This window comes from Cupressus sempervirens, chromosome 6 (assembly GCF_028749045.1).
Source record: "Cupressus sempervirens isolate cs-2001-9-10 chromosome 6, ASM2874904v1, whole genome shotgun sequence".
Classification (NCBI taxonomy): Eukaryota; Viridiplantae; Streptophyta; class Pinopsida; order Cupressales; family Cupressaceae; genus Cupressus; species Cupressus sempervirens.
Genome location: NC_143123.1, coordinates 297937757 through 298081935, shown reverse-complemented (window position 1 = coordinate 298081935; position 144179 = coordinate 297937757).

Here is a 144179-nt window from a genome sequence, read left to right as displayed (position 1 = left end):
TTTTTTTTCTAAAATGACATATTGGTACCCTTTCTTATACACAATAAAAGGGTGCAACAAAACTTCAAATATCTTTAAAGCACGACTAATCATAACTAATCTATTCAATTAAAAGATAACTATATTAATGGATAAATACTAAAAACTACTTGATTAATCTTTATGTTGTCATTCAACCAAAGCAACCTCCTCCTCTTCATTTCTCCCTACTTCCACCTATGTTGTTTTAGGAACTTCCATGTAATCATTAATCCATTTTGAAAATTGAATATGTGTAGGTCATATGAATTGAGAGACATTGGGAATGAACTTCTAAAGGTCTTGCCATTTATTTTCTATCACAATATGTACCTCCATCTGGAACTTAATGAATTTTTTCTCTAAAGTGATAAACTATGCAATAGTATATGGAATATATTTACTTGAAATTTTTTATTTTCTTTGAATCAAGACATATCTCTTTGAGATAATGTTGTCATATTATTTCTCCCACTTTCTAAGTCCCCAGTTTTTCCTTCTTTATTTTTTAAGGCAACTATGACACAATGTTCTATAGAAGTAACATATACTATCTTTTTCTCTATCCTCTATTGTTCTTGTTCTATGTATACTAAATTCCTTTATATAGTTTCAAACATATTAACATTACCTTTAATTTGTGGGGGAGCATCTGGATCTCTTTTTGTGATCTCATAGAGTCTACCTAATTAAAACTTGGATGGTTTCCACTTTCTTTCCAATTCAGATAGCATAGATTTCTTTTTCTTGAAGAAGTCAAGCATATAATTCACATTCTAGAACCCTTCATATACCTCATTACATTTTATCAAGATCACCTTCATCCTACAAGTCATACTTTCTATATCATCTTAAAATGGAAGCACTTCTATGATAAGAACGTTTTGTTGGAAATATAAGAGGAGTAACTAAGAGGGGAGGAGTGAATCAATCATCATAAAAATAAATTCCAGATCCCTTAGATGTCAATACAAATATAAACTCTATTGAAATTATTGTTACTTTGTTAACACACATGCACTCGGTTAACACTAACAATATGTTGTAACTTGGCAAGCACTATAATATCAACTATTACTCTACAAATATTGAACATGAAAATCTTAAGGTATTATCTATGATTAACCTTAATTAACTTAGTTGCATACACATAAAATAAATAGCATGAACACAAGTGACATTAAGATTTAACATGGAAACCCAATTTGGGAAAAACCACCAATTGCAACTAGATACTATTTTTTACTTTTCTCAAGTGAGCCCTATTAGGAGCCAACCCTTACAAAACACACTGTTAGGTGTGACCCTATTAGAGGATTTAATCACCTATTAGGAGTGACCTTGTTAGAGGTCTTTAGACACTTCAATCTAGAAATGCCATATTGTAAGAGGATTTGGAAAATAGTTGTTAAGTCAACTCTGTTAAGAGATTTGATACATTGCTACAATGGTTAGAGAGTAATATTGATATGACTTGATTGCTGATGCAACTGTATTGCTGATTTCAGATCTTAATTCTGGTTCGAGTACTTGATCCTTCCTAATCAAATGTATCTTTGCATCTCCTTAAGGATATTCTTCTTATCCTTCCAATTCACTTCCTCTAAGCATCTTCTTATCTTTCACACATTCTCTCTTATTCAATCCTCAACTTGACCTTATACTTATATCATATATAATGTCAAGTTAGCTTGAATATGACTTAGAATAATTAATATTCATCTCCTCAATCATCTAGAACCAACAAATAAATCCATTAAACTTGATATGCCAAAACAAGAAAAATCCTTTGTTAGCCAACCCTTCTCGGTAGAAACTAACACTAAATGATTTTTCTATGTTAGCCAAGTGAACTCGATTAACATTACATCTTCACAAACTTCCTTTGATAATTGAGTGAGCTTGGTTAACACTAATTCCATCCAACTTTCCTTTGTTACCCGAGTGAGCTTGATTAACATTCAACTTGTATGAACTTCTCTTTCATGCCTAAGTGAACTCGGTAGACACTATCTTCTAAACTTGGCAAACAATGGAATGCTTGACAGACATAGGAAACTATCTTCATCGCCTGAGTGAACTCAACATACACTGACTGGTAAATATATGATATTTTGTGTACCATCAAAGACAATATACAATTATTCAATTTTTCTCAACATGTTTAGCCCTCCCAGTAGCTGATTTGGGGTCATGTCAAGAACCTTGAATCGGTCCTCAACTTATATTTGGATTTTTAATTGTGCCCGCTTTTCCACTTTCTTTCTACATTTTTTGAGTATTATGTACTGAGATCCTAAGATTTGTGACCTAGGTCAACCTAGGTCAAGGATGAACTCAACCCTGACCTAGGTCAGAGTTGAGCTTGACCTTGACCTAGGTTAGACCCAACCTCAACCCTAACCCAAGGTCCAAATTTCAAGGTTCCATGATTTTTTGGATGTCAAGTTTCAAAAAGAATTGTTTTCCCATTTTCGGGTTGGCTATTTTGGTCTCTAAAATGGTAAACTCTTAAATAACATTTAATCTAGGTCCATTTCTAGGGGTTAAGGTTAACTGGGATTTACTTCTCTAATGTTAGCCTCTCAAGAAGTTTGTGCCCTAGATCACTACATAAGGAAGTCTCCTCCTCTGATTTTCTCTAACACACATTATGATATCAGACAATCCATTATCAAGCATCCACTTTCATGATCAAGCATTCAAGCATTCAAGATCCAATTCATCAAGGAGATCCATTGTTAGCCATTGAAGGATTCAATCTCTATGGAGCCTTCATGTTGAATATTTTGTCCATTCATATTCATTCAAACCTCTTCCTATGCTAAGATCCATTCAAGAATTGTGTTAAAGATATAATGCAATTGATTTGAGACATCCTACATTCATTTCTACATGCATTCAAAGCATCCATACTTTCGGATTCAAGAATTAGAATCCTCCACAAGGATTTCAACATAAGAAAGGTGAATAGTTCCATTTACTTTGTTTTATATATATTGCAATTTCAATTACATTTTAGGGTTGATTCCAAACTAGGGTTTGACTAAGGAAAATCCCTATCTAAACAAAAAACTATTTTTCTTATAGGTAAAGGTACATAACAACAAATTGGAGTTTAGATTTAGATACCCTTTTTTGTGAACTTCCAAAATCTGCAAATAGAATTTCCATCAAAGCTATTTTAGGTTACAGATGACCTTCAATGAGGGGTAAGATTGTTCCCTGGGATAAGATTGTGCCCCACTATCTGGGTCAAGATGGACTTGGCTCAGAAAAGAAAAAAAGATTTTTGGGTTTTGTAGATCTCGCAATTTCGATTGAGGAACATGGAAATTAATATTTTATGAGACTGTTTGATAGGGGTTTCAGTCGATTCTTTTTTGGAGGTAAGTACCATTTAGTTCTTAATTTCAATATTACTCATCTAGATTTACTTTCTATATCATAATAATTTATATGTATGTGTAAAATATTGGTTTAGGGTCTATTTCATGTGCATTATTCTAAAACCTTTTCATCCATATTTTACATATTAAAATTTCTTCCAATTTCCTATTAGTGTATACTTTATACACATATTCTTCCCTCACCACTTTAAGTTTCTTTCCTTGAATTTAAATAACAGGGGCTGCTTAACGAACTACAATAACATTTGGTGTAGGAAGGGCTTTCAAACTACCGAGTTCACTTTCCAATCTTCTAGTTTTTGTTATATGCATATTTTTTATTATCATGTTCATATATGTTTCTCTTATCTTTGGTTGTTCAATCATATCTCTCATGTATTTCATATGGGCTCTATTGAACATTACTCTATGTATTAACTCAGTAGAAGAGACTGTTGAAGTATAGCTTTGGTCAAAGTAATATTGAACATTTGAATCTAATCTTATGATTATATTGGAGGAAATAATAACAGATACACATACCTATATATATGCATACACATATGTGCATATCTATGTGTGTGTGGAATTGATATCTCTGCCATTGATTCTTATTAAGCTTCACTTGTTATTAATCATATTGCTATCATAGAGTTATATCAAGATTAATACATTGGTTGTTATATGTATCGGGTGTGATTACTGCCACCGATCTTAGCATTATAATTATATTGTGTTAAGTGGTAGTTATGCCCACGTAGGATCATGATCCTGCGTTGCCTTTGGTCATGTAGGGTCATGCCCCTACTGGGACATGACTCCTCATTGAATATAACTATTATCATGCATTGATGGGAACTAAAGATATCAATCACAAGTCATATGTAGACCCAAAAATCTATTCCTCTTGCAAATTATTGAAGAAAAACTATCCATTATCATTCAAGTAGAAGATTCTCCAAGCATCAAACACTAATCTGAAGTGAAGATCTACAATACACAAATTTAAGAGCAAGTAAGTTATATTTTATTACAGTATGGAAATACAGTCTATACTATCAGAGATTCTATTGTATTAACATGGTATCTGAGCCATCCTAATAAGAAACTCAAATTTCAGAATTTAAACTAAATCTCAGATTTATAAAATATAAATTTATCCTCTAAATTCAAGATGGTTAATCATGTAAGATTAGAGTATAGACCTAAGGGAGCATCAAAATTCTCATCATGGAAAACAAGAGTCATGATAATATTAAGAGAAATCGAATTAGAAGAGTACATAGAATTTGTTCAATATATAACTAGAAAATCTACAGGTTTGAATGTGCAAACCACACTTAATCTTCTCATCCTATATATCATATGTATGGCATTATATGTATTCCAATATTCCTCTTGTGAGGTGGTGACTTCCTAGAAGGTTATGTGATATTAAACACTAATCTGAACACTGTGTTAGTTAGTGATTAATGGTAACTAATCTTGCAAATCGTTGATTTATGGAAGAGTCATATGTGTTGACTTAAGAAAGAGACATGTCCATTTGAGGGTCATGTCCTTTAATCGAGATATATAGGAAGGATAGTATTGCAGTTTGAAGGAGACAATACAATACTCTTTAAGTTTACTTCTTCAAGAAATATCATCCAATTAATTTATTGCAAAAATTATATAATATTTAGATCAGAAGTAAAGGTGACAACTCTTTCAATTTTTAGATTAATAAGAAGTTCATTCTTAGCAACCAAGGACATAATTAAAATCTAATTGAAAGGATACAAAATTTGTAGAAACTTTACATGGTATCAGAGCTCTAGCAGTTGAACCTAGCCTTTGCAAAATTTAGTTATCAGACTTCATATATATCTAGCAACTATCTCCTATCTTCAATGGCATACACAATTAGACCCAAGGATAGGTTTGATGGGAAAGAACACTTTGATGCCTGTAAATTCAGAATCATGATAATTCTTGAAGAGAATGATGTAAGACAATTTCTTGATGGAGCATCCAAACAACCTCCAATTGAATCTCATAAATCTATCTAGAGCAAAGGAAATAGAAAAGTCATTTAAATCATTTTAGATGGAGTAAAAAATGATATTGTACCCATGCTTACAAAACATCAAACTACATTTGATATGATGAAAGCATTATGAAATGCATATGAGGTCAACAATGCAACTAGGGTTCTATGCTAAAAAGGCAACTAAATCACATTTAGATAAAGAAAGGAGAATAAATGAATTCTTACTTCCCAAGGGTTGCTGACATTAGAGATGAATTTTCAAGTATAGGAACAATTATTAGTGACATAGAATTAACACTAATGGCTATAGGTGGATTACCAAATTCATGGGAGACTTTTGCACAAGGAATAAGTGCTAAAGATAATCTTCTTGACTTCAATAGACTTAAGAATGATTATCTTCAAGAAGAATCCAAAAAACTAAAGAAAGGAGGGAAACTAAAAATAGAAGATGAAGAACTTCATGTTCTTAATACAAACTCCTATAAGGGCAAGAAGAAGCATTTCAAGAAGAAAAATAGAAATGAAAATAATAGAAAACCTGAAAAAGATTTATCCAAAATAAAGTGTTTCAAATGTGAAAATTTTGGACACTATAGATCTAATTGTCCTAAAAATTCTAAACAGCAAGCAAACTATAAAAATGTTACTAGGGAAGAAGATACCTATGATCCTGAGAATCGTGTATTGTACTCCTCACTATCAAATGCAAATTTAAGTAAAGCATGGGTAATTGATATTGGATATTCTAGACATATAATGGGATACAAAGAAATACTAGACTCTTTATCAAAAAAGGTTAACCATGAAGTTACCATTGGTGATAATTCAACACATTCCATTGAAGGAATTGAAAAGTGCACCTTGAAACTAAAATCAAGAAATACTCTTCTTCTCAAAGGTGTACTCTACATACCAAGAATTAAAAGAAATCTAATCTCAATTACAAAACTTGAAGATGATGGGCATAATGTTGCATTCATGGATGGAAAAGTATTAACTTGGGCACATAACTCCTCAATCAAGAAAGTGAAATTGATTGGTTAGAGAAAAGCATATTTGTATGAATTGAATACAGAATCTAGTCAACCTATTCAAGCCTTAGTTCATGAAGCTACAGACATAAATGAAATATGGCATAGAATATTAGGGCATCTAACTTTCAAAACCTTATCAACTATGGAGAAGATAGTTATTGGAATACCTAAGCTAAATAAAGACCACTCAAGCATATGCAAAGGGTGTGCTCTGGGTAAGAACACCAGAAGTCCATTTCATGATAGCACTAGGAAAACAAATAATGTATTATAATTAATTCATTCAAATTTATGTGGACCTATGTCTGTTCCTTCTCTTGGAGGATTTTGGTATTACATTTTGTTCAAAGATGACTTCTCTAGGACAACATGGATTTACTTCTTAAAGTGCAAAGAATTAGAAGAAATCCTAGAATTTAAAACATTAACTGAAAACCTTTTAGGACACAAAATTAAAACCCTTAGAACTTATAATGGAGGAGAATATACCTTAGACTCGTTTAAAAGGTTTTGTAAAGAATTAGGGATTAAGAGGGAGTACACCATTCCTTATAATCTAGAGCAAAATGGGGTAGTAGAAAGATAGAATAGAGGAATTATAGAAGCTACTAGAGCTATGATTTTTTATCAAAATCTATTACCTTTGGGAAAAAGCCTCTTGTACTATTTTTTATATTCAAAATAGAGGTCTGTATTCTTACCTTAGAGATAAAACTCATGAAGAGGTATTTAGGAAGGTCAAATCTAATATAAGTCATCTTAGGATTTTTGGGTGCCCTGTATATATCCATGTTCCAAAAGAAAAGTGAACCAAGTTAGAACCCTCTGGGAGGAAAGGAATTTTTGTAGGGTATAGCGAAACATCTAGGGCATATAGGATTTTCATTCCTAGATAGAAAAGTATTGAACTTAGTAGGGATGCAATTTTGAAGAATATATAGCATTCAAAAGAGCCCTAAGTTCTTAAGAACCTTTTCCTTTACCTTGTTCTTAAAGAAATAGTGAATCTGGGTCATAGAGGGAGAACTTAGAAGAAATTGAAGATGAAATTCAAAATCTAAATCTTGAAGAAACTCAAAATTCAAAGAAAAGACTACTTTGGGCAATTAAAATAGTAGAAGAAGCACAAGACTTTGCTGCACTTTGTGGAACGATCAAAGAAAATAAAAGACCTAAAAGGTTCTCTAGTTATAGAATAAACATGAGTGGTTTATCCAAAACAAAACCAACCAATCCTTCTGATGCTATTTAACATGAAGCTTGGAAGGAAGCTATGCCAGAAGAATATCAATCTATTATTAAGAATGATGTTTGGAAAATAGTTCCAAGACCTAAAGGAAATTTTTTTGTTTCTTCCAAATGGATATTTAAAATAAAGCATGCTACTGATGGTACCATTGAAAAGTATAAAGCTAGATTTGTAGCTAGAGGATTTTCTCAGAACGAATGGATTGATTATGAAGAAACCTTTGCTCCTGTTGCTAGATATACCTCTGTAAAAGTAGTCTTAGCAATTGCATCATCGAAGGGATGGAAAGTACATCAGATGGATGTAAAAACAACATTTCTAAATAGAAAGATTACAGAAGAAGTATATCTAGAGCAACCTAAAAGGATTTGAAACTCATGATCCTAAGCTTTTGTTTGTAGGCTCAAGAAAGTTCTCTACGGGATTAAACAGGATCCTAGGGCTTGGTATGAAAGAATTGATAAGTATCTCATTGACTTAGGATTCTACAAGAATGAAGCCGATCCAAATTTATATTATAAAAGAGATAAAGATGATACGGTAATTCTGATACTGTATGTTGATGATTTACTAATAACAAGTGATGATCATCTTAGAGATCAATGAAAGAAAGATCTAACTAGAGAATTCGAGATGAAAGATTTGGGACTCCTTCATTACTTCCTAGGATTGGAAGTATTACAAAATTCTGAAAATATCATACTTAATCAAGGGAAGTATACATCACATATTTTGAAGAGATTTGGAATGTGGAATTACAAGTCTATGTCTTCTCCAATGGAGAATAATTTACATAAACTTAAATAAGCAACAATAGAATCACCTTCCATAGATTCTACTCTCTACAGACAGATGATTGGGTACCTTATGTACTTAGCAAATACAAGACCAAATATTTGCTATGCTATTAATGCCTTGAGCTAGTTTATGAATGCCTTAAGCTAGTTTATGTGTGAGCCAAAGAAGATTCACCTAGTTGTAGTTAAGCACATTATGAGATACTTACAAGGCACTCTTAATTTTGGACTCAAATATGAGAAAGTTGCTTTAGATTTGCATGGATTCATCAACTTAGATTGGGGTGGATGTGTTAAAGATGGAAAAGGTACTTTAGGATGTTGTTTCAGTTTAGGATCAGCTATGATATCTTAGAAATGTAGAAAGCAGTCTTCAGTAGCTCAGAGCTCCTTTGAAGTCGAATACATTGCAGTAGTGATGGCCTCTTGAGAAGTAGTCTAGCTAAGGAAGTTACTTGTAGGATTATTTGTACAAGCTATGAATCCTACGATTATTCATTATGATAATCAGAGTTCCATCAAGCTTTTAGTGAATCTAGTTTTTCATGACAGGTCCAAGCATATTGAAATTCCTTACCATTATGTAAGAGATATGGTAGACAAAAATTCTATAAAATTAGAATACATTTGCACTACAAATCAAACAATAGACATACTCACCAAACCTCTATCTAGAGTGAAGATAGAACACTTTAGGAGGAGACTTGGTATGGTTGAGTTGTAATCCATTTGTACTCTTTAAATTATTAATAAAATAATTTTATTCTGTCAGGCTATTGACTGTTATGGGCTCCACCATTTGTATTCATTATTTAAGAGGTGATGATCTCTGAGATAATGAACACTTGTATAAAAGACATTATGAGAGATGATGATCTCTTAGATAATGTGCTAAACAATAGAGTTGTACTATAAGATCTATATGAGTTTTAAATCATATTGTGATGTTAACATTACTATGTCTATGAGTCACAATTTGGATAAATGAAGAACTTTAGTATTCTCTAGGTTTATCTTGTATTCTAGTAGATCTTAAACTCAGGATCTTGTTGTGATATAGAAATACTAGTTTCTATGAGTCACAACTTGGATAAATGAAGAATTTAAATTACTCTTTAGATTTATCCTGTCTATTATCACTAGTAGCAGTGATTTGTCATATACAGGTTTAGTAATATGGCATTGTATCATGTGTTCGATAATACCACATACTAATAAGATTCAAATAGATATAAGTATTAATTCTTTCTTATTCATTTGTATTGATGTTGCTAGATATGATATCTCCATGTATGATTATCAGGTTAAGAGGGAGTGTTAAGTATATAACCAGATAATCTATAGGTTTGAATGTGCAGACCGCACTTGATCTTCTCATCCTATATATCACACATATGGTATTATATGTATTCCAATATTTCTCTTGTGAGGCAGCAACTTCCTAGAAGGTTATGTGATATTAAACACTAATCTAAATGTTGTGTGTTAGTTAGTGGTTAATGGTAACTAAACTTGCAAATCATCGATTTATGGAAGAGTCATATGTGCCGACTTAGGAAAGAGACATGTCCATTTGAGGAATAATCTTTAAGTATGCTTCTTCAAGAAATATCATCCAATTGATTTATTGTAGAAATTATATAACATTCAGACTAGAAGTAAAGGTAACAACTCTTTCAATTTTTAGATTAAAAAGAATTTCATTCTCATCAACCAAGGATAGAATTAAAGTCTAATTGAAAGGATATAAAATTTGCATAAAATTTATAGAATCAAACAAATCCATTCCTAAGAGTGATCCAAATAAAATGACATGGAAAAGGCACAACAACAAGGCTATGAAAATCATTATAGGTTCTGTAAAGGATGTTACTCTACCCTCCATATCCAGTCTTAAAAACTCCATTTGAAATGTTCTCTACTATTAAAGACGCTTTTGAAATCAATAATACTAGTAGACTACTAAATTTAAAACAAGATCGTCTATATATAAAGATGAACAATGGGGAGTCAATTAAATCCTACTTCCTAAGAATTCCTAAACTAAAAGATCAACTTCCAACAATTGAAAATTGAGTTGATGACAAAGAACTTAGCATGGTAGCTTTAAGAGGTCTTCCTCTATCTTGGAAAAACTTTATTTGAGGTCTGAGCTCTCAACCTAAGCTCCCTAAATTTGAATTACTCAAAAATGAATGCACACAAGAAGAATCAAGACTTGTTTCAAGGGGATTAAGCATAAATTAAGAGGGAGACATTCGAGCCCTTCATGCAAATTCAAACTCAATAAGAAGGAATTCAACAAACCACATAAGAAACAAGATTGGTCAAAAGTAAAATGTTTCGACTGTGACAAAATTGGTCATTCACACAACTTTTGCCCTGAATGGGAAATAATTCAAGCATCCCTAGTAGAAGTTAAAGAAGAGATTGAGGAAAAAGAAATTTTTTCATTTTATTTAGCTCTTTCAAGTGAATTAAATTCAAACAAAAATACATGGATTATAGATAGTGGAGCATCTCAACATATAACAGGTTTTAGAGACAAATTTGAAAGCTTCTTAGAATACTCCTTAGAATAAGTAACTATTGGAGACAATTCTACTCATCCAATCAAAGGTATTGGGTCCTACTCAATTCACCTAAGTTTAGGTATTACTCTTCAACTTAATTTTTTTTTATACGTGCCTGGTATAAAAAGGAATTTGGTCTTTATCTCTAGTCATACTGACCAAGGATTTAGAGTCACCTTTCAAGAGGATAGATTTCTATCTTGGCCAAAGAAATCTAACATTAAGAAAGCTATATCTATTGGGTTTAGAGAGAAATTTCTATATAAAATTTGTAATCATCAAAATTCAGCCTTGAGTCATGAAACTTCAAATTCTACCAAAAATTTGGCATAGGAGACTAGGTCACCTTCACTTTCGTGCATTATCATCAATAGGAAAATTTGTAAAAGGATTATCTAGTCTCAAAACTAATCACTTAGGTATTTGCAAAGGATGCGCCCTAAACAAAAACACTAAGCAATCCTTTCCTAAAATTGTTCACAAATTGAAATCTATTCTTGAACTTATTCACACTGACCTTTGTGGTCCTATGTCTGTACCTTCCCTAAATGGGTGTCTCTATTATGTAATTTTTATTGATGACTATTCTAGAAGAACTTGGATCTACTTCCTAAAATAGAAGGAACCAATTGAAGTATTATCAAAATTCATGGAATTCAAAGCTCTAGTTGAAAATCAATTAGGACAGAAAATAAAAATGCTAAGATCAGAAAATGGAGGTGAATACATCTACGAAAATTTTCAAAGATTTTTGCATTATTGTTAGGATTAAGAGGGAGTTTTTTGTATCATATAATCCTCAATGGAATAGGGTTTCAAAATGTAAAAATAGACCAATTATTGATTATCCAGAGCAATGATGCATGATCAAAACCTTCATACTTCTTTCTGAGTTGAAGTATCTAACACTATAGTTTACATTCAAAATAGATATCCACACTCAATATAGAGAATCCCACTCCTAAAGAAGTATTTATAGGTATCAAACTAGATCTAATCCACCTAAGAATATTTGGGTGTCCTATTTATCTTCACATTCCTAAAGAGAAGAGAACAAAACTAGAATCATCTGGGAAGAAGGGGATACTCATTGGATATAGTGAAACAACCAAAGGCTACAAGATCTTTATTTTGGATCAAAGAAAAATTGAGATTAGCAGAGATGTTAAATTTGAAGAAGATATTGCCTTCAATCTTTCTAAAAATAGTGATGAATCACATACATAACATGTCACTGAAATAGATGAAGATCACCTAGCAGAAATTGAGAGGGAGAATGATACTAAACCTTCTTCGACCACTACCTCAAATCCTGAGGATATTGAAAAAGATGCCACTTTGGGCTAGGAAAATGATAGAAGAGAATCATGTTGAACCTGATGAAGTAATTCACAAAAGAAAAAGAAAAAGAAAGTCATGTTATGTAGCATTATTAACTGAAGTTATTAAAACAAAACCCTTAAATGTTGAAGAAACCTTATCAAGAAAACCTTGGAAAGAAGCAATGAGTGAAGAATATAATTCTATACTATAAAAAATGTATGGGATGTTGTACCCATATCTAAAAACAAATTAGTTGTTTCTTCCAAGTGGCTATTCAAAATCAAGCATGCACCTAGCGATAGCATTGAAAAGTATAATGCCAGATTTGTAGCATGAGGTTTCTCGCAGAAAGAAGGTATCGATTATGAAGAAAAATTTTCTCTAGTTGTTAGATACACATTAGTTAGGACTATCTTGGCAATCACAACATCCAAAGGATGAAAATTTCATCAAATGGATATTAAAACAACATTCCTAAACGATGAAATTGAAGAAGTTTATATTGAGCAACCAAAAGGGTTCTTCACTCATAATATAAAATCTCACGTGTAAGTTAAAGAAAGCATTTTATGGTCTTAAATAGGCTCCCAGAGCATGATATGAAAGAATAGACAACTATCTAACAAAGTTAGGGTATTCTAAAAATGAATTCGATCCTAACTTATACTTCAAGATAGATGGTGATGACATGATTATAGAGTATTATATGTTGATGATTTGTTGATGACAGGTGAAGAACACTAAAGAAGTGCAAACGAGAACTAACAACAGAGTTTGATATGAAAGATCTAGGTCTTCTCCACTACTTCCTAGGATCAGAAGTCTAGCAAAAGGGTAACTACATTTTTCTAAATTAGGGGAAATATATTATTGATATTTTGAAAAAATTTGGAATGGTGGAATGTAAACCAGCTACTACTCCTATAGAAGTCAACCTACAAAAGCTAAATGATGATATGATCAAATCTGAATCTATGGATCCTACTTATTAGAGGTAGATTATTGGATCCTTAATGTATTTGGTGAATACTTATCCTGATAAATGTTATGCTACTAACACCTTCAGCAAGTGTATGTGTGCATTGAAGAAGATACATCTAAATGCAACTAAATATATCATAACATATCTAAAAGGCACTATTGGCAGGGGAATCATATATGATTAAGTAGAATTCAATCTTCATGGATATTCAAATTTTGATTGGGTAGGAAACACTACTAAATGTAAAAGTACTTTTGGATGTTGCTTGATTCTTGGATCTGGGATGATTTCTTGGTTCAGTAGAAAACAATCCTTAGTTTCATTAAGCTCTACAAAAGCATAATACATTACCTCTTTCTTGGGAGCTAGAGAAATTGTATGGTTATGAAAGTTACTAGTTGATTTGTTCAAAAGGCCCTTGAAGCCTACTTTGATTCATTACAAAAATCAGATTTGTATTAAGCTTTCAGCTAATCTAGTTTTCCACAATCATTCTAAGCATATTGAAATTTATTATCACTACATTAGAGATATGGTAGATGAGGTGTTATCAAACTGGAGTATGTCAGTACCAATGAGAAAATAATGAATGTCTTTACCAAGCCTCTTGCTAAAGTGAAGTTGGAATACTTCAGAGGAAAACTTGGTATAATTAAATTGTAATATTGGATATTGAATTTAAATTTTCAATTTATGTGTGTTTATGCTTCTATGGTTGTTTAGTTGCATCATATATGTAATGAAAGGTGACGATCTTTCATGGACATATATATATTTAGAAGATAATCCTTTGTAAGGTGATGATCTTACAAATGATAGGCCTATTATCATGACACCTGTTCTAGTTATGCTAGAAGTCATTGATAACGAATGCATTATGATTACTCTAGATATTGTTTTAGACAATTAGAGATCATAATATATTTTATGATAGTGTTCATAGCATGGTGTTTTTTAATTATTTGACAAGCCACTATTTCAGAGTGTTAAAGTTAGATAATGTGTTATGTATACAAATATTTTGTATTCTTATATCTATTAAGAAATTATTACTTCTCCCTTTCTAAGAGGGATTGTTGAAGTATAGCTTCAGTCAAAGTAATACTGAACATTTGAATATGATCTTATGATTATATTGGAGGAAGTATTAATAGATAGATAGACCTATATGTATGCACATATGTGCATAAATACATTTGTGTGTGTGTGTGTGTGGAATTAATATGTCTACCACCAATTCTTATCGGGCTTCACTTGTTATTAATTATATTGCTATCACCAATTTATATTAGAATTTATACATTGGTTGTCATAAATATTAATTGTGATTACTATCACTAATCTTAGCATCATAATTATATTGTGTTAGGTGGTAGTTATGCCCACATAGGGTCATGACCCTACATGGCCATGCCCCTATTGGGACATGAGTCCTCATTGAATATAAATGTAGAAGTTGTGAAAGCTAACTTCATAGATCACCAAGATCACCTACATGCAAACAACCTAGTCAAGAGAAACCAAAGAATGAAAGGAAGGGCTTGGAGAATCTCAATGGTGTGAGAGAAAATATATATTCCACCAATGAAAAATGAAATTTTTGTACAAAAATGCACTAGGAGAGCTTGTTATAAAAGGCCTCTAGGATGCTTCTAGAAAGAGCTAGGAGATAAGCATGAGAACTAAGCATACATCCACAAAAGGTGGATTATCCTCCATGTAGACGAGAGGATAGGTATGACAAGGTAGGTGCAAACTCCTGTGTTGTCAACAAGTCAACAAGTCAACACATAAGAGTACACTTACTCCTAGATAAAAAAACTAATAAATAATGCATTTAACTAAGTAAACTTAAGTAAAGTGTAAATAATAATAATTTACACTAACACCCCCCTTAAGTGCAACTTAAGGGAATGCACTTAAGCTCACAACAGCTATGATGAAATGCATAATGGGTCCCGACAACTAGGCCATGTTAGGTGCCCATGTACAAATGCAAAGAAATGTAACGTCTAAAAATGGGGAAAGAGGGAAAACCTCATGGGAAAAACCCTCCCCCAAAAAAAGGTAAGTAGAAACATGCTAAAAAAACATGAAGGAAGGCCTCAACAAGACCCCCCAAGGACAATTTTTGTAACCCCTAGGCATAGATTGCAACTAAAGATAGTGTGGCGATGCAAAAGGTTTGGTGAAGATGTTGGCAACTTGCATGTCAATGGGAATGTGCTCCAAAGAGATAACACCATCCTAGATCAGCTAATGGATGAAGTGCATATGCAAATCAATGTGTTTAGTGCATTGATGCTCCACTGGGTTGCAAGATATATGAATAGCACTCTGATTATTGCACCATAGAATAGTGGGACAATCAGGAGGAAAACCAAACTCATTCATCAACTATTGAAGCCACAATATCTCCTACCTAGCAAGCATCACTACTATATACTCAACCTCTGTAGATGAAAGTGCATGATCATGTTTCTTCTTGCATGACCATGTGATAGGACCAGAGACAAGACAAAAAATGAAGCCATAAGTAAGATTTTGATCATCGACATCACCGGCCCAATCTAAGTCAGTATAGCCGACAATGTGAGGAGTCCTTGATGTATAATGAATGCCATACATAAGTGTGCCCTAGATGTATCTCAAAATGCACTTGGTAGCTTGCCAATGACTCTCATGAGGCTCCTGGGAAAATTGAGAGATAAGGCCAACTACAAAGGAGAGATTAGGATGTGTGTGTGTTAGGCACAACAAGCTACCAACCAACTGCCAGTACAAAGTGGCATCCATTGAGGCAAAGAGCAGGAGGTAGAAAAGGTGACACCTGAGTAAAAAGGTGTTGGATTAGGCTTGTAATCAAGCATGTCAAGAGCATACTTTTGTTGATAAAGAAAAATCCTAGTAGAGGAATGAACAATCTGGAGACCAAGAAAATAGTGTAGCAGGCCAAGATCAGTCATCTCAAACTTGTCCATCAATGCATTCTTAACATCCTGAAGCATAGAGGATGAGCTACCCATGAGAATAAGATCATCAACATATAGGATAAGAATCAAAATCTCTACTCCAAGATGTTGAATGTACACTATAGGATTATAATTGTAGCGGGTGAATCTTGTAGAAAGAAGAAAGGAGTCCATTTTCTCATACCAATCTTGAGGGGCCTATTTGAGACCATACAATGAGCATCAAGGTCTACAAACCAAGGAGGAATCCTAGACAAATCCTGTAGGCTGCTACATGCAAATTTCCTCAGTGAGATCATCATACACAAAGGCACTCTTTACATCCATCTGAAAAATGAGCCATCCCTATGAAGCTGTGAGGGATAAGACAAGGCAAATAAAATTAATTTTGGTGACAGGGGGAAACACTAGAGTAGATTGTGAACCAAACTCATCATACCATAGACTAGACTGATCAACTACATTTGGTTGGGTAGCATGGGTATGGATGAAAGACACTCCTAACTCACAAGATTCATTTGAGAGAGATTCCCATTAATATTCACTAGAATTTGTAGTCTGGTTCTGAGCTATCAAGCAAGCAATGTTTTCTCTTATCCTTTCTTTATTAGGATCTTCATGATCAAATTCATTAGGTTTGTGTTGTCTAGAGGTGGAAGCCTCTGCATAATTATGGGTGATTGTCGATTCTTCTCCCCAAAGGAGAGAAGTAAGACACATGAAATCCTCTGCTTGGACGATAATAGTAGCAAAGGGTGGATCATCATCCTCTAATTCACTAAATATGGTAGGCCTTCTATTGAACTTTGGCAATTCATCTTCTAGACCAAAGCCTAGTCTAGTAGTATCTCTATTTTTGTGACCCTTGGTATGACTTAAGCGTTCTACAAGGGCTTTCTTATCACCGATATGACTTAAGGGTTCTACGAGGGCTTGCAAGTAGAAAATGCAAGGAAAATTTGAAGATTGACAGGCAAAACTACAATGTTCTACCCCATGATTGGTGCCAAAAATATACACTCAGTTTGTGCACTTCTTTAAACCCTTCTATCGAAGGTATCTAATAGATTGGAACACTTGAATGTCGGCTTAGAGCTCTCTATCCATGGAGTGCAAAGTTGTGAAATGAGCATATGAAGATCTCTAAGTTGATCCTTAGAGACACAACCCTTGCTAGTAAACCATGCAATGGGAGATTCCTTAAACAAGAGAAAGAGTACAAATGTCCAAGAGAGCTCTCAAACATGCAATGCAAGAATGAACTATGCTAATATGAAAATATGTAATGCAAGAATGCAACTAAGCTAAACAAGATGAATGTGTTACAATCATTGCTAATTAAGCTATGTGAGCTATGTTATAACAAAGAAATCAAGCTATTCTAAATAAATATAGTGTCAAGATGAAGGATGCAAGAATGAGGTAAGAAGAATATAAGTTCTCCTCAAGTGCTCCAAGAAACTTGTCAAGAAACCTACAACATAATATTAGCTCAAAATGAGATCCTTAGAGAAGGAGAGAGCTCTCCCTTTTAAAGATATACAGACGGTTGAGATCAAGATCAAGAAATGGATGACCAAGGGTGGGGGTTGAATTTTGGTATGATCCATGTGCAAGAGAAAGTCAACCAATGAAAAGGAATAGACTTTTCATCAGAGACTAAAGATTTTTCTTTTAATTTGTAAATAGGGAAAAAGACTTTATGTGTGCACATTGAGTGGGTTAGAAGAATGGACTTAGGATATTATAGTCAAACTATAGGTTAAATTAAATAAATGATTTTTTTAGCATTTGGTCTAAGGAAATGATTAATTAATCTAGCCAAAATGTTGAGAAGGGGGCTAATAGTCTAGATGACCATTTTTAGATGATTACACACACATGCACACATGTACGCATGTGCATGCGCGCACACACACACACATATATGATCATGATGCATATATATATATATATATATATATATATATATATATATATATATATATGTACATAGATATATCTATACGTATATATGATGTATATATACATATTACATATATATGTATATGTATATAATACGCGTGTACGTATATATATATATATACGTACACACATATATTATATACATATACATATATATGTAATATGTATATATATGTGTATATATACATCGTATACGTATAGATCAAATTGATGTGTCCTAGCAATGTTATAAGGGGCTAGATTTTTTTCTTATATTAGGGAGGGGGTCAAGATAAAGGGAGGAAACATTCTTGACCCTAGAATCTACAACCATGGCTAGGTACAATTCAATATTATGCAACCTCCTCCCCAGAATCTATAGCCATGGCTAGGTGTACAATTCAATATTTTATGGGTGAGTAATTGTAGAGTAGGCGAGAGGAACTACCTATAAGTGCACATGTTTTCATTAGAAATATGTTAACTATGAATGATTCACCTCAATTTAATATATCCATGTCTAAGAAAATATTTTCCTTAATAAATTTTCTATTTAAGAATGTATTCCCCTTTGTTTAAGCACCTAAGTGGGTTGATTCAACAATCATAAGTAAATATTGAAAATAGCGGTGTAATGTCACATGTTATTTAAATATTAATGTAATTTTTTTTCAATCTTACTAAATTTGATTTTAGACTTTTGAACCCTTCTTAAATGAATAAAATGAACAAAAATCAGTTTGTAAATACATTATCTACTAATTATTTTATTTAAAATAATTTATTTTCAATTAACTCATAACATCTACTTTTAATAAAGCATTAACCCAATTTAAGAATAGTAAATAAAAAACTTGAATACATACGTACGTACGTACGTACGTACATACATACATACATACATACATACATACATACATACACATGTTCTCCATATAGGTCAATTCATCAACTGTGTCATAATAGTGATATAAGGGGCTAGATTCTTTTTCATATCTAGAGGTAATTAGGGTAAGGGGATGCAACATCCTCCCTAGAAATGTAGCCATGACCACATACAATCCATTCTTGTGAAAGGAGATTATAGATTAGGCTTGAGGAACTACCTATAAGTGTGCATCAGGATTCACTTTAGTGGCAAATATCCATCATTTGGTGAATTTCACTCATTGACCAACGTCAGTTTGGCAAGTTTTTTCTACACATGTGGTATGGTGCATCGACCAAGTTTACCAAAAATAAGTAAAACCCCGAGTCCATTGCCACAGGATTTATGCCATCAGATCTCCTTTCAAAATGAAATAGCCAATCGAAAATATTTTTTACACATGGAAAATTAAACACATTCACCTATGATTTCTGAAGTGAAACTTTTTGGATGATCTCAATTCGCCGTTGGTTTTAAAAAATGTTTAGGAGAGGGACAACATTTTCCCCACAAATATGCAAATGCATGTAATACACTAATTCAATTTTTCCAACTATATTATGCATGGTCATATAATGGAAAAACCATATTTGCCTTGGAAATTTGAGAATATTTGTTTTTATTATGTTGGCTTTGACAAATATTTTGTATGCACTATAATATTCCTAAAGAATTTTCCAAAAAAAAGTGGTATAAATACATTCGTAGATCAATAGGTTGTCTCAATTTTAATCAATAGCGAAGTCTCAATTCCTCAAACTACCAAGATCATTATTAGGTGAGTCATGAGTGCAATACTACATTTTAGCCAAAGGTGAGTAACTTAGACCCCTATATGTCTATTCTCTATAATTTTATTTCATTCTTATTTAGTAGATACAAGTTAGACTATTAATGATTAGTTATCAACTGGGACCAGTGACCAATACCACCAAGTCATGCAGTATCCAAGGAGACCTAGGACATCTATATTTTATAGTGTAGTTTTAAACCAATGAATACTATTTAGATTAATATTTGTAATAGACTATAGTCAACTGTCACTTTTTTACCAACTTGAATTTTATGGCAACCTATATTTCTTGAGAGATATCGAACATGAACAAGGGTAAGAGTCTTATATTTGGTGGAAGTCAAGAAAGGCCAGCCAAGCACACTTACAGAACCTTGTCATCATATTTTAGTGGCCAAAATCAGGAAGCTAGAACATCGCAACTACATTTACAAGATTCCCAACTACTATCACTGCTAGTTTCATTAGTAGATATTGAAGAAGTTGGTGAACCTGATATCTTTGATCACGATGAAAAATACCTAGAGTAGTCAAGATCTTTAGGTCAATACCCAGAGTAGCCAAAATAATATACTAGACTTGGATGAGACTTTCAAAGATGGTGATGGTGCATGACCAAGAAAGAGAAAAAGGAAATACAATGCAAAAACTGATGCAAAATCTAAAAAAGATTGGAATTGGGATCTATCGATCAAGACTTTTTAAATAGAATGGGACTCAAATTATCCATTCATTGAACCTGTATGCAATCCAAAAGAAGGTGAGCCTTTGATAGAATATAGACGTACAATATGCACAAGGGTAAATAAAAAGGAAAAGAGGTTGTAGCTAAAAAATGATACCCTAGAAAAGCATATGGGTAAAGCTTATGAGAAGAAACTCATAGATGGAGTGGAAAAATTAGTGACAACATGTAAAACCAAGGAGGAATGTCAACATGTTAAGAATGCATAAATGTTAGAATTTAAAGATAAAATACAGATGAAGCCTACTGAAGTAAAAGGCTCCACTGAATCTCTTCTTGGAAAAGCAATGAAAGTTGAAGAAATGGGTAAATTTCTTCATTTAAATGTCATCTTCTATATCTTGAGAAAAGGGTGTGCCATTACAAACTACCCATCATTGAGTGGTTTATTACACTTTTTAAATGTTTTTTATTATTTGAGGAGTCATTGGTCAGTAAACAATGGATGGGAATGGGAAAGTTGTATTGTTGAGGTTGAAAAGGAAAATATAAAAGAAAAAATTAAAGAGTCAAATTTCATTGCATTATCATGAGATGAGGTGACAACGATAGACAATACTTCCTAGGTATGTATGCATGTCTATACTATACACAATTTTATTCACCAACTCAATCTACTAACTATTGTTAAAATAAAGGATAATTAAATAGTGGAAAACATGTTTGAACTAGTAAAGAGTTCTCTAATTGCATATGGATGTATAGATGAAATGATGATTGCACAAAATTTGGTATGTACTGGAGTAGATGGAGCTTTAGTAATACAAGGCCACAAGAATGGTCTTGTCATAAAGTTAAAATATGTTCTTACACCTTACATTGTTAGCATTCACTTCATGGCCCATAGAATGAGTCTAGCTTTTGGAATTGTCAGCAACTCTCTAGAAATATACAGAGTTGAAGTTTTAATCAAAGAGATCTATAGGCACTTTTGTCATAGTCTTAAACAATTTAGGGAATTTTAATAGTTTTTTGAGGGACTAAATAATGTGAGAAATATTCTTAAGGATAATGATACTAGATGGATCTCTTTGGATGGACTAGCTCATCAACTTTTTAAAGAGTATCCATCATTTCTTGGTACAATGGAGTCAACTTGCGATGATCAGGGTAGTCAACACAAATATGACAAGCTACTTGAAAGGTTAAGTAATGTAGAGACACTCTTAATGTTAGCAACCATTCTCCCCATGCTAGAGGAAATGGTAAATATAATGAAGAAGACCAAAAAAAGATTTATGTATATTGCAAAATATTACACGCTGTGTAAAATGACATGTGCAGCACTCGATAATCTCTATAGAAATCTAGATTTATTTTCTATAGATGAAAAACTTTCAAGGTAGATGAGAATCACAGATTTGGATAATCCTAATAACTTTTTAAATATTAATACAAAGGGGGAGTAATGTGCAAATATACAAGGTGTTGAGATACCAATGCACTATTATGGAAGGCTCGTATCCACAAGAAAAGGAAAGAAACCCACACAACCAAAATTAACTGTTACAAAGAAAAATCTAAAACTAAATGTTGAGTCTTTAATCAATTTTGTGAAGGATATTTTTTATAATCTTTCCTTAAAAATTAGAGAAATATTTCCTAGATGGGAATTACTTGAATCAATGTGTATTGTGTTTCCCCGTTATTGGAGTTTAAGAAGTCCTAAAGATTTAACTATACACATACTTCCTGGGTATGTATGCATGTCTATACTATACACAATTTTATTCACCAACTCAATCTACTAACTATTGTTAAAATAAAGGATAATTAAATAGTAGAAAACATGTTTGAACTAGTAAAGAGTTGTCTAATTGCATATGGAGGTATAGATGAAATGACGATTGCCCAAAATTTGGTGTGTATTAGAGTAGATGGAGCTTTAGTAATACAAGGCCACAAGAATGGTCTTGTCACAAAGTTAAAATATGTTCTTACACCTTACATTGTTGGCATTCACTTCATGGCCCATAGAATGAATCTAGCTTTTGGAATTGTCAGCAACTCTCTAGAAATATACAGAGTTGAAGTTTTAATCAAAGAGATCTATAGGCACTTTTGTCAAATCTTAAATAGTTCAGGGAATTTTAATAGTTTTCTAAGGGACTAAATAATGTGAGAAATATTCTTAAGGATAATGATACCAGATGGATCTCTTTGGATGGACTAGCTCATCAAATTTTTAAAGAGTATCCATTGTTGCTTGGTACAATGGAGTCAACTTGCGATGATTAGGGTAGTCAACAAAAATATGACAAGCTACTTGAAAGGTTAAGTAATGTAGAGACACTCTTAATGTTAGCAACCATTCTCCCCATGCTAGAGGAAATGGTAAATATAATGAAGAAGATCAAAAAAAGATTTATGTATATTGTAGAATATTATATGCTACATAAAATGACATGTGCAACCCTCGATAATCTCTATAGAAATCTAGATTTATTTTCTATAGATGAAAAACTTTCAAGGTAGATGAGAATCACAGATTTGGATAATCCTAATAACTTTTTAAATATTAATTCAAAGTGGGAGCTATGTGCAAATATACAAGGTGTTGAGATACCAATGCACTATTATGGAAGGCTTGTATCCACGAGAAAAGGAAAGAAACCCACAAACCAAAATTAACTATTACAAAGAAAAATCTAAAACTACATGTTGAGTCTTTAATCAATTTTGTGAAGGATATTTTTTATAATCTTTCCTTAGAAATTAGAGAAATATTTCCTCGATGGGAATTACTTGAATCAATGTGTATTGTGTTTCTCCGTTATTGGATTTTAAGAAGTCCTAAAGATTTTAGAGATAAATCATTGGTTTTGATAGATCAATATTGCAAAAGCAAAAAAATCAATGGGTTAACTATAAATGAAGTTTTAGATGAATATCATTTGATAGAGAAGTCCTATCATTTTTCCATTACAATGAAGGAACAATATGGATCAGTAACCAAACTTTGGAGAAATCTAGCTTAGAGAGAAGTGTTGTGGGATTCAATATCAAATTTTTTCAAGCTTATTGAATTATGTTTGTCCATGATATTGGGGTCTATGGAGGATGAGAGAGTAATTAGTGCTTTGGGGTTCCTAAAGTCAAAGGTACGAAATAAACTAGACAAGAATTTGGAAAATTGTCTGAGGTTGTATACATCTAGCTATAAAGTCAATAATTTACCTTATGAAAGGGCACTAAAATTGTGGAGAAGAAATGTCAAAGAAGAGGTTTAGGAAAAATTTCAAACAATGATATTGCTAACTCAAGTAGTGGTACTGGTATTGGTAGCATTGATGTTTAAATTGAGGATCAAGGAAACAAAGGTATGTAGACTAAAGAAAACATGGAGCATGATAAAGGACTCTTTGAAATTGATGGTGAGGAATCTGAAGATTTGGATGATGAGATGTTGTGGCAAGTTTAATAGTTACGATATGATGTATCTGTTGAAAATAATTGGTCAATTGTATATTGTCTTTGATGTTACACAAAATGTCATATCATTACCACTTAGTGTATGTTGATCTCACTCAGTCAATGAAGACAGTTTCCTATGTCTATCAAGCATTCTAGTGTTTGCCAAGTTAATAAGATAGTGTCTATCGAGTTCACTCGAGAACCTAAGAGAAGTTCACAGAAGTTGAGTGTTAACCAAGCTCACTTGGTTAATAAAGGAAAGTTCGATGGAACTAGTGTTAACTCAGCTTACTCAATTATGAAAGGAAGTTTTGTAAAGATATAATGTTAACCGAGTTTACTTGGTTAATACAAGAAAATCATTTCATTGTTATTATCTACCAAGTAGGGCCAACTAACAAATGATTTTCTTATTTTGGCATATTGATTTTAATGGATTTGTTTGTTGGTTCTAGCCGATAGAAGGGAAGAATATTAATTATTCTAAGGTGTATTCAAAATGACTTGATAATGTATATGATATAAGTATAAGGTCAAGTTGAGGATTTAATGTGTGTGAGAATGTATAGAAGATAAGAAGATGCTTAGAAGAAGTGGATTGGAAGGATAAGTAGAATATCCTTGAGAAGCTACAAAGATATATCTGATCAAGAAGGATCAAGTACTAAAGCCAAAACTGAGATCTAAAATTAGCAAAGATAAGTTTGCATCAGAAATTAGGTCATATCATTGTTACTCTCTAACCATTGTAGTAGTGAATCAAATCTCCTAATAGAGTTGGCTTAATAGCTATTTGTCAAATCCTCTAACAAGGTAGCATTTCTAGATTGAAGTTTCTAAAGGCCTTTAACAAGGCCACTCATAATAGGGCGATTAGATCCTCTAATAGGGTCACACCTAACTGTAGACACCTAAATTTGATTACACTATTTTAGTAATCCTATTTAGTTATCTAAAAAGGCATTATTAATTAAATTTCTATTTAATTAATCCTTTGTCATCCCCTAGTTGATTAATTTAATTAATCATCTATAGTCCTAATTGATAAATCAAATAATCTATTATTTATCAATTAAATCCTATTCTTCTATCTAATTCCAAAAATCCCCATTTATTAAATAAATCTATTTGATAAATGAAATCCTCAAATTCAAAAACCCCTAACCTATCTCTAATCCTCCATTTAGCCTAATCCACCCCATCCACCCATACTAACCAAGCTTAGCCACTAACTCACCCACCCTCATTAATTCCATCCACTTGCACATCTCTAACATCCCTAATCTAATCCTAAACCCAAGCCTAATCCACCCCCTAATGTTGTCACATTCCTTAAACAAGTTTAAGACTTTCCTAATCCAAAACAAATTCTCCCCTCAAAAAAACCCAACCACTAAGTCATGAGTGCTCTTACAAAACATAAAAGACTCTTACAAACCCACTCATGACTCTTACACCCATCTTCCACACTCTTCCCTCTTCCACACTCATTCCTCTTACATCCCTCTTACATACTCAACCCCACTCATCATGACTTTAACCAACCCTTAACCCTACCCTCTCACACTCATCCTCCTTGTGACAAGTGTCACCTTCCCATTGGTGCTAAACAAGCACAATCCATGTGCTCCCCTTTGAGTGCATCTTAGCCCTCCTTAAGCCTTCATCCATCCTTGCATCTAAGCCCTCCATCCCTCTACCCCTTAGCCAATAAATTGAATCCCATCCCAAGCCATTTCATCAACAATCTTTGAGCTAAAGTTACCATGCTATTTTGAGAACCAAAGCCATCAACCATACCCTTATAATGCCAAATTGAGAGCTCACAAAGCTACCAATTTTCCATTACCCATCTCCATTGAAGCAGCTTTTGAGCATCTTGAGCATACATCCATAGCAAAAGGACACATCTACAGAATCAAGAAAGCATGGAGTGTTTTCTCTTGTGAGGTTTGCACTTCTTATTTTCTTTCTTAGTCTAAGCATATATGTGAATTTAGTTTTTGGTTTGTGAATGTTTACTTCATTTGTTAATGTTCTTTGCATACTGATTCTGGTTCTACATTTTGGCACGCCCGGTGGGACCCCACTATGGGTCATTTAATCATCTATTTTCATCTATATGTCATTTTTCTAACCATCTAATGTTTGCTGTTGTTTGAGTGTGTTGTGAGGGTGTTTTGCTTGTTTTTGCAGGTTAAAGAACGCACTTAGGAAGAAGAAATACCATCTAAAAAAAAAAAAATTCGCATTTTTAGCTTTTTTTGGCGCAGTTTTGGCGTCTGCAACCTGTTCTATCTGTGAAAATCGACTTCTGCGAAAATCGACATCTGCGAAAATCCGCATTTGCGCAAATCGACATCTGCGAAAATCCGCGTCTGTGAAAATCGATGTCTGCGAAAATCGACATCTTTGTTTTGTCCTCTTCCTATTTTGGCGCCTCTGTAGTTCAGCGTCTTTGTATTTTGGCAGACTGTGTTCTCTGCTTGCTTATGTTCCATTTCTGCTATATTATTTCTGCACTTTGTAGCTATAAAAAAAAAAAAAAAAAAAAAAAAAAAAAAGAGTATAAATCAAAATTTGACTTTTAGTGGTTCCGTAGGATTTAGACCATTTAAAGCATTTTTACGCGTAGAAAAAACAACAAAAAAAGTTAAAATTTTTTTTTCCATAGTTAAGCTCTCATTTTTGAAGATTTTGGCTAACTAACTAAAATTGCTTTTTTTTTGTCTCATTGCAGGTTGGAGCACATATGGAACCACTAACCATGTTTCTTGCATGTTTTCATGTTGCTAAAAAAATGAACTTGAATGTTTAACCATTTGTCTTTGAATGCATGTTGCTAAAAAAAAAAAAAAATGAACTTGAATGGTTAAACACATTTTTCATTGAATGAATGTTGCTCAAAAACACACTCTTGAATGTAATGGGTTAAAATCAACTTTCTTTGGAATGCATGTTGCTAAAAAAAAAAAAAATGAACTTGAATGGTTAAACACATTTTTCATTGAATGAATGTTGCTCAAAAACACACTCTTGAATGTAATGGGTTAAAATCAACTTTCTTTGGAATGCATGCTTAAAACAAAAAAAATCCAATCTTGAATGCCAAGGATCAATTAACCATTACAAATCTCTTTTTCACATGCAATCTAGGTAAAGTTGGATTTTTGGACATTTAAGAAACTTTGTTAAGTTAAAATACAAATTTACAAAAATCAATTTGAGTAGTTCCTTGGACTCACCTCTTTTCTAATCACCCATCAAATATTAACCATTGGTTGCAATCTCAGCGCCATTTATGGGGATGGGTCTACTTGAAAAAGGTGTTAAATGTTCCACAATCTAACTCACTCACTTGGTCTTTGAACGTTTGCTTTAACTTTATCAAACTTCTTAAATGGTCAAAACTCTAGATTAAATCGATCACACTTCAAGTTTGGGCACTAAAATTGAACAACAATTGACGTGGAGAGCCTCCGGGTGCGTGCTTGAAATCAAATCTCACACACTTTTGTTTTGGGCTTAAAACAAACTCACACTCAATCTTGAATGCCTTAAAGAAAATTAATCGATACTTGACGTGGAGGGCCTCCGGGCGCGCGAGTTTGCTTTTGTTGACCCTAACTCTTCTTATTGTGTGCATTCTTCGATCGATTTACTTTTGTTGGCGCTTCAAGTTGGAATTGAACATTGTCTCTTAAACATGAGTGCTTGCAAAGTCTAGATTAGCACACATAAGAGTCAGTTGGTAAAAGAACAAGCGTGTTTTTTAGCCCAAGGTCATCCGAGTCTTCTCTCCCCTTGTCGTCTTTCGAGGCCATCTTGGGTGCATAAGATTAGGATCCAAAACCTTGTTTCTTTTTTAGGAGGCCTGCTTGGGGATTTCATCACCCCTTGGACGACCTCAACTCCAGCGTTCCGGCGGAGTATAAGAATCGGGAGGTGAATCGAAAGACACCTCTCTTGGGATCAAGATTTTGTCATTCGGGCTAAGCCTCAAGGAACTTTATACCCTTGAGAAGTGAAAGAGGAGAAGTGGGTTACCGCTCCTCTCGGCTGTGTGACATCCTTTTGGTCTCATCTACGGATTTGGGCCTCACGTATCTTGCGTATATCGAGGACTCCCTAGCTAAACCAATTGTCTACCTTGCAGAAAACCATCTAGGATGTTAATGTGTTTGGAGTGACTGATCGAAACATTTGTAGAACATACACACTCCTTGGCGCAAGTACCACATTCTGAGAACCACAAACTTCTATCTGGGTGTTCCTATCTATTGCTTGTTTTTATTTTACTTGTTGAATGAATGTTTGCCAAACTTGGTCAATCCTAGCTTAGGGCACACTTAGCGTAGTCACTGCCTATTTTGGAAGTTGAACAAGTTGAAGCAAAACAACTGAGATTTTTTCCAAAGCCAAGCAGATTCAGGAATTTAGGTCGGAACAACCCAAACCCAAACCCAAACAGAAGTTTCACAAGGTCAAACTCAAGCCATCTCTAGCATACCAAGAACTTTCAGCCAAGAGAAAAGCAATAACACCAAGCCCACGAATTTCCAAACTCCACAAAGCAGAGGACAAAGCTACCGACGAAGCACTTCAAGAGGCTTGGTTAGAGCGCACCATCAAATTTAGCCAACATCCAGGAGTTAATCCTGCTTATGCCTTACCAACTAGGCATGATTTCTATGATTAGACACCCTTGTTTCTCCACATCTTCTTGGATAAGCTTCACTTTAGAGTCATCTTTGTAGAAAAGCCAGCCATCTTAGCTTATCCCCTTAAGCATTATTAGCTCATCCATCTCATTTAGAATCATACCATCTAGCTAGTAATCAAAAATCTGCACATCTAAGCTTTCAAAATTGTTGTCACCTTGCTAAAAGTTTGCCATTCCTAAAATCTTCCAAGTCCACCAATCTCACCAAGGTTATCCCTTTGACAGAGCTTTGTCTAGGGTAATCTAGCTTTGTCACTTGTTATCCCTCATCACCTTGAGCTAAAGGTTGGGATTCGCAAGTGGTCAATCTTGTGTTCTTCCTAAAGGATCATCAGTCTATCCTTAAGTTGACACAATCACCACCAAGCTTGCACATAGGAAAGCAGACCTTTTGTACTTTGACAACATATCTTTGAAGTTAGAATCCCCAACCCAATCCTCCTTAGGTTTTGTCATATAGTTTTGCCTCAACCTAGGAAATCATTTGCATAGAAAAGCCTTCCCCCTTTTGCATCCATCAGCATTATTGCATCTCATCCCTAGGAGCATTTTTCATGGCACCCGTCACTCGCTTAGCCAAGAAGAAAGAAACAATGGAGCCCTATCATTTGGATCGAATAGCCTCACCCCCCTTGAGCACTCAGCCATCCTTCAGCCTAGAGCAAGCTATGCCATCACCTACTGACATTGAAGCTTTCATGAACCAACCAGGAAATGCAGTATTGGTAAACGCCATTATAGACAAAAACAAAGAGACAATCATGGCTAATTTTCTAAGGGACAATGTAGGAACCTTTGACTTTGGAAGACCCCCTCCATTATCAGATCCATCTCACCCATTGTTTGGGCAGCTGCCACCACCCATAGGCTCTTATGATCCAAATTATCTTCAATATATTCCAAAAGAAGAGCCTCCAGCCAATCCATATGACCCAACAGACCCAAACATACCATCATCCACCCAAGTTGAAATCTCCATGCCGCAAGCCAACCCAGCCACCACCACTCCATCCTTGGTTCATACCTCTTCGCTCCAAACCCCCTTTACCCAAAACACCTCACCATTCACCCCCTTCACTATTGTTGCTGCTTCCGAACCTAGCCTTCCCAATCCACCCATCTCCCAAATCAGTGCTAGCATCTTTGGCCAACCTCAGCAATATACAACAGGGATGCCACCCATGGGGCCAAGTAATCAACCTTTCATCGCCCCAGCTTGTTCACCACAGCCCAAAGCACAATCCCATCATTTCCATTAGGTCTTGGGAGCTCAATACCACCAGCCACAAATCCACAAGCTACTACCTTCACTCCAGAAAGCTATCAAAACCCACAAGCTACTGCCAATCTTCTACCAAGCTCCCAAGTGACCCTAGCCCCCACCACCCCTCTACCAAGCTTCCAAATCCAGCCACAAAGCTATCAAACCCCATCAGTTCCATTCCCAAGCTTTCAATTCCCACCACCTCCACCACCAACTAATCCATTACCTCCAATTACCAACTACTTTTCAATGCCACTTCTAGGAGGTAATCCACCACCCCAGCCAACCACCAATTATTTGCAGATGCCATCCCAAATGGGGGCACAACCCACATACATTGGTCAAACCCCACAAGCCCTCCGATCCTTTCCCCAAGCCTCACAACCACCTTATACCTTACCTCCACAAAGCAATCCATTTATCCCATAGCCAGCTTATGTTCCTCAATCCCAACCTCAAATCCCATATCAACAGCAAGCCTCGCAGCACATGCAGCAATATGCACCACCTCCCCCTCAACAACTCGTCATCCACCATGCAGCTGCCCAAACAATGTACAATCCCTATCAGCAAATCCCTCACAGCCATCCATATTTAGTGGCCCCATCCAGCACATACCTACCTCAAGGCACTCCTACATTGGGGGCACCCCAACCATCACCTATCAATTCAGAGTGGGAGAAAATGAAGACAGCTCTGAAAGCCATCCAAGAAGGGAATGATCCAAAGACATTCAAGTTTGAGAATGTGTGTCCTTACCCATTTGACAGAGCCATTACCACGACACCATTTCCCAAACACTTTGAGGTACCTAAATTTGACAAGTTCAGAGGAAAAGGAGACCCTGTCACACATATCAAAGAATTTTACATGCATTGCCAGGACATGGCATACAATGATGTCTTCCTCTTGCACCTTTTTCCCAAAAGCTTGGCTGGACCAGCTCTTGAATGGTTTTATAGAATCCCCAATGGCACAATTAAAAACTTTGCTGAATTATCTGAGGCATTTGTAGCCCAATATGCTCATCTTGTTGAAACAGAGCTATCAATAGTTGATCTTGTCCACACCAAGCAAAAAGGTGGAGAAAGCCTTGCCGAATACCTACAAAGATGGCAAACCCTTACCACCCACATATCCTGCACCTTGCCAGAACGCCATGTGGTGAAAATGTTTATTGATAATGCACATCCCAGCTTGGCTCACCACATGACCATGAACTGTTTGCAGACCTATAAGGATATTAAAGAGAAAGGAATGATCCTTGAGCAAGGACTCATCAAAGATGGTGTGGTAAAGATTTACAAAGAGGCCAACCAAAATCAATCACATTCCAATGACAAGTCTAGGTATTGGAACAAAAACAAGCATGTTGCAACAGATGGGGTTACTGACACCAGACATGTGAATATCGTTGGTCCTTCTCAAAACCAGTCTAACCCACCATATCAAACAAACAACCAACGAGCTACCAATTACCAACAACGAAACAACCAAAGCTATCAAAACCACAATACAAGACCCAACTTTCAAGGGTCTAACAATCAAGCTAATGCCATCAATGTAGCTGCAGGGCAAAAGCCCAGATTCCAACCTGCACCTAGAAACTATACACCCCTTGGTGAGCCATTGGATGTTATTTTTGAGAAATTGGCTAAGGAAAACCTCATCAAATTTCCTCCTACCCAGAAAATTGATCCAAGCCAATCCAAAGCTGCATGGTACAAGGACAATGAGTATTGCAAGTTCCATAGGGTAAACGGTCACACCACCCTCAGATGCATGAAACTGAAAGACTATGTGCAAGACCTCATTGATAAGAAGGAAATCACTGTTGGTGCCCAAACCTCTCCCAATGTAGGCTTACAGATTTATCAAAATGCTTTTCCTCCACACAACAACCAAAATCCTGGAAAAGCACCTATCCAAAACCACACCAACAACCGCCAGCCAAACCAACAGCATGGGAAGAACAATGACCACACTTCATCCTATATAGACTATGGTAGCCTTATAGGTTGTATATCAGAGAAAGAGCCTTCTGTCAATGTTATCAATATCCGAGGACCAGACAATGAGTGTGCGGTCACCACTCGAAGAGCACGATTTAACATCGCAGGCCCACCAGTTTCATCAACACCATCAGCTCCATCAAAAAGCCGGTACAATATCTTGGAACACCTTGGGAACATGCCAGCCCAAATATCCATTTTAGACCTTCTTCGCACTAGTCCTGTGTACAAAGACATCCTTGACAGTGCTCTCATAGAATCCCGTGTCCCTTCTGATATCAATGCTACTGATTTTTGTAATCTTGTTGGACACCTTTCATCCTCATGTGCCCTATCTTTCAAACCCACCAACATACCCGCGGTTGAGCCAGATCACACCTTTCCGCTTCGTATAGCCATCATGGTATCCAATTTTGCCGTGAAAAGAGTAATGATAGATAATGGATCAGCCTTGAACATTTGCACCCTAAAATTCATAAAACAAGCTGGGTATACTGAGGCAGATATGATCAGTGAGGTTATCACCATCAAAGCTTATGACAACTTGGAAAGGACCACAGAAGGGACTATTTTGCTACCAATCAAGGTTGGGCCGGTCATTCAAGAGACAGTTTGCCATGTTGTTGATCTAAACCTACCATTTAACATCCTCCTCGGTCGCCCATGGATTCATGCTATGAAGGCCGTTCCATCCACCTACCATCAGTGCATCAAATTTCCGCATCAAGGCACTGAGGTAACCATCCATGCCGATCCAGAACCCTTTGCTTACTGCAATGCGGTTGAAGCTTCATATACAAACCATTGCCCTGGAATAGACATCGGCACAACCATCGCCAGCTCATCCCACACTTGTAATGACGCAGAAACTATCCTTGCCTCCACCCTATCTACTGTAAAGATCAACAACAAAGGATGTGGAGAATATAGTCTATCAGATGCATTTGCTGTCGGAGCAATCCCACTTGATCCACATACCCATGGACGGCCAACATACCACAAAGCTAAGGAGATTCCACCTCCTCGATACAAACAGTTTGGCCCAACCACCTTTGTGTCCTCAAAAACCCCTCTTCATGAGGAGCTCACTCCAGATATCAACAATTGGCTACATAAGGATGCACCTCCAAGAAATCAAGCACGCCTTGATCACTTCAGCCAAAAGTATCCCCAACAACATAAAATCGTCACTGAAAAATGGAACTATCAAGGAGGTGGACTAGGACCAGAAGAAAGGGGCATGCAATGTCCCATCGAAGCACATGATTGGGAAATAAAGTCAGGTCTTGGCTTTGGCATACCCACAACTGGGGGCACCAACGAGAATGGTCACGCTTTTTCAAACATCCACCGCGACCTTGTCGAAATTGAAGACATTCCTGAGGAAGTTGAAAAGAGAGCCTACGATGATATCCCAGACCAAATCTTCCTAGGAGACTCTGTTCTTCGAGAACTATCCATCCATCTCATTGACCTACCACTTGCTCATCCACAACTCATAGATTGGGACCAACCAAGTGTCATACATATTGATGAGTTTGCATCAGAGGAAGCGCTTCTAAGATTCATGGGAGTTGAAACTCCTCATAAGAAGACAAAGCCAGATTCTGCCTACATCTACAAGCTAGATCCCAAGGGGTATTTTGGAGAAAATCCCCAACCTAGTTTCGATACACCCAAAACTGGAACTAAGGTAAATCTAGGACTAGCTAAGGCAGCGAAGAGAACCCCTCAGCAAGAAAATCCAGAGCCACAAGCAGAACATGAGGATTTAGTATTGCCTCCTCAAGATAATTGACCAGAGGTGTCTTCTATTCTAATAGAGGATACTAGAGAAGTCAACATTGGTTCTTCAGAGATCCCTAGAATTGTTCACATTACTGCATCCCTATCACAAGACCAAGCTGACCTCCTCTTTGAGGTTTTACAAGAGAACATTGGCCAATTTGGATGGTCATATCAGGACATGCCAGGACTTGATCCAAAGCTTGTAGTTCATCATCTTGCAGTTGATCCAAAGATCAAGCCCGTCAGACAAAAGCTTAGAAAAATGCACCCCAAGGTGGCATTACTAGTCAAAGCTGAACTAGAAAGAATGTTAGCTACTAAGGTTATCCGACCTATCGACTACTCAGAATGGATCTCCAACATGGTCCCTGTCACTAAGCCTTCCGGTGACATCAGAATCTGCACTGATTTTAGAGATCTTAACAAAGCTTGTCCAAAGGATGATTTTCCCTTGCCCAACATAGATATGATTGTAGATCTCACAGCTGGACATGAAATTCTGTCCCTTATGGATGGATTTTTCGGGTATAATCAGATCAAGATTGCAGAAGAGGACCAGCATAAGACAGCATTCACTACCCCTTGGGGAACCTTTTGCTACACCATGATGCCTTTTGGCCTAAAGAATGCTGGGGCTACCTATCAAAGAGCTATGACAGCCATTTTCCATGATCTTATCCATAGCATTTTGGAAGATTATGTGGACGATATCCTAGTCAAATCTCACACCTTCATGGATCATCTTGCTGACCTGGAAAAAGTCTTTGATAGGTTGGCCCAATATCATCTCATGCTAAATCCCAAGAAGTGTGTCTTTGGGGTCACATCTGGCAAGCTTCTAGGCTTCATAGTTTCTAAACGAGGTATAGAGATTGACCCCAAAAAGGTCAAGGCTATCTTAGACATGCCTCCTCCCCAGACACTACGACAGCTTCGCTCTCTTCAGGGGAAACTTCAATCTGTTCGGCGCTTCATCTCCCAACTTGCAGATAAGTGTACACCATTTTCACACTTGCTAAAGAAGAATGAGAACTTCAAGTGGGATCTTTTATGTCAGCGCAGCTTCGATCAGCTCAAGCAGTATCTCACTAATCCCCCTATCTTGGTTCCACCAGTTCCTGGTCGTCCCTTGATCTTGTATATATCAGCAACACCTACTGCTCTAGGGGCACTTCTAGTACAACATGATGATTATAGCAGAGAGAGAGCCATCTACTATATCAGTAGAACCCTAGTTGGTTATGAAATCAATTACACTCCTATGGAAAAAGCTTGTTTGGCAGTTGTTTTCTCAACTCAAAAGCTTCGCCACTACATGCTAAGTCATACCATCCAACTAGTCTCCAAGATTGACCCTCTCAAGTATATGCTCTCCAGAACAACACTTACAGGCCGTTTGGCCAAATGGGTTATGCTACTAAGTGAGTTTGACATCCAGTATGTGGACAGAAAGGCAATCAAAGGGCAAGCTATAGCAGATCACCTAGCTGATGCACCTCTAGTAGATGCATATCCTTTGCTCATAGAATTTCCAGATGAGCATATCTGCCTAATTGAAGAACAGCCCCCATGGAAGCTTTATTTTGATGGCTCATACACCTCTCGTGGTTCAGGGGCAGGAATATTATTAGTTACACCTCAAGGAGATTACATTCCAAAAGCCTTCAAGCTACAATTCCCTAGCACCAACAATATAGCAGAATATGAAGCTCTTGTAGCAGGATTAAAGATAGCTGCAGAATGGAATATCACCGAGTTACAAGTCTTTGGTGATTCCCAACTCATCATCAAACAAGTCTTAAATGAATATCAAACCAAAGATGAAAAGCTATTACCCTACAAAGAGCTAGTTGATCAGCTGACCCAGCATTTTACAAAGCTTCAGTTTACACAAGTGCCTCGAATGCAGAACAAGGCAGCAGATGCCATGGCCACTATCGGCTCGCTCTTGGAAATTCCCCAAGAAGCTACACAGTATGAGTTTTTAGTTGAGCAGCTCCTCACACCTGCCTATGTGAATGAGGATTCAAACCGTGTTTGTATCTTGGTTGGTCCCCAATCCCCTTGGTACCATGAAATTCACGCTTACCTTAACGATGGTATCATATCCCCTCACCTCACACGTACCCAACGCCAGAACCTCATCCGAAAATCATCCCGCTATGTTATCATAGCCAATACCCTATATTGTTGGGGTTATCACGATACTCTCTCTCGATGTTTAGATGAAAATGAGGCCGCGATGGCATTAAAAGAAGTACATTCTGGACTTTGCGGTGCCCACACGAGTGGTATTGTCCTAGCATGACAAATCCTTAGAGCAGGCTACTATTGGCCTACCATTGAAGAAGACTCTTGTGACTTTGTCAGAAAGTGTCTCCCATGTCAGCAGCATGCAAATCTTGTGCACGCTCCAGCACAGGATCTACAGCCTATGGCACCACCTTGGCCTTTCGCTTGTTGGGGCCTTGATCTAGTTGGAACTATCACCCCTCTCTCATCTGATGGACATATATGGATAATAACAGCTACAGACTATTTCACTAAGTGGGTGGAAGCAGTCCCCCTAGTCTCAGCTACAGGAGTTCAAGTCTCCAAGTTCATCTTGTACCACATTGTTTGCTGCTTCGGCATCCCATCCACCATCTTCACTGACCATGGAGGTAATTTTGAAAATCTCAACATGGAAGAATTATGCACTTCCCTCCGCATCCATCACCGCTTTTCTAGCCCATATTTCCCACAAGGTAACGGCCAGGCAGAGGCAACTAATAAAACCCTCCTCAAAATCCTAAAGAAAGTTGTCAATGATTCCGGCCATGATTGGCACCTTCAAATAAATCCGGCTCTATGGGCCTATCAAACTTCCTTCCGTACATCCACAGGCACAACTCCATACTCCCTAGTCTATGGTGCCGAAGCGGTATTACCTATAGAAGTTGAACTTCCCTCACTACGCATATCTTTGCGAGGGAAAATCTCAGATGAAGAATACAGAGTAGCTCAACTCACCCAGCTAGATCTCTTAGACGAGAAGAGACAACAAGCCTATGACCATCTCACAGTCTATCAAACTCGTCTCAAAAGGAATTTCAATAAGAAGGTGCTCCCACAACACTTTCAGCCAGGTGACATGGTCCTCAAAGAAAATATGAAAGTCCAAGTAGATCGAGAAAAGAAAGGCAAGTTTGAACCTACATGGCTTGGTCCCTATGTGGTTACTGCCTCCTTTGGCTCTGGAGCCTATCAATTATCTACACCAGAAGGAGAACTCTTGAATGATCCCACTAACATCATTCACCTCAAGAAGTTCTATGCTTGAAGATCCTTGGTATACCCAGCTTTTTAAAAAAAAAAAATAGTAAAGAGAAATAAGCGTCCAATGGTGAAAACTTGGCAATTCAAGCACCTTGGATAGGTACCTTGGTAAAAACCTAGTAATTCAGGCGCCTTGTGTGCTAAAGACTAATCCATTATCTATCACTATCCTATCCCTCATACATCCACCCACCATCCCATAAAACACCTGCTTGTTCCCTTGGTGTTCCAATCAAATATCCAAAATCTGATGGAGCTTGTCAATACCTCTTGTACAGCTTGTAAATCTTGTACCATACCTTGTATACATTCGAATCTTGTCCAAAGCTTGTACCATATTCCATCTTGTAAATGATCTTGTATCCTAGCTTGTATCCTATCACATGCACACACAGAATCCCATTTTCCTTAAGCTTTTCACAAACCATCTACTTATCCACCTATCAACTATTATAGACACTCCATCCTTCACAAACATTTCCATCTCACAAAAAACCAAAACATGAAAAAACTTGTACATTTGTAACATATCTTGGTCTGTCAGCTTGTACATCCTCTTTAGCTTAGTATCATTGTATCTATCTGGCTTTCGTGTTAGTTCATCCTTGGTCAACATCTTGCACACATCGCACACATTGGTTAGCTATTCCAATGCATCCTTTAGCTAGATCTCATGTCACCAAAGTGCTATCCTTCTTAGTTCAGCTTGCCAGATGCATTACTCATCCCGATCCATCAGCTTAGGTGCTCTCTGAAAGGTCCTTGCAGGATATAGCTTTCCTCATGTCTAATCTTGGTCCGTTAGTACCTCGTCCTACCCATCTCATTGGCAAACAGTTCTCTTTTGGATTTTCACTTTCTTTTGATTTGGGATCTTCCCTTTTGGATCTTGAAATATCTTTTCCAAGCAATCTCCTTGTTCCCTCCTCAAGGTTGCCATGATCTTCCATATCATGGTATGCTGCGAACGGGGCAATTAGAGCGTAAGGTCTTGATCAAGTCTTTTGCTTGTTTTCTTTTTCTGCTTGTGGGTTACCTAGTGTCGTTTCCACGCTGCTTCCTCTGGGATTCATGTGTGATACTGGGGCAATCCTTGTGTGTTTGTTTTGAGTCAGTTCGTCAGTCCTCTGGACGGTTGGTGAAAAGGCCTTGATGTTCTTGGTAACCTTGGCAATTAACCAACAGTCCTATAGCAAATCTAGTGCTCAACTACATGGTGGTACTTCTCTTTGAAGTATCCCCCCGCTCAAAAAGCTTCAATGGATTCCTTTTATAGCGCTCCGCTCCTCCATCTCCCCCCCCCAATCCTGGAAAGTCTTAAGCTTGCTTTACTATTATGCCTCTGATTTCCCTTTATCATTCTCCCATAGTGAGAGTTTGAGCTAATTCAGCCCCTTCTCTTTGCCAACTTGCGTCTCAGCTCGTCTCAATTTCTTGTACTTTTCAAGAAGTCATCGAGCCTCATTTCTCTCCCCGCCGCCTTCTTGAGGGGGCATCATCTAAGTCTAGTCTCTCCTCTTCTTATCCGAGACTGGGGCAACCTTGTTGCTAAAACATCTTCTTCGTGTCGTCTTCATTCGAACTTTTTTGAAATAGTGTTGTCTCAACACTATGTCAAAGAGGGGCAAAATTTAGACACCTAAATTTGATTACACTATTTTAGTAATCCTATTTAGTTATATAAAAAGGCATTATTAATTAAATTTCTATTTAATTAATCCTTTGTCATCCCCTAGTTGATTAATTTAATTAATCGTCTATAGTCCTAATTGATAAATCAAATAATCTATTATTTATCAATTAAATCCTATTCTTCTATCTAATTCCAAAAATCCCCATTTATTAAATAAATCTATTTGATAAATGAAATCCTCAAATTCAAAAACCCCTAACCTATCTCTAATCCTCCATTTAGCCTAATCCACCCCATCCACCCATACTAACCAAGCTTAGCCACTAACTCACCCACCCTCATTAATGCCATCCACTTGCACATCTCTAACATCCCTAATCTAATCCTAAACCCAAGCCTAATCCACCCCCTAATGTTGTCACATTCCTTAAACAAGTTTAAGACTTTCCTAATCCAAAACAAAGTCTCCCCTCAAAAAAACCCAACCACTAAGTCATGAGTGCTCTTACAAAACATAAAAGACTCTTACAAACCCACTCATGACTCTTACACCCATCTTCCACACTCTTCCCTCTTCCACACTCATTCCTCTTACATCCCTCTTACATACTCAACCCCACTCATCATGACTTTAACCAACCCTTAACCCTACCCTCTCACACTCATCCTCCTTGTGACAAGTGTCACCTTCCCATTGGTGCTAAACAAGCACAATCCATGTGCTCCCCTTTGAGTGCATCTTAGCCCTCCTTAAGCCTTCATCCATCCTTGCATCTAAGCCCTCCATCCCTCTACCCCTTAGCCTATAAATTGAATCCCATCCCAAGCCATTTCATCAACAATCTTTGAGCTAAAGTTACCATGCTATTTTGAGAACCAAAGCCATCAACCATACCCTTATAATGCCAAATTGAGAGCTCACAAAGCTACCAATTTGCCATTACCCATCTCCATTGAAGCAACTTTTGAGCATCTTGAGCATACATCCACAGCAAAAGGACACATCTACAGAATCAAGAAAGCATGGAGTGTTTTCTCTTGTGAGGTTTGCACTTCTTATTTTCTTTCTTAGTCTAAGCATATATGTGAATTTAGTTTTTGGTTTGTGAATGTTTACTTCATTTCATAATGTTCTTTGCATACTGATTGTGGTTCTACACTAACAATGTGTTTTTTAACCTTTAATAGGGTTGACTCCCAATAGGGCTCACTTTAGAAGAGTGAAAAATGGTAACTAGTTACAATTGGTAGTTTTTCTTGAATTGGTTTTCCACATTAAATCTTGGTGTCACTTGTGTTCATGCTATTTATTTTATGTGTATGCAACTAAAATAATTAAGGTTAATCATAGTTAACATCTTAAGATCTGCATGTTTAACATTTTTCAAGTAACAATTGATATAGTGCTTGCCAAGTTACAACATATTGTTAGCATTAACTAAGTGCATGCGTGTTAACCAAGTAACAACAATTTTAGTAGATTTTATGTTTTGTACTAACATCTAAGGGATCTGGGATTTGTTTTTGTGGTAAATGATTCACCCCTCCCCTCTCAATTTCTCCTCTTATATTTCCAACGATGTCAACTTTGAATTTATTACTTATTAGTAATCATATAATCTACATTCTAGATTCTGGACAATATTCTTTGAATTTAACTATGAATCATCTATCATGCATAATAAGTTATATCATTTTCTAAATTTCTAATGTCAAACAACATGTACATTTTATGTTAGATGATGCCATGAATCAAGATTCATTCAAAGTTTACCATTACTATTTTTTTTAATTTTTTGCATTATTATGCTCATATGATACATTGTTATGGTACAATTCTTGATGATTTTTATGAAAATACAAAAATTCAAACGATAAAATTCATATTCATTTTGATTAATTTTTTGTAGACATGATAATTGATACAATTCAATGAACTTATGTTACAAAAGTTAAATTTGAATACCCAATTTCATAATCATGAGTTATAAGTACTAAATTTACAACCATTAAATTAGCAAATGACCTTGAATTCTCTTCTATAGAAATATAGAAATAAGGGAGAAACAATAGCTTCATTTCATTTTGCCTCATGGGAAGAGTCTTAGAGTAGCATTAAATTTAGTTTCAAAAACATTTTTTGCCTTTTTATTTGACAGGCCTATTAAGAAAAATAGCATTCAAATTCTTTTATGTTTATCTTGTTCAAGAAACAAAGTTCAAACTTTAAAATCATATCAAACAATTACAAATAGAAATAAAGTAAACACTACAAAGATGATTAAAATCACTTTCCAAGTTTCATATACTCCAATGGATGTCTTATGAGATGATTGAAGATTCAACTAGCTTTTTTAGGATGTTGAATTCTACTTTGTTTAGAGTTTGAACATTTGTTATGTTATAGTAGATGACCTTTAACTTTGTTAAACTTCCATATTTGGAAGATTTACTTGAAAGCAGTTCTACATACAATAATACATTTATATTTTCCAATAGTTTGATGCAATTCAAAATGCCTTTAGGAGTTGAATCCTAAGGAAACTTGACTAATTTAGACATCATTTTAGCCTCTAACTCTTTTTGGTAAGCTTAACTTCCAATGAATATCATTGATGAATTACTAGGAATAGGATTAGGAAAACCAAGATGTATCATTATTTTTTCTCTATCATCCATCTTGGTGAGATTTCTCCCAATTGAGTTCAAATATTCCTCTCCTTCCCTTATAATCTGATATTTTTGAATGATAGTTGATGACTTTTTTGATGCACTAACACGATCAACAACTCCTTGGCTAGTCAAATACCTATCACTATGTGTATAATCTATGTTACAATCTTCTCAAGCTTAAGAAGGTCTTTGTTCTTCTCAATCTACTCTTTGATACTCCCATAAATAGCTCAAAAAATTTGATGCAATTCAAACCAAATTACACAAGCTATTAGTATTTTCCACAATTTCCCCCAATTTTTTCTTTAATTAGCTTGACTAATTTTTTTATTTTTTTTCATTTGACTCAAACAAGCCATTCTTGTAGGTTGTGATTATTCTATTTGCCTCCTGTACCTCTTGCACCATTTGTGATAACTGATTTTCGCTTTGTTTATTTATTTCCTTGGCTTTATCTTCCTACTATTTTTATTTTTCCTTCTCATTGTCCAATTTCTTATTTATGTTAATAATTATATGTCCACTAGACTCAAATTTTTTGAAAATATCTACTACAAATTCTCTTTCATCCTCAAGTCATTTATTTGATTCTTGCAATTTTCCCCTAGGTTCTTTGAATTTTACATCTACATCCATATTAACATGATTCAGAGTATCATTGAGTTTCTTGTTACTTTGTTCCAATTGTTCCTTCAACTTCTTGAGTTCTAATTCTGTAAGAAATTGAGCAAAATGAAAACTAATAAAACAATCCAAGAGAGCTTAATGTGAAGAATATTACCATAAACCAAATGAGTTTCCCAATGGATAAAAAGAATGGAGACAAGAGATTTTGAAAGGGGAAAGAAAAGAAAAACCTTTGTGTAATATTAAGAATGTGGCAAAGAAGCCTAAGGAAAGGGAGAGGAGGAAGAAGTATTATGGAGCAAATTAGCTCATGACAATAACATCAAGATGTGTAGAAGAAGTAGTTGTAGAAGAATGAGAGAGGCATCTCTTTTATAGAGATGAGAAAGGAGTTGCATGTGTAACTCCCATTTCTATGAATGCCACCATTCATAATAAGTGTGTGCAAAGTGTCAATATCCTCTTAAGGAGGAATAAACTACTTTCCTTAATAAAGGAATTACAAAAAAGAGTTATCCTCACATGTGGACTAGAGGACAAGAAAATAATGATATGTCCTTCACATGTGTACTAAAGGATAAAATACATAAAGGATACCTTGGTTTATCCCATTTAATAAATAAATACAACCAAGGAAAGATTACTACTTCTAACATCCCCCTTTGATCTTTACTTGGGGAGATTTTATCAAAGGGTTTCAAACCCAATTTACAATATTACAACTTGATTTTTTTTGAAATATCTTTATTGTGCAAGAGGTCTCTTATTATCGTGGGTACATCATTGGAGATCCAAGAGAAGTGAACAGTCCTTCAAGTGTGTTACATCTTCAAGTGGATTCATGTGGCATAGGATCTGTACAACAAATAATGATGTCTTGTATGTGCCTTGATGGATTACCTAAAACATAGAAACAAGAAAAAAGACAACTATCCACAAGGATAATTTCATCTTATATTCAAGTTAGAAACTTTTTTATTTATAAGTAAACTCTCATAGAGTAAATATAAGTGTAGCTTGGTACCGCAAAGAAATCAAGATAAATCATATCCTACAAAGAACAAATATGTTATCAAAACTTTCAAGAAAGGACCATAGAAAAGAAGAATAGTTATGAATTATTAGTTTTTTTTAAAAATTTGAAACAGAAACCCTAATAGCTTTGAAATTATAACTATCATTAAAAAAAAAATTGTACCAATGATGGATATAAATTTATTTGAAAGAAATATAGAATAAAGTGAAACAAGATAGTTAAAAATATTATTAATGAAGCTTTTAATGACTTGTAAAGAGTAAAGTTTTTTTTTGCTAAAAAAAAATGAACTAATTAATACTTTTAAAGTCTATGAAAGAAGGTGTTAAGAGCAATAAAAGTATATCTATTTTTTCTTTGTTTTGGCGACAAGCCTTCCAAAGCAAGGAAAAAAATGAGTTAGATGATAAAAAGAACTCTTTGGTGGTAAACCTTCCAAAGAGGGTTAGAAAAAAAACTTGAAGATTGAATAAAAAACTTGCAAAAAAATAGGAATGAATTTTTTTCTTCACTTCTCATCTTAACAAAGTTCTCCAATATGGTAACCTTCACAAAAGCTCAAAACAAGGATTAGAAAGCTCTGATACCATGTAAGAAATCGAGAAAAATGAAAACTAATAAAACAATCCAAGAGAGCTTAATGTGAAAAATATTACCATAAACCAAATGAGTTTCCCAATGGATCAACAAGAATGGAGACAAGAGATTTTGAAAGGGGAAAGCAAAGAAAACCCTTGTGTAATATTAAGAATGTGGCAAAGAAGCCTAAGGAAAGAGAGAGGAGGAGGAAGTATTGTGGAGAAAATTAGCTCATTACAATAACATCAAGAAGATGTGTAGAAGAAGTAGTTGTAGAAGAATGAGAGAGGCATCTCTTTTATAGAGATGAGAAATGAGTTGCATGTGTAACTCCCATTTCTATGAATGCCACCATTCATAATAAGTGTGTGAAAAGTGTCAATATCCTCTTAAGAAGGAATAAACTACTTTCCTTAATAAAAGAATTACAAAAAAGAGTTATCCTCACATGTGGACTGGAGGACAAAAAAATAATAATATGTCCTTCACATGTGTACTAAAGGATAAAATATATAAGGATACCTTGGTTTATCCCATTTAATAAATAAATACAACCAAGGAAAGATTATTACTTCTAACAAATTCTCTCTCTACATTTAATCACTTAGCTTTTTATTGCTTTCTTCCAATATTCCTTTAGAATTTTTATTTTTGCCTCTATATTTTCTAGCTGAGGTTTTGCACTTGCTTCTTGAGAGGAAGTACTTGTAATCCTTTTCTCTATTTCTTTGCACCTGCTATCTACTTCTTTCTTGTTTGCCTTTGAATTTTTCAAGTCTTCTTTTAACTTGTCAATTGCCTTCTCTCTCTCTCTCTCTCTCTCTCTCTCTCTCTCTCTCTCTCCCCATCTTGAACAATGAACTGTAGACCAAAAAGTTGGTCTTTTTTTCCACACCAACTTTGTTCACATTTTTGACTTTGGAGAAATCCATATAGTGTGCTAACACAAAAATCTAGTATTGGGAGAGGATACCAATTTCCTTGACCTGTTGTGTCAAACCCATCATCACCTATATAACCCATTTTTTCTATCATCTTTTCCTCTATGCCATATTTCTTGTCTTCTGATTAAGTACAACATATTTTCTAGTTGAATCAAATGTACTAGTAGCAGTAGTAGTTGGAGTAGTGGATTTAGTGGAACTAGTGGTAGTGCCTATGGAGGTGGATACAAGATCCTTACAAACCTCATACACATTGTCTTCATCATCTACATCACATTGTGTTGTTGCTGCATCTGGATGCTCATTATCTCATAATTTTATAAATGTTTCATCCTCGAGGAAGTCTTCAAATCTTCAAAGGTCTTAGGTTTGCTGAGATTCTTCCTTATTTCTAAAAAAGCATTAATTTTTTATCCACACAAATGTATAGCATGTTGCCCCACTTTTCACCCTATAACCATTTTGCAAAGTGGGAAATTTTGTGTCTTAGTAAAGTCTAGGTAGGTCAGAGTCTAGTTTCAAGTCCCCTTAGGTGGAAGGAGTCTTCATCAGATGTTTCATCTTTCCCTTCCCCACATTTCATAGCTAGGCAATTTTCCTTTATGTTGTGAGTCTTACGAGTAGCTTAGTACCTAATCCGATGGAGATTCCTACAACATGCAAAGATTATTCACAAAGTTGAGTTTTCTTGTGGCTTATCATATTCTCCATTAAAAGAAGAAGCTTGTGGAAAATTGGACTTTGCCTTCTCCTTAGCAAGTTTTCAACCCATAAAGGCAATTTCCCGCAAAGAGCACCAAATGATGCATATGAGCTATGATAAGAGGAAGATAAAGTGCCTTATAAGGAATTCTTATTTCCTTTATGATTATTTTCCTTAAGAAGTATTAAAGATTCATCACAGCTCTCAAAATCCTCTTTGGCGGGAAAATGAAAATTGATTTCTCCTCGGTAATTTTTCAACCCATGAAGTCTGTTTTCCGCATAAATCAATTCTAGAGGAAACAAAATGAGAGGTGGGCCCCTTACTAAGATTAAAACTCTTTATGGACATATCCAAACCTAAAAGAAGCAATAAATAAAAAGGTAAAGTTGAAAAGAAGGTCTAGGCGGAGAAATGAAAATCGTCTTCTCTTGGGCAAGTTTTCAACCCATGAGGACGATTTTTTGCATTTAAAAGAAAATGAAGTTTATAAGTGAATTGGAACCACATTTCACTTGCAAAATATTTTAGGAGGATAATGGAAACAACCCAACCATTGTGGGAAACATCTATTAGGTAGGATTTAATTTGGCGGATATTTGCTTATGGAGTACTCTGTTCATAACTTCCCGAAACTTAACGAGAAACAAGAAAGTAAGTGTGAAAGGATGGAAAGTTATCGTTGGGACAAAAAAATAGTGAAAGGACACTGAGTTATTTTTTAAGACCCTCACATTTAATATTTCAATGGATTTAACCTTTAATTCATTCATGTGGCATGAATCTTGAAGATCAACAGGTGAATTCAGACTCCTATATAGATGGAAACATAAATCATTATTCAAACTATCACTCTTTCTTGAACTATTATTTTGTTAATTTGCACAACTTTTTAAATATCCTATGTTTGTGAATTCACTATCCTATTCTTCTTCTAGATTCAAAATTCAATTCATTTTTTTCTTAGACAGAATGGAAACCAACTTTGTGAGTTTTGATGGGCTGAATGGAATCAAGTCCACACTGTAGAATTTCACAGATACTTCAATCCATTTTTATGATATGCAAGATTTTCAAAAGAGGGTGAAATTGGAGCCAATTCATCCCATAACTGAAAAGCTTTGAGGATGTGGGCTTGTTGAAGCAGCTAGTTTCCCGGTGGTAGTCCAAGCTCTAGAATTGACATATGAATGCATAAATCACTACAATCTAGATACTAGGTAGATTTTATTGCTTGATGATACAATACTGATTTCCATTGATAGACAAATAATGGTGAATTGTCTACAAATTCTAGAGCAAGAGGAGTTTTCAGGCTTGACAAGTGGTGGAGTTGTCTCTGAGTTTTCTACAAAGAAAATGGTTTGGAGAAAGGTGATCATGTAGATATCATTTCAAAAGCCACAGAGTGCCAAGAGTAAGGTCCCTAAGACCCTTTTTGGTACTAATCTCAAACCCAAGATTTTAGACATTTTGGTTCTCCTGCACAAACTGAAAGGTGAGGTAGAAGCTCTAAATTCTGTTGAACAATATTTCTTTTTGATACAATTTATCTATTCAAATACCTAATATATTGACTGGGCCCATGAGGTAAGTGAGAATCTTTCCAATGCTCTTAGTGCCATGAAGTTCTACAACACCTTCTATATGTCTTCTTTTCTGATTTATATGCTAGCTTCTCTACAGTTATGGTTGGGCCTCGCAAGGGTAGAAAATTTCCTTGATGATGTGAAGTCTTATGAATTCTACCCATGTTTGTAGTTGGAAAATAGTTATGCTAAATATATAAGAGTTAATGATATGTCTACAATGATAATTTGTAGGGAGCTTCAAGGATGGCCAAAGAGGAGATTTAGTCCATAGGCAATGGTGGCTATTAGTCATTTTGGGAGCTATTTTATCCAATTCTCATCTTTCTCTTATTTATGTTTTGTAGCTTTCAATGGATTCCCCTTGAAGCTACCAAGGTACCCAAGAAACATGATCGTGTTGATCGAGATAGTGAGGTAAGCCATCCAAGTGAACATGATGAGCTGGAGTTTGAAGAAGAAGGGATATGAGTTCCCTATGAAGGTGGGAGCTTTCAGCTATGAGTCTTGTTTTGATGCAAAGAACATGTTGAAGGCCTTTGAGATGAAATATAGATTGGAAATGTACAAGGTATTAAGACCCATGCTTGACCCAAATGGGTATGCATAGGAAGTGTTGTAGATTGGGAGTGTGATCAAGCACATCACCACGGTCAAAGACTACTAGGTGGATTATAAAGATGAATTTGAAAGTTAGGACTGTGCTTTTGCTAGATTAATAGTGGATCAAGTTAAAATGTATCAAGTCAACCTTAATGTTGAAGGAATTGAAGATGATGGGAAGAATATGTATAGTAATACATATTTGAAAAAGATAAGAAATACCCCTATTAGTTTAGAGCCCTATCAAGATGCTAGGGATAATTTAGATATTATGATAGCTTGAATTGTTAAAAGGACCAAGAAGTGGGTAGAGTGGACTACATTAAGTAGAAACCAAAGTAAGAGTACCCCAACTCAAGCTCCTTCAACATCTACTCCTACCTCCTCACAAGCTAACACATTAGGTGTGACCCTAGTCATCACTCAAGGACCAGCTCAACTAGTAGGTGGAGGTGATCAACCTCCAGATAAGAACATTCCTTTGACAAAAACTTGTCAAGATGACCCCTCTCTAGTGATTGGTACCCAATCAAAAGCTGAGAAGAAAGAAGAGGAGCCCAAAGATAGTATTGTTACTCCAGTTCCATCACCTCATGGTAGTCCTGTTCCAACCATGAGTGCTATACTTCTCTAGCCAAGTAGCCCTCAAGTGCAAGTAGTAGATTTTGGAGATGGAGGAAGCAGTGATAGTGAGTCCATCAAATTGGATGAAGCAACTAAGAAGACCCCAGAAATGGAGAAAGGCCAAGAGTCTTTAAAGCTTGTCTCTCAAGCCAAAAAGAATCCATTCTACTCGACCGCAAAGACAATCAATCCAATCAAGAGGAAATTTTTTATTATAGAATCACTCAGGATGACTTCTAAGGTGATAGCATTGATTCCTAGTTGGAGGACACTCTAGAGAGAAAGAGAAAGATGAAGGATGAAGGTGCTCCTAGTAAACATACCTTATCTCTTACTGTTCGCTCAGGATCTACATTGAGTAAGGTCAAGAAGCAAAAGACCTTGTCTATTCTAAGGCAAGATCCAAAAATAAGGCACCTAACAATGGAAATTATGAAACCCAAAAAAGATAGGAGAATTGAAGATATGTCTACCAATGATTTTACTCTACATTCAGTAGATCTTGGGGAAGCCAAACATGACACCAAGTTTGGCTTATGGAAGTTGACAAATGAGGTAATTGAAGGACAGTTGGAGAGCCTCAAATTGTCAAAAGTTAGGATGAAGGCAAAGATAGAAGAGTTGAATAGATTTATTAGACAATTCGTCACTCCTTTTGGTGAGTATCTATGGAATGCCCATGACTAGTACTCCTACTGCCACTGAGGTTCAAGCACTTATCTCCTAGCTTCAGGAAGATAGGCATTTTGGTTAGATTGGTAAAGAATGGAGTGAAAAGCTTAAATCATAGGGGCTCTCCATTATAGAACAAATCAGAAAATATTATCTTGAGGCTAGAAACAAAGAAAGATAACATTTCATCTAACAGAAATACCTGGCTACAGAGAGGACTAAAAGTGATGATTATGTGTCCTTGTTAAAGATGATTACTCAAATGAAATCAAAGGAAGTTGTCAAAGCTAAGATTTTGCCCAAAGGAGATGAGCCTTTTTTCGAATGGTTATAGAACATGTAGTTCAAGTTAGAAATAATCTTGGAGGCAAAGAAAGTTCTAAAGGAGATTTAAGAGAAGGTAAAGAAAGATTAGGACAAAGATTATGAACTCATAAAAGGACTACACACAAATTCACAGACTAGTGGGAAAGGAAAAGGAGTAATTGGAGTCATTGATATGGAAAAAAATTTCTCAATTTTTATAGATAGCCCGACAAGCATATCTTTAGGGCACCAAAATAGAATGTCTGAGCTTTAGAAACTTGGTGGATGCATACATGTAGCCATGGAGGAATTGTAAGATAGACTAAATGTTCTTTAAAGATTTGGCTAGTGAATACTCCAGATGGTTCTTTAGATATACAAATGTGCATGGACAAAGACATGAAGAGCTGATTCTAATTATTGTTCCCACCAAAGCCTATAGGGAAAAAGTAGAGAAAGGATAGAAGGTAGAGTGATTAATATTCTGCCCTTTCCATTTTCATTTTGTAATCTTTGTAATAGACAACTTGGCTCTTTTCCATTTGCAGTTTTAAGAATATGAACTGGTTAAACTTCCTTTATAACGGTCATCTTGGAATCATATATGTATGATAATGAAAGATAAATAAAAGGTCGACAAATTTTTGGTATGAAAGACTTGAAGTTGCAGAGTCAACCGAATGGTATTTTTGTATCAATCATTTTATGTTTCATTTGAAATAGTTGTTATTAGTTTGTTGTTTCTCTTTAATTGGAATTGAAGTGAGGAATAAATAGAGTTTTACTTCCTCTATTTTAATACAGTGAGTTGAACGTGGTAGGAATTGTCACTTAAAATTCAAAAGAGATTCATTATATTTTTCATTCAATATAATTCTCTCCACTAATTAGTTCCTAGATAGGTTGATTAATCTTAGTGCATGATCATTATGCATTCATAAGATGTGCAAGTTTGATAGATTTGAATAACCCTTAAAGTGTTACTTCTCACCTAAGTTAGATTCGGTATAGGTTTGACTTAGTTTTTCTTCTCCTGTTCTCTGGTTAAGAACATATCATGTTTAGGTTTAGGAATAAACAAAATTCATTGCAAATTCATAATAGGGAGTTATACCTAACAATTTAGAGGAAAGTAAATCTTCAAGAGGTCACTTTCCAAACTATTGTAAATAGAATTTGTTCATAGATTAGGGCATTTGTGAGTCATAATTGGAAAGAAAAAATTTGTTTACTAACATAGCTACATAGACTTTATTTATGGCATTTGGAAGATGTTTTTTAGTTGGATAATTTGCTATCTTGTAGAAATTGTAGGATGTCATGGGTTGCACTTTTTATTTTTGTCTATGCAATTCTTTAATTTGTGTTGAAAATTCCTATATTGAAATATTGTTTTCACGGGTGCATTTCTCCATCTCTATTTTGACCTCTTCCCATGATTCCATTTTTTTAAATCTTTTAATTAACAACATAATCTCATGTTGACATTTGCTTGTAGAGTTCCCATTTTGTACACACTTTGTACCAATTAGGTTCAGTGGATCATATTGTCAGTGCCTGGAAACATCAAATTTAAAAACTATAAGAAATTCATGTACCACATTGAATGATCTTCTCTAAAATGTGAACCCTCTACATCTAATAGACAAGGAAGGAAAAATGGGTTTCTTTTGCTGGCCAAGAAAGAGTAATTATGTGCTTCCATATGTTGTACATATTCCAATGCAAATACCCTCTCGTTCACATGTATTTAAAGTTTGTAGGATTCTATAGCTAAACCATAAAATCTAATTACAGTGTACTCTTCCATAAAGTACTAGTTGGCCAATTGAATTTGACTTCCCAGTTGAGTTAATCATTTACAAGATATAAACATTGAAGTGCTTGTAATTTTATGGTAAAGTGGTGCCAAAAAGAAGTATACAAAGTAGTTGTAGTTTCCTTGGGTATCACCCATCCTAATCATAGGTGTCCATTCAAATATTGGTTTAAAAAACTTAAGCTAAAGCTTTTTTGTTTCAAAAAATTGATGATGCTTTGATAACAAAAGATAGCACAAGTATGTTGTGTATCTAAATTTCTTCTGTGACAGTGGATTTGACCCTCTTTTAATCATTAAAAGTTGTTCATGCATGTGATGAAAAATATGCCTAATATAATTATATCTTATTGGCTATTTTAGATAATGAATATTGAAAATTATTTCTAGAATGTCGGCACCCACTTTCTCATTACTTTCCAAATTGAAACACATTAATAACAGAGATACAATATCCTGAACCCATTGAGAAAAAATATCCAATTCATAAGAAGGTTTATGATCATGAGGTAGATTGAATCCATCTGCTAACCCTCTGATATAAAAATAAATTATTTGGTCCTAAGTTGTCATATGTTTTTGCTAGTTTTTCCAAGTCAATGTGGGTTGGGTTTTGTGCTTCATAGCTTGGGTCCAATAGTCTACTGAATTCACTCTGTGTGATTGAAAAAATTACCTCCCATGTATTTTGATTGACAATTACCCTTTTATTTTCATCATAGTTTTCAACACAAACCATTACAAATTATGGACAAGGGAATACTTGAGGGAACCTCAAGCAGGCAATTCCTCCAATCCACATTGCAAAATTATTTACAATGCACCCTATCATGTTGTTTGATTTAATATATTTTGACTCTTTTTGTGGATCATTCCACTTATCTTCAATTGCATATCTAATCACCCTAATACTCCTTCTATAGATAACATGATCCCAAATATTATGGAATTCATCAGTAAAACATGACATTTTAACTGGTTTGTGCATGTCAAAAAATAGTTTCACAATCCCCTGTATTTTATTTTGGGTTGCAATTCCACTACCAGTACTATTGCCACTCCTCTTGTATATTTTTCATCATCATTAAAAAATTTATAGACCTATACACAGACACAAATCATAATTTATACACACGATTAACATTTAAACCCTAAATTATATTTCTAATATTTAACTTTGCAAGTTACCTAACCACTAGAAAGTAAACAATTTAGGCTTATAATGCACGAGAAATTGAAAATTAAACCCTAAATTCTATAGTCGATACTAGTTACTAAATTGTCAATAAAATTTTTGTTCAAGATCTTACTTGGAAAGTTGAAACTCAATTTGATAACTATTTTCTGTGACGTTGTGAGCTATCTTGGAAGATTGGGTTAGCGTTGCAACTTGTAAATTGTGATTCGTAACCCCTTTCTAATACTCCAATACTTTTACTAAATCTTGGATTGGTAGTTTGTGTAGAGATTAAAGATTAAACAATGAAAACAAAACCTTATGGTCTACAAAAAAGAAAATGTTACAAATTGTAAAATTGGCAAAGTTTAGAATGTGTTTGATATTAATTCTTATGTACATTATATAGTAGACACCTGGTATTATAATTATTTGTAAAATTATAAATGTATGACATTATAGTACAATTTAGGACTAACTCTAGTAATTTTTGATAATTTTTGAAGAGTTGATGACTCCTTTCTCAAGACTTCTTTTTTGGAGAGATTTTGAAAAAAAAATGAGGGTAGCCAAAATCGGCCTGAAATAATGTTGAAATGAGATTGTTGAAGTGAAGAAGATTGATGAAACTATCATGGAACAATCATTATTTTGTCACTGATGTCAAACCTACTACTTATTGGCAAGACAATTACATACTCTAGTCTGAATCCTATCATTTGTTTGATTGATGAAGAAGATTTGAAAAGAAAGGATAACAAGAGAACCTAGAGAAAGGTTGAGTTATTTGGTGTATAAAAGGGGCACTAAGTCCAAGCAAGACATTAATGATATAATGTATTTTTATTTACTTAAGTCTATAATGAAAGGATACTTGAGAAAAGACTAGGAGGCTAAGTAAAGAAAAGTGTCTGCCAAGCCTAACCGAGCAAACAATGCAAGCTGAGAAAAGTTATTGTAGACCGAGCAGAAAATAGTTGAAGCCAAGTGTATGCATGAAATGTGGGCCTCTGATCCTCACACACACTTCAACATGGTCATTACCTAAGAGATCATCTTGAAATGAATATGAGACTATTCATCCAAGTAACCCAAAAATTTGACTTGTTGCCTTCTAACTATAAGGATTTTGCCTTTGCTCTCAAAACAAGAAGCTAACAACCAGACCTCTAGTATGAAGGGTTTTATAAGAACTATATGAGAATGTAATTAATCTAAATAAAATTCATTTTAATCTAAGAACAAAAGAAATATATTATGTTATATGAATGTATTTTAAACTAATATGAGATTGCAATGCAAGAAATTAAGCTAGGAAATGTATGAAAAATGAGTAACTATTCTAGCATAGATTCGATGCAAATTCAATTCAACCTCTGTAATGAGGAATTGAAGGTTTCTCAAATTGAATCCCAGGATCGATCAACAATCAAGATAAATCAAAATGAATGGTCAAGATTGAAGATGAGACTCAGTCAGAATGGAAAATTCCTTATGAAAATGGAGTTAACTAATTGCTTTTGAGTGGAATAAGGAGTTAACTTATTTTATTTTGAGTGGAATAAGGAGTTAACTGATTTAATTCCTTTTCTGGTTTCAGTCCACCCAGAGTTTTCATTTCTAAACTGGAGAGAAGATTTGGAGAGAATATTTAATTTAATAAAATAGAATATGACCTCATAAATGGATAAATTTTAATTAATTGAATAATTAAATTTAATAATTAAAATGAGGACATTATTAAATTAAATACATTTAATTCCTTTCTACATCAGCTAAGGAAATAATTTTAATTTAATTCAAGTATGAATACTTATAATTAAATTAAACTTAATCAATAGGTTTAATATAGCTAATTTGAGTCAATACTTAGGAATTAAATAAATAGTGTAATTAATGCAGATTAGGGTTTTCTACATTTGACCCCTCTATCAAGTAGTGATTATCAGAATCAGGATTGCCTAGTAAAATAAGACTTATGAATGATTGAATAGACCAGAATTGATTAACATGACAATGTGCCGATTTTGGGGTATTACATTTTCCCCTCTTTGAATAAGTGTGCGAGCAACACGTTTGATTCAAAGAAATCAGAAGTATGATGCATAGATCAAGAAATGAAATTGGTTATGAAGTTGATGACATGAAGACCAATTGATAAGATTTTAAAGGTTATCTCCAAAATGAAGCTTAACCTTAGGGGATCTAGATAGAACACCTAAATACAAAAGTTGATAAGCTTTTAAAGGTTATCTCCAAAACAAAGCTTAACCTTAGGGGATCTAGATAGAACACCTAGATACCAAAGTTGACAAGCTTTTAAAGGTTATCTCTAGAATGAAGCTTAACCTTAGGGATCTAGATAGAACACCTAGATACCAAAATTTAGTACGAAGATTGTCAAATTTCATAGAATTATTCCTAGAACGTGACTCAATCCTTAGGAGTCATGGTTTAGACTATTCTGATAGCTATCCATTAAAAGATGACAATATTCATCATGATTCATAGAATCATCCCTAGAACAAGGCTTGATTCTTGAAAAGAGTTAGGATTATCACAAGAATGAAGCTTAATCCTTAGCAAGAATTTGGAATTATCTCCAAAACAAGGTTCAATCCCCTAGAGTCCAGATAGAACACCTGAATATTGGTCCATAAAAGATAACAAGACCTATCAAGAATCATAGAATCATCCCTACAATGAGGCCTAAAGGGTTTAGACTATCCCGATACTTGTCTATCAAATTCTGACAAGACTGTTATAAGATTGATCAGCTAATCAAAAGATGAGATAGGTGACATATGATGCCAGATAGAGGGGAACAAGATGCCCGGAGTGATTAGATGCTCCAAGTGATGAGGACATAAGATTGAGATTGAGTTGAAGCAAGTTTTGAAATTTTTAATGATGTAATCATCCTACCCAGTCAGGAGCAAGATTGAAAGATGAGAAACCAAAATAGTGATGCAAAGTGGTAGTTTGGGAGATATTGAGGAAATATGAGATTTAGAAGAATATAGAAGAGATCAGAACAAATAGAGAAAAATGTGGAGTTGATTCGAAGTGATTTTAAGGTTGAAAAGCCCAAGTTTGACCAAGTTTGACCAAAGTTGACTTGACTTGACTTTTTTCAGAGATTTTAGAAAATTTGAAGCAAATGTGATTTGAAACAATTTTGAGATTCACAAAGTATCAAAAAAATTAGAATGCACAAGCATTCGTTTATGTCGGTCCCAAAATTTTAAAATGCAATTTTGAGCTATTTAAGTGTGTCGATTTTGAATTCAATCACAAAAATGAATTTTGAACAGCCAAATTAGCCATGGGGTGATTTTTAGGAAAATAAAAAAACTTTGAAAAATTAGGTCAAAACCTATATAAGGTCCAAAAGGGTCATTTTCAAATCATTTGTGCTTTTTCCTTTTGTGGAGAAGAGAGCTCTGAGGAGAAAATGGTGGTCCCCATGCATTCACATCAATTCGAGCACTCTCGATGACACAACTAGCCGATAGACTATGGGCATTTGGTGAGTCATTGATAACCTTGCTTTGCATTTCAATTTGCACACTTTTTCAGATGTTTGTAGCATGTTTTAGGCATTTTATATATTTTTTGTGTTAGTTCTCGTCACAGAGGCCTAATCGAATTTTGCACAAAGAGGTACCAGGTTGATACTTCATTGCTTGGTGTTGTGGGTTTCCTTGTGTGCTGGATTCCCATCTTTCACATGAAAAGCCCTAAATTTAGTGCATTTTTTTCTCATAGCTTGATCACTCTTTGCATGACAAAGTGTATCCTCACATGAAGATGTGCAATCTCGCATGAGAACCTACATGTTTGTATGAAATTTTGTGTATAGTGAAAATTTAATATTTGAAAATTTGATTGCTCGTTGTAATTTTGTTCTTTCTTTCATCTTATTTGTTTATCAAAGACTAATTTTTTGCCTGTTGTGTTTGTGTGTGTAGGTTACCTTTCCCAATGTCAGATTTAGGTAGCTTTACCCACCTTACAGAGCTTTGGTGTGGTAGCTTGATGAGGCTGATATGGCACACATTGATAGACTTAGATTATCTTATCTTTTCCAGATTCCACCACTACTAGTGAATCATGGCCTTTTGACTACACTAGTAGAGCATTTCCATTTGGAAACGAACACATTCAATTTGCCATAAAGGGAGATGATGATCACCCCAGAGGATATCTATAAGATACTCTACATACCATTCCACAGACCATAGGTGGTGTATGATACAATACTGTAGATAGGTATAGAGGTGCTGAGGGCCATATTCATCAAACATCTAATTATTGGTAGAGCCATCACCTAGGATGAGCTAGTGTAGAAATACAGGTCCACACATAGATTGCTAGTAGTGTTGGGCACATTTATCAGCTGTTTCTTGATGCTTGATAGAGGTTAGCATGGATTGGAGTGTGGATGGGGTCAAATGCTATAGATGATGTTAGAGACACACAAGCTTTATGGATGGGGGTCAGTGCATGCTAGCCCACATGTTCCACGAGATGGATAAGATAGTGTATCATCAAAGGAAGAGCATGGCCACTAGGGTCTATGTTCTTCAGATATGGGCATGGGAGCACTTGCTAGTGATGAGACTCATATTTGTAGATGAGCAGTAGCCCATGGACCCTATGTATGCCAATATAGATGCTAGTTGACCAAGGCAGCACTAGGGAAGACTGAGCAATGGAGAGGTTGATTGGTTGACCTAGTAGTAGTGGTGTGGTGACCCTAGAGAGAGACAAAGGCATGGGATGATGCACCCACAAAGATGAGCTTTATATTTACATCTTGACCACTGATAGGTCACTCTGTATAGGTGGTAGAGAGATTCCATCTAACATGGGTGTCGCAATAGTATAGTCGATCACAAGATATACCAAAGGAGTATTTCTCATACACATGACTGGTGAGAGATCTAGATCATGGGTGGTCTTTGAGATTAGACCTAGGTAGGTTGATCATTGATGTGCGCAACTTGGTTGTGACACAGTGGGACTGCCTGGTGGCTGTAGTAGATGGGGAGATGACTCCCACATATCAGGCTTATTTTGCAAGTCATCATTTCCCTCAGTTCATAGATCCAATGGGAATGGCTACACCTACATAGCTAGTAAAAGCACCCCAGGCACCACCACAATAGTCACAATAGAAGAGAGTGAGACAATAGACTAGATAGGTTTAGATTCCTCCTAGGAAGATGAAGTTAGACCTAGATGCTAGTGGGAATGGGACAAGTCAGAGGTGATCTCAAGGTGAGATGGGATTTTTAGGGGCCATCGAAGAGGATACATAGAGACCTCACATAAAGGCTAAGAAACCAACATAGCAAATAGAGCAGGGAAATGATGAGATGTGGGATGAACCTGTTGCAGGAGCCTAGGGCAGAGACATCCTGGCATAGGTCTAGGAGGCCTTGAGGAGAGTGAAAGAGTGAGTGCAAACTATACAGGGGCAGTTAGGGGATTTTAATATACAGGTTATTGTTAGGGATACTTGGATAGTAGAGTGAGATTGAGAGATTTGTGATTTGAGGGGGTAGCTAGAGCTAGCAGTGTAGAGATTAGAGTAGCAGTAGGATGAGATTCGACTACTGTTAGCTAGAGAAGAATATTATTTTGCAGCTTATGTGGCAGTAGTCCTAGAGGAGGCTAAGAAGGTGCCTCAATTTTCTCAATTCGCATGAGAGTCAGGAGAGCATGGCCTCTAGCCAGACCAAACATGCCTCCCCCTCCTCCTCCTCCTCTGTTGCTAGTGAGAGGTGAGGGGGAAGGAGAGAGTTAGCTTCATTTTTCCCTAATTGTGCTCTGGCTATGTATCAATTGGTGTGCCAACACCATTTTGTACCATTTTTGAGATTGATAGTGCTAGAGTAGCATCCATTTTTGTTCCAATGTACACTTTTGATATACATATATATATATGAGATTGGTTGATTTGAGTACCATCAAATATGTTGCTTTTTGTTTTTATAGTTTGTTATACATGAGATGTTTTATGCTATGATTTATGAATGTAAATTTGATATGATGTATGAATGTAGTGTAGATGTAATGAATCATGAAATTATGTATGAAATGCAAAATGTTAATGAAATAACATTTCATTCAGTGTTCCATTTTGTTGGTAGTGACAAGTATCCCTTAAATATTGAGAAGACGAACCAAAGAAGCAAACACTTGTGTAGCCATGAAGAAACATGATACTTTGAAGAAGCCCACAATCCCTCATCATGAAGGATGCAAGTAAATTAGTAATTTAACCATGTGTCTATGAAAATTTGGAGTATGCAATGCAACTCTATGCTAGATGCAACCCTAGGTTTGGTTACCAAACTTTGACAATTATCGTCACTGAGAATTTAGCAAAATCCCATATGGCGTACAAGTCCCACTAGCATTGCAATTATGGAAATATGAATAGGACATATGTTCTAGTTTTTTTAGGATTAAATATAAGCATTCGAAGCATAAGAAGCCAAAATGACCAGAACATTTGTCCCTTTTAATGTAGCAAGTTAACATAAGCATCAAAGCATAAACATGAGGATGACCAAAATGTTTCTTGTATAGAGACACACCAAACACACAAGAGATCTTTCTTATGCTAAGTAATCAATAAGTATTCTATCCACAATGACCCTTGCATTTGTAACTTGAGACAAAAATGTGCTAGGTATACTCACAGTGACCTGTACATTGACTTAGCCAGATGAGTATCAGTATTTACTATAGCATAAAGAGTTCACTCCAATAAAAAAGGAGAAGAACCAACCTCAATGAAGAGTCCATATAAAAGGAGTCAAGGTACACAGGGCCATCCAATATGAGATGGAGGCTCTTATAGTGGACACCCCTTTTATAGGGATACTTCAGATCAGTAGAACTAAACCAACAAATAGAAAGAAAAGAAAAGATCACGCCCCCAGTCCTCACCCCTCTAGTTGAAAGTGACATCATCAAGTTGCTTGAAGAGACATTATAAAGCTAAAACAAAACAAACAAAGAAAAGCTCAGCATATCCTAGATAAATTCATCATTTTGAGTTCAATTTTTGTTTTATAGGATTGATGTCAAGTGTCAACATTCAGAACATGTGTGAAACAAATCTCTTTAGTAGGATGACAATAGTAGAAAGAAACAATTAGAAAAACTAGTGACTGAAGTCAACGAGGAATCTTCAATAAGAATAACCTTGGTAGGAACTGAAGGACAATAGATAGACACAGTTGGAACAACTGGTGATTGACACAAGAGAGATCTTTCATAAGAGGAATTTCAAAAGTGACACAACCAATAGTAGGCAAGCATAATTAGAACAACTAGTGATTGACACGAGAGAGATCTTCCATGAGAGCAATCTCAAAGTGACACTAGCGATAGTAGGCAGATGCAATTAGAACAATTGGTGACCACCATGAAAGAGATTGTGGGGTGTTGCCCCCAAGTTATGGCAAGATCCAATCCATGGATACATGAGTGAAAAAAAAAATTTAAAGCTAGAAAGAAACTATACAAGAAGCCAAAAAATGTGCTGCGAGATATAGCATTTGGAACAAGAGGCACATATTTACCAGGTTTTCACCTTCTTGGTGGATTTTTTTTTTTGCTACCATGGTGCCTATTTCCAAGTTTTAACCAATGACACTTTTTTTCATTTTTTTTGTATTTTTCTCTTTTCTCTTTTTTTTTTGTTTTGTATTTTTGAGTTTTTCAAATGTTTTTGGTATTACCAAGGTGCCTATTGCTAGGCTTTCACCAAGATAAAGATTTTTTTTTGAGGAATTTTTGAAATTTTTAGATTTTTTAAGGAGATTTAAGTATATACAAAGAGCTCTTGAAATTAGATCAGCTATAGAACTACTTTAGGTGGAGAGTGTTGATGGGTTCCTTGAGAACCTTTCCCTTAGCTATAGAAAGTTGGTAAGCACCAGATCTGAACACTATATAGGGACCAAGCCAGTTGGGTTCAAACTTCCCTTCTTGTACCCATTGTTGTTGATTCTTAGGGTTTTCTCTCAGAACAAGATCACCCAGTTGGAAGTCACATGGCTTAACTTTCTTATTGTAGCTTCTAGATATATGTTGCTGATAAGCTCAAAGATGATTGCACGCCACTTGCTAACATTCATCTAACAATTCTAGCTCTTGAAACCGAGATATTCTATTCTTCATCAGTAATGAGGCCCTTCATAGAGATTCACAAAGTGGGAATCTCAACCTCAATAGGAAGCACAACATCCACTCCATATACTAAAGCAAAGGGCATTGTACCCTTTGGAGTTCTGATACTTGTTTTGAAAGCCCATAAAGTTGGATTAATTTGAAGGTGTTAGTCCTTGTAGATTTGTTAATTGTGTGATGCAAGATCTTAAGCATCATCTTGTTGGAGACCTTTGCTTGACCATTACCCTGGGGGTAATAAATAGAAGACCAATGTTGCGTGATTCTGAACTTTTTGCATAACTCCTTAAGATCCTTTTTTTTTAAATTGTCCTCCATTTTTAGTAATGATGGAGGAAGGTACACCATACCTACATATAATGTAATTCATAATGAATAGAGCTACAATTTTTCCATTTTCTATAGAGAGAGGGATTGCCTCTACCCAATTAGTGAAATAATTTGTAGCTATAATAATGAACTCGTGTCCATTTGAAGCTGATGGGTGAATTTGACCCACAAGATCAAAGGCCCATTGTTGGAATGGCCATAGTGTGATAAATGGAATCAGCTCCCTGGCTAGAGTGTGAATCAAATTCCTATGGATCTGGGATTATTTGCAAGACTTGGCATATTTGATTGCCTCTTGCTCCATATTTAGCTAATAGTAACCAACTCTAATAAGTTTACGAGCTAGTGTCAAGCCATTAAAGTGATATTTGCAAATGTCATCATGTACATCGATTAATGTGCATTTAGACTCATTGGGACACCTAAGGGGTGTTCTATCAAGACCTCTCCTAAAAAAGTCATTAGCAATAATAACATATCATGAAGTGTTATAAATAAGGTGACAATTTTCATTCTAGGTTAGACCATCTGAAATTATTTTTTTGCATAGATAAGAGTATATATGGTGGTACTAGGATGAGTCGTATCCTACAATCGAATAGATCATCTAAGATTCAGGGGAATTATAGGCTGGGTAGAGTAATGTTTCTACCAGGAACTCATGTTGAAGATCATTCTTTGACATCTATAACATGGAAGCAAGAGTAGAGATGGCATTAGCTACTTTGTTGTCCACACGAGGAATTTGCTAAAAAGTGATATGAACTAATTATTTCTTCATGTCATCCACCATGTGTTTATAAGAGATCAATTTATCATACTTTTTTTGATATACATTTTTGACCTAGTTAATTATGAGTTGGGAATGACCAAAGATGTTCAATTGGTCCACTCTCCATTCAACTACAATCTTCATTGCATTAATGAGAGCTTCATATTCTGCAATATTGTTTTTACAAGGAAAAAGAATCTTGTACACCTTAGGTGGTGAATACCTCTGAGGTGTTATGAATGGTAGCCCAGTAGTGGAAACCTATTGTGTGAAGGAATAATCAAAGAACATCACCCAAGTTTGGTGTGTAAGCATTAGAATTGATTCATCAAGAAAGTCAATGTTTAGCAGAAGAAGACTCTACATTGGTGCCTCTGCTAATTGATCAACAATTGCTTTTCCTTTGATAGGCTTTCATTCAACATACTGAATGTTAAACTCACTCATCATGACCCACTTAGCCAATCTCACTATTTGATATGCCTTGTTGAGTAAGTATTTCAGTGGATCAATTTTAGCAACTAGTCATGTAGTATGAGCAAGCATGTAGTGTCTCAACTTTTGGGAAGTAAAGATGATGTCTTGGAAAACCTTCTCAATTATACTATAATTAATTTCATAGGAGATCAGCATGTGACTTAGATAATAAATAGCTCTTTTCTTGTTATTATTGTCTTCTTGAGCTAGCAAGATACCCAGAGAGGTTTCCATTGCTAAGATGTAAAAAATAAGAGGCTTCCCATGGATAGGAGGCATCAAGATCGGTGGATGAGAAAGGTATTGCTATATCTGTGTTAAACTCTATTTGCAATTTTGGCTCTAGTTATATTTTAGACCTTTATGTAGAGTCTTGGTAAATGGTTGTGACCTATCCGCTAGTTGTGAGATGAATCTACAAATGGATTGAAGTCTTCCTTTTAAGCCCCTCATTTGACTGATATTATGGGGTGGAGGCATATGCATGATTTCTTGAACTTTCTTAGGATCAACCTTGATTCCTTTTTTAGACACAATGTAACCAAGCAATTTTCCAAATGTTACACCAAATGCACATTTCTTAGGATTAAGTCATAGACTAAATTTCTCCATACGATCGAGGATAGGTCCCAAATCTCAAAGGTGAGTGTTGAATTTTGCACTCTTAACCAAAGTATCATCCACATAGTCTTCCATTATTTTATGCATCATGTCATGAAAAATTGTAGTAACTACCCTCTGATGTGTGACACTAACATTTTTAAGACCAAACGACATCATTTTCAACCAGAAGGTTCCCCATGCACAAGTGAAAGTAGTCTTTTCCTGATCTTCTAGTGCAATTTTAATCTGATTATAACCAAAAAATCCGTCCATGAGTGAGTACATTTTATATCCTATTGGTCATGTCCACTATCATATCAATGTTAGGGAGTGGGAAATCATCCTTTAGACATGCTAAGTTTAGATCCTAGAAATTTGTACATACTCTGATAGATTTTTCATGCTTGGAGACTAGAACAATGCTGGAAATCCATTCAACGTAATTAATAGCATGAATGAAACTGACTTTCAAAAGTTTTTCTAGTTCAGCTTTTATTAGTAATTCAACATTAGGATGCATTTTCTTGAGTTTTTGTTTGACTAGTTTAACCCCTTGTACAATAGACAAGTGATGCATTATGAGATCAGGATCTAACCCCAGCATGTCTGAGTATGTCCATGCAAAGTTTATCTTTTTCTCTTGGAAGAAGGAAATGAATTCTTCTTTTTCTTCTAGAGATAGTAACTATGCAAGATGTATCATGTGACAATGCTCCTCTATTTCCAAGTTGATTAGCTATGTTGGTTCTATCAAGACTGACAATCTTTCCTGAAAATGACTAGGAAGTGCATCAAATATCTAATTTGTGGGTACCTCAGAGAGGTTTTCACCCTTGGATGTCTTTTATTTTTACTATTTTAGGTTCTAACACTACCACAATGTGGTTATCACCATCAGACTTTCTATTTATTTTCTTTTTGATTGTATGACTAATATATTTGATGTCAGCTTTAGTCATGTTGGTGAAAGATGTTATATGTTCGATAGTGTTTAGGTAATAGGCAAGAGCATAGTCATTCTGGAATGTAGGGACTTCACTTGATGCATTGGAATTCTATTCTATGAGCTTAGGATAGGTGAATGAAAGAGATGTGGGGGGTTCAATAGAATTCATAGTGTAGTCATCAAATGTGTGGACAAGAAATTCGAGACGTAGAGCAGCTTTGTCTGCAAGTGTGTTTGAATACCTTTGAGTTCTAATGTCATTAATTGAAGAGTCAATGACACTAGTTGGATAAGTCTCATCCAACCTAACCTTAGATGATTCACCTACTTTGAGGAGATTTTCATAGACATGAACTTGATCTATGTGTTTGTCTCTAGTTTCTTCTAAAAGAGAGTCAAATTTATACTTTCAAGAATTTGTGCTACATGGTGACAGATTGTAGAATTCCCCAATAGAAATAGGGAAAAACTCTCCTTCATCCTCTAGATTTTTGAAAAGGTACTCAATGCATAAAGCATGAATACATTCTCCTTGTTCTTGTTGGATATGGGGAGAATCAATAGTTTCATTAGAAGAATCACTATCTCCATCCATGGTACTGACACATGGTACAAAGTCATCTGATTCTGCAAAGAATTTAGCAATATCATCAAGAATTGGATAAGGATAAGGATCCTCATCATTAATGTTATCTTCATGGTCATCGAGCTTAGCTTATGACTCATTTTCAGATGAATTCTTAGATTCTAGTATAAATTTGTTAATCCTTAGATGGAAGGGAATCTTCTTGAAGCCTAGACCAGATGTGTCTTGATTCCTTCTAGCTATCACTTTGACAAGATCAATTAGACCATTGTTGTTGCAACCAATGGGACCAGTCCCCTTGTAGCCAAAGTGTTTTATGATTTTAAGACCTGGACCATACTTTTGAGGAGTAATTTCTTGAGACTATTCTATGAGGTCAACTGGAGTCTCCTCTTTGTATATCCATGCAACAATAGCTCTATTTTTAGCTTCCTCCTTAAGAGGTACAATAGCTTTGACAAAGGTACCATCATACTTAGTTTGAGATGTCAACACAAATGGTCTCTTCACTTCAGATGGTCTCCCATAATGATGAGGAGACTTGGGAAGAGATGTTAAAGACAAAACTAGTTCTATGTCATATTCACCCATTCCAGTTTCTTTCAGCTTGAGTGACTACTCTATTTTCTTCAACTTGTTAGAGTACAAATTTTTTAGTAGTTTTTAGCATGTTATAGGTATAGCTAGTACTTGCAAGTATGGTGACTCCAAAACCATGAAATGGGAATTTTATGCATTGATGATAAGTTGAAGGTACAACTTGCATCTCATGTATCCATGGCCTTCCTAGCAGAATATTGTAAGCTAAGGGAATGTCGAGGACCCTACAAGTGACATCTCTTTCTACAAGCCCAATGCAGAGAGGCAAAAACACAAGACCTAAATATTTTTTCTTGACTTCATCATATTCTTTGATGGTTATCTTGTGACAGGGATCAATGGACTCTTCAGAATAGTCCAATCGTCTAAGTAGAGCAGTAGAGACAATGTTTAAACTAGCTCTATTATCAATGAGCACATGATGAACATTTTTTTGGTGTACCATGACCTCAATGTGTAGAGGTTGATTATGTGGATGACTTAGTGAATTTTCATCCTCCATAGAGAAGGACATATAGTAAGATGAGGTTAGGTGACCTACTATAGATTAGAATCTCTCAAGATCTAGATCTTGAGGTACATTTGTCTTAGTGAGGGATTTATCAAAAATATGCCTATAAGTAGGCAATATTTTGAGTAGTTCAAAGATTGTGATTTGAGAATTTTTTTCATTGTAACTAATCAAGGATATTTTAGCTAGTAGTTGTAGAAGTTGTTGCAAGTTTTATTCCTTTTCCAGATGGACCAGCAAGAGGTTTATCTTTGTATTATTCTAGCTCAGGAGCAAAAGGCACAAGGCCTTTGAGAACCAACTTAGCATAAAAATGCATAATAGCATTGGCACAAGGTTGTGATGGTTTATTTTTAGATGTGCTAGAGGTAGGGCCCCTTAAGACAAATGGTGTCTTAGCTTTAGTTTTGTCTTGTTTTTCCTTGATGGTGATGACATCACAATACTCAACATCCACTGGTTCAACCATGCGGACTATCTCATCATCATCATTAGAGTACATATAGTTGATCTTGTTATGAGATTTTTGTTTTAAGTTTTCTCCTTTTTCATAAGATGGGAATGGCTCCTTGAAAGCCTTGTGATCTGCATTCTTGTTATGTCCATCCACAACAATGTCACCATCATCGATTAGATCTTGGATTTTGTGATGCAAGTTGATGCAATTTCTAGTTTTGTGACCTTTGTTTTGGTGATATTCATAAAATGTAGTTTTGTTCCACCATGGTGCTCATGGTGAATTGTAAGGACAAGAGTTATCCCATGGAGAAATGAGCTTGTTTTGTAGCAACATCTTGTAGACCACATCCAAAGGTTCACCAAGAGGCATAAATTTTTGTTTTGGCATGGAATCCAAGATGAGCTATTTGGTTTTTTTCCAAATGTGTTGTTGTTTGAAGGAGGTTTCTCAACATTCTTGGATGCTTTGAGATTGTCTGTAAGATTGAAAGCTACCTTAGCAGGTTTAGGCATAATGTTGTCAACAACTCCATCATGCACAACCTTTAGGTTTTTGTTCACATATTTAGATTTGTCCTTATTAGAGGTGGATCCTTGTTTAGTGTCCTTTTGAAGGGTTAACTCACCCTTTTTGACCATGAATTCCTCTATCCAGATAGCTTGTGTGACCATGTATTTGAAGATGCATGGACCTTGAAGTTGAACTTTATACCCAAAATCAGGTAAAAGATTATCCATAAAGATATCAAGTTTTTCTATTTTAGGGATTTTGCATGAGTATTTCATGTAAAGTTATCTGTATCTCTAAAGGAATGTGAGGAAAGGTTCCCCAACCCTTTGTTTAAGGTTACACAAGTCTTGAATGTTAATTAGGTGTTGTATGTTGTTGGAGTACTATTGGACAAATAGGTTTGCAATCTCATCAAATGTTTTGATACCAGTAGGCAAGTGTAAAACCACTTAATGGCCTAACAATCTAGAATTATTTGGAATAGATGCATGAGATATGTCTGACTAAGCATAAATTCCATAGACAAGGCACTGAATTCCCACAAATGATCTTGGGGATTGGTAGTTCCAAAGTATTTATTATACTTAGGTAACTCAAATCCTCTTGGAAAATGAGGCATGCCTATACTCTTGTCAAAAGGGAATGGGCAAAGAGCATCAAGAGTGTATGTTGTTGTAGGTTTGTCTTTATCACACATCATTTGGGCTAGCTGGTCTTGCATGATCTTTAGTTTTTTTTGCAATTTAGATGTTTCAATTTCTTCCTCAAGTGTAATAATAAGTTTTAACATTAAAGTGATGAGGTAGCCTTGCTCCCTCTTCAGCAAGTTTGAGAAAGTATTTCTCTTTCTCTTTGTCAAGCAAGATTTCCATGACTTTCTAGAAGTTTTTATCCTTACAACATTTTTCAATATGTTTAGGAAGTATTTCTACCTCTTCTTCATTCTCATTAGTAAAAGGTTCCTATTGTCTTTCATTTTTATGTTGATCTTGGTCTCTACTATGTTCTCCATGTTTTGGTTCTTGATCAGCCATTTTACGGATGTGGTAAGTTTCAATGTATGTTGGTTGAAAAGGTTGTCAAATAAGAATTTAGTTGTGTTGTTTGGAGAAGTATGACCTTTGCTACTTTTGGGATCCTCTTGATATAAGGGGTTCTTGGTTTATTGTAAGTTTATAGAAAACCTTCTCTGAACACGAGGTGATCTAATAGGTGAAGGAGATGATGAAGACTCCTCACTAGATGAATTGGACATAGATAGTGTATAAACTAAGGAGTAACCTCTACCATGATTATGCACTCTAGCTCTACCTTGTCCCAGTCTAGGAGGATAAAACACATTTCTGCTTCTTGTTGCTACCACCATAGATAAGGACAAAAATCAAAAGCCTAGACAAGGACCACACAAGAACATAGTCTCAAAAAAGAAAGATAATAGTGTTGTATACTAAGGTACAAGTTGTCTGAGTAATGGCTAGAATAGCCAAAGATTGTGACTATCATGACACAAAGTATGAAAAACATGAGAGGACAAAGACAAGATAACTAAGCAATGAGACTAGTCCATGCATAGATCGCAAATCATTAGCTAAGAAAGAAGCCACTATTAGACACTTTTTGAAGACAAAAAAATGGTAAAATGTTGTAGATACAAACTAGACTTAGAGTGCAGATAGCTTTGACAAAACTATTTGATAGTTTTAGAACAAGACCCCGCACGAAGATTCTAAGGGAACCATGCAAGGAGACCCAATAACAACAAATTTAGGACTATGTTCTCTCACGAGGACTTGCACAAAGCCACACAAGAAGTTGAAAAACTAATAAAAGGACAAAATTTTGGTGTAAAAGATAGTATTTGCACAATCTCACATGGAGATTTGCAGGGAGTTGCATGAGGACATGCATAGAGCCACGTGACGAAATGCTGATAGGGTACTTTCTGGCACAAAATTTTGCAAGATTAGATGTGAGAATCTGGAAAAATTGATAAATTTGACTAGATTTTGAAGAGATTTTGCAAGTTTTAGATAGTTTTGGACAGATTGTTGATTGTGTTTACAAGTTCCAAACAAGTAGCAAGGTAGTTTCATGTTTTGGACAACAATGTGGTTTCAAAAAGATAGGTTTTTTTAGATAAACATGAGGAGCAATCAGTAGTCACAAACAATCCAACTGAGGGCAAAGAAACTTGGAGGGATAGGGGAGTCTTGACATTTTGTTTGTTTGATAGGTTTGGACAAGTTTAAAGACTCAAGAACAAACACGCTTTATCCCTAAAACCAAAAATGGTAGTGAAGGTGTTAGTACCTATATAGACCCCCTCCTCAAAAGTTTTGAAATGTGAGTCTTCATCATCTCAATACTTTCTTGAGACTTATATCTTATTTCACCTTAGGCCTTAAACCTCTTTGAACTAAGTTCAAAATAGTTCAAAATGGCTTGAAGTGGTTCAAAGTGGTTCAGTTTGCATAAGAAGATTCACATGTTTAGAGTTTAAAATATTTGGAATTCAGTTTGAAGGCTCAACAAGTTCAATGATGCAGACTCAGCCAAAATAATCAAATTTAGTTTGTTGAGTTCATTATTTTGGATACTTTAAAAAGTTGAAAATCCACAACACCCCAAAGTCAAAATTTCCATTCCTATCAATTCTTGAAGATATATATGAAGGCATCACAATGCTTGGTCTCCAACATCAAGGGGAAGAAGTAGTTTATGTGATAATGTTATCTTAATAATGAGATACCTATGTAAACTAATGATATTCATAAACTTTGTGGACATTTTTAAAGATATTACATTTCATTATCTACAAAGCTAGTACATTCTTCACTTCATGGAGGAAGTTTAATATAAATTACAAGTGTCATTAGATCATGTATTTAAGGAATGGACATACACCATACAAGGTGATCAGTGATATTCTTGATGAAACACACATTGAAGGTAGGGGTTTCCATTTGGAAAATTCATGTCTTCATCTTGATATGGATAACATTTGATACAACTTGTAGGCACAGATAGAAAAATAGTCATGTTTTGGGGGTCGTATCTCACACTTCAACTGTTGGATTGTGCTCCATTTCATATATGTGTGAGTAATCCTAATTTTCTAACTTCTAACTATAGAAATCTTCAAAATATTTTTGGGTACGTGAGATACATATGATTGTTTGCACCACTATCGAATCAGTAATGATAGCCACAAATGTAGATGGTAGGAAAGTCAATCTCAATGCAAGTGCCATAACTCTCATCTCCATTGTTAGATCTTCCTAAAATTGAAATATGTTGGGCATGTCCCAGTTATCTAAATCCTTACTAGAGTGATCTTCAAAATGTTTCTAGGTGCATGAGATACATATGACTATTTGCACCACTATCAGATCAGCAATGATAGTCACAAATGCATATGATAGGAAAATTAGTCTTGGTAAAGGTGCCATAACTCTTAGCTCCACTGTTGGATCTTCCTAAAATTGAAATATGTTGGGTGTATCCTAGTTATCTAAATCATCACTAGATCAATCTTCCAAATTATGTTTAATTTGCAAGATATAGATGACTATGTTTGGGTCTATCAAAACTATCCAGAACAATCATAAAATGATGACAACACTAACAAATGCCACTTGTGGAAGAGTATGTGGGTGCATATTTTAATATGAAATATGATTATTAGTCTATTCATATTTCTAATTTTTATAAAACATTAAAGCTGATAAGGGGATTTGAAAAAGTTACATTTGTAAGAGTTTCTAATAAACTTCATAAAAAGCAATATCAAAAGTTAGTATTTAATAACTGATGAAGATCTCATCAAAAAAAAAAGATGGGGATGCTTTTCAAGAACTGGTTATTATAATCATACAACAAGTTTGAAATCCTTTATATTGGGAAAGAAACAACATAAAAAGGGGTTCCAGTCTTTCATTTTGGGTAGAGATTGTAGACTTTGTGTTGTAGGGTAAAGCATAAGATGGTAGACAAACAAGTAGTAGATAGGGAAGTTGTGTTTTTCCACTGGACTTTATGCTATAGAAAGGGGGGTTTTCATCTTCTTGCAATTGTAATATAGAAAGGATATATAATTTTTTGAATTGTAGTCTTTTATGTGTATTAAATAGCAAGTCTATGTTGTTTTGTTGTGTTTAGAGGAGGAGAATTTAGTATATCAATACTTTGTGTTTGAATGTTGACTTTTTGATCAATGTTAATCTTTGAGTTATCTTGATTACCTTTGAATACAGTTTTGATACATGTAATTTTTGCCATGATTATCTATAGACTTTGGGCTTTAGTTATTCGTATATTTGGAAACAACAATTCATCTTTATTTCTACTTTTCTTCTATAATGTAATTATTTGGACAAACAAACTTGGTGTTGCTTATTGTTAATTTCCATTCAATTAGTTAATCTCTTTGCATCTATATCATGTTTACAAATAGATGTTTGTAAACCTTTCTTTCTTTTAGGTTAAAAGCATTATCAATTGTAGTGTAGTTGATACATTGTATATCCTACATGGGGAGCTATACCCAATAGAATTTAGAGGAAGGTTAGCAATCCAATGATAACCTATCCAACTATTAGTGCTGATTTAGTCTTCTTATTTGGGCATTTAGAGTTAATTTGTATGTATTTTCTTGGAAGACAATCTATTCACTAACATAATGCAAAAGCTTTATCCCACAACTTATGTTCATGCATGCAACTTAGACATTTGTGTCACCCCACTAGAGGGTGCCCATGTTTTTGGTTTATTTAAGGGTCTCAATAAAATATACACTGAATGAACACCCTTGTGGCAGGGGTCAAGCACCTATACCACCTTCCAAAGCCCAAGTATATGCCTATGGTAAGTATCTACATGAGAGATTCTTCCCCCTCCTTGCACAAAGATTATGTCCGCTTTCAGAGGTGAATTGGGTAGCAACTAACTAAGAGGTTTTTACTTGGCTTCCATTGATATTAACCCCTTATGGCTTCACAAGAAAAGTTGAGGCCAATAGCCCACATCAACATCTTTAAGTGCACACACTTGACTAGCAACATTGGGGTCAGCGTCGACCAGTAAAGTTTACAAAGCCTCTTCTCAATATATGATATCAGAATGAATAAGAGGAAATTAATATGGCTTTTTCATCTTTCACTCTACAAAGCGTCTTTATTATAGTGAGTTGGAATCTTTGACAAAAGGAGTGTGCTCACTTGGGTCATTCTTGGAGGTTGGATTGGTCAAGCAAGCCCTCTAAAGGTTGACTCAGACTAGTGGTTCAGATCTAGGGATCCAAGTTTTTAATTTTCCTCAAGGGGAAAGAGCATACTCCTCTACCTCATCACCTTACCCAAATATGCAAGACATGTTCATCACCAAGTTAGCTTGTTGATTCCACCTTGTCCTATTCCAAGACTTTGATCCCCTAAAAGGAAATCATCATCTCTTCATTAAAGGCTTCATTTGGGATAACCACTAACTTGCTTGCCTCCCTCAAGTACCATCTTTCAGAGGCTTCTAGGTTTCTAATTTACTCTTGGGCATCACTTCCAAGTAGTAAAGAGCATACTCCCCTATTTTCCTCTCTTGCACCTTACAAAGTTCACAAGCCCTATTTATACTATGTGTGGAAAGAAATAAAAGAAAACATGATTTTTAAGTGGGTTTGAAATGAGTTTTCAACATGTGTATCTTTGACAAACATCCTGCAATCACACAATTAGTACATGTTTCAAGTATTTTGGATAAGGTGTCTTCGACAAGTGTCCTGCAAACCACTATCAAGTTGTTTGGAAACCAGAAATTAGAAAGAAAATGCTTGAGAGAACATTGTTAGTCAAAAACATGATGATAAAACTAAATTCTAAAAAATGCCTTTTGCATGTGTTGTTACAAATTAATTTTGTGCAAGATCATGCACAGGCCCATGCAACAAAATGATGACTTCTTCGCATGAGGAAGTGTGATGAAAGGGGAAAAATCTTTAGTTCTTCATGCAAAAATGAGATTTCTCATGCAAAAATATGGAAAATAGTTTGGACGATCATGATAGAATCATTAAAAATGCAGAAAATAGAGTAAATGAGGCCAAATTTTTTGATTTCTTAGCCCCATGGTGGGTGCCAAAAATGTATGCGTGGAATGTGGGCCTCTAATCCTCACACACACTTCAACATAGTCATTACTTGAGAGATCATCCTAGAATGAATATGAGATCATTCATCTGAGTAATCCAATAGTTTGACTTATTGCCTTCTATCTAGAAAGATTTTGCCTCTGCTCTCAGAACAAGAAACTGGCAACTACACCTATAGTACAAAGAATTTTATAAGAACTATATGAGTATGCAATTAATCTATGTGAAATGCATTTTAATCTAAGAAAAAAAGAAAGATATTATGCTATATGAATGTATTTTAAGCTAATATGAGATTGCAATGCCAGAAATTAAGCTAGCAAATGTATTAAAAATGAGTAACTATTCTAGCATAGATTTGATGCAAATTCAATTCAACCTCCATAATGAGGAATTGAAGGCTTCTTAAATAGAATCTTGGGATCAATCAAAGATCGAGATCAATTGGAATGAATGGTCAATATTGAAGATGAGACTCAGTCAGAATGGAAAATTCCTTATGAAAAGGGAGGTAACTTATTGCTTTTGAGTTGAATAAGGAATTAACTGATTTAATTCCTTTTTAAATTTCAATCCACCCAGAGTTTCCATTTATGAACTAAAGAGAATATTTGGAGAGAATGTTTAATTTAATAAAATATAATATGACCTCATAAATGGATAAACTTTAATTAATTAAATAATTAACTAAAATAATTAAAATGAGGACATTATTAAATTAAATACATTTAATTCCTTTGTACATCAGCTAAAGAAGTAATTTTAATTTAATTAAAATATGAACACTTATAATTAAATTAAACTTAATCAATAGGATTAATATAGCTAATTTGGTTCGATACTTAGGAATTAAATAAATAGTATGATTAATGTAGATTAAGGTTTTCTACATTTGACCCCTAAGTCAAGTAGTGATTATCAGAATCAGGATTGCCTAGTAAAATAGGACTTACGAATGATTGAATAGACCAAAATTGATTAATATGGAAATGTGCTAATTTTGGGGTATTACACCAAGAAGCAAAGTTCAGTATGTATCAAGTCAATAAAGTTAGTATGAGTCAAGAAAGTGAAATCTATTTGGTGCCTAGTGAAGATGGTTAGTATGTGTCGAGCACTAGTAAAGACCTAGTGGATGTTGAGAAACTCAGTGTTGGTTGAGCATTAGAACATAGTGTTTGCTAGCAAATAGAGTATTATTGCAGAGTATCAAGAAAATGTGTTAGATTGAAGATTTAATGAATCTAAGCTGATAGAGTTGATTTATTGAATTTTTTGAAGTATTTGGAAGATTTTTATGATGTGTCGGTGGCACAAAATTCAAAATAAAACATTTTGATGTGAATTCAAAGAGGATTGTAGAGGAAGTTTCTAGAAGGGACTAAAATGGAAAACTGGGTAGATTCATTAAATCTTACCTAACCCTAGAATGGATGATTGTGTTTGAGCGAAAAAAGACCTAAATTCTCTATTTATAGAGATAGCAAGCCAGAAGCAATAGTTGTCATGTGCAAGAACCTAAGGAAGACAAGAAGTCTAGGGTTTTGCTTCATATGGTGGTCAAATAGAAGAGTCTATAATTGGCATGCAAAGAAAGAAGGCTTGAGAGGATGAATGCTTGAAGGGTGAACAAGCTACTAGAGATGAAGAGGATGAATGCCAAGAAGAATGGATGACTGAATGTAAGATCTATAATCTACAAGTACATTTTTATTGTTATTAGATCAAATCTTACTATTACTCTCTAACAATTATATTAGTTTGGATAAATCCTTTGGATTAAGGTTGACCTAATAGGAATTAGTAAATCTTTTAACAGAGTGACACTCTAATGGAATGTTCTAAAGTCCTCTAACTAGGCTCACTCCTAATAGGTTGATTGAAATCTTTTAACTAGGTCACATTTAACAGTGTGCATTGTATCCTTTAACATGGTTAGTTCCTTACAGAGCTCACTTTAGAAGAGTGAAAATTAGTAGGATGTTATTGGTGGTTTTTCGCAAATTGGGTTTCCATGTAAGATCCTTGTGTCAAAATGTGTGATTGATTTTGTGGTTTTGCATGTTTACATTTCTGCAAAGTTATTTTCACATAGGACAACAATATGCATATATTTAAGATATTGAATGGTCAATGCATGCATAAGGATAAGTTGTAGTACTGAACAAACATTATTTGTACATTTGGACATTGGATAACTGATTCACCCCCCTCTTAGTTATTCTAAAGTATTCCAATAATTAAATCTTGAGTCGTCAATATTTGAAACTCCAATGGTGGCAGGTGCATCAATCGTTGCCTCTTTACATCTCCCATCATTGCACTATGGTCCATGTCAATGCCATGTGTCTTCTTTGTACAACACTTGAGAAAGCAAGACTACTCTTGGCAAAATTGGCCTTAAATATTACTAGGGCCATTCGATCTTTGTTGATTGAATAGTGTATATAGGATATCAATGCCTCACAAGATGTTACATCAAGTATGCCACATGTACTCTTTTTGGGGCATTGGGAATACATGTCAACTTTTGCCAAAATCAGCTTGAAATTCATTTGAAGTCATTGTTTGAATGGTGGTTGGCTTGTTTCTTTTTTCATACAACATAAATGATGCCCCATCACCATATCATGCATGTCAATATGATATTTACTATAGGTCCATCATCCAGCTAGAAATCAATAGTGAATAGTCTAAGGTGATACATGTATGCCATTGTCATGTCCCCCAATTATGACAATATAGGTCAAAAAATAAATGCAATAAAATACTTATAATAGATATATAAAAATATTATATATAATTATTATTATTACATACTAAGTGATTGAAGTAAATAATGATATATATATATATATATTGTATAAGTTCATTATAAATAATAAATATAATATAATTTAATAAATATTGAAGAATAAATAATAATATATTATTGAGATGATAAATAAGCCAATAAGGAAAGTAATAAATAAGGATATAATATCAATAAAATATACTTATATATAAATTGATATAAAACAATATTTAATAAATAAGGGACATTATATTAATAAATATATATTAATAAATATATATTAATGAGATTAATTAATTATCAATATAAATGATTAAATTATGGAGAGTCATGATTGACGAGGAATAATCTATATAACTATTAGGAGGAAAGTCATTTGAGAAGATAGAAAAATATATGTGAATAGAGTTTGCAAGGATTTTAATGGAGAAATCTTAATGTTTCACATAGGAACATCACATGTGGTATCAGAGTAGGATTTCGTGCCATCCTATGAAAAATATATCTAAATAAAAATAATTAAAATTGTATCCGCATAAAAGAGAAGTGAGATAAATTAAAGAAAAATACTAAATATGGAAGACAATAAAAAGACATTGATGCGAACTAAACTCAGAATAACCATTGAAGTTACTAAACAACTGGACGAAGAGACTTTCAGCAATTGAATGCTACCAAATAAAAGAAGGATACATAGCTAAGATAAGATACATAGAACAAAAGAATTCAGGAGGAATGAAATATATATCAGCCATGAACATTAAGCATACAAAGAAATCAAATACAACAATATATACATAAAAGGATCAATGTCTATCCTAGAGTCAATATCTAATTCGATAGGATGAATAGACGAACATCAAATTTATATGGAATAATCTAGGGGTATGATCACATATCAAAGGGAGATTATAATCATCAAAACTCAAAAAAAATTCCCCATATCACCTCAACAATTCTCAACAAGAAAGATAAATCATGTTCTATGTCGTGAGAGGGTACCGATCCTAATGATATTTAGGGATTGCTTTTGTAGTATTAATGCAATGATGGAAATATAAAGGACCATATTTCTAAAAGACATAGTCACTAAAGGATTAACTCCCCTATATCTCATTATAATCATAATGTGGGATCCATAACCTACAATGAGGATTGAATAGCTTTGTATAATTGGAGATTAGTCTCAAAGGCTCAACGGTCTCATAATAAACTACAGTGATATTAATACAACAAGTTGAGATATCTTTGATGGCTGATGTATAATAAACCTAGGCTGATAATGATGTCAAAGATTGCATCAAACCATACAATAAGAAAAGTCAAATAAGATAATGATGTTAAAAAGGAGTGTTGATTTAGAGATGGAACACTACAAGATTGAGATGGAAACATGGAAAAAAATGGAATGAAGGAGATATGATATGTACAAGAACTATAAGTAATATGAAAATCTCATTTCATGTAGACATCCTTCTATAGACACTCAAAAATGGTTTGTGTCTATGGTTTCATCGATATTTCATACTAACTTGTCCCATTTCCTTACTTCACTAATTTTAATCTTTTGGCCAACTTGATTATATCTCAACAATATTCTTTATCATTCATATCATCTTGCACATCATTTGCATATCATTTCATAATCATATCCGATAAACCCAAAAACCATTTCATCAACACAATATCATATCAAATCAACATAGAATCACCCCAAATCTACCCGTAATCAACCATAATCATTACAAAACATGTCGAATACCTTAAATCAATCATCCTCTATCCAATCCTAGGCATTGGTGTGGCTTTTAGTACCTCAAAAACCTATCAATCTATCAAACCTATCAATCTAACCTTAGTACTTTCATGGCTCTTAACACTATGTCAAACCGTCATTCTTGTCATTTGATCATTGACATCGAGTGCCTCAATGTTAGATCATGACATCATCAAACCATTTTAAATAACATTGACAATGTCTATCAATGTTATTATGATCAACCATATCAATCAATCTTGATCCTTAGCATTTACGATATCGGTTAAATGTTATGTGTCCTTAATCCATGTCGTGTGTCCTTGGCATGTTATCAATTTTAATCGATCAATAAATTTGACCATGGATTTGGTCTACATGTCATCATCTTAGTTAATCTACATTATCATCACATTTTCATCAAAGGATACTGTTGCACTTATTTGATCAAATTGGCCAATCATCTACTAATTTTCTCTATAGGATGAAATAACCCATAATTTAATTGTATGTCATTTCACTATTTATTCTTCCTAACTAACATCCTCAATTAATTAATTTTATTAATTAATTGATTCATCATTCGAATACCATGGAAATTCATAATTTCCTAAGTCATATTTTCCACTAATAATTTCCAAAATACTAATTTCTATTTGTGTGGATATATGAATTTTTAATTTAGATATTCCACATAATATTGACACAATATTGACATCATCATGACACATGTGTATGACACATCATGGGTTCTCCATTTACATTTGGCTAAGATATGTCATAATCCATATATTCTTATTTCCTTATGCATGTCTATATTTGGCTTTCATTTGTCATAGATTTTTGGCTTTAAGTGGGTTTGAGGTGTCACATGATGTGTCATAGATCCTCTTCCATTTTTAGTCATGTTTGACTTCCAAGTGTCATACAATTCTACATTTGGCATCTCGTGTCATATTTTTCATGGATTCTCAAAGGAATCTCTTGCCAAGTTGCATATCCAAGGTGACAAGTCCAATGCTCTCATCTTGCAAATTTATTATAAATTGAGTATTCTTTCTCCCATTTCTGGTCCCTTAGTCCTTGGAGTCCTTCAAACCCCTTGGTCCTAAGTCTTGAGATCCTAACTTCTTAGCCTCTTTATGCTTCAAATCACTTCTTCGAGTACTCTCATATCATCATCATTATCATAGACTTTTGCTTCCTAATTGTGTGCATTATAGGTAATTGGAGCTACATCATATGGAGAAGAAAGAAGGACATGGGAGCTACAAATGAAAGAGGAGGTTTTAAACTTTGTGTTGCTTTTTTTTTTTGTCTTTCATCGTAGAATAGAGGTTATCAATGTATATTTATTAATTTTGTGATTTTCTCATAGTATGTTAGATGTTAGCCCATTTTTTGGTCCTACAATTGGTGAACCCGACATGAAGATCATGCTTAACTAACTTGGGGTTCTTATTTTTGCGCTTGTAGGTACAAGGAAGGAGCTCATTTGGAAGGGTATAATGACTATATGCTCTTTATTATCACATCTAGTTCAATTAGGGGGCCCATTAATATGATTATATGCTCTCATCTATGCATTATATTAGCTCATTTTCCTAGGGTGCACTCTACTTTGTTAAGGCACACTTGGGACCTCTAGGAGGTAGTTTTAGGGTCTTAGGAGTCATCATAACCCCCATCTAGTGTTTGTATCTTACCAACTGTGCTCCAAAACATCCAATTGAGCTCTTCTGGGGCCCAAGTCCACCATAGGCACAATCTGCACTATCTAAGCACACCTGGTCAAGTAGATTTCAAATTTTTAGTTTTTGGGTCTTGTTTAGGCACCATTTCACCACAATTTGCACCTAGTCTCCTAACTACACTGAGAAACTACCAACTGCACCCTATTGGGCCCTATGTGCACCATGGGCACAATTACCACTATTTGAGTGCACTTGGGGACATCTTGAGTTATTCTGACCTTCTTGGGAACAGTCTACTCTGTTAAAGCATAGTTGGTTCATAGAAAGCACACATTTCACTCTGAATCTACATCTATGGTTTATGTTTCCTTCTAGGACCTAGATTAGATTTTTTCATGTTACTAATGATATGTTTATATCATGTGGTGATCATTGGATGAAGACATAATCATTACAAACTACTCATGCTTATTCGTAGGATGTTGTCGAAGACCCTATGTGCATGTCTAAACTATGTGTGGATTTTCTAGATTAGATAACACTTCATTTGTTGCACTAAAATAAACTTTTTATACTGCTTGGTATCCATGGATTGTTTAGAACCCTAGGAGTTACATGGATGTCACCTCTACCCTCACCATTCATGGATCTTGGTGTAAGAGAAATTCATGTGACTTCTATAGAGAGGCTTGCCTTGGACCCAAGACTCACCACTTGGTGAGCCCTAAGGGATAACCTTGAAGTGGTAATGGGATAAAGCTAGGTCAACGTTCTAGCAAATTTATAAAACTCAATATGGTTAATGTTGTGTTGGCAATATTGTTGTATGATAGCTCTCCTCCAGTACCCTTGTGGTGTGTAAAACCTTGATTCTTGGGGCTAGGAGACCTTCTGAGGAAGTTTATCATTCACTTGCCAAATGGAATGCCCTCACTAAATAATTTTTCTTAGAAGCCAAAACCTTTCTATCCACTAGCTTAGGGAGTCACCCATGCCTTTGAAGACATCCCACATTCTCATGGTACTTAGTAGAGACAACAATCCCTTGGGAAGTCATGCCCCTTAAGAAGCAGATCTTGGTAGCCCTGAGAAGTGAGTGCACTATAAGGGGGAGCTTCTTGTGCCAAGATTTTAAGTTGTCCACTCTAGAAAAGCATGGCTAAACTTTGGTTCAAGTGGGAATTTAGTAGATACAGTCTTAGAGCCTAGGTTGTGGTGTGTCTTTTCACTTTAACAACAACTATTCTTGTCTTATTATGTCTTGTGTGTGTAAAACATTAATCAAGATAAAATCCAACTTGTAAATTTACACCTTGGATACTATTCAAACCTTGTGAAAACATTACACACTATCAAAACATCACACCTCTTGTCAAAACATTGCAAAGTTTGTCCAAAAACATTCAAGACTTTGAAAACACGGAGCACTATAACCTTAGAAGTGCTTGGCATGACTTAGATTCCATCTTTGCATAGAATCCACTTCCATTTATCATCCTTGGAGCCTCATAATTGAATTCTCTAGGTCTCATATTGCATTTTTTTAGTGCTCATTTTGCATCCCTTGTTATTAATATTTGTCATTCCTTCGGCTTTACTTTGCATCCCTTAGTCTTTGCATTTCAACCCCAAAATCTACATCTTGCATCTTTGCATGTTCAACCTTCATCTTGCACACTTTAACCCTCATTTCATGTGTCCTAATAATAATTTTTCACCTTCATTCTATTCTTATCACTATCCTCTATCCTTTAGCTCACTATCACATCAATCTAGAAACTACATAACCCAAAAATCACCTTAGTTTTAGCCTAGCTTACCAATTGCACTCTGAAACTACCAACTGTACTCTAATTGGCCCCAACTATACCGTGGGCATAGTTGGTATTTTCTAAGTGCACTTGGTTGTCTAAGAACCTATTTTAGACTTCCAAACAACATTTTGAGACTTTAGAAGTGTCCTTGGGTACTTGGATAGGCCCCTTGTCTTAGCATGTCCTAATCTGAATTTTGCATCTCGTAACCATCATTTCCTTCACTTAGGGCTTCATACCTTATGGAATAACCTTAATTTTGAATCTATTATGCAATCATAGCATCATCTCTAGCATCCTAGCTCTCTAGTATACCAACTTAGCAATCACCTATCTCAAAATCAGCAAACATTCAACCCAGCCTCCCAATTGCACCATAAAACTACCAACTATGTTCAAACTAGTCCCGAGTGCACCATAGGTGTAGTTGGTGCTTTTGGAGTGTACTTGGTACTATCAAAGCACACTTAGATACCTACATGACCATTTTGGGCCTCTAAACTATATTTTGGAACCCTAAAACTGCATCTAGAAACCTTTGTAGGTCCTCATTCTGCATATGCTATAACCCAAAACAACATCTTGCACCCAAAAATTCATTTTTCATCTTAGGGCCTTTGAATATTGCACATCCAATTAGTATAACCATCATTTTGACCACCCTAAATGTCATTTTAAACCCAAAACTTTTGAACTTAGTCAAAAATTGGAACAAAGTATGAGTCCCGGAGTATATCCTAGTGTTGATGGATGATGGATCTTGACTAGTCCTTTTGCCATTTTTATCATTTTTCTTTGGTCAAAATCTATCCATGTCTCAATGGATTTGACCTTGTCATCTTTATCAACTTGATCTTTTTGTCTTTTATCTCTTTTTGGTCAAGATCCAAAGTCCATCTTCACTAGGTTAAACTCTTAGACAAAATACTTTCCAAAGATTTGATCCTAAGTTCAAAACCTTTTCATGCACCCTTGTCATAGAATTATCATATTCCTAGTCTCCTGAAATATCATTTTGACTTACCCTAGTGGCATGTCCCCTTCATCTTGTATTGTTCAAAACCCTAGCATCATTTCCACTATCAAACCCTATCAACTTGTCTATTAACCAACTTGTCTCCTTGATCACTTATAGTCATTTTGCATATCCCAAATGTCATTATCAACCTTAGCACACCATCCTTTGTATAGTTCACCTTGCATACATTAACCTCCAACATCATTCTCAAGTCCAAAGGTACAACCCTAATCTTCATTTTGTATACCATAAAGTCATTTTCATCCCCTTTAGTCAAAGTCCAAAACATCATTCCACATTTGCGTTTGCATTATTCCCCTATGACATTTTCATCTTGCATATCAAAATCCTATCTCATTTGGCACTTCCTTAGGTTTCATATCATCCCTAAACACCTAAAAATCTAAAAAACACTTATATCTTGCATACCCACTTCCAGATTTCCAAGTTTTGCCCTATTTTACCAACTACATCCCTATTTTACCAAGTGCACACTTCAGGTGCATAGTTGGTAGTTTTAGCGCATAGTTGGTAGTTTTAGAGCACACCTAGTAATTAGGGATTTCATTTTATGTTCTAGAAACCTAATCTACACTTCTATAGCTTGCATTACATCCCTAAACCTTGGAAAACACTCAAATCATTCACATTCTACATTTTAGTCACCTTAACACCTCTTTTTAACAACTGCATACTTTTTACTTAGCAAATTCTCACCTTCAGGGCCTCAAGTGCACCAAGGGTGCACTTGGTACTATTTGAGCATAATTGGTAGTTTACATGCACACTTGAGAGGCAGAGAGTCCATTTAGGTTTTCCTCCATTGCATCTACATCCTTAGGTATCATGCCAACACTTACAAGGATACAATTAGCTCAGGGGCCTAAAGAGCTATATCAACCCTTTTTTTTTTAGGTACAAACACAACCAAAACCTTGTCCAAGACCCAAAAAGAGAAAGAAAATTCAACAAACATTTGACAAGGAACAAACTAAATTATCACAACCTTTACTTGTGGACCCATTGAGCATGTATCCACAAAAACTTAACAATCAAGAAATGGTGCAACCAAGAAACACATCTACTATGAGGTTTCCTTCAAAAACTTCTCCTACACATGGAATGGTTAAATGGAGTCCTAAATTTGAGCCCATATTTATACTGATGCCACCTAGAGGTTGAAGTGTACCAACCACACCCAAGGATGAACAAACACACTCCTTTGGATTTAGAAAACCCAATGCAAGTACCTTTAACCCCAAGATATCAAATATAAAACAAGGTACTCTACACCTAAGTGATGATTTTGACATAGATTATGGCATCAATGACCAACAAATGGCTAGGGCTTGCCAAGACAAGACTTTCTGCACAAACTTCAAACTTTTGGCAGCCCATCAAATTGTCAAATTCAACCCAAAGTTGGATGGGCCTAAATCCAAACATCAAAATAACTCAACACTCGAAACCATACAACCCATGATCAATTTGGAATTAGACAAGGGAAAACAACCTTTGGAATTTTTAAACATAATGATGACACCTATAAGATCCCATCAAGAATCAACCATTGAAATCCTCCAAAGTATCTTTAAACATATCAACATCAATCCCTTGTTTGACAAACCACCATCGATAAATAGAAACAAGACTCTTCCTAAATATCCCAAAAGAAATTAAGACTAGATCTCAATTACATAATTCAACAACAAGACATTCCTAAAGGGACTTGTATTTTAGGGATGCCAAACATACCTCCTTTGGAGGAAAATAAAAAAGCACACCCTTGCTCCTAACTTTACCAAATGTTATGACATAAAATGTTATGGAGCCTCCCATGAGTACACCATGTGAAACATCAATTGCAACAACCCCTAGTAACATACAAAGGAAAAGTCTTATTGGCATTTCACCCATTCCCAAAAGGAACACGTCTCATTGTCAAATCGATATGATGTCCCAAGGAGAAACATCTAACATACAAAGGTATCAAAACAACAACCCAAACATGATGTTCAATTCTTGAGGGCACATCCAACTTCTAAAACAACAACAATAACCTATAGTGGTACAAGGACTTAACATTTCTAATGCACAACCATGTTTATATCCACTTAACACACATTCAAAATATCAACAACAACATCAACCACAAAAAAAACCTCAAGTGGTGCAAGGATTCAACATCCCTAACACACAACCCAATGTGAATTCACTTGACCTACCCACAATGTACTAGCATCAATTCCAACAACAACAAGCCTTGTTTGTTAAACAACAAGAGCAACTCAAACAATAGTTGGAATACCAAAGACACTTAGAGTAACAAATTGCCTATTAACAACATTTATTACAACAACAACATATGCCACAACAACCTCAACAGATACCTCTACAACAATAGTCACATACATGGTCTCACATGCAACGAAAAAAGGTATCTCAACAACAACCACGACAAGTGATGCAACAACAACACACAGTACAACAATCACAATCAATACTACAACAAGTACCCCAACATGTACCACAACAAAGACCCTTTTGTCTTTGAGGTACTAACATACCTCCACCACCTAGTGACACATCACTTGACTCTTTAGACACATAAATGTTAGAACTAAGTATAAATAGTTCTCACCATAGAAAATGATCTACTCGTAAACACAAAAGACTTGAAGAGAAGACTATCATGCAAAACCCTAATGAAGACAACAATTCAAACAACTTTCCAAACAAATCGAGGCATTGGGAGTCCAGAAAAAATAAGCTCTATATATAGAAAGGGAATTATGTCCTAATCCATTTGACAAAACTTTGTATATGCCTCCATTCCCTAAACACTTTGAGGCTCCAATATTTGAAAAATATAAAGGAAAAGGTAACCCCCTTGATCACATCAAGGAATTTTGTGCCTCTTGTACTGAACTCAATGATGAGCCCACCTACCTCATGAGATTGTTCTGTCATTCTCTAGGTGGAATCACACCTGAATGGTACTCCAAACTTCTCAATAACATAAAATCTTGGTCAGAACTAGTAGAATCTCCCACTTTTCCTTCAACATTACAAAAGAGGTGACACTTTTTGATTTGTGCTCAACTAAATAGAAGATAGTAGAACCATTTATCACATTCTTATTATGTTGGAGAAACTTAGTCAATTAATGCTCACTAAACATTCCTAAAGAACAACAAGTTAATCTGTGCATTGAAAACCTAGTCCTCAACTTAATGTATGAACTCAAGATCAAAAGTCCAAGCACCATTTCCAACCTGATTAAAAAAGGGGCTAGTATTGAAGATGCTCTTATCCATAAGGGAATCCTCAAAATGAACAAGGAAAATAGAAACACAAACTCATCTAATGGCAAGACAAGATTTTTCTCCAAAAACAAAAATGTGACCAATGATGGCATTGTAGATGCATGAACAATTAGCACAACACAACCTTAACTAAATTTGAAAGTGCAAACCCTATGAATTCACAAACTCCCAATCAAACACCATCTCCACTATAGAAAATTAAGACTTTCTCACAAGATGGACTTCAAAGACATAATAGAACCATAGATAGAAAATTCATACCCTCGAGGATACCTCTTGAGACTGCACTTCAACAATTACTCAGTAATAACTTCATGCAGTTACCCCCAATCAAAGATGAACCACTGACTAAAGCTTCTTAGAGGGATGACAAAAAATTATATGATTACCATTGCACCAAAGGACATAAGACCTCATTATGTTTCTAGCTAAAACATGCAATATAAGACCTTATTGATGATGGTGTGATCACAGTTGATCCATCGCTACTAGCATCCAACTCTAGTCAGACTATTTTTAAAGATCCTTTGGGTAATCATGACAAAGAAAAGGCCTCCAGTTCAAACTCAAATTCCCAGGCTAATGTGAATTATACTTGCACTGGATATGACTACACCATCAACTTTTTTAATGAGTATAATTCCCACATATGCACATTCACCTTAAAGGCTAAAGACCCTCATTGTGTTGTCACTATGCGTTGTACCAAGATCACTCTACCTAAAGCTCCTTTTAGACCTACTACTTCTACTAGACCTGCACCGCCTAGTAGACCTAATGCTCCTACTTCATCTGATTATAGCCTTCTTGAACAACTCGGTAAGACCCCTATGCAAAAATCCACCTTGGTCCTACTGCATGCATCTCCCCAACATCAGAAGATCTTGGATCAAGCCCTTAAAGAGTCAATAGTCCTAGATAACATTGATGTTGTCCAATTCTAGGCCATGGTTGGGAACCTATCCATATAATAGCATATCATATTTTCCCCTGAAGATATTCCTAAGGAAAAACCCAACCACAATGATCCCCTTTATCTCAAAGTCTTTATTTATAATTCCAAAGTTAGATGTGTCTTAAAAGATGGAGGAGTAGGGCTGAATATTTGTACCCTTAAAGTTGTCAAGGGTCTGGGTTATTCTGAAGAAGATGTGGATCCTCTCATAGAATCACAATAAAGGCCTATGATGATGGTGAATACTTCTCCAAGGGCATCATCATATTACCCATTAGAGTTGGTCCAACTACTAAAGACGCATTATTCCAAGTACTAGATATCAAAATGAACTACAACATGATACTAGGATGCCCTTGGATCCATGCTATGCAAGTGGCACTCTCTACACATCATCAATGTCTGAAGTTTACCTACAAAAATGTGGAGGTTACCATCCTTGGTGATCCAGATCCTTTCTAGTTCTATGCTAATTTGAGAGATGATGTTGCATACCAAGTCCCAACAAACAATGAAACATAGCCCACAAATTCCTCCAAATATGAGGATGTTGAATTACCCCTCAATAAGGCCAAAGAAAAGATGCAGATAGAATACAAGGTTTGTGGGAATACTTTATGCCTCAAGTATCCCACACTAGGGAGTCACCACTTTCTCCCCAATCTTATGATAAATCACAACATTCTAAGATCAATACACAAAATGCTACTTCCATCAATTTCATTAGTGGAAGTGGCCTACACGAAGAACATGCCTATGAGAATACATCTGTCTATATTGAGAAAACAAAAGAAGAACAAGAACCCATTTTTATATCTCCTAACAAGTATGGACCTTGGTTTACTATCATGCATAAACAAGGCTATGATTTGGGGCTTGGATTCAAACCATTACAAATAAGTTCTCCTAGTACTAAGGTACCTACATGTGAGACTATGAATGTTTTGAACAATGAAAAGGCATATGAGGAAACCAAACCTAAAATTAATAATCCTTATACACTTGACCATATCTTTGTTAACCCCAACAATACAATTGAATCCAATATCCATACGTATACCTTTGACCAAAGATTTTTCAACACTGATGATGACATCCCCTCAAGTTATCCTGAACTATTGGATTGGGATCAGCATGGACTGTTGATTTTTTATTGATTCCATAATGATGATGCTCTTGCACTAGACTTTGAAATCTATGAAGGCATTATAATTGACAATCATAAAGAAAAAAAATCCTCCTAAATTGAATAGATTGGCATATTTTTGGGAGTTAACTCCATGTTCCAGATGCAAAACTAAAAGCAAAGGAAAAAATAACAAGCATAGGTCTCTTGGTGAAAAATGAAAGGTGTCATTGGACCATGAAAAATCAAAAGCTAAGTAGCTCCCAACAATACAAGATGAACAATTTGATGCTATGAATATAAGTGTTTAAGTGTTCAACATGCCATGAATTATTTTTGAGCTCTCTCAATCAATGTTCATGTGGGAAGTTGTCGGTCTCAATCCTCCCAATCCTTCCTTATATCTAGATGTTTACCTCCCAATCCTACTATCTAACCTATCCAACACCCAAAATCAAACCTCTATCCATCAAGCCTTTGAGTACGTCATCATTAATGACATCCTCTATGATAAATAATTTGGCACAATTATCCTTAGATGCCTTCATTCATGAGAGGCAAACACTATCTTACATATGGTACACGATGGTGTATCTCGAGGCCTTTCTAGTGGTTTGATTTTAGCTATAGACTTAGAAAGAATCCTACACAATTGTGGTTAGTCATGGATCCATAGATTATTAGCTAGCAACACCAACAAAAGATTTCTTCTTAGCATTCAATAGCAACATTCATGATTCCATCTAAAAGTCCTAAAAAAAGCAAAAAAATAGCAAAAAGTCATGAAAAAAGAAACAAAAAAAGTGAAAAAAATCATGAAAAAATGGATGCCTTGATGAAAACCTAGCAAATAGGCATCTTGGCATGAAAATTTGAGTCTAGAGAAAAATTATGTCCAAAAGTGAAAACTTAGCAAATAGGCACTTTGGGCAAGTACCATGGTGAAAGCCTAGCAAACAGGTGCCATGTGCAATTACTTATTACTCCTCCATCTATCAAGATTCCATTTGGTTTTCCCCTTTTGTCATTCCCTTATAATATCCTTCATATTGCAAGACATCCCTAGTCTTGGATCATGACCCACAAACTCGTTAGTGTCCATTGTTATCTTAGCTAAGCATCACCAATCTGTACATACTTTGTCTTTGGCCTTTATACATAGTCTCCATCTTGTTTGGGGGCATATTACCTACATAGTGCATGAGTTTTAACTTGAACTAGGGGCATATCCCTACGCACATTTTATCCATTGGACTTATTGCATATCGGGTTGAAGCTAACACTTGAGACTCCTTACAATCCTACATAAATTCTAAAAATTTAAATACGATCCTAAAAAAATCCTAAAAATTCATAAATGTCCTAAACAAGCTCCTAAAAAATCAAATATGATGCTAAAAAAATCCTAAAAATTCAAATATGATCCTAAAAAAATTCTAAAAATCATAAAATGTCTTGAACAAAATCACTAAAAATCATAAAACATCCTGAACAAATTCTTAAAAATCATAAAATGTCCTGAACAAATTCTTAAAAATCATAAAATATCCTTTAAAAATTCATAAAAATTGTAAAACGTCCTAAAGGAAATCCTAAACATCATAAAATGTCCTAAAGTAAATCCTAAAAATTGTAAAATGTCCTAAAGAAACGAGTAACACAAAAACATCAAATACCCTCAAAAACCCTAAAAATCACAAAATCCATGAAAAAATTGTAATAAACCTTGTAAATAATCACTATGGATTATCATCCCTTTTGCATAAACAATCACACTTTTGCAAACTAAAACTTAAAGCACTACACTTCAATGGTAGGCACACTATCTAAGCAATGTGAACCAACAATCAATCCAATGCGTCACTATAAACCTATCCACTAAATCAACAAACATAGCTATCACATGAACAACCTATCAAACACTATATGAAGACCTGAAAAACCTAAAAGGAAAGTAATAATGGACAAGAATTGTTGTTGGCTCATGCTATTTAGTGAGTGATTTATTTTTGCTTTGTTTTTCTTCGATCATGTTCCTATGCCACTCGACGATATAAATTGATCTATGAGAGTGGCCAGAATGGTTCATGGTCATCTTTTTCTTTTCCATTTTTTAAAACAATGTACCTTTGAGATTCTAGTACATAACTATATGCCTTAGGAAGGACAAGGTCATTTTCTGTATACATCGTGCTTGTTTATGCAAAAGGTTTGCATTGGCACTCTAGCCCTTTATGCCATGATGTGTTGCATTCCATTTGCCATATCAAAATAAAGCTCCATTGACATATAGTGCAATTTATGAAAGAAAAAGTCCTCACCTCATTCTAACCAGTCCTCATATCACCCCCTCAATCTTCTATCATTAATCTCTTCATCCACCACCATGATCATGTATTCTAATACACCAAATCATCTTTCTCCTTCATCATGCATTCCTATATCATCATGTACTATTTGTTAACCTTATGTGGCTTTCCACCCATTCTAGCCTCAATCTTACCTTTTTTGACCAAATTTGACCATGTTTGATTGATTTCACCCATGTTATGACATCTTTCCATCATTTTGGGCATCCATGCAAAGTTTTAGGTCATTCTAAGTCCAGTCAAGCTGATTTTGGCCCCCGAAGCCTTCTAGGGCACAATCTATGCTATCTGACTGTAGTTGGGCTTCCTAAGTGCACTTAGGGTGCACTTGGGTGCATTGCATTTTGGGCACACTTAGGGTAGTTAGATGCCCAAAACTAATCCCAGAACTCCTATTTTCCACTATGGAGCTTATAACTTTTGTGTTTCAACTTAGATTTGCAATCCATCAGTTGCATTGGATTTGTATCTTTATTGTGAAAAAAGTGACGTATAATTTTCATTATTTTTTCACTTTCTTAAGTGGTAACCCATGAAGCTACTCTTGAGCCTCAGATTGACCCCCACACTTTAGACCCTATAACTTTCGCATTTGATCTCTGATTTTTGATCTGTCAGTTGCTATGGTTTTGTCTTCTCATTGTTGACAAATTGACCTTTCATGCACATATCTTAGTCAATTTATTCAATGGGAACCCATATATATCATCCCTACTAGGGAGTGTTTTTTATTAGATAAACAAGTTTTAAAGGGACCCTGAAACCCAAGAGTTAAAACATTAACAAGGTTGAAAATAAGTGTGAAAAGCCCAGCCAAAAGAGTTCAAGTTCAAAGGCTGATAATAAGCACAAGGCCCAACTGAAAACCAAAGAGCATAGAAAAGACCAGGAATAGAAAAAACATGAACTGACAAAGGCATGTTGTTATGGCTTTCTCATCAATTATTCTTTGACACAGTGCTCTAAATCACATTGTATCAAAGAGGGGCAAAATGTAGATGCTCAAAAATGGTTCACATCTACAGTTTCATCACTATTTCATACTAACTCATCCCATTTCCTCATTTCACTAATTACAATCTTTTAGCCAACTTCATTATATCTCAACAATATTCTTTATCATTCATATCCTCTTGCACATCATTTGCATATCATTTCATAATCATATTAGATAAACCCAAAAAACATTTCATCAACACATAATTATATCAAATCAACATAGAATCAACCCAAATCTACTTGGAATCACCCAAAATCAACCATAATCATCACAAAACATGTTACATGCTTTAAATCAATCAGCGTCTATCCAATCCTAAACATTTTTGTGGCTTTCAGTGCCTTAGAAACCTATCAATCTATCAAACCTATCAATTTATCAAACCTATCAAATTGACCTTAGTACTGTCATGGCTCTTATTGCTAGGTCAAACTGTGATTCTTGTCATTCAATCATTGAAATTTTTGAGTCCCTTAGTGTCAGATCATGACATCATTAAACCATTTTAAACAACATTGATAGTGTTTGTCAATGTTATTATGATCAATCATATCAATCAATCTTGATCCTATCGCATTTATAATATCAGTTAAATGTTATGTGTCTTTAATCCATGTCATGTATCCTTGGAATGTTATCAATTTTAATCAATCAATAAATTTGACCATGGCTTTGGTCTACCTGTCATCATCCTAGTCAATCTGCATTATCATCGCATTTTCATCCAAGGATAATGTCACACTTATTTACTCAAATTGGCCAATCATCTACTAATTTTCTCTATAGGATTAAACAACCCATAATTGAATCCTATGTCATTTCACTATTTTTCCTTCCTAACTAACATCCTCAATTAATTAATTTTATTAAATAATTGATTCATCATTCGCAAACTATGGAAATTCACAATTTCCTAAGTCATATTTTCCACTCATAATTTCCAAATTCCTAATTTCTATTTTTGTGGATATATGGATTTTTAATTTAGATATTCCACATAATATTGACACAATATTGACATCATCATGACACATGGGCATGGCACATCATGGATTCTCCATTTACACTTGGCTAATATATGTCATAATCCATATATTCTTCTTTCCTTACACATGTCTATATTTGGCTTCCATTTGTCATAGATTCTTGTCTTTAAGTGGGTTTGAGGTGTCACATGATGCATCATAGATCTTCTTCCATTTTTAGCCATGTTTGACTTCCAAGCATCATACAATCCTACATTTGGCATCTTGTGTCAAATGTGTCATGGATTCTCAAAGGAATCTCTTGCCAAGTCGCATATCCAAAGTGACAACTCCAATGCTCTCATCTTGTGTGTTGATTATAAATTGAGTATACTCCCATTTCCAGTCCCTTAGTCCTTGAAGTCCTTAAAACCCCTTGGTCCTTCAAGTCCCTTGGTCCTAAGTCTTGAGATCCTAACTTCTTAGAATCTTTATGCTTCAAATCACTTCTTCTAATACTCTCATATCATCATCATTATCATAGACTTTTGCTTCCTAATTTTGTGCATTATAGGCAATTGGAGTTACATCATATGGAGAAGAAAGAAGGAAATGGGAGCTACGTATCAAAGAGGGGGTTTTTTAAATTTGTGTTGATTTCCTTGTTTATTTGGCTTTCATGGTAAACTAGAGGGTATCAATTTATGTTTATTGAGTTTGTGATTTGCTCATAGTATGTTAGATATTAGCCCATTTTCTAGTCCTACACCTTCGAATTAGCAAAAAACATCAAAGGAATTCGAGAGTAATACTGACTACTCTACCATGTAAGCAAATAGAAAATGAAAATATTGGAAAATAAGGGACATAAGTAAGCCACATATTATAAATGAGGATCATGGAGGAGACATCATTCCTTTGGAAGAGCATAGAACTTGAGACATTCGATGTGGAGGGTCTTTAAACATAGTTGGGCAGTCACAAGTGATTTTAGTAACATTTGCAAAGGATGATAGCAATCATAACAAGGAAGGAATTAGTAAATATGTCCACATAAAAATACAAATTACAATCTTAATAAGGGTAAGGCCCTTGTTGCACTAAAGCTTTGGACCCCGCACACCAAAGGTAAGTGAGAATTATTTAAATAGATTTAAGTCAATGATATTTAATGCCATATTTCCTTATCTTTATTATTATAAGATAATGATCTATATACAATTCTATTATATATATTTATATAGTTATATATTTACGTATATGGAATTAGTAATTAAGGTAGTAAATAATTATTTTTATTACAATATATTTCTATAATGAATTAAAAGATTAAATGAAAATCATGATCCAAGCACGTCTTGGTGGAGGGCATTCATTGCAAATGTCACAGAATGATCCAAGGTTATCTCTTCACGTATTTGTATCAGAGATGGGTTTATTCCTATTTGGTAATTGCAATGAAGTAAATGGAAAAACCTTAATGTTAGTATCAGAGATCGGTATTATTACTTGTTTGGCTGATAAAATAGAGATGGATGTAATGTTGGTATTAGAGATGGATATTATATCTATTTGGCCAACTATTAAGGAATGGTTTATGTATTAGTATTAGAGATAGGTATTATACGTATTTGACCAATTATTAAGGAAGGATTTATGCATTGGTATCAGATATAGGTAGTATACCTATTTTTTCAAATTAAGGAATGGTTTATGTATTGGTATCAGAGATAGGTATCATACCTATTTGACCAATTATTAAGGAATTATTTATGCATTGGTATCAGAGATAGGTATCACACCTATTTGGCCAAATTTTAAGGAAATATATGTGTGTTGGTATCAAAGATAGCTATCATGCTTATTTGGCCAACTTTTAATTTCAAGACAGGGGAAAGGAGCATGCCATTCACAATCAAAGTGGTAAAACTTTTCCTTACCTTTTCTTGTTTATAATTGTAAGTGGGATTTTAACATATATACAATGTGTCTACATTGTGTCTTCGTGCATTAATATGTTTGCTTCGTATCTTCTTCATGTCTTCATGCATTTGTATGTCTACCTCGTATTTGCATTATGTCTTCATGCATTAATGTGTCTACTTTGTGTCTTCATTCATATGTTATTTCATTATTTACTAACTGACAAACTTTACAAGTGTTTAACAAATATGTAGGGAAAAGAATGAATCTGAGCTATGAGCGACATTAGTTTCTTGAGGATAAGAAAATTTGAGAGGGGTGGACTTATCATGTCCCCCAAGTATGAAAATATAGGTCAAAAAATAAATGCAATAAAATACTTATAATAGATATATAAAAATATTATATATACTAATAATTATTACATACTAAATGATTGAAGTAAATAATGATATATATAAATTGTATAAGTTTTTTTTTAAAAAGAGAGGGGTAAACGCTTTGACCTGGAGCTATGAACCAGTGAGGCCACAAACAAGGGACCTCATCCCCATGAGATTTGAACCTTGATGGCAAGGATAACAACGCAACAACTTAACCATCACAACATGCCACTATTGCCATATAAATTGTATAAGTTCATTATAAATAAATAATTTAATTTAAATTTAATAAATATTGAAGAATAAATAATAATATATTATTGAGATGATAAATAAGCTAATAAGACAAGTAATAAATAAGGATATAATACCAATAAAATATACTTATATATAAATTGACATAACATAATATTTAATGATCGCACTGAGCTGAGCGATATGTTGAGCGCCCTTTCAAAATTTGAATTAGCTAGTTTGTGTGCAGGTAGGAGACTGGTCTGGGGGAATCTTGCTAGCGATACTGACCCCGAGGGAACGACAGAGGATGCTGAGAAGTTTAACGGTCAAAATCTTTCGTTGAGGTGGACAATGGAAAGTCTTTGGGAAAATTTGAACTTTTGTGTGGGGTCCATGACCCACCTTTGGGATCTCATTCTACTTCTCATCTGTTGAGACAGGATCTTGAGAAGGAAAAAGAAAATATTTTCTCTTTCAAGGAAAATTCTTTTGGAGGATAGAAGCAAGGTGCTTTGGAAGGAAAATCTTGGTCATCCCTGTTTGGCAATAAACCAACTGGAAAGTCTCTCTTTCTGTCAGTGACTGCGAAGACCTGCTGGGAAGATGGTGAAAAGAATATGGGTTATTAGAGGAGAGATTGATATTGCCTTCATGTTGAATGGGTTCTTTTCATTTATCTTCAACTGTAAAGAAGATATGGATAGAGTTCCCTGTGAAGGACCGTGGTCTTTTGGCAAAAGTTCTCTTACCATTAAAAAATGGGAACCCAATATGGACCTCTCTGACTGTTTCTTCTTAACCACTCCCATTTGGGCCAAACTCCCTGGTCTCCCTCTTGAATTCTGGCATGAAGATATCTTTAAAGGTATTGCTAGTTCCTTTGATGAACTAGTGGCTATGGATAATGCTACAACTTCTAGATCCAAACTTCATTGTGCCAAACTTTTTAAGGTGGCAGACTTGAATCACCTCCTAGCTAAGGTGGATCTAATTTCCAAGTTGGGTAAAAGAACTCAAGAAATCATGTTTGAAGATTTGCCTAATTCCTGCTATGCTTGTAAGAAGCAAGGGCATTTGGTTAAGAACTATCCCTTTAAAAGTAAAAAATAGGCTAGTAGTGGGTTGGAAAGGAAAAAGAACAAGATTCAGCACAAGAAAGTGTGGAAACCCAAAGTAGGCCAAAGCCAAGAACAAAAAAGTAATGAAAAACTTCAAACACAACAAGTTGAGGCAGAGAAAGAGCTTGCTTCTGAGGAAAACAACCCTAAGAAAGAAGGTCTCGATTTACAATATGAAACCAATATACCTGAAAAAGAATTGGAAAATCAACCTAATATCTCTAAACAAATTACTATTTACCAGAGATTAGATGAACAATGGGGAGATATTGATAACAAAACTGTGCTTAAGGATGGTGAAATCTTGGCTAATATTGGAAATTTACCAGAGGAAGGAGTATATCCCCCTTCTCAATCCAGGGAGAGTTAGATGCAAATCCAAATGGAAATTGACCCTTCTATGGTGGAACCTTCTCCCTTGGAGGATGTGAAAGAAAATGGCTCAATTTATAAACCTATCTGAAGGAAAAGGGTTGAAAAAAAGAACAATACCAAGGGGGTAGAGACTAGAAGCAGCAAAATAGCTCAACATAGCAAGGCAAAACCTCTTGTGTCTAATCTGGAAAAAATTGAAAAAAAAAAAAAAAAAAGATCAACACATTAAGGTAAAACTAGATGTTGGATCCCTGGGTAATCCTGGAAGAAGACCTATGAAGAAAACTAGAGAGTTAGAAAGTATGCAGAATATTGCTGATGGTAGGCAGGCAACCATTCTGGATTTTTCTCCTAAAAAATGGATATGAAGATCATAACCTGGAACATTAGGGGGTTGAACAGTACTCATAAATTGGAAATTGTTAGCAATTTTGTTAGAGAACAAAAGCCTAATTTTCTCCTGCTTCAAGAGACTAAGATGAATAAAGAGAAAGTGAAATAGATTAAAGCTTTTAATAACTATTGTTTAAAAGCTAGCAGTTCAGAAGGAGCTTGAGGAGGAACTTTGATGTTATGGAAGAAGAACTACTTCTTTGGAACTATTTTGTTTGCTAGTAAAAACCTTATGATAGCCAAAATTTCTAGTTCAGACTAGAAGGAAGAGTGGTATCTTGTGAATATTTATGCTTCTAACTCAAAGCCTTCAAGGAAAAAGGTTTGGGATTTCATTTCTAACTTTAAAAGGAAAAACCATTCTAATCGATGGATCATAATGGGAGATTTTAACATTCCTCTTTATGACCATGAGAAAAAGGGAGGAAATGCTACTCAGTTGGAAGGAAGATTGGATCTAAGGGATTTCATCAATAATGAGGGCCTTATGGACTTGGACCTCCATGGAATCCAGTACACGTGGAGCAACAAGAGAATTGTTAATGAATGTATTTAGGCTAGGCTTGACCATGCTCTTATATCTCCTGACTGGACTAAAGACTTCATCTGTAAGCTGGAGGCTTGTCAGAAAATTGGTTCGGATCATTTCCCTCTTTTATTCACTGCTGATAAGATTAATCTCAAGAAGAATTTTCCTTTTAGATTTGAGAAGATGTGGATGCAGCACCCTCAGTTTGAAAATAAACTGAAAGATTGGTGGAATATAGAATTTGAAGGTATTGCCCTCTTTAGAATTGCTTCCAAGCTAAAAAATATTTAAAGGGAAGTCAAAAAATGGAACAAGAGCAGCTTTGGGAACGTTTTTGAGAACAAATCTATGGTTAAGGAGGATATTCTTAATATTCAGGAAAAAATATAGAAGGAAGGTTATACCTCTAATCTCCTCCTTGAAGAGAATGAAAAGCTTGTCCAATATCATGACATCATTACTAAAGAAGAAATCTTTTGGAGACAGAGATCCTGATTGCTATGGTTGAGAGAAGGGGATAAAAATACTAAGTTTTTCCATCTTTCCACTCTGAAGCACAGGGCCAAAACTCACATTTCACATCTTAAAATGGGTGATGTGAAAATTGTTGATGACAAGGCTATCATGAATGAGATGGTGATTTTTTTTTCTTCCCTTATGATGGTTGATTCTAACATTAATGTGGAAAGTTAGGTTGAATTCCTCAAAGTGATTCCACCACTAATTACTAAGGATCAGAATAAAATTTTATGTTCAATCCCTAAGGATGATGAAATTTTCAAGGTTGTTAGCTCGTTGGGAGGAGATAAAGCCCTTGGCCCTAATGGTTTCCCCATGTTCTTCCTCCAAAAGCTTTGGAAAGTGGTTGGTATAGATGTTTATGATGCTGTTAAGGAATTCTTTGGGGCTAAATAATTGCTCAAAGAACTCAATTCCACTTTTCTGTGCCTTATTCCTAAGAAAGTTGGGGCTGATTCTTCGGATTAGTTTCACCCAATCAGCCTTTGTAACTCTTTCTATAAAATTATTTCCAAAGTTCTCACTTCCAGACTTGTTAAGGTGATCTCATTGATTATTGCCGATCAACGGAATGGTCTTGTCCCTGGTAGAGAAATCCTTAACTCGATCATCTCTGCTCATGAGAATATTCATTCCTTGTCTTGTTCTAACAACCAGGGTTTCATTATGAAAGTGGACATTGCCAAGGCATATGATAGAGTGGATTGGTCTTTCCTTTGTAATATATTGCTTGCTTTTGGCTTTGATCATAAGGTTGTGGGTTTGATCTGCCAATTGGTTTCTACTGTCTCTATAGTGGTCTTGGTTAATGGTAGTTCCTCTCCCTTCTTTTTTCCTTCTCATGGGCTGAGACAAGGAGATCCTTCTATCCCCCATCCTTTTTGTTATTATGGCTGATTGTTTGGGGAGATTTATTGGGGATTTGGTCCAAAAAGGTCTGCTCAAGGGCTTACAACCTTCTTCTCAATCGTTAACTTGCTCCCATGGTCAATTTGTTGATGATACTATCTTCATGGGTAAGGCTAAAGTGAAGGAAGCTAGAATTTTAAAGCAGGCTATTAACTTATATTCTGCTACTTCCAGTCAAGGGGTAAACTGGAGCAAAAGTGTTGTGTTCTTCATTAACACCCCTATCCACAGACAAGTTAAAATCGCTAAAATCTTGGGTTTTTCTATAGGTTCTCTCCCTTCCTCTTACTTGGGGCTCCTGCTTGGTCTGAAGTTCCCTGATGCTTTCTGGGAAGATCTTATTAACAAATTCAAAAAAAAGTTGGAGGGATGGAAAGGTGTTCTTTTAAGCCAAGTTGGTAAGTTAACTCTTCTCAAAGCCTATCTCTAGAGCATTCCTACTTATGCTTTAGGTCTTTTTAGAATTCCTTTTAAATTTTCTGAGTCAATTGATAAAATTCAAAGAAACTTCTTATGGTCTAGCTTAGAGGATAAAAGGAGAATGCTTTTAATTACTTGGGACCAAGTTTGTAAACCTTGCAGTGAAGGAGGATTAGGAATTTAGAAAACTAGTAATTTGAATAAAGCCCTTCTAGCCAAATAGGGGTGGATAGTGTACCATGACAATAGAGAGTGGAGTTCCATTTGGAAACATAAGTATCTCTCCAATGCTTACTCCCTTCCTAATTTCCTTGATTCTCCTGATGTTATTCACTCTTCCTCCATATGGGCAGCTGTTTAGGGGACCAAGAAAACTTTAAAAAAAGGATGTGCTTGGAAAGTTGGCAATGGATTTAAAGTGAATTTTTGGGAAGATATCTGGCTTTTGGATAACCCTTTGATTGAAGATTTTAATGAAAAGACTTTAATTGATCATTGCAAGCAGAGATTCGGCCTTCTTGTTTGTCATTACTGGCAAAATGACTCATGGGTGAATTTAACTGATGTTAACCATGTGTTCAATAATATCCAATTATCCCTTAATGTTGTCTCTCTTTACGCTTGTTTGGAGGATGAGATTATCTAGTTTGCTGACCCTAGTGGGAATTTCAAAGTCTCTTCTATCTTTGCTCCTAAGAATAAGAACAATCAACCTCTTTGGGCTCAAGCTCGGATTAAGGGTCTCACTCCCAAAATTAACATTTTCTTTTGGACTCTTCTCCAAAACAAAATTTTGACTCTTGATAATTTTCAAAAAAGAGGTATAAATTTGGTTAATAGGTGTTCTTTATGCAGAAAGGGTTATCAAGATAGAGATCATATGTTTTTGAGTTGTTCTTTTTCTTAGGAAGTCTGGATTGAGATTTTGAACTTTTGGGGTATGAGATGGGTTCATCGAAACAATGTGGAGCTTGCTTTCAAGAGCTGGAGATGCCCCTCAACGGATCTTGATGCTCAATTTCTTTGGAAACTAACCCTCCCCCATCTTTGGTGGGGTATATGGAAAGATAGAAATAATAGGATATTCAGAAACAAAGATCTTCCAGGTTGGGTGCTTGGTCAGAATATTATCAGAGCCTTCAAGGAGAATTTCTTGTCCCAGAGGGAGCCTGCTCAGACCTTCCAACTTGATCACCCTTTAAGATCTCAAGATCCTAAGTTGAAAATTGATAATCCTAGATCAATTATAAAATGGCTTGTTCCTCCTAATGGATGGATCAAAGAAAATTTTGACAGAGCATCCAAGGGCAACCCAAGAAGAGCAGGATGTGGAGGTGTTCTTAGAGATCATATGGGAAATGTTATTGATTTCATTGCAATCCCTATTGGTCACTCGAATAGTTATATTGCTGAAGCTACTGCTGCCCTTTATACTACCATTTTAGCTGTTGATTTGGGGTACTCGAAATTATGGTTGGAAGGTGATTCTCTGAATATTATAAATATCCTTAATAATAAAAATACTACCTCTTGGTCTATAGAGGCAACAGTTATGAAAATGAAAACTCTATTTCAAAATTTTGAAAAGGTGGTCATCTCCCATACTTATAGAGAAGCCAACAGGGTTGCTGATTGGATAGCTAATCACGCAATACAAATGGGGCAAAAGATGAGGTGGCTCGATGACTTGCACAAACATGTGGATCTTAAAGCAATCATTAATCATGATGTTATTCATTCCACAGTGGGAAAGATTTTCTCAGATTAGAAATTTAATGATTTGCGGGAGTGGCCTTACGATTGTCAGTTTAGCATTCCCAAGGAGGTACATTCATGTGAAGGTTGTACTCTCTATGCACGTATCCTCAAAAAGGCATCCTCAATATCGTGTCACAAAAAATTGGTCTCACTTCTCTCTCTACTTTTGATATCTGGGTGTCTCTGGTTTTTTGTCTGCTTATGGGAGATGAATCGAGGAAGAAGGAACCCAAAAATGTGATGATTGGAAGGCTAGGTAGGATGTTTGGAAGATTCTCTAGAAAGGGAAGGTGGCCAGCTACCTGGAGTGGTTGCATGGATTCAAACCCCATGTCACCACTGCCTTCTTCAAAAACTGGGTGGATGACAAAGTTACCCTACATGGTGTGTCTATTAAGCTGACTGAGGAATTCATTGTCGAAGTCACTGGTCTTCCCATGAAAGGTATCAAGTTTTTGAAGCAAACCAGTATTTACAATGTGGCCTACAAAAAATTCTCGAAGATGGAAGGAGAGAAACTGCAATTGGAAAAGAGCGGCGACTTCTTTGATGTGCAACAGATAAAAGGTATTTGGCATGATGTGCTTGGTTGTATTCATGAATACTTCATCCTTGATGGAAGAAGTAAAAGGGTGCAAAAATTCAACTTTGTATTCCTTAACCATTTTAGGTAAAAGGACATAATCTCCTTCCCTTTGTATTTGCAATTTTCTTTGCTCCAAAGTTTGAATGCCCATAAAAAGAAACAGTCTCGACCCATATTACATGAAGGTCTGATTTTACTCATTGAGGGTTTTTGTAAAAATAAATCCATTGCTTCATCCCCATCCACTGCCAAGCATAAGAGTCTTAATCCCATTACAGGAAAAATGGATGAGAGTGTTAAAAAGATAATAAAGGCTAAACTGAAACCCTCCAGTTCTCAAAGACAAATTGAGGAAGAGGATACTGAGGTGGAGAGCACTGATGGCTCTGATAAGGATGCCCTTGAGGAAGAGGAGGGGATGAATGATGGGGAGTTTAGCTCTAACCTGGATGGTTACCCAGATTCAAAAGACAATAATGAGGAGGGGAGAGAGGAAGATACTACGAAGGTGAATTCAGAACAGAGAAAGTCTGAAAATGAGGACACTCATCTCGAGTCTGGGGGAGGTGATAAAGAGAAAAAAAATGATGATTTAGCCATTTTGATTGAGGAGGAAAACATGGGGAAAGCTTCTACTCCTCTTAAGGAGACTGAGGGACATGATAAGGAGGGACAGAGCCACCATACTCAAGCGAAGCCTAGTGAGGTGGAACTGTTGGATGGGGGGATTCATATTGATAAAGATGGCCCTGTTCCACACACCATTGTTGATGATGCAGGTGACTCCTTGGTGAGGGAAACCATTCTTTCCTTCCTTCACTTTGCTAATCAAAAAGCTGACTCTTTCCTTTAGGTTGATTCCTAGTTATATAATGAAATAATGGGGCTGAAGAAGAAATTGGATACATTGCAACATAACCAGGAGGTTGACTGAGCTATTATTCAACACATGGAGGTGCAAATGGGAGATATCCCAAAAAAACTAAAGGACTACGAGCAGAATCTTAGACTGCTCATCAGGGAAAGTGGAACAAAAATGGAGCAAGTTACCTCAAGCATTTGTGCAGCCACGATGACTTTGGGTAAAAGAGTTAATGAAGGAACCATATCTTCAGAGGGCCCAAGCAAGAGGACAAGACAGAGTTCGAGGAAAGGAAAAAAGCTTTGATTGATGTTGCTTCTTTGACTGCTAACTCCATCCAGGATATGGCTAAGATTGGTAATGAGGTTGTGAAGATGATTACAAAATTGCAATAGTTTCTTGGGTCTTCTTTTCTAGTCGGGTTCCTGTGTAGGTCCTGTTTGCTGGTTGCTTCCTCTGGTTCCTGTGTTTGGTCCTAGTTTCTGGATTTTAGTTTATTTATTTATTTTTTATATACTATCGGTTCCAGGTCCTTGTAAAACCTGGGTATTTTATCTAAACTTTATTAGTGGCTTTAGGTCCCTGTAAAACCTGATTTTGATGCTACTTTTTAGTAGGTTTGTGGGCTCTTTCCTATTGGTTAGCGTGTTTTTTCCTTTTTTGAAGATGTAAAAGGGTTTCGAGGTCCCTTCAAACCTATTTTTACTGTAATCTAAAACATAATATTTAATGAATATAATGGACATTATATTAATATATATATTAATGAGATTAATTAATAATCAATATAAATGATTAAATTATGAAGAGTCATGACCGATGGGAAATAATCTATATAAGTATTAGGAGGAAAGTCATTTGAGAAGATAGAAAAATATATATGAATAGAGTTTGCAAGGATTGTAATGGAGAAATCTTAATGTTTCACATAGGAACATTATAGCCATGTGTCTTCTCTCTGGGGTGATTTTAAAAAATAAGTTGAGTGTTGCCTAAATCGGCCTGAAATAAATCTCAAGTCATTGATCCTTTCTCATCCAACGGTATTCAGGGCATTCCCTTTATTATATTAACACTTGCAACATTATATTAAATTATAATTATAATATTAATTATTATTTTATTATAATAAGAACAACATTGTATCAACACTTGTTAAAGATAATTTTTACTAACTAAAAATAAATTGAATAAAGATATTTTATGTTTTATTTTAAGAAACAATTTAACTTATTTGTGTTATGTTTTTTATTTTGTGATTTAATAAGAAGATATTCATTAAAAAAATTAAATAGGAGAATCTATGTATTTGTGCATTGAATTTCAAACTTAGTCATTTACATTAACAAAATAATTATCTTATTTTATGCTTTTGATGATGATTAAAAAATAAAAAGTTAGTATGTTATAATCAAAGTATTTGTATGAAAATTGAGTAGTCTATAAATATTTAATATATTGACCATAATGTTAGAACTTAGAAAGCTACTTCAATAATTATATTATAATATTAGCCTATAATTAAGGACTTAATACAATATAGTTACATTATTCTAATTTATATAGCATGCTTAAAGTTTTAGTTAAAATTTAAAAGTCATTACGATATGAATAATTGAGCATCCATAGCATAAAGTTTTTATATAGCATATTTATTATCTATTAGAGAGTAGAGTTGACATGTGTCTTCTTTCTAGGTGCATTTATATAAATGGTTGAGTGTTCCCCATATTTCCCCAAAAAACATCTCTAGTCGTTGATCTAAGTTGATCAAACAATGCTACTATGAGCATAGTGATTTCATATTTGATACATGTTTGCCACATGTCTTCTTTCCAGGACATTTGGAAAAGCTAGTCGGTTGTTGTCAATTTTAGCCAAAAAAACATATAAAGTCATTGATCTTTGTTCATCAAATGCAAATCATGTTATCAGCTTTATAATATTACTAACACAGTTCTTAAATATATTACAATTTTTCTAATTTTTAAAATAAAATATTTTTTCAATGATACTTTAAATTTGATTGTAAAATAAACCCATCCAATGGAGAATTAAATTTGATTGTAAAATAAACCCATCCAATGGAGAATTAAGTTTGATTGTAAAAGTAACTATCGGTTCTATTCCACATATTCTATTATTCTATATTGTTGAAACCAAACACTAAAGTAAGTGATTTATTAGTTAAATTAATTATCAAATGTTAAACCTCAATATGCTAATTTTAATTCAATGCTAAATGTTATATTTTGTTTCTTAACAAATTAATGGAACATTTTGAAAATGCCAAAACATTGCATAAGTAAGCATAACAATAAACTACAATTTTATATGGAACTCCAAAAATATTATTGGTATTCCTTGAAAATTACAATTTGAGGAAGACACATGTACAATGATTGCAATTTGATTAAACAAAATAGAAAGTGAAACCAAACTACAAGGGAAAACCTTAGTACTACTATACTAGTCACTGTAGAAAGCATGAGACCTGACTAAGGTAGTGAATTCTTGTAGCCATGGGTTTTCATGTGTTGCTATATCTAGATTATACCATTTTCAAAGAAAATCCAAGCCAATTTGTGCTTGTTTGTTATGGTGCTTCAACTACCGAGTAATCAAGCCCAACAAGAATGGTTGCAAGGTCACATTCTAGAAAGGTTCTAGAAGCTTGTAGATTTCACCTGCACAAGGGTTCCCCACCCCTAATACAACGTGAGAAACAATGTCAATGTCATTGCCAAGGTATTCTACTTTAAAAATCTTCCTTAGGAGCATAATTTTTTTGACTCTTTCTTCTCTAAGGTCAAGCAGAGATCCTAGAAAATGGGATTTAATATTCGTATTGACATGGTACCTATTCTAATTCTCCAAAAACTCACACCCCACAACTATTTTCATAGCATGAATGACGAAATGCACATCAAGAATAGCCTCATAGCAAATTGACAAGAGGTTTTCATCAAGGGAGTTGCCTAAAAAGGGCTTTTGTTCCTCTTCTAATTTTCATGTCAAGTGAATTGGAGTGTCCATCTTGATTCATAATTTATGAAATAATTAACTATAGAACAATGACTACAAACTAGTGACCACAGAGAAATGACTACTAGTCTACCACACCAAGTAAACCAGACCAAAATTTAACAAGTACTACAAGTATACTCTGCAAACTATTGACTACCAAAAATGAGATGAGAAATGAAGAAAGAAGAAGATCACTTGCCTATAAATACGATGAGTGGATAAGTGATGGTCCCTACACATTTTTCCGTTTGGCTTCCAATTCAATTATTTTAAATAATTAAATATTCAACATAAATGCAAGTTTGTGCCAAAAATGTTGTAAAGCATGCGGAGCCAATGGAAGAGGGAATGCCATTGATAGTGATAAGACATCTATTTAATGTCCACTACAAGTGGTATCGGGTGGATGGAAACCTATCACCATTCCAAAGACTTCAACAAGTTTGAGGCTTCATTGGAGACATTTGGCTTGAAATAAACCTTCAACCATTGATATATTATCATCAAACGATAGTTTGTAGATGGATGTTACCAATTATGCAAGTATGTTGGAGATATGACATGTTATTTGAAACATTTCCCAAAAAGTCATCAGTTCAAACATCAATTCCTACTCGCATGTGGCATGTGTAGTATCTATCATGTACTACTACTAATTAGTAAGTACTTACTAGAAAATAAAATTATGATTCCCACAAATTTGGAAAGTAATAGTTAAATACATCATCTAATTATTGTAAAATAACTAGAGCCCAAAAGAAACACCATGCCATTGAAATATCAAATATCAACAAAAAGGGGTTTACTTTGCATTATATTCTATGTATCTACTTTATATTTCATCTTCATATATATATCAAAAATGGTTGTGGTTTTCCTCAAAAAGGGAAGCAACAACTTCGAACCGTTACATTTTAAATTCATACACTTTTTGATAATATATTTTACAAAATAAACCCTAACTAAAGAAATAATTCTTCACGTAATGGTTCTTTTATCCTTCAAAACATCCCAAAAACATTGAACTTCCATTTTTGTTGTTCCACCACATTTGCAATTTGTTCTTCAAAATTAGCAGGGTCAAAACCGATTTCAAAGAATATTGCTTGGAGGTCTTCCTTCCTTTCTTGCTCCTTTTCGAGCTCTTTGATGGCATCCCTAGGATTAGCAAAGAGAACCTGTGAAGTTGCAATAAGCCCAATAGTAAGATCACTTTGTTTGTCATCCTCCTCAATAGTCAAATCTAGGTTGACAAGAGGGCTTGGATTTTCATTCGATGATCCCTCCTCCACAAGCAATCCCATTTTTGGCAACCAACTACATTTATGATAATGGAAACCACTGATTAGGATGTCTGCAATTTAAAGAATGTTTCTTCAATTAGATTTCACTCTACCATAAATGCAATAGGACAATCCACATATGTGTCATCTTTTAGAAACCTCCCTTTCTTATCACTCTTTGATTTAGTACTAAGCATAATCTTTTGATAATCTAACAATTGATTTGAAAAACATATGATTAATTTCTAGTCATTGATTCATTTCTAGCACATTTGCCAACGCATTGTATATATTTATTTACTAGATGAGAAAAATTGTCTAATCAAATATATATTTTTTCCAATAAACAGGAAAAATTTTCTAATCAAATATATATTTTGTCCAATAAATTGGAAAATTTACCTAATCAAGTATATATATTTTTCCAATAAATAGGAAAATTTTCCTTATACAATATATATATTTCTATCAAAAGGGACAAAATTGCCTTGATTTTATGAAATTTTATAATGTTGGAGAAAAATCGCATCTAAAATTAAACTATTCTTGACATCTAAAAAATCACCAATAGAAATTATTCCCCCCCCCCCCCACCCCCCCCCCCCCCCCCCCCCAAATTGATATTGGATTCACCATGAATTTATATATTTTTAGGGAGAGGGTTTCTCAAAGTTATCCTTGGTGTGCATGTGTTACTTAGAAATATGTTTTGATAAGATAAAGAGGGATTAGATGGTCTGAACCCAACAAAAAACTAACATCAAATCAAACTGAAAGGATGAAAGGAATCCATGAGAGGTGGATTCAAAAATATTTTGAACAGAGCAACAACAATAGGGGTCTAAGCCTGGAAAAATACAAAACTAAAATTTAGAAATGGTGGGGTTTAGGTGGGAACTCCAGACCAAGAACATGAGAGACCCTCTTGCTCAAGAGAAAAGGAGGAACAAGGAAGAAAAAAATAGGAAGAAGGCTCTAGAAAAAATCATTATTTAGAAATATGTTTTTTTTGGTCTATAATAAAGTTTATTTATATTCATATAAGAAAGATAATTACATTGATATGAGAATATTCAAGATAAAGGGGCCCTTTTAAATCCCACCCCACCACCTATAAGCTTACATCTTAAGCATCTCCCTTGATGCCTGAATACACCCCTCGAAAAAAGCTATTAACATACATACAAATTTCCTTACTCTAGGATTTTTATTGTTCATATTCATCAGTTTAATAACCTTTCATAAAACAAAAATACCTTCAATACTTTTTCAACGCTTCTTTACACACTCATGAATTTTTTTGCATCTTCATATTTATGCCTCTCCTCATTTATCCATGTCATCATCTACTATCAAGCGCTCCATCTTCTTGTGTTGGTTGCGTCAATCACCCCCAAGAACCAATTGGAAACTTATTATTGGAACAATTGTTGTTTAGTCATTAATAAAAAATATTTTTATGATACATATTCCTTCCTAATCTAAATGTCATATATATTTGATTGATGAAGAGGATTTGAGAAGTTGCTCATAATAATAGCACCTAGAGAAAAGGTTTAGTTATGAAAAGGAAGTTACAATGGACATTTGATTAGATAGACTTTGATAAAGCAAAGTGATTGCTTATGTCAAGAAAGATAAGCCAAGCTAAGTAGAAGTATAAAATACAGTTAGTGTCGAGTAATTCTAGTGCAAGCGAAGCTATAGTTAGTACTAAGAAAATCTAGTGTTGACTAATTATTAGCATTGATCAAGAAATGCATTTGATGCCGAGCCAAAAAGCTTTATAGTGACTAAGTATTTTAGTGATGACCGAGTGCCAAAATTTAGAGATTGTCGAGTGATTGTATAAGAATGAATTCAAAGAAATCATGAGATCAAGCCAACTTAGCTGATTTCTTGGAAGATGTAAACCACATTGAAGATAAGATTGATGAGTTGGATCATTGAATTCAAGGCAAGGATTAGGTAAAGACCTAACAGAGGAATTCTAGAGAAGTTTCTTAGAAGAATATCAAGAAGATGGATAGATACAATGAATCAAGTTGAACCTAATCATAAAACCTAAAATCTATAGTGGACGTACAAAACAGTAAAGCAAAAATTACCTATTTAAAGAGATACAGAGTTGAATAAAAAATGAGTACGAGTTTGTGTGCGGTGCGTGTGAGTATGTATGTGAATAGAGACATATAGAACAAGGTTGATAAAAAATGAACAATTGTGTGAGTGGATGCAAAGCTAATAGAGAAAGCTTGCAAATATGATGTTGTTATTGATAAGTACATTAGAGAAGAAGGCTTAAGTAGTGATGAGAAGAGTGGACTAATTTCTTGAAGGGTGTCCAAGCAAATCATGATCAGAGATGTCAATGGAAAGCTTATTAGTAAACCAACATAAGGACTGAACAAAGATCTGAACCTACAAAAGTGAGTTGTAATCACACAGATCAAAACCTAATGTTTTCTTTCTAGTCATTTTAAATAGTTTTTATTGAAATCCTTTTAACAAAGGTTGACCAAACAATCATTTGAAGACTTAACAGTCTATATAAATCCTTTAACTAGGTGACATTCTAAATGGAATGATCAAAGTCCTCTTACAAGGCCATTCCTAATAGGGTGAATAAATACTCTAACCAGGTCACATTTAATAATGTGTTTTGTAACCTTTAATAGAGATTGGCTCCTAAAAGATCTCACTTCGAAAGAGTGAAAAAGAGTGACATGTTGCTGATGGTTTTTCCCAAATTAGGTTTCCACATAAAATCCTAGTGTCAAAAATGTGATGAATGCTTTATGTGTGTTTATATTTGATAATATTTTTTCGAGCAACAATATTATAAGAGGAATAGTGAAGTGTTTATTATTTAATTGATCAAGTGGTACATATTGACCTTAAGTAACTGATTCAACCCCCACCCCTGCCCCCAACAATTGGTGTCAGAGCTCAGTGCTTATAGAGAAAAATTTGAAGGTACTTAAAGGTAAAGATCATGAATAATAAGAGAGATGTACCCAAGTTGAATAAGGAGAACTTTCCTACATAGAAAACCTTAATGAAGTTCCACATATCTAGCATTAGTGATGCTACTATCATTTTTTTAGACAATGAATATGTAAAGGTAGCAACTACTCCTCTAACTATTGAACAACTAAAATAGAAGCTAGAACACAACAAAGAAATGGTGGAGATTTCCTTAGCCTTGAGCTATGTCAAGTTTGATGACCTGAAAGACTGTGATAATGCAAAGAAGATGTGGGATAGGTTGAAGACCATATATGGAGGTGATGAAAATGTTCTAGGAAAAAATCAGAAAGCTTGAGAAGTAAATTTCATGATATGAGAATGATGGAAGGTGAGAACATAGTATAATATTGCACAAGAGTTAAAGAGGTTGTTAATGCTATTCGAGGTGCAAATGGAGAAATCAAAGATGAAATGATGATAAGTAAGGTAATGAAGACTGTACTCCCTATCTATGCCATTAGAGTCTCTAGAAATCCAAGAACTGAGATGCACACTAGGTAACAATTTGACCTTAGAAGGTGTAATTGGTAGACTTGCTACTTTTGAGATGTCTAACTTTGATAACTACATACCTGCTACTATTGAATATGTTTTCAAGTCACAACTAGTTCTTACCAAGAAGAAAGGAAAACATGTGAAGAGTGAAAGTTATATTTTTGATGATGCAATTTATGCACTTGAAGCCCTCATTTCAAAAAGGTTTAGAAGAGGAAGAGGTAAATACAAAGGTAAAATACCTATTATTTTTTTTTCATTCAATAAAGTTGGTCATATTGCTAAGAGAAGATAAGGATGAAAGGAAGGAAAGCAAGTATAGAGGAAGAAGAGATGACAAAGACTACAAGAGAAGCAAGGATGAAAAAGGTAAGAAATCTTGTTATATTGTTGAAGAAAGGACTAATAATGAATTTGATAGTAATGATGATGAAGTTGTCTATATTGCTATGAAAGAAGATTCTGATGAAGATAAGAAAATTGCATTAATTTATTGTGTGAACAAAAGTGATAGATGGATTATTGATAGTGGATGTTTCGATCATATGACTAGTGATAAAGATAAATTTCATTATATTGGTCCATATAATGGTGGATGTGTTAAATTTGATAATAATATACCATGTGTTATAAAAGGTAATGGTATTATTCAACTAACTAACAAGATAACATGTGACAATGTTTACTAGGTTGAAGGACTTAACTACAATTTTTTGAGTGTTTCACAGCTAAAAAAATCAGGTTATAAAGTTAATTTCACAATATAAGGGCCAAGATACATGATGGTGATGGTAAGCTAATTGGAACTGGTGATCAGACAAGAGGTAACTTATTCTATCTAGACCTATCAAATGAGACATGTTTGTTTATACAACAAGAAGATATTTGGTTATGGCACAAAATATGATGTCATGCGAACTTTGAAAATTTGGTGAATATCAATAAGATAAAAAAAGTAAGAGGGTTGCCTAAACTAAAGAAGCCTAACAATTCTATGTGTAAATGGTATCAACCTGAGAAAGATGAAAAACTCTAGTTTTAAGAGAAAAATATATATTGCTAATGATATTTTGGAATTGGTTCATACTGACCTTTATGGACCCATTGGTGTTCAAAGTTATTGCGGAGATCAATTTTTCATTCTATTTGTGGATGACTACTCTAGAATGATGATTGTGATGTTTATTAAAGCTAAATCTGGTTCTTTTTAGTTATTTAAATGGTATTTAGCCAGAGTTGAAAAAGAAAAAGGGAAGCATCATAAGTGTTTGAGATCTCATAGAGGTGGTGAATTCATTTCACATAAGTTCAATACATTCTACAATGATAGAGGAATCAAAAGATAGATGTCAACACTAAGGACCCCTCCTCATAATGGAATAGATGAAAGAAGAAAAAGATTAATAATGAATTGTGCAAGAACATTAATGATGGAGAAGATTGTATCGTAGAATTATTGGAGAGAAGCGGTTAGTGTTGTTTTTTATACCTTGAATAGAGTACAAGTCAAGAAAGGTACAAATGCTAAGCCTTTTGAACTATTATGGTATGGTTATGTTCTTAATGTTAAATATTTCAAAATCTTAAGTAGTAGATGCTATATACTGAAAGATAATAGGAATTGAAAGCTTGATGCAAATAGTGATGAAGGCATATTCCTAGGTTATTCCAATAAAAGAAAAGCTTAAAAGTGTTTAAATTCTAACACTAAAAAAGTTGTGGAAAGTGCAAATGTGAGAGTTGACGAGTTTGCAAAAAGAGGTGACACTTCATGTAATGAAGATCTTGAAGACTATAATACATTTATCTATGTGGATGATGATGCTCCCAACACTCAAAATGAATAGATAAGTCAAGTTGCAAGTTCCCATCAAATAGGAAATGATGGAATGCAAATGCAAATAATTGAGTAGTAGAGAGTGGGTGTCAAGCAACAGACTGAAGATACTGAGTCACAAATAGGCAATTTTGACCATCAAATAGAAAATGTTGAGCATGCAAAACCTGAACCTAAACTAGAGCAAGGAAAAGAAAATGAAGTTGAGATTAATTTTCAAGATGAACCTGTAGAATATCAGAGAAGGAAACTACTTCTGCTAGCAAAATATGTGAGAAGACATCAAAAAACTGAACAAATCATTGGTGATATTGAATCAAATGTTACGACAAGAAGAAGATTCAAAGATAATACATGCTTACTTTGTGAGTTTGAGCCCAAGTCAATAAAGGATGCTTTAGACAATGAAGATTGGATCCATGAAATGAATGAAGAAATTGACCACATTAAGATGAACAATACTTGGACCTGAGTGCCAAGACCTAAAGAAAAAAATATCATTGGGACAAAGTGGGTTCTCAGGAACAAGCTCAATGAGAATGGAGAAGTAACAAGAAACAAGGAAAGGCTAGTATGCAAGAGTTATGCTCAAGAAGGAGTTGATTATGGAGAAACTTTTTCTCTAGTGGAAAGACTTGAAGGGTTTAGAACTCTACTCTCATACTCAGCCTATAAAAATTTCAAGGTATATCAAATGGATGCCAAATTTGCATTTTTAAATGGTATACTGGAGGAAGAAGTATACATTGAACAACTTGAAGGGTTTTTTGATCCAAACAAGAAGAACATGGTATACAAACTAAACAAAGCCCTCTATGGATTGAAGTAAGACCCAAGAGCATGGTATGAAATATTACACAACTATTTGGTGAAGATTGGTTTTGAAAGGACAAATGATAATAGTAAACTATATTTCAAGAATGGTAAGAATAATGAAGTATTGATATCTGAAATATTTATTGATGATATTATATTTGGAGGAAGGGAAGCTTTATAAAAATCATTTATTGATGAAATGGAGAAGGAACTTGAAATTTCTATGTTTGATGAAATCAAATTCTTTGTTGGACTACAAGTGTGTCAAATGAAGTCTGGTGTTTTCAATACACAATCCAAATATATCAAGGAGATACTAAAGACTTTTGGTATGGAATATCCTAGGCTAGTGAGTACACTTATGTCTACTGGACATAAGCTATCTAAGATTGATGATTCTACTAATGCGAATTAGACACTATACAAATCCATGATTGGAAAATTATAATATGTTGTTCATAGCAGGCTAGATATTGCTTTGGTAGTTTGGATAGTTGCTAGATTTTCAGAAAATTCTAAGAGAATCACATGATGGTAGTGAGAAGGATAATAAGATATTTGAAACGTATAGAAGACTATGGATTGTATTACAAAAGAAATGATAAGTTTGAACTAAGGGTGTTTAATGACTCAGATTGGGCAAGAAATATTGATGACAAAAAAAACACTAGTGAATATGTATTCTTTCTAGGAAAGAGATTGGTTTCATGGACGAGCAAGAAGCATAATTATATTACCCAATCTATAGTTGAAGCCAAGTATGTGCCAACTGTAGTAAACTATTCAAATATTATGTGGATTAAACAATTACTAAAAGGTATGAACAAAGAAGTCATAGATCCAAGGGTTATCTATTGTGATAAGAAAAGTGCTATCAATATCTCAAAGAATCCAATGATGCACACTAAGACAAAGCACATTGCTATCAAGTACCACTACTTGAGGGAATTAGTTCAAGACAAAGAAGTGGAGCTAGAATATGTGAATACCAAGGAATAGATTGCTAACATATTCACAAAACCCTTACCTAAAGATGCTCATGAATATCTTAGAGGTAAACTAGAGGTGATTCTCCTAGTCAAAGCTACTTAATTAGGCAAGGTGCATTGCATCACATATACTAATCAGAATATCCTACACAATGATACAATAGAGCTCTACTTTGCGAAGTTCCTAAGACAGATAAGTTAGTGTAGCATAACAAATTAGTCATATACAGATGACAAATATCAGCCAGACATGTTAAATCTACATAATTTAGATGTATAAAGAATTTGAAGCTAAGATAGTTACACTTCTTTGGCATTGTTGTCAAAGAGGGAGAGATTCCCTAAGAAGGAGAAATTTAGAAAACAAAATTCAAAAATTTATAGAAGGAGAGCTTATAGAAAGAGGGAGCAATTACTCCTAAGAGGGATTCAAAGAGATCAATTTAGAAAAGAAGAATTAGATTATCAGTAACAAAATCCTTTGGATTGTATGGTAACTAAGCTATAATTAGTATTAAGGTGTTTGAGATGTTGCCATCAATTCCAAAGAGGGAGATTGTTAGAAAATTATAATTGGAACAATTATTGTTTTGTCATTGAAATCAAATCTATTGATGAGACATATTGCAACTTAATCTAAATGTCATATCTATTTGATTGATGAAGAGGATTTGAGAAGTTGCTCATAAAAATAGGACCTAGAGGAAAGGTTAAGTTATGAAAAGGAAGTTACAATGGACATTTGATTAGATAGACCTTGATAAAGCAAAATGATTATTTATGTCAAGAAAGATAAGCCAATCCAAGCAAAAGTATAAAATATAGCCAGTGCCAAGTAATGCTAGTGTCAACCGAGCTAGAGTTAGTGCTGAGAAAATCTATTGTTGACCAAGCATTAGCATTGGTTGAGTAAGATAGTTGATGCCAAGCCAAAAAGCTTTATAGTGACCAAGTATTTTAGTGATGACCAAGTGCTAGAATTTAAAGATTTTCGAGTGATATCATAAGTCAAGGAAATTGTGAGATCAAGCCAACTCATTTGGTTTCTTGGGAGATGTAAACCATGTTGAAGATAAGATTGAAGAGTTGGATCATTGAATTCAAGGGAAGGATTAGGTAAAGATGTAACGGACAAATTCTAAATTATTTTCTAAAAGAAGATCAAGAAGATGGATAGATATAGTGAATCAAGTTGAATATGATCATAAACCCTAATATCTATGGTGGATGTAGAAAATAGTAAAGCACAAATTTCCTATTTAAAGAGATATAGAGCCAAAAAAATAATGAGCATGAGTAAAAGTGCATGTGTGATGTGTGTAAGTATGTATGTGAAGAGAGATATACAAAGAAAGGTTGATCAGGAACACAAAGAGTGTGAGTGGATGCAAAGCTAATAGAGAAAGCTTACAAATATGATATTTTTATTGATAAGTAAATTAGAGTAGAAGGCTTAAGTGTTGATGAAAAGAGTGGACTGATTGCTTGAAGGGTGTCCAAGAAAATGAAGATCAAAGATGTCAATGGAAGGCTTATCAGTAAACCAACATAAGGACCAAACAGAGATATGAATCTACAAAAGTGAGTTGTAATCACACAGATAAAAACCTATTGGTTTATTTCTAGTCATTGTAAATATTTTGTATTGAAATCCTTTTAATAGAGGTTAACTTAAGAGTCATTTGAAGACTTAACAATCTGCGTAAATCCTTTAACTAGGTGACATTCTAAATAGAATGATCAAAGTCATCTTATAAGGTCACTCCTAATAGGGTGAATAAATCCTCTAACTAGGTCACATTTAACAGTGTATTTTGTAACCTTTAACAAGGTTGGCTCCTAACATAGCTCACATCAAAAGAGTGAAAATGAGTGACATGTTGCTTAACGTTTTTTTTCCCAAATTGGGTTTCCATGTAAAATCCTAGTGTCAAAACTATGATGAATGCTTTATGTGTGTTGACATTTGATATTATTTTCTTTATGCAGTGCAAGTTATATTTATGATAGTTTAATAGTATCGACTGAGCAACAACAAGATAAGCAGAGCAATGAAGTGTTTATTGTTTAATTATTCAAGTGGTACATATTGACCTTGAGTATCTGATTCACCCCTCCCCCCCAATTATTCTAAATATTTCTAACATAACCTCCATCAACAAAAGGACACCAAAAAATTTTCAATTATTCTCAATTTCTCCTTATTGTGCATTCAGAAAATACACATGCACAATTGTCCTATGACACACTCAAATTATATACCTCCTCCCTCGTGGGTGCACCACTATAAAACCAACAAATCTTCTTGCTTTTTCCTCCTGGAATGCCCTTACTCTTCCTTCAACTTTTATCATTCGTTAGCAATTTGAAATTTATAGGCATACTGGTCTAAATGTTTTGGCCACCATAGAAAAGAATAACACCCCACTAAATTCCCTTTCTCCAAATTCTCAAAGAATTCACTATAATTAAACCCATAGCCTAGAAAGGCCCATTCCAATAGGGATTCCAAACCCACAACTATATATTTTGGGAACATTGAATTCATAACTCATCTCATCACCAGAATGTCTTAATTCAACTTCAGTCCCCAATCCATTATTAGGGCAATAATGTATGTGTTTATCTTCCATTAATACATGGCATCTTAAAATAAACTTCCCAGTGTTTTTTGCATTGCCTAATCACTCCTTGAGAAGGGAATTTCAACAATAGCTTCAAACAGTGATCAAACACTATCCCAAAGAGAGTCTTTTGTTGTTTCTTCATCCTAAGAGTAAATGGAGCCTCCATTCCACTAAAACCACTCACCCTATCTACCTCACACCTTCCTTCTCAGCTACACAATTCAACTTTCCTGTCCCAAGCCATGCCACATGTTTCTTAAAAAGGCCTTTGCAAGTATGAACCAACAATCCTTCCAAATTAATGACAAGCACCATCGATCCCAATTCCAATAAACAAAAAACATTCTTTTTAATGATGACTTAATCATCAAGTAATTCCTAACCCACCAATCCTCATAAAAAATAGATACTAGCCAAATTAGGAACACATAAAATTATATTAATCCCTATCCAAATGAGAAAAGTAAAATTTTAATCAATGAAAATCCACCACGCCCTCCCAATAGTCACAAACTTTGAATTGCATCCCCTCAACCTCATGTAAACTAGTTGCCCACTTGGATAGAACATCAACTTCACAATTACCCTCCTCTTTGTGTGACTATTATCAAATCATTAAAGCCATCTAACATCTCTCTAATTTTAAAAATATAGTTTTCCAAATTTCATGCCACAATCTTGTTCTATTTGATAGCCTCCATCACCACCATAGAATCACCTTCCAAGTGCACTTCCTAATCCTCAACTTCTTGGTGTTGGAAATATATATGATAGGTTAACTTATTAAGAGGGGAGGGGTGAATTAGTAACCAATAAAACTTAATCTTATTTCACCAATTAATCCTTTATGTGAATTCTAATCTAATTGCATGCATGAAAAACTAAAAGCATTAAAACATTCAAAACACTTTAACACACAATATGGTAACCCATAAACCTTCCAAATAGAAAGTATAACTGGGGTGGGGATGATACCTACAAACTTTAGTACTGCAATATAAATTTGACCTATTAAGGCTTACAATGATCACTTCTGATGACCTACCTTATTAGGAGCAATAAGGACTACTAGGTCCACCTTGCAAAAGAATTTACAAACATACAATGAAGTATGCACTCGATAAAGAAATTTACAAAAGACTGTTAAGTCTACCTTGTGAAAGGATTTGACTAATCCACCTATTAGGATGAAATAGTAGCTGATCTCTGATTTGCAACTTGGTTTGTTGAATGAGATTCCTTTGAATGTAATGATCACCTTGTTGTGATAGATAAATCTTTGTTTCTCCTTATACTACTATAGCCTTTTACTTCACACTTCTGCTCTTCAAATTTGCATTATACTCATGTCATTAAACTTATTTTGGAGGTGATAAAATGCATTACATATATACCAATCCAAATTATAATTCAACAAAATCAGCTACAATACAAGTTTACACAAAATACACAAAGTCAGCCCAACTACAGGAACTCAGGTTCTGAAGACTAGCTTGGTGAGGTTCTGATACTTAGTATCCACTATCAATGCTCGATATTGTCATGAACTTCGTAGATGTAGAAGCTTAGTCCATACTAATCACTTCCAAGTAATTTGAACTCGGTCTATATTGGTGACAATGAATACTGTGAAACTCGACATATAAACTGAGTCACTTGATTCACACTGCATAGCTCAATCAATGTTATTATTGTGAGCTCACATAAATTGAATCACTTGGTTGACATTGAGTGGCTCAATCAACATTGGATTCTCATTACTGAAATTGCAATCTTGGTAACCACTACATAACTTGATTTGCACTGAGATACTCGGTAAACACTAAGAAGCTCAATTTATATTGATAATCATCAACTTAGTGTTACGATTAAATGACATACATAAATAAAAATTACATGCAAATATAACCAATAAAAGAAAATAATAGATCACACAGATTAAACTCTTCTATTGTCTTTGCTTTTGTAATATTAAATGCCACCAATGGTGCTAGGCATAATCGAATGCTTCCAAGTGCCTTTCTGTCTAAAAGATCCCATTCTTCATTTGACATAGATCCCTGATTCTTGGTTTTTCCTTCCAACGACTTCCATAAATCCTTCTGATAAAGATAGTCTTCCATTTGCATCTTCCATAACTAAAAGCTCAACCCATTAAACCTGTCAACCCTCAATTTACTCTTGTTTGCCATCGCTCCCACTTAACCATGAGAGTTTCCTGTAAAGGATAATTGAAAAAACAACCTTGCTCTGATACCACTTGTTAGGATTAGACCACAGACAGAAATAAAAATTACATGCAAATATAACTAATATCAGAAAATAATAGATCACATAGAAAAGAACACAAGACACCAAGATTTAACGTGGTTCACCCAATCCTTGGGCTATGTCCACCAAACAACAAGTCTGATATTATTATGATCCAGTGATTACAACCTAATTACAATCTGTAATACCTTATAGCTGAATATCACCACAAGAACCAATTTTGCATCACTATAATAAAATAATCCCTAACCCTAAGCCCTTTTATACAGGTATTTGTATGCCACTTTAGGATTACAATATGTCGGCCATATGTATAGTATTTCCCTGATCAGTCACCACAAACTAACACTCAACATAAATTGATCAACTTAAACTGAATACTATTCCTTTAACTTGGTAGCAATTGTAGAATTCGGTAGAGTCTAAAATACTTGGTTAACATTGTACAATAAGCTTGGTAGATACTATCTATCTGAATAAGTGTGTGTCACTAATAACAAACTTGACTGCAATGTCAACACTTGGCACATTGGACTATCATCAAAGAATCCTTCATCTTAGTCATATTATTAGTCTCATTTTTCAAACTTTTAGCTCCAAATTCTAAGGTCACTCCTTCATAATTTCTAACTGTGACTCTAGCCCCCAATGGACCCAGGTTCTCCTTTACTACTCCATCAAAATTTACCTTAACCCATTCTTTGGATTTATCCAACTCACTTTATCTTCTCTATCCTTGTTTTGATATCTCTATTTTAAAAAATTTGCATTCATAATCTTTATACCCAACCACTATTTTTTTATCAAATGGTTAGCTTTTGTGAAAGTGACCTTGGACAATCCTCCTCTAAGGGTATCAATTTCCATTACTTCTTTTATGGATGATCAATTCTCCATAACAACCTCTACAATGGTTCTTCTATCTCCTAAAAAATACACCTATTCCTCTCCTTCCAACTCTCCCATATCGTTGTCAATGGGGTCACCAACCATACACTAGATAAAGTCTATATCATGTTAGGACTAGGCCAACTAACAAAGAATTATTTCAAACTAGGCATCCATGGACCTTGTTATCCTAACTTTTTTCTCACCATATCCTCACATTCCACGGTCACTAAGAAGTTGATCCACTATCTCATCATGTTTTCTACACATGACACATCTTGCTAGTGCAATCATCTAAAATTGGTCATCTAGACTATTAGCCCCCTTCTCATCATTTTGGCTAAATGAATTTCTCATTTCCCTAGGTCAAATTGCTAAAAATCAATTTATTTGCTTTTAACCTATAGTTTGACTATAATATCTTAAGTCCATATTTGATTAAAAAAACATGTCCCTCTTTTAATTAAGTAAAAGACCTCATTCTCCTAACCCACTCAATGAGCACACATAAAGTCTTGTTCCTATTTTCAAATTAAAATAAAAGGTTTTTGTCTCACTTGAAAAGTCAACTCCTTTTCATTGGTTGACTTGATCTTGCACATGAATCATGCCAAAAGTCAACCCAAACCCTTGATCATCCATTTCTTGATCTTGATCTCAGTCGTTTATATACCTCAAAAAGAGAGAGCTCTCTCCCTCTCTAAGGATCCCATTTCTGAGCTAATGGTATGTTGCAGTTTTACTTACAGATTCTTGGAGTTGTTGTAGAGAACTTCTATTCTTCTTATCTCATTCTTTCATCCTTCATTTTATCTTAGATTCATTTAAAATAGTTCAATTTCCTCTGTTATAGCTTAGATCACCTAGCTTAATTAACAATGGTTGTAACACTCACATTTGGCTTAGTCTAGTTGCACTCTTACATTTCATGCTAGTATAGATCATTCCTGCATTATATGTTTGAGAGCTCTTTTGGAAATTTTCACTCTTGCTCTTATTTAAGGAATCTTCCATTGCATGGTTTACTAGCAAGGATTATGTCTCTAAGGCTTAGCTAAGGGCTTCTCATATGAACAAGCACACACCTTTGCACTCCATAGAGAGGGAGCTCTAAGCCGCCATTCAAGTGTTCCAATCTATGGGATACTTTGGATAGAAGAGTTTAGAGAAGTGCACAAACTAAGTGTACATTTTTGGCACCCACTATGTTGATAGGCTCAACAATTTGTTCCCCTTTAGGAGTAGAGAGCTAATAAGCCTATATCTAAATGTTGTTGTGACAATGTAAGGACCCAACTAGTTAGGCTCAAATTTCCCCCTTTGTTCCCTATTTTGTTGATTCTTAGGGTTTTCTTGAAGAACAAGTTCACACAATTGGAACTCTCAAGTGTTGACCTTTTTTGTAGCTAGTAGACATTTGTTTCTAATAAGCCCTCATGTAGTCAAAAGTAGCCTTGTGGCACTCATCGAGGGTCTCTAGCTCATGCATCCTCATAGCTCGATGATCTTCATCAATTATCAACCCATGTAGGGAGAGTTGTAAGGAGGGAATCGAAACCTCTAAAAGTAAGACAACCTCAGAACCATAGATTAATAAAAAGGTGTAGCCCCAATAGGAGTACATGTAGTGGTCCTATAAGCCCAGAGTGTCAGATTAATCTGTAGGTGCCAATATCTACCTGATTTGTGGACCGTTCTATGTAGGATTTTCAACAATGTCTTGTTAGAGGCCTTAACTTGGTCATTCCCTTGAGGATGGTATATAAAGGACTAGTGTTGTTTTATCTTGAATTTCTTATAGAGTTGCTTAAAGTAATTATTTTTGAATTGTCCTCCATTATTAGTAACAATGGAGGATGGGATACCATAGCGATGAATAATGTTCTTGAGGATAAACAAGGATAGATTCTTTCATATAACAGCAGATAAAGGTACAACTTCAACCCATTTTGTGAAGTATTTAGTCATTATAATGATGAATTTGTGTCCATTGGATGAGCTTGGATGAATATTTCCCACCAAATTAAAGGCCCACTAATAAAAAGGTCAATATGTGATAGAAGGGATGAGCTTACACCCGAGAGCATGAATCAGGTTACCATGTAGCTAACACTTTTTGCAAGATTTAACATATCTGATAGCATCACCATGCATAGTTGGCCAATAGTAACTTGTCCTAAGTAGTTTTTGAGAAGTGCATGACCATTAGTGTGTGCCCAATAATTATTATCGTGGACTTTGGCCAATAATTTTTTGAACTCTTCTAGTTCTAGACACCTAAGAAGCATTCTATCTAGACCCTTCCTATATAAATCACTAGAGTTAAGGGTATAGTGAGAGGCATTTTGGAGAAGTTGATGTTTTTGGTTATGCATGCAATTTAAAAAATATATATGATCATGCAGGTAGGAGAAAATGGTGGAGTAGTTAGAGGAGTCATGACCAACAATAGTGTAGATCACATGATTATCAAGGGAGTCATATGCGGGATGATGTAATTCTTCCACCAGGAACTCAAAGTGCAATTCATGTTCTTGCAATTGTAGGATAGATGCTAGAGTAGCCATAGCATCTATAGCCTTATTTTGTGCCCTAGGAATTTGTGGGAATGTCACAAATGTGAAATAGTTTTGTAAGGCATCGATCAATTTCTTGTAAGGTAAAAGCTTGTCATCTTTAGTTTGATAATCATTATTATCTAAGTGATTAATAACAAGTTGGGAGTCTCCATAGATGTGGAGTTCTGTAATCCTCCATTTTAGAGCCATTTTTATCCCATTAGTTAAAGCCTCATACTCTACTATATTGTTGGTGCATGGAAACAAGAGTTTGTAGGACTTTGGGATAGTGTAGCCACAAGGCATGATAAACAAGATTTTTGCACCAGCTCCATTCAAGGTGTGAGAGTTGTCGAAGAAAATCTTCCATATTCTTTCAGTGACATACGCAACGGAAGCATTAGGAAATTCAATTTGTATAAGGGAGATATCTTGTAATAAAAAATCAGCAAGTCGATCAACTATGGCTTGTCTCGTAATGGCTTTATGTTTGACATATTGACTATCAAATTTGGAGAGAATTGCCATCGATTTAGCAAGATGGCTAGTAAGCATAGCTTTAATTAGTAGATATTTGAGGGGATCAATCTTTGCAATAAGATGAACTATGTGAGCCAGCATGTAGTGCCTAAGTTTTTAGGAGTAAAATACCGCTACAAGGGAAGCCTTTTCAATGTTTCTATAATTCGTTTCATAAGCCACCAAAGAGTGACTAATGCAATAAATAGCATGTTCCTTTCCATTCTCATCACTTTTTTCTAGTAATGCTCCTAGAGAAGAATATGTAGCTGAGATGTATAAGACCAAAGGTTTTCCTGGTATAGGTGGCATCAATATTAGAGGTTTAGCCAAATATCCTTTGATTTGATCTAAGCTTTGCTGACATTCCTTATTCTAGATTCAAGTAGAGCCTTTGTGCAAGTTTTTATTGAAGGATTGAACTCTATTAGCCAACTGAGATATAAACCTATTAATGGATTGAAGGCGTCCTTGAAGACTTCTTAATTGATTGATATTCTTAGGAGGAGACATTTCCATAATGGCTTGCACATTTTCTGGATCAAATTCTATGCCTTTTCCAAATATGATATAGCCTAGCAACTTTCTTGATGTGACACCAAAGGAACACTTTTTGGGGTTTAACCTAAGCTAAAATTGTTCCATGCAGTCTAATATCAAGCTCAAGTCATCAAGGTGTGTATCTCTTTTCTTAGATTAAGTTAAGCTGTCATAAATATAGTCTTCCATATTTTTATACATCATTTCATGGAATTTTTTAGTCATGGCTCTTTGGTAAGTGGCTTCTACATTCTTTAATCCAAAGGGCATGACATTCCAACAGAAAGTACCCCATGCACATGTAAAGGCTATTTTATCTAGATCCCTAGGGGAAATTTTTATTTGATTATATCCAGAGAAATCATCCATTAAAGAGTACATTTCATAACCTGTGGTCATGTCCACTATCATGTCTATGTTAGGAAGTGGAAAATTATCCTTTGGGCATGCTTTGTTCAAGTCTCTAAAATATGTGCACACACAGATAGACTTATCATGTTTGGATATAGGTACAATGTTGGAGATCCACTTTGCATAGTTAATAGCTCGAATGAATTTTACACTTAAGAGCTTTTCTATTTTTGCTTTAACCAAGCGAGGAACATGTGGATGCATTTTTCTCAACTTCTACTTGATAGGTTTGACACTAGGAGAAATAGATAAGTGATGCATGATTAGATCTATGTCAAGGCCATGCATAGTTGAATAGGTCCATGCAAAGTTGATTTTCTTTTCTTGGAAGAACTTAGTGAAGTTCTCCATTTCCTCAGCTGATAGTGATTGAGCAACATGAATGATCTTGGGAGTGTCTTATGTACCAAGATTAATAGGTTGTGTAGGTTCAATGAGAACCAAAGATATTTCCTAAAAATATCTTGGAAGACTACCAAGTACCTCATTCTCTGGTGCCTAAAAGAGGTTTCACCCTTGGATATGCCTTTTTAAAAAAAAAAACTTTTTTGAGTTTAAGACACCGCCATAAAGTGGTTTTCACCATCTAAATGCTTTTTTGTTTGTTTTTGTTTTGATTTTTTGACTAAGGTACTTGATATCTATTTCTATTATGTTGACCATGGGTTCGCTGGTGGAAGATATCATGGGATCAATGGCATTACAGTAGCATGCAATCTCATAGTCATTCTGAAAAGATGATAGTTTCAGTCTTTGGTGTTGAGTAGACCAGTCTATGCAATCAAGGTAGAGTAATGAGAGGGAAGTGGAGGTTTCAAGGTTATTGATATAGAAGGATTCATCTCTAGTGAAATGAGAGGTCAAGCCCATAGGGAAAGTTCCAAAGGAATCCAAATCAAGAATAGACCCAAAGGGACCAGTGTGATCTACTAGAGAAGATTGCAGACCAAACTCAACATACCCTAGACTAGACTCATTGACTATGTTTGGTTGGGTAGCATAGGAATAGATGACATCCACTCCTAACTCATAGGATGCATTTAAAAGAGATTCTCATTCATATTCACCAGAATATGTCCTCTAGTTCTGGGCTATCAAGAGAGCAATGTTTTCTCTTATCCTTCCTTTGTTAGGATCTTCATGGTTAGATTCATCAAGTTTGTGTTGTCTAGAGGTTGAAGCCTCAACATCATTATGGGTGACCATTAAGTCTTCTCCCCAAAAGAAATAAGTAGGAGGCATGAAACCCTCTTCTTGGAGAATAATAGTAGCAAAGGGTGGATCATTATCTAGTGTGTCACTATTCATAGGAGCTCTTCTATCGAATCTTGGTAAGTCTAGCTCTAACCTAAAGCCTAGTCCAATAGTCTTTCTATTTTTTTGGTCCTTAATATGACTTAAGGTTCTACAAGAGCTTTCTTAACACCAATTAGAGACCCCTGGCCATGATAACCCATGTTTTTCAAAAATCTATAGTCATTTCCATAAAGCTTGGGAGAAATGGGAGTAGTGATTGTAACTTCCTCCACATCCTTGTCTTTCCTATAAATCAATCTCTTATAGCTTGATCTTCTTTTTCTACTTCTAAGGGAATAGAGGACTAAACAAAGGTCCCAAAAATGGTCATATCAAAATTTGAGGGCTTCAATTTTTCAAAAGGTTTCCCATAAGATTGAGGAGAAACTAGCAAAGGAGTGAGAGATTCCAGAGTGTATTGTCTTATACTAGGGCTCATCATTCTCAATTTCTATTTGCACTCCATGAGGGATGGTTTAAGCTCATGGGAAGAGTGATTATGGGGGACTAATGTTTCAACAATATACAATGTGTTGATAGACATTGAATTTTCCCTTGGAACAACTATCTCGTTACTATTAAAAGGAAATTCAATAACTTGATAGTACGTTGATGGCACCACTTGCATCTCATGGATCCAGGGCCTTCCTAGCAATAGATTATATGCTAGCGGGATGTTTAGGACTTGAAAGATCACATCTTTTTCAATAGGACCCATACAGATCGGCAACAAAATGAGACCTTTAGAAGGTTATTCAACCTCATTATAGGCTTTGATGGTGATTTTCCACCTAGGAATGATAGAAAATTCAAGCATTCCTAGTTGTTGGATAATATTGAAGGAGATGATATTTAACCCAACACCATTGTATCAAGACTTGGTGAACATGAGTACAGAAGATTTGGACCTCAATGTGTAAAGCTAGGTTGTGGAATGACTAAGTGATCTGTCATCTTCTTCAAAGAATGTGAGATAGTGTGTTGAGGATATATGATTCACCATAACTTGAAATCACTCAACCTCAATATTTGTGAGGACATTAGCTACACGTAAAGCTTTTTTAAGAATTTCCTTATGCAAAAGAGATAGTTCTAGCAACTCAAAGATGGATATTTTCTCAGAGGTTCATTACAGATGGTTGACGAGATCATAGCTAGATATAACTTAGGTAGCCACTTGTTTGGATGAGGAAGCATTCTTGGGATCATTTGCAACTTTGAGGACAACCTTGGCTTTCCCCCTTGTGATAATATTTAGTGTCTCACCATATGAAGAGGAAGGTTCTATTAGCCTAAGAACTACTTTAAGCCTAGTGTCCCTATGATTTTTTTGAGCATTGCATGTTTTGAGGACTACCTTAGGTCTTTCATCATCTGTGTCATAGTTGGGTTCTTGGTCAAATTTAGGACCCATCAAGCAAATATGTTCAACAGGTTCTAGCATGTTTATGACATTGTATGTGTTAGTGTAGGTGTAGTTGAGCTTTGCATCATAATTTTTCTTGTTAGCACAGACTGATTCCCCTTTTGCATATTCAGGTAGAGGTTACTTGAAGGATTTATGATCATTTTTTTTTACTAAACCATCTATTATGACTTTGCCTCCATCAACGAGGTCTTGGGTAACATCTTTGAATTTGAAGCAATTTTTTATGTTATGGCCCTTGCTCCTAGGGTAGTTATAAAAATGATCATCCCTCCACCAATCAAGTTTGATGGGTGGGTCATAAGGTTAGGAGTTCTCTGGAAATGTGACAAGCTTATTTGTGATCAAAGTCTTTAGGAACACCTCATAAGATTATACCATCGGTGTATAAACATGCTTTGGTTTAGATGATTTCTTGTTCTTATCAAAGGTTTGAGACTTTGTAGTCTCTTATTCTTTTGTAGCATAAATGATATTAGAAAGGTTGAAGGTTGATTCCTTGGTCTTAGGAGCATTGACTACTCCATCGTTGACAACATATTTGTTCTTAATCCAGGGTTTGTTTTTGGCTTTGTTATTCCTTTTGCCATTTTTTTCTTTATTCAACACAATGTCACCTTTCCTAATAGCAACATCCTCAATATAGTATGCACTTTCAACCATATCATTAAAAGATGTGAATAGTTTTTTCCTAAGATCATAGTAGAGTTCAGGTACAAGTGTATTGACAAAAATGTCAATCTTCTCGATTCTTTGCACATCAAAGTCATGAGGGAATTTCCATCCCTTAGCTATCATGTATTGAAAATATTGGTCACCATTTTGTTCCAAGGCTTTTAGCATTAGTCTTTTGGCAACCTCATCTTGTTGAAATCTCATAAGGTCTTCACTAGTGATTTCATCATTGTTCTCACTTTTGTGATCTGACTGTGAGTTTCTAGGTGGTGATGAAAATCCTCTAATGTTTATTGTAGGAGTTTTAGAAGGTGTGTTGTTTCCATCATTTCCACCAATAGGGATGTTTATCAAAGGGATTCTATAGTAACCATGTCTATTTTCAGCATTATGTGCATGGGCATGATCATCAGTCTTAGCTTGATGATAAGATCTTTCCCTAGGGGCCCTACGCATGGCCTCTTGCAATTTTTACTTTTCTTGTCACACTTGTTTTTTTAGGTGGTTTTTCCTCTCTCTAGGATGCATGGTGTGTGACACATTGTCTTCATCCCTAGGTGTATCAAAGGGTGTATCGAAAGGGTTCTCAAAGCTATAGAGTAGGTTATACCAAGTTTTAGTTTCGTGTGGCTTATCAAAGATAAGTTCCTCCACACAAGGTTGTCCACAAGGATGCCTAGTTAGAGTTTCCAATTATTCAAAGGTGAAAAAGGATGACTCCCTTTACCGACTTGGAACCTAGTCATAACAAGCATGCAAGGGTATGTCTTTATCTAATAAGATGAGGTAAAGCATTTCAAATTTGAAGTTCATAAGGTCAACAATGATCACTTGTCAAAGATAAAAATAAGTGAGGTGGCTTGTCAAGAGTGCTCAAGAATTTACAACATTAATGACTCGAGCCAAGAGAGTGAACAAGAAGCTTGATAGCAAGTAGCTAGCATAGAGAGGTAATTGGATTTTGACAAGTGACCATTAGCAACATTTTTATCTTACATCTAACAAACTAGACCCATCTTTTCAACTTAGAACAATATCTAACATGGATATGTTTTACCAGACTTGGGTAGGATGAAGTGACGATGCCCCCTATTCAACTATAATGCAATTTTGAATCTATTTTGCAAGCATCAGAAGTTGGGGCAATATTTCTTAGAGAAGCGAGCAATATTTGGTCAACACAATGTATCGTATGATAGACTTTACAATAGTTGGGTAATAATTTTCTTTCATGCGATAGAATTCCTTAAACAAGGTGACAAACTTTGCAACTAGCAGGTGATGGAGTTTACAATAGGCAAATGATACTTTCTTAGGTATGATATGTCACACGATATTTCTCAAAAGGTCATGCGATAAAGGGCCAGTGAACTATGAAAAATGCAATTTAAGACGTAAAAAGTCTATGTTTTGAGTTAATTTCATGAATGTTTCAAACCAAAGTGTAGTGTAGATAGTATAGGACCTCAATTTGCAGCAAAACACAACATGATTTGAAAATAATAAGGGGATTTAACATGTCTCAATCAGTTGGACAATGGACAAAGCAACCTTGCCAACACACAACTGGGATATCAAAAGAAAATTTCTATGAATGCTAACAAGATGTTTGATTTTCAAGAATGTATACACATATTTTTTCACATTCAAAGACACATGCCAAGCAATACTACCTAAGGTCAAAATTCATTGCTCAACAACTTGGCCCATGCTTGATGCCCCTTTGCCTTACACCAAGTGGTTTCCCATAAGATATATTGGCTTTGTCATGGAGATGACATTAGCATAACCAGGGGGACAAATGGTGAGTGTAAAATCTTGGGGTGCTTTGGGTAATCCACTAGGATCAGTCCTTACACCAAGATGTTGAGCGAAAAAATGAGGTAGCTTCTAACCTAGGGTGTTTAGATAGGACTTCCATTCATAGTACTCCCCTTGCTCCCAACCACAAGAGTACCTTAAGCATGCTTTCCTAGCATTTTCCTCACAGTCCCAATCCCACAAGTACTAACACTAAGTGAAGACAAGCACTATGTCTACCAAGGTTTTTGTGTCCTTGATAGCCTTGAGTTTATAGTGGGTTAGAATAGTCAGGTTTTTTGGTCCCTAAGCATTTGACAATCTAGCACATTGATGATATGAATGCCAGACAAAAGATGTAAGCTCATCAAATAAATGTGAGTAGTATGTCATATCCCCATTGTACGACTGAGGGATGAATCATGTGTATCTATAAATAAATGGGTGGTTATGCTCTCATGACTGCACCTATGGTTGTATAATCGTAATATGCTCCCAAGCCCATATATGTGGTAGAATTGGACCACATGCCCAAATTTGGCCATCTTGATACACGATCTCATGTAACTCGTGATACATTTCTACTAAGATGGAAAGTCCAAATTCCATCCATCTCAATCAATCTATAAAATTAGCAACTAATTGACCCCATCTATAATGCCTCGCTAGGGAACCCAAAAGAAATTAACCTAATTATGTCACTAAGTTTGCTAAACATTTTTTTTTGAAAGATTAAAATAACAAGAGATAACATAGTAGAAGAAATAACGTACATACATAAGTAATACATTGATAGTTACATCTCTTAAGGGTTCCATGACATTGAATTACATATATAAGTTTAATTATGATTAAGTTTGATAAATAAACAAAGTCCACATCATAGAATAGCCATAAGTACGAATCAAATGAAATAATATATAAGTACATAAGATGCCACATGGTATAATCCAACACACATAATCATCCTCTATACAAGTCACAAGGTATGGAATACTAAAGGAATATACATCAAGATAAGGTACAATATCTCATAAGATCTCCAATAATCAAAGTACAATAAATCAAAATATGACCATAGAACATAATCACAAGATCATAAGATTAGAACAATTGCACAAGTACATCCAACAACAATGTCCATCTATCAGATCTTGATGGCATAAGAAACACTACCACCCGACCTCATGGAACCTAAGTGGACCACTCCCATTATGCTAAGGAGATAATCTCAAGTCCCAAATGGATAACAAACCAAAAGTTGTAACAAGAATCTAGGTCAAGGAATCCTAACAACAAACTATCTCAATTGTACCAAATACACAAGTAACATCTAATCCTATAGGCAAAAAAGACACATAGGAAACCTAATATGCATGTGGGAAAGTGTCATCACATGAGTCAACTCTAAGGTTACCCTCGCAACCTCTCTGGACTCTGCCCCCCTAGTGAATCTATGTGGCATCAATATGTTTTCTTATAGAGAAGGCATAATAACGAGGCAAGGTCGCAACCAAGCATCCTCTCTACTCCTATCCTAGTCTATACTAGAACTTGAGACATGGAAAAGGAAAAAAATTGACTCTTTTAAACTCATTTTAACCCATTTGATGAAATGTTATCACTTATTAATACAACTTAAAATGGGTTACCTAGGTAGCCTCTTTAGGGCTTCGACCTCCATTACAAGTCACTTCCCAAAATACACATAGATAACCTACTTAAGCTTATAAAAAATATATCTTGTAAAATCACAATAATCACCTCAGTCCTATTCAAGCAACTAGAAAACATCAATGGATAAATCACAATATTCACCTCAGTCCTATACAAGCAACCAGAATGCACCAATAGATAACTTATCAAAAACCTCATAGGTTACACCATGAAAATCACAATACATGAGCTTACAAAAAAGAACTCAATCTAATCACACAAACATGTGGATATAGCACATTGGTTAGGAATAAAATAATTGGGACTAAACAACATCACATAACAGGATCCCAAAAGTAGCCATTTCCCAAGCCTCTAGTAAACATGCCTATCTAGTCAAACTACTAGGTTTTCCCCAAACCCAACACACAATAAAACATGGCATCTCGACATGCATTTAAAACAAGTTTAGTTATTTAGTCTTTTCTATATAAATATAATTACATAAAAAATGATTTGCGTCAAATTCAAGTTTACATTTCATAATTGTTTCATAGTTGGATAAAGGTTATCAATCATGCAATATTACCATGTTGTTAATTTAAATAATCTTAAATCATGAATGATTTAATTAATAACATAAATGTATATTTTGGTTTGGGGGATTAAACCAAGAGGATGCTTGAAGGTCTTATTTGTTTTCAAATCGGAGGATAGGAAATTCTCCTTTGTGGGCTAAAGCATGGATTAAAGGGCTTACTCCAAAAATCAATGTCTTTTTTTGGACTTTTCTTCAAAACAAAATTTTAACTCTTGATAATTTGCAAAAGAGAGGAATCTACTTGGTGAACAAATGTTGTCTCTATAAGATGGACTTTGAAGATAGGAACCAACCTTTTTTTAAATTGTTGTTTTAGCTAGAATGTTTGGATCTATCTTCTCAAATGCTAGAATTCAAATTGGGTTCAACACAATGATATTGATCAATGTTTTTAGGGTTGGACATGTCCTACTAAGGATGATGATATTGGTTTTCTTTCGAAGATTTCTCTACCTCATCTCTGGTGGGGTATCTAGAGGGAGAGGAATAATAGAATTTTCAAAAATAAGGAGACTACTAATTAGGTTTTAGGTCAAAATATTATTTGATCTATAAAGGAGAATTTCAAATCTCAAAGAAAATGTCTAATGAGATTCAAATAAGTAATCCTATGAATGCTAAAGGTACTATAACAAAATAGAAGGATTAGAGAGAATTTAAAGTGGAGATCTTCATCTATGGGCTGGATTAAAGGTAATTTTGATGGCTCTACTAAAGGGAACCTAGGAAAAGCTAGATGTGGAGGTGTTTTGAGAGACCATCATAGTAGGGTTGTGGATTCTATTACAATCCCTATAGGTAAGTCTAATAGTCATAAAGTAGAGGCAATGGCTACTTTATTCACTATAAGGATGGTAGTGGAATCAAGTTTTTGGAATCTTTGGTTGGAAGGATACTCTCTTAATATAATTAACATTTTGAATAACAATAGTCTGATTACCTAGAGTATTGAGGGAAGTATAATGGAAATAAAAAACATTATGAATAAATTTGATAATGTTTATATTTCTCACATTTCTCAAAAGGGCAACAAAGTTGTCAGCAGGATTGTAAATCAAGCAGTCTATAGGGAAACAAAGTTGAGTTGGCAAGATGACCTAGCAAGGAAGTGGAGCTGACAACAACTATTAATTATGATATGACACATGCTAATGAAGGAAATATCATGCAAGATCGAGGAATTTACTAAGGGAAGTGATGAGTTTCTGGCAGGTTTTCTGAATATCCCTAGGTGGCACTTCTATATAATTATGGATTGTACTTGGCATGCATGCAAGGTTAAAGGTTTCTTAGAAATCATTAACACCTTACTCTCCTTTTTGGCGACCATTTTTTAGTCTAGTTATAGGTGCAGAGCTAAATATGAGATGGGAGGGGAACCAAGAAAGCAAGAGCTGAATAATTGCAAAGAGTGGAAAGCAAATTCAGATGTTTGAGATATACTAAAAAAAGGGAAAGTCATGGCTTATATCAAGAAACTTCAAGGGTATAAGCCACACATTACTGAGTCCTTCAAAAATTGGGTTGAAGATAGGGTCATGCTACATGGGGTCACTGTGAAGTTGTCAGAGGAGTTCATTGTTGAGATTATGGGTCTTCCAATGGAAGGTCTTAAGTTTAGCAAGGAAACTGGTATCTCGAATGCAGCCTTTAAAAAATTCCCTAAAACTAATGAAGAGGAGAAAAAGATGGAGAAGAATGAAAATTTTATGATCTAAGCCAGATTAAGGTAATCTGGAGGGATGTTTTATTGGGCATCTATGAGTATTTTATCCTTGATGGTAGTGTTAGAAATGCTTTAGAATAATTGAGAGGGGGGGGGTGTGAATCAATTATTCAAGGTCCAAATGTCCTATTCAAAATTTTCCCTAAGTATAGTGAGCCCATTCAACCATTCATTCATCCAAGCTTTAACTTTTCTAACCAGCAAGTTACTGCAAATCAACATGCAAGCATAACACACATAAGAAATCAACACATAATATAGTGATTTATGTAGAAACCCAATTTGGGAAAAACCACTAGTAACATGCTACTCAATTCCCAATATTCTGAAGTGATGCATTGTGAAAGGCCCACCCTGTTAAAGGCTTACAACACACTATTAAATGTGACCTTGTTAGAGGAATTATCCACCCTGTTAGAAGTGGGCCTGGTTAGAGGACTTTAGAACATTCACTTGGAATGTCACCCTATTAAAGGATTTACAAATGGCTATTAAAACAACCTAAGTCCATAGGATTTTTAGATCTAATACAATTGATAGAGAGTATTAGAAAATCTTGACTTGACTACAACATACAACTTATCTTGCAGATCTCAGATCACTTTCTCAGCTCATACTCTTGCTTGGCCTTCAGTCTCTGCAACTCTTGACAGCTTGCCCTCCTTTCAAGCTTAGTCTCCTTGAGTCTCTATGCTCAATGTACCAGTGCAATCATCTCTTCATGATCACTTATAGAAGCAGAGCCTTTGTGCTCTTCCTTCTCCTAGACGTCTTCTCCTTGACACCCTTCTAACCAGTTCGCAGATTTGGCTTTTAGGTAGCAACAGTACCAACAACTCTTTCCTTCTTGGTCTATGACTCCTTAAATAGAAGTCTTGGAGTTCCTTTTCCCACTCAATTCTTCCATTATTTAATTTCATTTCGTATGGATTAGGTAGGATTCATTGCATCTAACCCATATTTTGTTTCCTCTAGAAACTTCTTGAATAATCCTTTAGAATTCACCAAAAAATGGTTTACATAGATTTCTGTGCCACTAGCTCATTATCCTTATCTTCCAACTTGTTCACAAAATTTAAGGTAGCCACTCTGTTAGCTCAGATTTGGCCAATCTTTGTCATTTAAAATAATGTAGCAGCTTGGCACTATTGAAATACTAGTGCTCGACACATACTATGTTATTCGACATGAACTGTGTTTTTCCTGATGCTCAACACCTAAAGATCACTCGACATCAACTAAGAATTTTTTAATGCTCGACACCTAAAGATCACTCAACACACACTAGAATTTTTCTGTTACTCAACTCCTACTAAGAATTTTCTCGGCTTCAACTAACTTGCTCGACACCCACTAATGATCTTAGTTTAAGCTTTGCATTCAACCTTGTTTAACCTATTCCTCCAATGTTTCTAAGTGTAACCAACCTCTATATCTTTGAGTATGCTATCAATACATCATTTAGTCATTATCTTAACTGATCCTTGCACTTCATTACAACATCATAACTCAACCTTTCCCTTAGGTGCTCTTGTTACATCTTGTTGATCAAATCCTCTTCATCAATCAACTAAGTGATAGTACTTGGGTCTTATAAGAAAATATCATTCCTGCAAATAGTAGGTTTGACATCAATGACAAAATAATGATTGAAAACATTCTTTTAACAACAATATTCTCTTTTTGTAGCAATCTCCCTCTTTGATCTTCAACAATGAGCTTTTCAATCAGATTTCCAACAGGTAGAGCTCAGAGAGTCTACAAGTTTCATTTTGTGTTCCTAAATCATTTTAGGTATAAAGATATAATTTCTTTTCCATTCTACCTAAATTACTCTCTAATACAAAGCCTCCAAGCACATAGGAAGAAGGATTCTTGTCTTGTGCTCCATGAGGGCTTAATCCTTCTTATTGATAAGTATTGTAAAAGTAAGGCGGTTAATCCCTCTTTGATTTTGGAGGAAAAAAGGAAAATGTCTAGTAATGAACCTCACTCAAAGAAAAAGGTTAAAAGTGAGGAAGGCACTAGTGATAGCAAGAGAATAAAAAAGGGTCAAAAGCGAGAGATTAAAAAGAAGAATGTTGAGGAAGTGACTAATTCTAAGAATTCTACTGAGGATGACAATAAAACTGAAATGAGAGACCTTAGCTCAAACCTGGAAGTTATTCTAGGAGCAAGAGCATGTCAACTGGTAAGGACCATGTGGAGGAAAGTAAAGACATAAAAACTAAATCAAATGCAGGGTCTGAAGCTTTAAAGGATGATGAGGGGAAATATAGTGTTCATTTTTCTCTTCCTAATACCAAATCCAGTGAGGAGAAAATGGGCATTGACACGGAAAAGAACAACGAGGGCAATGTACTTGTTATGAAAGAGCACAACCTAAGTAAGGAGAAGAAAGAGGAGTTTAAGGAGAAGCAGGATGCTAACACTGACATCCAGGTCAATAACACTACCATTGACATTGCAATTAGGACTAGAGAAGGTAGCAAGGATGAGCCTCACCATGCAAAGCTCTCTTTTATTTATATTGCCAAGCTAAAAGTGGAGGCATCCCTACAAGTGGACTCATGGCTATACAATGAAATCATGGTGCTCAAGAAAAAAGTTGGAGTCATTCAGAAAGAGTTGGACCATGCAAGCATTATGAGAGCCCACCTGGAGAAATACGTTGGTAACATCCCTAACAAACTAAAGGATTATGAGCTAGAACTCCATCAACTAATTAAGGATAGTAGACAGAGAATGGAACAAGTTACTTCCAGTTTGTGCGCCTCGACGACTAGTCTAGGCAAGAAAAGCAATGAGGAGATCATGTTTCTAGACATTGTTATGGTGAGGAGTTCAGGAGGGCCTAGCAAGAGAACGAGGTAGAGTATGAGGAAAAAGATCATTGATGCTCCTGAGCTACCCATTCCCATTTCTGCCATGGTTGATATTATCCAAAGTACTATAGAAGCAAGCAAGGAGGTGGAGAAGAGAATCAAGGAATTATCATAGGTGTTGGTCGTGGTTGTTGGTCCGAGTGGTTTTGCTGGTTCTATTTTTTATTTTCAACATTTCTATTTAAAATTGTAGGTTCCAAGTCCTTGTAAAACTTGGGTGTGTTTGGTTTAAACTTGCAGTTTTAGGTCCTTGTAAAACCTAGTTTTTTGTATTTTTTTCTTTACTCTAGGTTTCAAGTCCTTGTAAAACCTGATATGTTCTTAATGCTAATCTTTTGCTTTTGTTAAAGGGTTTCAAGTCCCTTCAAAACTTGTTTTTACCTTAATCTAAAACATAAATGTATGTTATAAGATTAAATCATAATATCAATTTTATTTCTAAAATATTAATTTGACTTCTATTTAAGTCTAATATTAATATTTACTTTTCCTTTAATTCATAATACAACTCGAGATAACTCAAACTTGAAGTTATAATTATAATTAAGTTATCTACAATTTCTCTCATAATATTAAATATTCATAACTAGAAGATTATATAGTGAACTCCACTATAAATTCTCTTAAAATATAACTAAATTACAATTATTTATTTATTAACTTCTTACTTGCATTAATAAATATAAAATCATTTATATGCAACTAATAATTTAACTAAACTTAAAGATTCTTTAATACCAACATCCACTTTATAACTAAAAGAGTAATATTAATTTAATTTTTGAAATTAATAAATAATAACAAAAAAGTTCAATTTTAAAAAAAATTGGAATTAATAAATAATTCCAAAAAAAAAGTTTTTTTTCTTTAATAATAAATTCAAAAATTGAATTTCTAGAATTAATAAATAATCATTAAAAAAGTTGTTTTTTTAAAATTATAATCAATAAATCTGAAAATTATATTATATTTTTATAAAATAAAAATAAATATACAATTAGTATTTTCACATGCATTTGATCTCTCAAATCATTCAAACATACTATACTTAGTTTTCTATCATTAGTGCATTTGTTTTCACATGCATGCATAAGTTTAGTTACAACATGCTTTCTTCTCAATTAATCCTTTGCTTTTGCAATAAATTTTGCAATAAAATAATTTTAGATATAAGAAGAATATTTATCTTTATTTAGAAAACTCACGAGAATCAACAAATTTAAAGTTTAAACCCTAGTTATTCAATTTATTGTTTTCTTCCAATTTTCTATAATTGAATTAGAAAGGATTTTAAAAGAATAAAGTTATAATAATTTTAAAAAAATTTCTACAGTTTTTCTCAGTAACATTTTCTTGATTAATAAGTCTTCCTTTTAAAAATCTACAACATAATTCTTTATCCAGAGATTAATATAATAAATTAATAAGCATTATGCAAGCACCCAGGAAGACACAAAGTAAATAGATCTTTCAATTAAATTCAACAATGGGTTTTCTACCTCAAAACAACAGCTAAAATCTGAGACAACTTGTGAATACATGCAAATCCAAAACCTCTAAAAGTTTCAACAATTCTTTTGCTCCAATTCCAAATTTTGCTCCCTAAAATTTGTGTGGAGAAATGAGCTCTAATCTCCTAATAAAGAATTTCTCAACTTAGGGTTTTGGTTTTATAAACATGCAAAAGCCTTCTCTTTTATTATTATAATTAATTTAATTCTTTGTGCATACTTTTTGTGTTTTAATTATAATAAAGTTTTATAAAATTATTGTCACTTGCATTTATTAAATAATAAGATGTAATTAGAAAGTATATTTATTAATTTAACTAATAATAATATTTAGAGTTCATTATTAAAATAAAATTTCTAAATTAATTATTATTAAGTTAAAAGAATATAATTACGCCATATTTGAACTTTTAAATAAATCTTTAAATTTATTTCTTCTATTTGATCCAATTTCTCAATTAATTAAATATAATTAAAATTTTATTTTTCTTTATGATTTTTTTGTTAAATTAAATCATTTAATAATATCTTTATTTTATTTAATTATAACTGAAAATCACAACAGACCCACAAACTAAATAAGAAAACCCATCTAAAAGACAACGTACGAAATCAAACTCAAAGGTTTAAAATATTGAATTCACGTCACTTAACGAATTTAGAAGGGTAAATAACTTAGATACTTGTCCTATATTTTAGGATAATTGGCTCAGGTTTAGGTAAGTAATCATCAAGAACTATTTCCCCTCTTTACCATTGAGATACTACAATGAGACATGCTCATCCTATCAATTCAAGGAAGTCAATGTTTGGTACTTACAATCTACATAAGAGTCAAACATGTACATATTCATATAAGTTTAAATTAAACAAGAAATGGCAGGGAGTGGTACATTATGTAGATCCTAACTAGTAGGTGACTATGACTCCCTCCCTTAACCACATAAAAAATGTCAAACATAAAGTAAAACATACATATACACCATACACATGCAAGTATGGGGTAAGTAACCATAAAAATTGTATATAAATCATCCATCTAACTATCATCACGAAACAAGTGAAATCATTATATGAATATACAAAGCATCATCATCGAAATAATAACCATGAACACATTAAATAATTGAGTATCAAGTAGCTCATCAAATAACTAAGTATGAAATAACATTAATCAAATCAGGTAACAAAGTACCACTAAATCATAACACAACCATAAAAGTTGGCCTAAAAGAATTCGACAATATAACATGAAAGTAAACTAGGAATAGGCACTACACCATCCTAGAGAGAAGCCCTTCTGGCCCCTGCCAGTGACCAGAGCTTGGGAAACCAATGAGAAAATGAGACAGGCTAAGGGATGTTGATTTGCGTACTCATCTATCAACCTCTCCCAGCTAAGGTGTTAGTCTAGGATGGTCACATCCTTAAATATTTGTTGGACTACCAACCTCCCCTCTGTCGGGGTCTGATCATAATAAACCTATGACATGCAAAAGTTCATGTCAACACACCTTGTATGGAAATTGGAAACTTCAATTAAACGAGCATCAAAATGAATGAGTCACACTCATTGGATCACTATGGCATGGCATGCAAAGGATGCAATAAACATCCTCTACAGTGATGGTAGCCTCACCAATGAGAAACTAGAAGGTGTTATGCTCACTATGCCACCACTCGGCTAATGCAATCAACAATTTGTGGTTCACCCAAATATGGGGCATGTGCAACAACCACCTAAATCCCATGCTATTTATAGTGGCCTTCTTGTCAGCCTATAAATGACGAAGGACTCACACCCTCACCACCTTGGGGGCTCTGATCAATAGCTCTGGGAAGACAAACTGCATAACCAAGTCAAGAAAACATCAAAACATTAGTAGTAGACATAATGTATTTAGTAACATCATAAACAGATAAGTATAACATAAAATATTGATTACAAATGCAATATTTGCTCCTAAACATTAAAAAATGCTCAATATTTAACCATGTGATACTTTCTTTGATATGTAGGTGATACAATTTGTTGATTAAGTATCATGCAATACTTTTTATAGCATATGCGCGATACTTTTATTTCATGCGATAATTCACACAATGTTGTGCGATATTTGGGTATGCCCAATACGGTACAACTTTGCAAAGCATGTGATACAATTTAGGTAGAAGAAGTATCACACGATACTTCTCAAAGTAGTCTTGCAATACTTTTAAAGTATTGCACAATTGTTTTTCAAAACTCATAAAAATGCATTAAATATGTATTATAATGTATTAAAAGGCTCAAAAAATGTAAAATTTTTGAAGACTCGCCAGGGCCTCATAGTCGGGTGGTCAGTTGTGCAACTGGTTGTGCTTGAAATGATGCTTGTGGGTCAGAATACCTTCTAGAGCCATCAATCTCTCTCCAAATCAATCAAGATCTCTCAAAAATCACAAAAGACAAATGAATTCAAAATGACCCTTGGACCCCTTATATAGTCCTTCAACTTCATTTTGACCCATTTTTCAAACTCCTTAGAATTCTGCAAAAATTGCACCCTTGGCTAATTTTAACATCTTGGACCTGTTTTTAGGATTGAATTCAAAATTTAAGTTCATCTTGCTAGTCAAAAATCACATTTTAAAATTATGCCTTCTTCTATGCATTTAGTTGACCTTTTGAGGTCTAATCTCTAAATCTTCATTGGAGCATCTTCATTTCTCCATGTCTTCATCATTTCTACACTTCTTACCAACTTCCATTCACATCTTTCTCTTATGAGTAATCTTTCTACTTGATTTGACCTAATTTGTAGGCTTTATCCTTCTTGGTCAACTCTAGTCAAAATGTGGCATTCTATCACTCCCCTATGGTCACTCTTTAGTTTTAATCACTTATCTATCATTGTGGACTTTACTATATCTCAATTTTCTCACATTTGCATTCCCTTTACCTCATTTCAATTTTGATCCGGAGGGGGTAGAAATATTCTATCATTGCTTGCTACAACTATCTATTTCTTTGGAGTATATGCTTGACCTTCCCATTTTCTCTCAATCTATATGCTTTGCTTGATGTTAGTACTCCCCTTGAGTCCTGATATCATCTCTCTCCTAGTGTTCAATACTATCGCTATTAGGCTATACATTTAGGACTTGCTACCTATTTCTACATTTTGTTCTTCAAAATTATATCTCTCTATCTATTGCTACCTACTTGGCTTCTATATTTTTTGATGTAATGTGTTCCTATATTGATCACACATTAGTTAAAGAGGGGAAAATGTAATCACCTAAAATTGGTCATCTAGTTTCCCCTTCTCAAAATTTTAGCTAAATTAATTAATCATTTCCCTAGGTCAAATTGCTAAAAATCAATTTATTTGATTTTATCCTATAGTTTGACTATAATATCCTAAGTCCATATTTGATTAAAAGAACATGTCCCCTTTTTAATTAAATAAAAGACCTCATTCTCCTAACCCACTCAATGAGAATACATAAAGTCTTTTTCCTATTTACAAATTAAAAGAAAAGGCTTTTGTCTCACATGAAAAGTCAACTCATTTTCATTAGTTAACTTGATCTTTCACATGGATCATGCCAAAAATCAACCCCCACCCTTGATCTTGATCTCAATGATTCGATAACTTTAAAAGAGATAGTTCTTTCCCTCTCTAATGATCCCATTTTTTAGCTACTATTATGTTGCAGGTTTACTTACAAATTCTTGGAGCTTTTGTGGAGAACTTATATTCTTCTTGTCTCATTCTTGCAGCCTTCATCTTATCTGAGATTCATTTAGAATATTTCAATTTTCCTTTGTTATAGCATAGATCACCTAGCTTAATTAACAATGGTTGTAACACTCTCATTCGGCTTAGTCTAGTTGCATTCTTGCATTTTATGCTAGTATAAATCATTATTGTATTTCATGTTTGAGAGATCTTTTGGACACTTGTACTCTTTCTCTTGGCTAAGGAATCTCCCATTGCATGGTTTACTAGCAAGGGTTGTGTTTCTAAGGATCAACTAAAAGCTTCTGATATAAACAAGCATACACCTTTATACTCCATGGATAGGGAGTTCTAAGCTGCCATTCAAGTGTTCCAATATATGGGATACCTTGGATAGAAGGGTTTAGAGAAGTGTAGAAACTGAGTGTATAGTTAAGCAATAGAAACACAATCTTTTCCTTTGTTCCTCTATTAGAATTCTTCCTTACATGACCAACCATGCAAAGGACCCAACCTTAGTGAGTCAGTCCTTTCTCTAACATAAATCACCCACTTCAAACTTATCCTCCATCCTACTAGATAACAAACCATAACCCAACTTCACCAAGTACATACTTGATGAAGAAATACACCAAAAAACCTTGTCTTCCTTATTCATCAAGCATACCTCTTGATGCTTAAATACATTCCTTAGATCATCATGTTGTTGTGCTAACAACAATTCCACAATACTACTTTTTCATAGTCGCACCCTTCCTAAAGGGCCATCCACCATTTCCATATAATCTTCCACCCTTACCCCCCATCTAACACTTAGGATACCTTGTAGCGTTGAGGGTTAGCTAAAAAAAGGTATTCATTCAATGAATCATCCCATTACCACCATCCAAGAAATATGATCTATAATTACATGTCTACAAGCCATCATAAAATTCCATATGGCTGATCCAACCAATGGATTTCTAATATTCAAAATCCTTTCTGCTTTTCCTAAATCTAAATACTTTGCTCTGAAGATTTTGACCTATAATTGATCTAAGAATTTGTAAAGGTTCCAAATAAGCTTAGATCCTAAAGCCTCATTCATCAGATTCTAATCTCTTAAATGTGCACCTCCTTGATCCTTAGACTTACAAATTTTATTCCACACCAATATCATCCTCACTTGCATCATTCTTGAAAAACTTTCTCATTTATTCCCCAATCACCTTGATCACTTTTTTGGGAATTTTTACACACATCAACTAAAAGATGAGAACTACTAAAATGACAAATTTTAGCATAAGGATGTGACTTGTAGAAGTTAACCAACAACCTTTCATCCTTTAATTTCTTTCAAACATTTATCCACTAAACCTTTCCATAAGTATGCCTTGTTTTGACCTTGAACAAAGGGATCTCCAAATACTTGCATGGAAAAGAACCTCCCTAGATATTGAGAATCCTGTTGATAGCTCATTGTTTACATTGTAGAGTATTAAAGAAAAAAGATCCGTGACTTATGCCAATTAATCTTCTACCCTAAAACCTACCCATATAGATCCAAAGTCTCTTTCATAACTCTAGCTTCACTTTTCAAAAAGGTGTCTTCCACAAATTTGAGATGGGATACTACACCAATACCTTTTTCCATCTTTAGCCCTCTCCATGAACCTTCCTCTCTTTTGTTCACAATCATCTTATCGAACATCTCAAACATTATAATAAACAAGAAGGGAGATACAAGATCCCCTTGACAAATACCCTCATCAACTTCAAAAAACCTTGAAAGCTTCCATTAACCAACACTGAGAAATGTGGGGTGGATATGCAAATTCTCACCCAATCAACCCATTTCTGGTCAAAACCAAACCCATCTAGCATCTCTAATAAAAGATCTCTATCTACCTCATCATATGCCCGCTTGATATCCAATTTTACCATCATTATTTCCAGCTTCCTAATCCTAATTGAGTGAATCATCTCATGAGCTATAATCACACCTTATAGATTGATTGTCCAGGGGACAAACCACTTTGTTCATTTGATATGACTGTATCCAATACCTTCTTCAACCTATTTTCCATAAGTTTAGATATAATTTTATACATTGTGTTACAAAGGGCAATCGATCGAAAATCCTCAAAATTTGTCACTTCATCCTTCTTTGAAACCAAATAAATAAAGGTGTTGTCTAAATATTTTAACATAAAACCACCTTTATGAGACTCCTCCACCACTTTCCATATTTCATCAACTAAAACATCCCAAAAAGTATGGAAGAACAATGTACGAAACCCATCTAACCCTAATGCCTTGTCCCTACCCAAACCCCATAGTGCATTTTTCACTTCATCTACTACAAATTTCTCCATTAGCATTTTATTATGTTCCTCAAAAATATATCTTGGAATTATACTTAAAACTTTGTCAACCTTTGAAATGTCTTGAACCACTCTCTCCTCTTGTAAAAGGCTACAACCTGCTTATTGATCCTTGCAAGATCCCTTAATAATTCTCTTATGGATTCATCCTTTATGGAGAAAAATTTATTGTGAACTCTACGCATCTTAAGAGATTATGGAAAAGTTTGTGTTTCTATCTCCATTGTTTAGTCATATTTCTCTAGACTTTTGCTTGTGAAAAATCTCCTCCCTAGCCAAAACCTTTGCATACTCCTTACTCAAAGATTTTCCTATTCAAAATTCTACTCATAAATACCATTTAAAATGATTTATCATTTAAAGTATTTAAGGATTCCTCTAACTTCAACTTCAGATTGATAATATTTTGAAAGTGTTCCATGTTCCAGATCTTCAATCTTTCCTTTAAAAACTACATTTTTTAAAAGAAAGTAAATGCTTTATTACCTTCCACCTTTGCAGTTGACATCTACCATTGCCTAACCAACTCCTTAAAGCCATCCACTCTTAGCCACATTGCCACAAATTCGAAGGGACATATGTTCGAGGAAGAATTCTCTTGTAAACGTAAGCCTATTGGGTAGTGATCCAAACCATGAATAGGTAGGATTTTAGCCTAACATGTCTAGTGATAACTAGCCAATCCACAACTAGAAAAAAAAAGCCTGATTTCTTTGTAATGTAAACAAACCCTTCCCTCCTATTATTCCACATGAACTCCCCCCTCTTGAAAGGTTTATCAAAAAAGCCATTATCCACTATGAAGTTCTTAAAATCTCCTTGACTGGAGGTAATCAATCCTCTGCTGCCCATTTTTTTCTCTTGGGTTTAGAATTGCATTAAAATCCTTACCTAATACATTGATTTCACCATCCATTTCTTGTAAAAATCTTGATAGGGACCTCCAAAGATCTTTTCTTGATTTGTCTTGTATTGATCCATAAATATTTACCAATTTGAAAATTGCCCCTAATTGTTTCGAACTAGTCCTCATCTACTACCAACGATGCTCTTGTTGAAACACTTCCAAATTCACCACTTCTTCTTTCCATAGAACACCCAAACCACCTGAAGCTCCTTGAGCCTCCATTCATGAAAATTTTCATCTACTAAAACATCTATTCATAGTTGCAAAGTCCTCATGTTTTATTTTTGTTTCTTGTAATAAAATAAAATTTGGCATCACTTGATCAAAACCTCGCTTGATCAAGAAAATCTAGTCAAGGACATTGTAGCCCCTAACTTTCCACGATAGTAACTTCATTTCTCCTGGGAAGAGACGTAGCATTTTCTCGATCTTAGCTTACTCTGACCAACAACACTTCCAACATGTAATAATTGAGTTTGGTCAAACTTGCATTCTCTTTTCTTCTTTTCCCCACCTTTACTTTGGGTGCCTTTGCATCTGTTTGTGACATACTTCTCTTGTTGCAAAATAGTATATCATCCTCCAAACCAAAAAAATCCTCCTCAAGATTGTCCTCTAACTTTGCCTTTAGATCAGATTCCATCGAGTTTCCACTTGAATCCCTCATTGAATTAAAGGAACTCTCTAAATTTCTAATAGGAGAGATTTGTATATCTTTAAAATTGCTCTCTTTCCCATTGCCTACATTAAAAAAAAATCTCTTATGAAAACCATCATCCCCATCCTTTCCACCTTGATCATCCTTATCTAGCTTCTCCAGCCTGCTTGACCAAAGTGCCTCCTTCGATTGCCCTTCCTCATTTACTTGTCATTTTCCCACTGGGTTGTGCAAAAAATCTCTTTCAACTTGTGAAACTACAAGGTTGTAAACCAACATAATCATCCCTTATGATGAAAGATGCAAAATGGGTCCAATCTTTATTCCTAGAGACACCCCATCCCCAACCTTCTACCCCAAATTTTTCCTTACTCAACTACCACTCCAGAGGGTCCATTC